General features: G+C 40.7%; 7 protein-coding genes across 9 annotated transcripts in view; 1 reads left to right on the plus strand and 6 right to left on the minus strand.

Annotated features, from left to right (window-relative positions):
• Positions 1–10059: 10059 nt before the first annotated feature.
• ambp (alpha-1-microglobulin/bikunin precursor) lies at positions 10060–15919 on the minus strand. The gene is made up of 10 exons (XM_034096398.1): positions 15667–15919; positions 14835–14977; positions 13640–13716; positions 13420–13536; positions 13150–13251; positions 12689–12744; positions 11896–11983; positions 11581–11748; positions 10613–10786; positions 10060–10529 (listed from the first exon to the last, which is right to left on the minus strand). The coding sequence occupies exons 1-10, from the start codon at positions 15886–15888 to the stop codon at positions 10504–10506; spliced, it is 1173 nt and encodes a 390-aa protein (XP_033952289.1). The 5' UTR covers positions 15889–15919; the 3' UTR covers positions 10060–10503.
• Positions 15920–19773: 3854 nt separating this feature from the next.
• Positions 19774–26655, minus strand: ptgdsa (prostaglandin D2 synthase a). 2 transcript variants are annotated; one of them, XM_034096343.2, is made up of 8 exons: positions 26521–26655; positions 26283–26437; positions 21671–21810; positions 21504–21580; positions 20445–20555; positions 20257–20358; positions 20129–20157; positions 19774–20016 (listed from the first exon to the last, which is right to left on the minus strand). In XM_034096343.2, exons 2-7 carry the CDS (start codon positions 26376–26378, stop codon positions 20129–20131), a joined length of 555 nt encoding a protein of 184 aa, XP_033952234.1. In that variant the 5' UTR covers positions 26379–26437; positions 26521–26655; the 3' UTR covers positions 19774–20016. The 2 variants fall into 2 exon arrangements, with proteins under 2 accessions (XP_033952234.1, XP_033952233.1); XM_034096342.2 differs by having other exon boundaries at positions 26283–26655.
• Positions 26656–30405: 3750 nt separating this feature from the next.
• Positions 30406–46009, minus strand: slc27a4 (solute carrier family 27 member 4). 2 transcript variants are annotated; one of them, XM_034096340.2, is made up of 14 exons: positions 45151–45258; positions 44026–44187; positions 41687–41897; positions 40858–41041; positions 39203–39361; positions 36447–36516; positions 36192–36283; positions 35888–35997; positions 35412–35621; positions 35023–35149; positions 34653–34790; positions 34396–34560; positions 32937–33083; positions 30406–32461 (listed from the first exon to the last, which is right to left on the minus strand). In XM_034096340.2, exons 2-14 carry the CDS (start codon positions 44184–44186, stop codon positions 32304–32306), a joined length of 1932 nt encoding a protein of 643 aa, XP_033952231.1. In that variant the 5' UTR covers position 44187; positions 45151–45258; the 3' UTR covers positions 30406–32303. The 2 variants fall into 2 exon arrangements, with proteins under 2 accessions (XP_033952231.1, XP_033952232.1); XM_034096341.2 differs by lacking the exon at positions 45151–45258 and adding an exon at positions 45599–46009 and having other exon boundaries at positions 31635–32461.
• A 1869-nt stretch (positions 46010–47878) lies between these two features.
• Positions 47879–57207, minus strand: swi5 (SWI5 homologous recombination repair protein). The gene is made up of 5 exons (XM_034096130.2): positions 56964–57207; positions 53692–53740; positions 53431–53534; positions 52718–52812; positions 47879–48556 (listed from the first exon to the last, which is right to left on the minus strand). Exons 1-5 carry the CDS (start codon positions 57059–57061, stop codon positions 48492–48494), a joined length of 411 nt encoding a protein of 136 aa, XP_033952021.1. The 5' UTR covers positions 57062–57207; the 3' UTR covers positions 47879–48491.
• A 3934-nt stretch (positions 57208–61141) lies between these two features.
• Positions 61142–95602, minus strand: fam163ba (family with sequence similarity 163 member B, genome duplicate a). Its single transcript, XM_034095362.2, has 3 exons — positions 94632–95602; positions 69512–69627; positions 61142–64674 (listed from the first exon to the last, which is right to left on the minus strand). The coding sequence occupies exons 2-3, from the start codon at positions 69602–69604 to the stop codon at positions 64234–64236; spliced, it is 534 nt and encodes a 177-aa protein (XP_033951253.1). The 5' UTR covers positions 69605–69627; positions 94632–95602; the 3' UTR covers positions 61142–64233.
• A 6726-nt stretch (positions 95603–102328) lies between these two features.
• On the plus strand, positions 102329–119039 carry dbh (dopamine beta-hydroxylase (dopamine beta-monooxygenase)). The gene is made up of 12 exons (XM_034095354.2): positions 102329–103044; positions 105967–106113; positions 106943–107200; positions 107377–107553; positions 111516–111618; positions 111777–111943; positions 112102–112245; positions 113470–113508; positions 116324–116383; positions 116606–116733; positions 117073–117229; positions 118630–119039. The coding sequence occupies exons 1-12, from the start codon at positions 102676–102678 to the stop codon at positions 118741–118743; spliced, it is 1863 nt and encodes a 620-aa protein (XP_033951245.1). The 5' UTR covers positions 102329–102675; the 3' UTR covers positions 118744–119039.
• Positions 119040–119141: 102 nt separating this feature from the next.
• Positions 119142–144179, minus strand: part of sardh (sarcosine dehydrogenase) — a 55255-nt gene continuing 30217 nt past the window's right edge. The window contains exons 16-22 of the mRNA XM_034096272.2: positions 142634–142747; positions 141346–141493; positions 133896–133989; positions 131210–131372; positions 130952–131120; positions 129685–129820; positions 119142–122188 (exon numbers count right to left, since the gene is read on the minus strand). Coding sequence (XP_033952163.1) covers positions 122060–122188; positions 129685–129820; positions 130952–131120; positions 131210–131372; positions 133896–133989; positions 141346–141493; positions 142634–142747 — 953 coding nt within the window. The 3' untranslated portion in view covers positions 119142–122059. The remainder of the gene's footprint in view (positions 122189–129684; positions 129821–130951; positions 131121–131209; positions 131373–133895; positions 133990–141345; positions 141494–142633; positions 142748–144179) is intronic.

The following is a 144179-nucleotide window of genomic DNA, read 5'->3' on the forward strand; positions in this document are numbered from 1 at the left end:
TATAAACGTGCTTTAAAATGTATTGTTTAATTTTACATAGTTGTCATCTAATAATCAAAATATATGTTTACAAATGTTACATAGTCTTTGTCAGCATATTATTATATACGCTATGCGTACAAAATAAAAGTGTGACATTCCTGAAACTTGCTCCATTTATTGGTGCCAGTCCTAGAACCATACCCTGAAAAATGCTTGAGGGTGGGATTCATAGAAACCTCTTTTGGGGGGGGGGCATTTTATGACAGGCCAACAAACAAAGAAAAGGTGGCAAGCTTGAGGCAAACTTCCTTGGCCCTTTCCAAACAGCACTAGAGGGGAAAAGTGCTGATCTGCTATCGGAGGATGGTAACGTTTTAAAAAAAAATCAATGTGGATCACTTGAAAATATGCAAAGCACAGCTGCCCCGAATCCCTCACCAAATTAAAAAAAACAGTAACAACAGCAGCACCCTCCACATCACCAGCCTACATGGAAGCTCCATCAGCGCCAGCCCCACCTGCTGCTCCATCAGCCCCACCTGCTGCTCCATCGGCCTCACCTGCTGCTCCATCGGCCCCACCTGCTGCCCCATCGGCCCCACCTGCTGCTCCATCAGCCCCACCTGCTGCTCCATCAGCCTCACCTGCTGCTCCAATAAATACTGTCACTCTAACTGACACATGTAGGTCTTTTGATATTGAGTGTTACATTTGAATAGTAATTATGTAAACATGAACTAATTCTTTAACTATATCATGGTTGGTGCATTAATGTATTTTTTTCAGATGTGCAGGAGGCATGGGCTGGGAAGGATGTACACGTCCTGCTTTAAAAAATAGCGCCTTACAAACTTTTTTTTTGGGACATCACAAACACTGGTCCAAACAAGGAGCTGGAGAGTAAGGTATTGCTTTGTCACATTATAATTTATATTTTTATATTTTATATAATTCCGTTCCCTAATGGGCAATATTTGTTTTAATGAAAGTCACAAAACATTGCATTACAGTTTTATTGACTTAAATCATAAAAGGAAATTCAGTGACGTTACAACAATGTAGTTGATAGTATTACAGTAAACATGCCTCTTTTTAATACATTGTGATCATTTTTCTCAAAGGTGATCAATGCCTACCTTACACTCATTGTAAGAAAATTCAACCAGTGCAATGACGGTCAAGCAGCTGTTATTGACAGCTACGCTATGACCGCCATCTGGAAACACACATTTGGAAGAATCCGGGTATGTAGATGATTGGAATGACTTTGCATTTGTAAATGTTGCAAATGTGCATTTTTCAACAGGAATGTAATACTTTTGCAACTACTCTCAGGTTGATCCAATGGCACACACAGTCATCGTGGGAATTGTGAACGAGAACCATCACTGGATGTTGGTGGTGAGAATAGGAGCATATTTTAAGCTCCAGTCTGTATCTATAGTGTTGTATACACCATATATAATTAGTGATTTGCAAGATAACCGGGCCACACATACATGCTGTCACTTATTATTGATAACATCTAAACAATACCCTACATCGTACCTGTGTAATGTATGGTTCCTGCCTAATGCATGTTGTGTTTCCATGTGATTAATAAAAGGTAAGGCAAAATGAGGGTGTGCCTACAGTCTACAAGGTACATTTGATACAGTGTAGTTCCGGGGTTGTATGAGTTTTTTGACAATGATGTGCTGCATCTTGACACATGTACTATCTACATACCGTAGAGCCTTTATGAGGATGAAAGGCTGCAAGGTGTCAAGGTGGACATGCAGCACCCTCCCCCATAATCGCCAACAAGACAGCACATCCTGTGGTGTCCTGGCCTTAAAAGTGAGTGTGAAATGCATTTAGCCAAACATTACTATCAAACTCAAATTCAGTAGCAATTAGACTGAATATCTTGACTTGCTTTTATACATCTTGATCAAAGACTCCACAGTGGCAAAGCCCCGGGGGTGGATGAGATCCGCCCGGAAATGCTGAAGGCTCTGGGTGTTGAGGGACTGTCATGGTTGACACGTCTCATCAACGTTGCGTGGAAGTCGGAAACGGTACCGAAGGAGTGGCAGACCGGGGTGGTGGTCCCCCTTTTCAAAAAGGGGGATCAGAGGGTGTGTGCCAATTACAGAGGCATCACACTACTCAGCCTCCCCGGGAAAGTTTACTCCAAGGTACTCGAAAGGAGGGTCAGGCCGATTGTCGAACCTCAGATTGAGGAGGAACAATGCGGATTCCGTCCTGGTCGTGGAACGACGGATCAGCTTTTTACTCTCGCAAGGATCCTGGAGGGGGCCTGGGAGTACGCTTATCCGGTCTACATGTGTTTTGTAGACTTGGAGAAGGCGTATGACCGGGTTCCCAGGGAGTTACTGTGGGAGGTGCTGCGGGAGTATGGGGTGAGGGGGTCTCTACTCAGGGCCATCCAATCTCTGTACTCCCAAAGCGAGAGCTGTGTCCGGGTCCTCGGCAGTAAGTCGGACCCATTTCCGGTGAGGGTTGGCCTCCGCCAGGGCTGCGCTTTGTCACCAATCCTGTTTGTAATATACATGGATCGGATTTCGAGGCGTAGTCGTGGGGGGGGGGGTCTGCAGTTCGGTGGACTAAGGATTGCACCACTGCTTTTTGCAGATGATGTGGTTCTGATGGCTTCATCGGTCTGCGACCTTCAGCACTCACTGGATCGGTTCGCAACCGAGTGTGAAGCGGCTGGGATGAGGATCAGCACCTCCAAATCTGAGGCCATGGTTCTCAGCAGGAAACCGATGGACTGTCCACTCCAAGTAGGGAATGAGTCCTTACCCCAAGTGAAGGAGTTCAAGTATCTCGGGGTCTTGTTCTCGAGTGAGGGATCAATGGAGCGTGAGATGGGCCGGAGAATCGGAGCAGCGGGAGCGGTATTGCAGTCGCTTTACCGCACCGTTGTGACGAAAAGGGAGCTGAGCCGGAAGGCAAAGCTCTCTGTCTACCGGGCCATTTTCGTTCCTACCCTCACCTATGGTCATGAAGGATGGGTCATGACCGAAAGAACGAGATCGCGGATACAAGCGGCCGAGATGGGTTTCCTCCGCCGGGTGGCTGGTGTCTCCCTTAGAGATAAGGTGAGAAGTTCGGTCATCAGGGAGGGACTCGGAGTTGAGCCGCTCCTCCTTCGCGTCGAAAGAAGCCAGTTGAGGTGGTTCGGGCACCTAGTTAGGATGCCACCTGGGCGCCTCCCTAGGGAGGTGTTCCAGGCACGTCCAGCTGGGAAGAGACCAAGGGGTAGACCTAGGACCAGGTGGAGGGATTATATCTCTTCGCTGGCCTGGGAGCGCCTTGGGATCCCCCAGTCAGAGCTGGTTGATGTCGCCAGGGAAAAGAAAGTTTGGGGCTCTCTGCTGGAACTGCTGCCCCCGCGACCCGACCACGGATAAGCGGGAGAAGATGGATGGGATGGATGGATCAAAGATGTATTGAATTGTGTCAAACTACACATATACAACATGTCATTCTTTAAATTTGTTGGGTCATTTTTCTGTATTCCATTTGAGGGTGAAATCATAGACCATGCAGTCCATATACTAATCAGAGTTCTCTTCAGTTTGCAGAGAAGATTCTACTGGGGGAGGCAATTGACTTTGAAACTTCCCAAAAGGCAGTGCACGAGCTGAGGCTGGACATTGCTACTTCTCTCCTCAGAGAATCTGGTTTGTTACCTTTTCTCAACATTGTCAATGACTTCATGTAGTTACTTTTATTAATTGTATATCATAAGTATGCATCAATAACCTAGTATATTAATAATGTGCCATGCAAATTGTTGTATTGTATCATTGCTTGGACCATTGGTACTGTTGGGTTAATATTGACCAGGGACATTATCAGGGTTTTAAAAGCAACACAGTGGCTTAAGTATATATTAGGGTAAATAGTCACTACATACAGTATATTGTGTATCTCAACTCCAAATAGATAACATATGAAGCATCGCAGGCAGGCATCTTCAACTGCAATTTCATATAGGCTACACACGTCACACTCTAACACACCCTTTCAATTCTGCGGTTTATTTAAGATGTGAGATTTCCCCATCTTCCTCCTTTCAATGTGCTCATTGGTGTGTATTACTTTTAACTGATATCCTCAGTTAATTTTTACCTTGAACTTATTATAATCAAAGCTGTAAAGCTAATACATGTGATGAACAACAAAAGAACCATGAGAACCAAGCTTAAATTGATGCGTACAGTGCGAAATAAGTTTTGGATGTTTTGTAATGACAATGTGCAGGTTCCCATTCTACAGAGGGAAAGGAGAGTGAAAGAAAGATCAGATGGCTCCTCTGTGCTCACATTTAATCATTTAGAAAATCTATGTGTTTGTGTGTGTTTTGCCTTTTCTTCACACAAAATAATAAAAGACCACAACAAATGTGTCCTTATATAATTGACCTTTTAGTCAAAAATTGGAATGGGTCACCTTGACCCCAAATCTGCAATGTGGTTTATCTGAAGATATTGATTACTTTTTGTCTCAACATATGATCTAAGCAGGCTTTGCTTTTACGATGGAGGAGCAGGATGAAGCACATTGGGTAATTTCCTATTGCACATTACAAATAAAGAAAATTAGCAGAAATATGTTTCCAGACTTTATCAACATAACATTTGCGTTGGTACTTGCTACTATATTTGGCATCTTCAGCATTAACTGATAAAGGATTAATGTTTTGCTTGTTTTTCCATATATTTTTGTTGAAAATGTATTTCTTTCTCATAACACAACATTTATGTTTTTGAAAGATTTCGATAATTGAAGGAATGGTTAGGGAAAAAATCCCATAATGCATACCTTACATAACAAGTATTTATTGTTTTCTCAGATTTGCTGTGACATTTGTCAGCGGTGGTACCACCACCAATGTGTACAAAGGCCTCCAGTGGATCAATCGTACTCGTGCCCTGGATGCACACAATGCCCTGAAGGGACCATCATTAACCCACTGTCATTTCAACCAATACAACTATTGTTTGGCCTGTCATAAAATGCCCCCACCCCAAAAGATGTTTCTATGAATCCCACCGTCAAGCATTTTTCAGGGTATGGTTCTAGGACTGGCACCAATAAATGGAGCAAGTTTCAGGAATGTCACACTTTTATTTTGTAAGATAGCAAGGGGGGCATATCGTGATGGCCAGGCCTGTCATAAGATGCCCCCCCCCCCCAAAAGAGGTTTCTATGAATCCCACCCTCAAGCATTTTTCAGGGTATGGTTCTAGGCAACACACTCTCACTCCCTAAGCGTCCAATAGCGACGTTTGGTCAGTGTCCGTGGCGTCACGCTCCTAGTCTCCTTCAGCGTCATAAAGGGACGCAAATAGCTTTCAACTGATTGCAATGTATTCCCATCTGCGTCGGGATTTGACGCTCATGGAAGCACGGCATTCGTTTATGCCGGCTGCCCTTAAAGGCAATGTGAGCATCCATTCCCATTGGATAACGGAGAATTGTACACCCGGAAGTAAGTACTCCTCTTACTGTCGATTGATTTTACAGTGATATCTGCACTACTCATCGACTAAAAAACACCGGATTATCCTTGTTAATTACACAACATTGATTGGTTTAAATTGTGTGCAATGCTTTTGTATTTTTCCCCTTCGATTCGGAGAAACAAATATGTTTTCTGAGTAAAGGATGGCAGAAGACACTACACTACCCAGAATCCCCAGCTATCGTTTGGCCTACACCATGTGCTCTGTTTGACAAACCCCGTTTTTTTCACCATTCATTCCGATGGCTGGCGTCTATGTCACGTGATCTTCAAATTTCTCCCTGCAGAAAAAGAAAACATGGCCGAAATTCGTTTTATTCTGGGTGTAAAATGCCTATTTTAAAGTTAGTTTGGCCATTAAAATGCGTTTTGATGTCATTTGATGCGAGCAATATGAGTTGTTATTTCAGATTATGTGTGCAGTGGATGTACATGATCTTTAGTTTGCTAGTTATTACGAAGATTACTTCAGGAAATCGCGACGTTTTCATTGTTACCAAGGTGGTTGCTAGGGACGCTGCTATCGATATTATTTCTGTTATGTTGTGTAACTGTTTAATGGTGTTATCTTTATTGCTACCCCCTTCCCCGTCAATGTATAGTGTTGGTCCACAGCCTAAACATATTAGTTTAACAAAATCTGCATCTAAAGATAGCCTACGTTATTTCCCCCCTGTGCAATTCCAGTCTCACATCTCAGAGCACATCGTCATTAACAAATACCGGAAACAGACCAAAATAATAATAATACCTTATTCCGAGTGTGCTTGCTTTTCTCTTTGAAAGTCATCACATAACGGCATTGTAATACACGGTTCGGCTGCATTACATATTACATATCTGCCGTAGTTCTGTATTTATAGAGCCCTGATGAGAAGACAAACATGAGGAACTGAAAACGTGACGTGGATCATAAATATATCAGCCATTAAACAACATCTTACATTTCTTTTCACACAATACGTCTCCTTGCAGTATCAACACTAATTCGGCTCACTTTTATATTTGATCCAATTGGTAGATAGGCTGTATTTACACCATAAAGGTGCACAGCTGATATCAAGGGACACCTGGTGGTTAAAGCATGTTATTGAATTTCAATATTTGTATTATTAGATATTAATACGATCCCTATAAAGTATATTCATTACTCGTTATTCTCTACTAATAGTTAATTAAAGACTGTATGTAATGACTATTTTGCACATCCCGTTCAAGATTTCATGATTTTCTAAGGTTTATTGACATATCATATAGGACTACACAACTGTGGTGTAGTTCTGCACTGAATGAAAAACTTGGGTTGCAGGTTCCTCAATAGTGCATTACAAGACATCTATCAATATTTGTGCATACCTCCAGCAATGTTAACTATGTTGAAGCACTTATTTTAACTGATATTATACATAATGTATTACTCTTATAAGATGTATGTAGATATTTCATCTCCGGCCTTGTCAGGTATTGAACAATCAATAAATAAAGAACACAGAATTGTTGAATATAAAACACAGAATTTATGTGATTATACTAAATGATTTTCAAATAAACACAACTGCATATTTAACTGTTACACATGCTGATGTAACGCAAATGTTCCAACTTGGGATCAATAAAGTATATCTTATCTTAAGCTGATCGATGGCTACTGCCATATTTGCAAAATGTGCCTCTGAACCTTGACAAGTGCATGTTTCAGGCTTATCAATTAATGTAATGTAATGTTATCACAGGGGTCACACACATAAGACCAGCTGTTAAATAAAGCTCTTCTGACCTTAGCTGGCATGTGGGTATATATATTAATACTGCCCATATTGGGCACAAGCAATTTTCACCCATTTATTAATTATATGTTTTAAATGTGAGTGTTTCCTGTCCCCTAAACCTCCAGGGATGTACACAGTTTAATACTGGCAACTTCTTATTATGGGAAATACGAAAACGTCTTTTAAAACTACAACTCCCAGTAGAGACGTGCCATAGAGAACATGTTGCGAAACAGAATAGCCAGCATGTGTAGTTCTGGGGACGGGGTGGGGGAGGGGGGACGCGGTGGACCCGTTCAAATCCAGTTTTGGACAGTCTGCCGTGGTTCCATCCCATTTCAAGTGCTGTTCGAGAATCGGCTTAACCCTCGGAGCACACTCTCCAATCACAGAGCTTGAGGACTATCACGGGGTTTGTCAAGAGCACATGGTGTAGTCCAAACGATAGCTGGGGATTCTGGGTAGTGTAGTGTCTTCTGCCATCCTTTACTCCTGGGAATGGACGCTCACATTACCTTTAAGGGCAGCCGACATAAACGAATGCCGTGCTTCCATGAGCGTCAAATCCCGACGCAGATGGGAATACATTGCAATCAGTTGAAAGCTATTTGCGTCTCTTTATGACGCTGAAGGAGCCTAGGAGCGTCACAATTGGACCCCACGGACACTGACCAAACGTCGCTATTGGACGCTTAGGGAGTGAGAGTGTGTTGTTCTAGGACTGGCACCAATAAATGGAGCAAGTTTCAGGAATGTCACACTTTTATTTTGTACGCATAGCGTATAATATGCTGACAAAGACTTTGTTTGATTATTAGATGACAACTATGTAAAATTAAACAATACATTTTAAAGCACGTTTATACAGACAGGACGTAACAATAAACTGAAAAGGAAGTGACGAATGAATTTCGACATCTCAAATACGGAGCGAAAGTTAAACCATAAGAATCAGACTATGAGCTACCACTAAACAACTCACAGTCTGAATATTACCATTAATAAAAACTCTGAACGTTTACTTTTCGTTTTAAACATCTTTTTAAGGTGTAAACCTATGGTGTAAACGTGTCATTTAGAGGCGTAAACGTATCATTTAGAAATGCGAGTTCCCGTGACAAGGGGGGCATTTCATGACGGGGAGGCATAATGTGACACAACACCGGCCGCGGGGCCTCGGAGCCAAGTAGGCCGTCTGGTTCTGATAGCGATGGAGTAGCGGGAGAGGAAAAACAGACAGGAGGGACATTATCTGTTGGAGGAGATGGAGAGGACGACGAGGACTTGCTACGTGGAGGGGAGCCAACGGCAACCGGACAAATACAAGAGGGAGGCCCGACACGTCACTCACCTGGAGGAGAGGACCAGGCGCGCGTAGAGCAGAGTGGAGAAGTGCGATCACAGAGCCTGCCGAGGCTATAAATGACTTTCATTTGTTGTTTAAATAGGGGGCCTACAAAACCCCAGGGCCTGATGGCAGGTTAAGGTGGGCCTGTATGTGTATGTGAGAAGGCCTGCTCCCGGAAAGCTGGCTACTGGCACAGGCGGGCTCTCGAATTTGGTGATTCGCGGTAAAGAAATAAACAAGAGAGAAAGTGCATCTCTGTCAGCAGAGCTTCTGTCAGTCAGAGGGTTAGGTAAAAGTTGAGATGTCATGTGAGTAGAATTAATAAAAATACACTTTATTTATTTACATTTATTTTTAAAGAACTGTCATGAATCTGTGTGTGAGATACAGACAGGGAGAAAAAAGTCGCAAAGATCGCAAATGTGCCCTTTCATGCATTTGAACCCCTTCCACATCCTCTGCACGTTTCAAGAAGCAACATGCATAGTAAGATAACTACTTTTTTCAAATGTTTTGAACTGAGAGTTTGTGTGTGAGACACAATATTAATGGTTGACTATAACTGGCCTCTGGTCTTAATACTGGTAGGAGAGGTTTAAGTCAATTGCTGTCAATATCATGGACTGTGACATTTATAGGAAATCTGGCTGAGCGGAGGTATGTGTTTCTGTATGTGAGTGAGTGAGTGAGTGAGTGAGTGAGTGAGTGAGTGAGTGAGTGAGTGAGTGTGTGTGTGTGTGTGTGTGTGTGTGTGTGTGTCAATTATTGTTCATTTTTAGATTTTCATTTTGTATGTGTGAGAGATAGAGAGGGGCACATAGAGGAAGAGAGTGAGGGAGCACACAGAAAGGCTGAGAGCAAAAGAGAGAAGGAGAGAGAGAGGTCCGGGGACATACCCATCGTGTGTGCCAGTGTGTAGTCTGTGTACTGTATGATGTGGCTCTTTGCAGTAACACAGGAACATTATTGGCTCTTTACCTCTGATTGGTTGGCCAAGGGAATCAAACATGAAAAGGTGAGTAATGGTAAACTTTCTTCAATCGTGTGTGTGATGAGTGGAAGCAGGAAGCAAGGTGTCCCTAATTGTAGCTGCAATAAAACATAACACTTTACAACTGTATACAGCTGTTGCTACAGACAGTAAATATTGTAACCATAAAATATAATGTGAAATGCTCAAATATCAGTATAAACACAATATACAGTATGAGAACATGTTATCTACAGCTTGATCTGATTACACCACACATCAGGAGTAACGAGTCTTTCAAAAAGTCCTTTCCGTGACATAAGGCTATATGAAATAACTTGACTTGACCGTACCATACACTCTGTCTATTTTTTATTTGATTTGTTCAAGAAGCAAATAAGCACTACTTCAGCAGATAACAGTAACAAACAAGAAACAACAGACAAACAAACATAGTCATCCAGTGTTTTTATTGGTGGTCTGCTGTAATATAACTTCCAGTGTTGGGGAGAAACTGATAATATTACCATATGAAAGTGTTTGTGATCAATACAGTTAGTTAAATGTAATCAAATGACAGTTATGTAACACATTTAAGTAACAAATGGGTAACAACCAAATGTAATGTTTGTCTGTAAAAACTATTAAAAAAAGATATTGACAGATATCAGTGTTGAATACTGTTCTTACATTTTTAGAGAAATCTAAAATAAATCAAATATAATGAGTTGCATAACTTAGTACGTTTCTAAAAGGGTAACTAGTCACCTGATATTACATTTATAAATTGACCTTTCTAACATTTCAGATATACCATGAGAGATGAGACAAAAGCATGACTCTTTATTGGGATGCTGATTCAAGTTGCATCTCTGTATTATGATGAGCAGTTTGCTCAGTTTGCTTTCAGGAGCTCTCCCTCTGTAAAAGACCAAAAACACATAATTATTTCCTCATATCTGGGTGGATATGTACATGTTTGTGTGTGTTTGATAACCCCTCACCGTCATTGACCACCCCGCAGTACTCGTCACACTCGGCCTTGCTGTAGAACTTGTTGGCGTTGCCCTGGCAGAAGCCCTGTTTGTACTGCACGCAGAGGCCCACGGTGGAGTCGAAGGCCCAGACGGGCGGCTGGCCGGTGCACGGCATGGCCGCCATTGGCAGGCGGCACACAGCTGGAGACACAACAGAGGAGAGTTCATATTGTCATGCATATCCAGGGCAGGGCTAGGCCATCCATATTACACCACTACTGAATATTTGAAGAAAAAAAATATCCTCTTTAACTTTTTTTATTGTGTTATTTAATAAAAAACAAAAACACAAAGGATTTTGCCAATACCTATACATTATGACACCCATATTCTAGGGTTTTCCTTTTTTTAAATGTATTATTCACTGCTCAAATCCTAGCATTGGGCAGCGTTTATTATATTTATATGTACATAAGTAATATAACCACACTGTATACATCGGTTTATATCCTTATACTGTCTATACCATACTATCACTATACTGTCAATACAGTTTATACTGTACATACTTCATCTGTTTATAGCCTAATTATTCATTCATTCATTTTGAATCTGAATCTGTTAGTCATTTTAAATTTGGCCTAATAATGGGAATCCCAACAAAGGGTTTTGTGGGTAAGTGTGGGTGGGTTTGGTAGTCATCCTCTCTGAGTAATGGCCATTCCAAATTTGAAAAAAAGGAAAATAAATATATATATAATAAATGTTGCACAGACTAAACAGGCACTGGGCAAAACATATTGATACTGCATGATTTGTAAAATACATTCAATAAGTAGAGGTTGTGTTTAGTATTTAAAATCAAACTCATTCATAATAACATTAGTTTACCAAAGTGCTGCACAATCGAATATAACAAAACAACAATAAGAACAATAGTAAACATTGATAGTGAATTAAAAGTCGACCAAATATGTGTTTCATTCACTCCTGACCTTCAGTGCGACATCTCTGCAGACACTCTCTCTCGTTTTCAAAGTTGTTCTGGTTGCCCATACAGCCTCCGTAATTGAAGAGTGCACAGCTCATGGAGGAGGAGTTGTAGTAGTAACGCTGGTGCAGCCCGAAACATGGGCCTGTTTCTGGTGCTGCTTTACAGGACTCTACGTGGAGAAGTAAAGGGAGGATATTCCTATAGTTTCAACACCAGAATCAGCATCTCTTATCTTGCATTCAACACACATTCATTTTCACGAATTTCCTTTGTTTTGGAATAACATCTTAGCGTTTTGGGGTTAAGCTGATCTTACCGCTTCCATTGAAAAGAGGTGTATCATCACCAGAACCCTCGACATCTGCTGGAACCAGAGAAGGCACCACGTCTCTCCTCCTCCTCCTCTGCATCACAGCCCAGACACAAATGTCATCACTTATCATGTTTATAGCAAACACATATGTCAACAGCATACAGCTTTGTATTGTACTGTGAGGTATCTTAATGTATATAACATGTATACAATATATTACTTATTCCTTCATTTTACTTGCAACATTATGTCCCCTCCACTATTTTATTGCACTTTTTTATTTATTTCTTTGTAGGTTGCATTGTTGGAAGAGCCTGGGACTTGAAATTGACAATAACTGTTCTGTAGCTGTTGTAAATACAGTATGACAATAAAGTTGTTGAATCTATACACAATTAAAGCTATGAAGACAACTCTTTGAAACTCATTTGGACGGCAACACAATTTAAAACTACATTGCAGCATTTTGTTTTAATAGTCAGTTATAGATGCCATGTAAAGCCACAACATAAAATGCAGTGTCCACCTAAACTCCAATGAGAGCGACAATGAGTGCTTTTATTTATTATATATAGAAGGTACATTTTGGTGCTCATATCTGTAGTTTTACTCCAAATACTGCTCAAAGGAATATAGAAACTATTTTATTAAATTAAAGCACAGTAGACTTGAATCACTCTTTAAAAAACAATAAAACAAGAACTATATTAAAAGAATTAATTGAATTGCCTTCAAGTTAAATATATAATCTCAATAAGACCCTTCAGGTTAGATCGATTGAATGTATTTTGAGTACCTGAGCCTCAGGCTGAGCTGTCGGCTCCGCCACCACCTCTCCAGGAACACAGTCACCTGCAAACATTTTAAATTAAGACATTTAATACAAGACAGCCATGCACTTTATAGCCAAACAAAGTCTGACTGTATTTTAAATTGTGCTTGTGTTTGTGCAAAACAAGTATTGCACATAATTACAATAAAAAAAGAGTGGAAAATAAACAATTATACAATATATACATCTAAAAAAAGAAAATGAAGCTGAACTAAATGAGTGAAAACATAAAAGGTGATGCGAGAAAAAAATATGTAAACTGTCTGAGAAATAAGACACTATTGACGGGCTAAATTACAGCCAACACAATATAAAAGTGGGATATTATTTACATTAAGTGTGCAAAAATAACATATTAAATTAAATATAAATGTACAGTGAGAAGTTATAAGTCCAGTAATGATGTGTGAAAATCTATATTTTACCTTTGTTCTGCTTAATTGTGATAGTGTCATCACTCATTCCCTGATCTCTGACCAGTGTTTTGAAGTCCTCCAGCACCGTGTCTCTCACCGTCATGGATCGACCTAGACATTAATAATAAAGGGAAATGACTAAACTGAAACTTTAAATGAGAGGGAAATCCTAATTTAAATAATTGTATTGAATAGTTGGGATGTAAAATAAATATAAACAGGGTACCAAAGTTAATAAATAAACAAGATGCAGTGCGTATTTTGAGAAATGTCACTCACTGAAAAGCTTAAGTGAGGTGCTCGTATCCCCTCCTGACTTCTGTTTGCTCATTATTATAATCGCATACTCAATGTAGTTTGTGTGAACCACATAGCCATCCACGTCTGCCCCCCACTCTGTTGAAAAGACAGGAAGTAATATTAAAACCTGCAACAACTTCAAGGACCAAATGTGATCTTAAAGCTGTATCACTGCAGGATTCAATAGAGGGAGACCTACTTGCAACATGGTAGGAGAATCGTCCTGGTGTGGTGGTCAACCCAAAATCCACAGTCATCTCCTTGCACGTTCCTTGTCTGCAAATACACAAACAACAAGACTTTTAGATATAAATTGTCCACAACAGCTTCATCTGCGCAGAAGATATATAGTTGTATAGTACACAGAAGGCTTTGTCACTGCAATGCCACAGTGTAGCAATTCTCTTTTGCAAGAAACAGAATTATCCTCATAATACAAGTATAGTATACAGTAGTATACAAATACCTACAGTTTAAACATTTAGTATGCAGAAAGACACATTTTAGAATAATGTAATTCCATTATTTGTTCTTGTTTGTGTATTAAAAACCTTTTCATCATGATTTAGTACAGTGATTCTCAAATGGGGGTACGCGGACCCCTAGGGGTACTGCAGGGGGTACGTGAGATAAGAAAAAAAAAAAGTTAATTAAAAAAATACCATGCATGATTACAAAAATAATCTTAGTACAAAAAGTTAAATAGAAAACACAATTTTATATCAAATATTCCTAGAACCACCAAGGGGGTCCTCATATAAACATGTTCAATTTGTGTATTGTATTTTATAGTTTTGCATAATATATCATTTTGTTCATTGGTTTGTTAAACAGATATTACTTCAGTTGAAAAACTGAACTATTTTTTTTCATGCATAAAATGAAAATATCCTTAGTTTGTTGTAATGCATGCATGAAGGAGTTAATAAATCACACACTGAGGGAACATCACTATATTGGAATTATTTGTATAGGCTTTTTCGATCAAAAATGTTCGGGGTCGATCAGGGGGTACTTGGCTGAGAAAATGTTTCAAAGGGGGTACATTACTGAAAAAAGTTTGAGAAGCACTGATTTAGTAGATCATATTTTTTATTATTAATGTTATCTATCCGAGTAAAAAGTAAATATTCCCCCATGAAGATTATTCGAAAACAGGTAGAAAGTGAAATAAAATGAAAATACTCAGGTGAAATGGGTACTTTTGTGATATTCTAATAGGATAAACTACGATGTCTGATATGTGTTTTAAATTATAATGTACAATCTATTTGTTAATTAAATGGTCTTGATATCTGATTATCTAGGATTAACCTTGTTGTTATAATATTTAAGGATAACATTTTTCAGTGTATTAGTATGTTTGTGTGTGTACATGTGAACTCCTTACAAACCTGAGTACCCTCCGAGTGGCCTTGACTTTGCCCTGAGTGGTGCCGCCCTGCAGAACCAGTGTACCAATGGCTGACTCCTCCCTCTGATGTTGCATGTGGGGGCATGAACTGGCAATGGCAACATCATGCCATGTTCCCATGAACTGTCAGCAAACGGTAACATATTGTTTTTACATATTTCATAATGTATAGAAACCTCACATTGAAATCGGTAATGGTGTTTCAGTATACCAGACCAAGAAACTAAAAACAAAAGCCCAACCCCACCAAAATCAACTTCACGTTTACTATACTATATAAATAAAGATGAAGTATTAAAAAAGAAATTGTTTTTCACTGCTTGCTTTAACTGTCACTTCACCGAATACTCGATAGGGGCAGCAAAACATTGATAATATAGACAAACAAAAAAAAGGTGACAAGAAAATCTATTTTTATGCAGACGATGGTATACTTACTTATGTACTTAATATTAAATTGTTATATTACTTATGTGTACTTAGTATTAATTTATTTAAACTCCACTTTCCTGTGTTGGAGAAAATGTAGTCTCTAGCCCAAACTGCTTAAAAATACTCAACAATTCAAAATTCAATGTAGGTTTTATGTTATTTTCATTATTTATAGGTCCTTCATATAGGGAGGTTCCAACTGCCTGTAAGATTAAACATTTCATCCCTGAAATATGAAGTATATGTTATTAATTGTATAACAGACATAAAAGGGTGAATAAATGATCACATTAAGAATTGCATTTCTGACCAAACAAAATAATACACTCTAAACTACAGAAGACTATACATAAAAGAGTTAAAATAACATAAGAGTTCACCTGGGCCAGATCAAAGTTCTCCTGCGAGGGGTAGAGAGGGTCTGGGAGGACCGGGACCCCCTGGAGGGTCCACGTCCAGGCCAGCAGCAGCAGGGAAACCTGAATCACAGCGTTATGCATCCTATCAGGGCGTCCGTCAACTCGTCTCTGAAAGGAATGATCCAAGACCCTGAATCCCTCACTCCTTTTTACCCCTTCACTCTTCGAACGGGGAGGGGGCATTGACCTGTGATTTGTGTGCTCTGCATGCACTCACTCCCACCCAGAGCAAAGTAAAAAACAAACAAGTAAAGAGGCAAAGTTCGGATCCCTGTCTGTCAACAAACAAGAAATCAATATCGCACTATTTGAGAAACTAATGAGTCATTTTTCCATTTGGAACAGCAGGTTATATAAGAAGTTATTGAATTAAAATACAGTATGTACAGAAAACCAATAAGCATTTTAGTGACATTATTAAATTAATTATATTTTTCCCATACATTTTATTTTCAGGCTTTGATTTCTTTGATCTTATGTATATTGCTCTCAAGAATTGATTTAATTATAAACAGGAGAAGACATTTAAATTGCTACTGGTCCTTAAAAATAAATGAAGCACCAACAGAAAAAAGGTTATTTTAAGGTTGGCTGTTAGTGATATAGTAACATTCATACAGTGCGTGCTGAAAGTCAGTAATAACTAAAAATGTGTTTATTCTTTTAGGAATTGTATTCGGGTAGAAGTAAAAAGTAGCACAAAATGGAAAGTACAAATACCTCAACATTGTACTTAAGTACAGTACTTGAGAAAAATGTACTTAGTTACTTTACACATCTGCCTATATTAGAAACAACATATCATATAAACCATTTTTTATTTATTAAATATGAGTAGGCATACATTGCTTATTCTGGCATGTGTGAGGATGTGAAAAAAAAAGTGTTGGGGTGGAAAAGGCCTCATGTTGTTGTGAACGGGATGTATTTATCAAACATGAATAAAGAATGAACCATTCAATTGTCTTTGTTGTATTTAATTATTGCAAGAAGTACTGTTTGCAGAGTAAAAGATGCAGAATAGAGTTTGTGTTGGATATTCAAACAGAGGGAATAAGGGCGGTTTAAGCTTAGCGACAATGTAGGGAAAGGAGCATTCTCGAAGTTAGGGAGGCAGCATCAGGATGTTCATAGTTCATCTGAAGTTGAAGGTCCTATTGTCCATGTTCATAGATCGTAACTAAGAACATCGCAACAAAGGTTCTTAATAAGAACTTTTCCCAAGCTGAGCAAAGAAGTGAGAATGTCAGTAAATAGAGATAAACATTGGGCTGAGTTGAGACGGGATTTGTCTCCTGCTCACCTGAACACTGACCTGGGAATATAGTGAGATATACTTTCATTTATTTCTGTGTGTCAAGAAACGTCAGGGTTTTAAGAATGACCATGTATGATCATTAGTCCAGGCATGACATATTCTGATTCATGATGATAACGTCATCACTCAGTCCATGATCTCTGACCAGCGTCTTGAAGTCTTCCAGCACAGCAGCACTCACACTCTTACTCCGACCTGATGGGGACATCATTACCATTACACAAACTGATACATTTTTCTATGAAAAAACACTAATTCACAAAAAAAGACAATACATTAACATATTCATATATTTACTTGTCACTCACTATAAAGCTTGATTTTGGAGGTTTTAGTTCCTGAAGGTTGCTCGGTGCTCAGCAGGAGCATCATTGCATACTCATTATAGTTGGAGTGAACCACGAATGAATCAACTTCTGCTCCGAACCCTGGGGACAGAAAAGTGTTCAAATTATGAGTTTAGTTTAGCATTAACAATAGCCTGTTAAGTGCAAGATATGTAATTTCATGCCACAAAGGGTGTTTAAATTAAATCAATAACAAAAGTGAGATTGGGGACGTCACAAAGTAGCTAAGGATCATGGGTCGGCTTCTCCTGGTTAGAATGTATTATTGTTTATCGTTCAGGACATTTTGGAGCTGGCGGAGGTCTCCCCCTCCACAGATAAAATGAACCTGATCTTTTAAAATGTGTATCAATGTGTGTGATAACTAAAGACCCAAATGTGTGATTACATGTAAATACATTCTCTACCCTGTTAACATAATAGTAAACCATCCCAGATCTAAAGAGTATATGGTGAAAACTTGACTTAAAACTGGATGAAAAGTACATTTATGATCTTGCACAGATGAAAACCAAAAATGAAACCAGGTTGAAATGGATTGTTGTCATGATTCAAAAGGACAGATTTGCTCTATAAATTCAAAAAAGTTACTACAACTTAGTAATTAACTTAATAATGTGGGTCCGGGGACATGAACACAATACATTTAGCAAAGGATGAGGATAGGAAGGAAGCTAGAGATACATACTTGCAACATGGTTGAAGAATCGCCCTGGAGTGTCAGTCAAATAATAGTTTGTGGATCTGTGCTTACACGTGCCATTCCTACTACATTCAGGCACACACACAACAAAAGCAGAGATTAAACTAAATAGCACACTTCAAAATACCAAAAATGCTTGCAAGACCGACCTGAATCTAGCAGACGTCATGGTGAAGTTCCCATCAGGAGCCACTTGTTGCAGATCAAGTGCAACAATGACAGGGTTCTCCCTCTTGTCGTCCATGTAGTAAGGACAGGAGGAAACCACCGCTACCTCATTCCATTTCCCCATGAACTGCAGGAGACAAATGTAATGTAGAGCAAAGCATTTCACATGGCAAAAAAGATGAAGGAGGAAGGAATAACCTAATTTTTTGTCATTTACGAATGAATAAAATCTGTATTTTAGTCCACTTACCTGGCCAAGGTCAAAGTTCTCCTGTATGGGAATGAGATCATCTTGGAGTACAGGGCCAGCCTGCAGCATCCAGGCCAACCCCAGGACCAGCAGAGACCCCAGACTCACCTGCATCCTGTCAGACCCTCAAACTGACTCTCACTGGGTTTTTTGTAGATTCCCTCACTCAACACTACCAAAAAAACCCACACAACTAAAAGAGCAAAGTTCTGTCTCTTTATCTTAGCGTGTGTGTGTGTTCAATCGATATGATCAGCAGAGGATCACTGGACTTCAGAATTTGAGGCTAAAACAAACAAATCAATACCTGTCAGAATTTAAAGGCTTAGCTGCATTCAAGGGTTGTATGAGGTACAGATAAACTGTAAGAACAGTTAAATATAGTGTACACTTGATATTGATCGGTATAGTGTCTAAAATAAGTGTTATTGCTGCCCCACTTCATGGCAGTACATTGCTTTGCTTCAAAGCCAGAACTCCTGTCTGTAAACTCGGGGCATATCGATCACCATCTTCTGATCAGTGATTATAGATAAGTGCCTCAAACAACCTCACTTTAAAAAATCTCCACTTTTCCTTTAATATCTGATAATTACTAGTGAAAAACGCAGCAGTGATGTCACTAGATTGCACATTAGAGAGCTATTATTCACAGAAGGGACAGTGTTGTGGAGCCCTGTCTCTGCCCTCTAGTGTTCACATGACTCACACACACACACACACACACACACACACACACACACACACACACACACACACACACACACACGACACTTATACTAACCTTAACCAACACATGCCTAACCCTAATCCTAACCAAGTCTTCACCCTAAAATTAATGATTCCCCTTATGGGGACCTCCAATTTGTCCCCATAAGGGAGACAAGTCCCCACACGTGACTATGTAAACAGATTTAGGTCCCCACAAGTATAGTAATGCTCACACACACACACACACACACACACACACACACACACACACACACACACACACACACACACACACACACACACACACACACACACACACACACACACACACACACACACACACACACACACACACACACACACACACACACACACACACACACACACACACACACACACACACACACACACACACACACACACACACACACACACACACACACACACACACACACACACACACACACACACACACACACACACAGTTAACAGAATGTAATTCAATAAAACTCTCCAATCACAGTACAAACTATACATTTGGTGATTAAGAAAAACAGACAAAACATACATCTTTTCCTTTTTAAATAGCCTTGAGGTTTATATCCTTTGTTTAATGTCAGCGCAGTAGTATGAAAATAATGTGAAACACTACATAAAGAGCATGATGTATACATTACATTGGAAATATATGTTAATTATCATCCTTTCAGCCATAATAAGGATGTTTTCTGAGATAGAGCTTTTTGCAACACTTCATGGTAGATGCTGCTGAGAGTAGCGAACAAAGAGGTGGAGCAGCATCATCTCAGGAAACCTGCAGGGAGAAACAGAAACTAATTTTGACTGAATAGTTGATGTGCAGGAACAATTCAAAAACCTGTTGTAGGACATGGTTTAGGTCATTTAAAGAAAAGAAAACAACTCACCTAACCAGATCTTGATGACGGGCAATTTTCTGTTGGCCAGAAAACATTTATGGTCATTTAATTATCCTTTCATATTTGTGTGGATGTGAATAAACTGTATTAATATGTGTATGTTCCCTATACCTTACCTGCTGGAGGTGGAGTCAGAATAGACTCTTTGGGGAAATGCTGGGACAAGGCGAAGGCTTTAAACTTCTGAAGGACATCAACTCTGGCCGTTTGAGCGCGACCTGCAAACAGAGACACAGAAAGATGGGGTTTGCTCTGCAGCTCACATGTGATGGAAATAATGTGGATCTGTGTTTGTGTGTCTCACCGTAAAGCGCCACCTGTGTGTACTCCCTGTTAAAAACCTTGTGTTTGAGAACCACAGCGTATTCACTGTAGTTTGTGTCAACCACTGTGATGTCCTTCACCATGTTATGGCCTGAAAGTACACACAGCACAGATGAGGGACTAATAATAAAACGTTTATTTATTAAAGCACCTTTCACAGAAATATAATTCACAAAGTGCTTCACAGTAATGCTGTCACCTGTCATGTAGTAAAAATAACCTTAACCTACAGTAAGAAGTATGAGGATGAATAGAAATCCATGAGGGTGACATTATAATGCTACATCAAGAATAATTAGTAAAATCTGTCAAATAAAATAACCTACAATATTGGATGACTTGACTTTTGTGATTAAGTATTGGACATTGTATAAGTGACATCCAACAAAGAGTGTCTATGTATGTTATATATGTACTGTACCAAACCATATTACAACAATACTGCAAATACATCTTTAAAAAGTTATACATTTTATTTTTGCATTATACAGTTTATGCCCTAAAATAAAAACATTTAAAAAATATGTGAACACAAACAAACAATTACATTCATAAAAGGTGCATGAGTGCATCATATACACAAAACAAAATGTATTAAAAACAATACAATCGTATATACTTCCTGCACCCTATATTACATCTGTTTAAGAGCACCCAAATGGAGCCTAACGGTAGTCCTGCTCATTCTATAATCACATGTTCCAATCATGTTCATCCTTGAGCTTCCTCTCTTACAAAAAGCTATCAAAAATAAACCTAATGTTAGATTTGTCTGCACCCACAGCTTCACTGCTGCCTACTTTCATGTATTGCTTGTATCGTTAAATTAAAATGCACATTGACTGAAATAATAGTCACATCCCTTGCGTTGGCAATGCAGCTTTTATCCACGCGATTGTTTGAGTTTGTTTGCCCGCATGGTTCAAAATCAAACTTTGTTCTAATGCGACCAAATATAGACATTGTAACTAAAAGCTAGATCAAAGATCATGCTTAACATCCTTGTTGTACAGGATGTGAAGATGAGTCAGAGACTTACGTGTGCTGAAGTAGGAGAACTGTCCGGCTACATTGGTCCTCTCATAGTTATACACCTGAATCACACAACCTAAAGGTCTGAGGCACACAGAGGAAACACAATGTGTCTACTTTTTATTTTAAATCCTCTCTTCTTTGACACGCATTTACATTTGAATACAGACTCACGTGAGTTCCCACATGGTGAGGTTAACGTTGCCGTTTGGCATCGCTGTGACAACGCCCATGGAGGCCCTCAGTTTGCTCCTGAAGGGGACAAAACTCGGAGAATCGTAGGCCAGGCCTAACCGATACCATCTCCCTGCAAACTGAACACAAACAGGCACACAAGACTAGGTGTTAGTTTTAAAGATTTTGATGGGTGCCAAATCAGGCAGCCATAACACCAACTCTGCCAGATTCACCTGATGGGCTCAGGTGACGAGTCTGGACGAGAGTGGACATCAGGCACCCAAGCTCTCTAGACATCAGAGCAAACGACTGTAATGAGGCGTCACTGAGGCTGCGACGAGCTAGCTGTTCGCCCTCCCAAGGGAGGGGACCGCGGTGTTCACCGCTCGGACCCTAGGAGCTCCGGACCGGTAAAGAGCGGACGCTCCTGCACGTCAGCCGGTGAGATCGCTTCCATTTATTGCTGATTGTGCTATATATTCTCAAACTAATGAGATAATTGTGTACAAATTTGCCGAGGGCTCTCGCTAATTTGTTACTGCGCTAGTGAAGAGAGCGTCTCTGCCCTCCTCTCACTACATACATTTGGTTCCTTACCTGTTATATCGTCCAGTTAGTTGAGTGCTCCCGTTCAAGCTAACTGTTACGGCGCTAGTGAAAAGAGTGTTTCCGCTCCCCTCTCAATGCACACAGTTGGTTTTCTGTTCCATCCATTTCGGCTCCATGGGTACCGTCATCCGCATGGCAAGTGCGTTCTTCAGGCGCACTTTGGCACCCGCCACCCTTGCAGTTCCTCCCTCTTGTGAGTATTTGAGGGAGTTGCATGCATGCTGGAGGGACACTAAGACTCTTTCCAGTCTTACGTCCGATGGCCGAGCCCTAGCAGCCATGCAGGATGCGGCAAAGGTCGGCCTTGACCACATGCCGGCTGTTGAGCCTACCATTGCTTCCCCCATAGTTTCCCCTGACGAAGCTCTGAGGTCGGAGGCCAGGTGCCCTCGACCCCAATGTCGGGTCACTGATGACCTGCTCACTAAGGCTTACGATGCAGCGGCACGCATGGGCCGTATAGGCAATTCCCTCTCTCACCTCATGCTCGCCCTCTCAGCTTCCCTGCAGCAGGAGGCTCTTCCGCTACCAGCCTCAGTGACGCCTCATTACAGTTGTTTGCTCTGATGTCTAGAGAGCTTGGGCGCCTGATGTCCACTCTCGTCCAGACTCGTCGCCAGGTTTGGCTGGCACAGTCACCCTTATCAGAGGCATGTAGGAGGACTCTCCGTGCTGTCCCAGTGGAGCCGGGGGAACTGTTCGGTTCAGCTGCCGTACAGGTGCTCGAACGGACTGTCCAAGCTAGTCAGACCAGGCAACAGTTCTCAGCTCTTTGCAGAGACATGGCCCCCCCCCCCATGGGGTGTGTGCCGCCCGAACACAAACTGGAAGCTGATTCCACAAATGTGGAGCTTGATAAGAAAAGGCTCTGGCTCCCATTGTACTTTTAGAGACTCTAGGAACAACCAACAACCCTGTATTCTTGGAACGCAATGCCCTAGTAGGACAGTAGGGTATAATGAGTTCTTTAAGGTAAGATGGCGCCTGCCCATTAAGGGCTTTGTAAGCGAGAAGAAGAATTTTAAATTATATCCTGTGTTCTATAGGGAGCCAGTGTAAGGCAGCCAGAACAGGAATAATGTGGTCCCTTTTCCTAACTCTGGTTAGTACACGAGCTGCAGCATTTTGAATCAGCTGAAGCGACTTGACTGACTTCTTGGTACACCCTGATAATAAGGAGTTACAATAATCATATAAACCACCAAGGGGGCACCAAATCTGCACGCTTGCTAGAGGTGTCCCAGACTCTCCTGACTTGGGCAGCTCCTTGCTTGGCCAGCCTACGGTCAATGTATCTGCCCAGAGAGCAGAACCAAGTTGCAGACTCCCTCTCCCATCACAAGCCTCTACCAGGGGAGTGGCGGCTTCATCCAGAGGTGGTGGCCAACTTCTGGGGTCTCTTCGGCAGGGCAGAGGTAGATCTCTTTGCCTCGAAGATGTCGACCCACTGCCTCCTGTGGTTCTCCTTGATGGACAAAACCAGCCCTTTGGGTCAGGACGCCCTGGCTAATTCATGGCCAGGGTGTCTTCTCTATGCCTATCCACCCCTCCCTCTGATCCTACCAACACTCCTCAGAGTGCTTCATCAAGGCCACAGGCTTCTTCTGGTGGCCCCCTTCTGGCCAGCCAGGACTTGGTTCTCCATGCTGCACAGACTCTGTTGCGGGACACCTTGGCATCTTCCCAACAGGAAGGACCTCTTGTCTCAGCTGGAGGGTCGGATATGGCACCCCGACCCCTGCCGCCTCCAGCTGTGGGTCTGGCCACTGGAGGGCTCGACCCACTGCTGAGCGACTGCATAGAGCCTGTCAGGAGGACTATTCTCAATGCTAGGGCACCATCTACTCGTAAACAGTACGAAAACAGGTGGAAACTGTTCTCCGACTGGTGCCAAGGGCGAAATGAGGACCCAGTATATTGCTCGGTGCCTACTACCCTTGAGTTCCTGCAGTCCCTCCTGGATGACGGCCGGTGTCCCGTCAGGGTACGTGGTTGCTATATCAGCTCAACATGCAAGGGTTGACAACAGCACAGTGGGGAGCCATAGGCTGGTATCCCTCTTTTTAAGGGGAGCACTGAGACTTCGCCCCCCGAACATCCCAAGGGCCCCTACATGGGATCTGCCCTCGGTGCTGGATGCCCTATGCTCGCCTCCCTTTGAACCCTTGTTACAGGCAGAACCGAGGTGGCTCTCAGCCAAGACTGCTTTCCTTCTTGCCATAACCTCAGCAAAGCGTGTAAGCGAGCTTCAGGCCTTGTCCGTGAACAGCTCGTGACTGAGGTGGAACTCAGATGGCTCAGGTGTCACCTTATGGCCGAACACAGCGTTCCTCCCTAAGGTGCCACCCAGAGTAAAGTGCCACTCTACCAGGAGTGTCTCCACGTCATGGGCGACCTTGAGAGGTGTGCCCCTGGAGGACATATGTGCTGCGGCCACATGGGCATCGCCGAGCACATTCGCCAGATACTACAGCGTGAATGTTGCCGCCCCTCACCCGCTGGGTGTGGTCCTCCTGCAGAGTCCGCCTAGGCCATCCTTATAGGGTGAGTATTCAGACTTCCTCGTGACTCTGTTAGTATAGGTCATCCAGTGCTAAAGCACCGCCTCTGGCGGTCTGTAAGGATGAAATAGAGTTCTTGGTCACTCGGAATTTCGTGTTTCTGCGAGAAGATTCCATAGGACTGAACTCGTTGACGGCACTGGAACTTATGCCTTCCGGGGTCATACGAGGTCACACGTGACTTTGTTGATATAAATATTCGACCTGCGCATGCGCGAGACAGAAGATATCCAGTGCTAAAGCACCGCCTCTGGTGGTCATCCAGTATTCATAGAACCGTAGTTACATAGGTAACTATCGTTTTCAATTTTAAACATCCCACCCAGCCTCCACCTCAGGTAAAAAACTAAATTAAGCACACAAAAATAAATAAAAATAATTCTAAATAAAAAGATAATGATAATAATAATAATGGAAAACTGTAAGCAAAAATATTCTTACAATAAGAATAATATGAACCAAAAGGACTCAGTCATCTGATCTGTTAGGCATAATATGAAAGATAAAAAACGGGCTCCATATTGTATTAAAGTTCTTTATAGAACCTCCAAGAGAGAACCTCAGTTTTTCCAATTGATGTTCTTTAATAATAAAAGTTTTGTTGTAAGTAAGACAAACCCCAAATATATCTAGACTTATCCATTCGCATTTCTTTGTGCATTGCAACTTTTTTTCTTCTAGTCAGCAACACACACCGTCACCAAATATGGGCATTGGGAAAACTAAATTCTATATATCACATGCACCATTTTCCAGCTGTTATTAATTGATCATTTCTTTTTGTATGTATTTGGTTTATTTTAGCATGAAAGCCCCCAGTAGGAAAACAAGTGAGATTTATTGGTAAATGTTGACAACATTTCCTCTAACCACAGCATTTCCTTATGTCCGCATTAGAGCCTTTAAAACAATGACTGGATGGAGGTGTGACTGTTGAATCTTACATGTACCACTACCCACACATTGGCAATGAACCCTTTAACGTACATATATTATCCATAATAGGGTTCTTTTAAATGCTGCTGGGATGAATACCAACAGGAAATAAATGAAGAAGACATTTCTCATGATGTGTTTACCCTGGGGAAAGTCATACTGACCTCTCTCAACCTGAGGAAACCAGAAGGCCAAGGATTCACAAATGAATTAATCATGACACTTTGTTCTTTGGACTGAGGCTTTGTACTTGGTTTGTTTTTGGCCGCCAACTGGTTAGCTGTTCTCAAACATTGACTACACACACATGTGGACATGTTCTCACTCTCTCAAAAAACTCACTCTTTCTTATGCAAACACACACAGAACACAGCGTTCCCTCGTCAATGGAGAAACTTGATAAATACTAACTAATGAGAGCAGATACTTTTTATCATAAATCTGACTGGTTCAAACACAATACTACTGAAAAACAAAACATGAGAAGAAGTGTGATCTCTTACCCTCTGCAGGTTGAAATCTTTCTGTGGCTTCACGTCTGCGTCCACCATCATCACGCACAACGTCACCATGACAACAGCGAGCATAGTGGTCCTCATGGCTGCGTCGAGAAAAGGAGAGGTGTCTGAAAGGTTGAGAGAGGGTATCTGACCCGAGCCTAAATGGAACTGCAGTCAGTCAGAGACAGGTACAGAGTGGCAGAGCCTGTGGCAATGTTTGTTTTTCTGCTGATCCACCCACCTGCCTGTCAGCCAATCATCGCCGCAGGGGAACAGGGGCCAAGTGTTGAAGATGTGTGGCTCCAAAACAAGCCAGACTTAGACTTCCCTTCCCTGAAGGTGCAGCAGTATATCATGCTTGTGGTCTGTGAACATCATGACGATCATGTGCTTCCCACACAAGCACAGACACACTGCTGACACAAGACATTGTCCCACAACAAGAAGAAGGTCAGAGTATAGTCCTCCATTAAAGGCATAACACTGGTGGAAGATGTCTTCAAATAATTAACCTTAGTAAAAGAAGCAATATCACAATATAAACATACTCAGTTCTAAGTAAAGGTTCTTAACTGGGCGTTCGTTAACTTAAAAATATCAAAGAATTAGTAACAAAGTGTCATTTTAGTATTAAAAGTAATGGCTCTGGTTAATTAATAAATATTAAATCTAACTCTTAGTGCCTAGTAGATGTTTAATAAATGTAGTAAAGAAAAAGGTACAACGTTTTCCTCTGGAATGCAGTACTGTAGAAGTACAAACTGGCAGAAAAAGAAAGGCGTTTATACTTCATAATTCAAAGGAATGAAGGAATACTTCATCCCCCAATTTAATATTTGTATATCAAAATACTCTTCACAAACTACAAGTAGTGCACCTTCACAAGCATAGGTACAGTATGTTTATGTAGAAGTGTTTGAAATCGTGAGGTTAATCAAAAATGCATGTTTGGAAAGTAGTGATCGTTCAACTTTATAAATAAGACTTGCATTATCCGTTTGTGAGACTTTATTAATAATGTTTTTCTGTTGTTGTGTAAGTATTCCTTTAAGTTCAGTACTTTTCCCACACCTGTCAAGAACAATACTGTCTCATCTGTTGGCTTGAATTGAAGTGTAATAATTGCATATAAAAGAGGACAAGTTTGCACAAAGTATGAAGTGTTAATACTCACTCATGTCACGACAAGATAAACTGGTAATACGTTTCTGTAATAAAAGTCCCCAGGTTCATTTTGAAACTCCTTTTTGAGTTCCAGTTTCAGGCTGACTCATTTATTATTCATTATTTCTGTTTCAATAGTTGGCTGTGTTGTCCCAAAATGATGAGTAAGCCTTATAACACTAAAGATCCTTTACTAAAATAAGTAGGCTCAACACTATAACATAAAATATCTAATCTAATTTGTATTTCTGATAGCTTAAGATGATTAATAAATGTTTTACCACAGTGTGCAGGAATCTCCTTTAAAGGAAGATATTGAGCTCCTCTCTGATGCAAATATTGTTAAATCTTTTTTCCTTGTTTGATACAGTAAACATGTGTATAGTGTTATTTACAGTGAATCGTTTAGTGGCCATTTATACTTTTTGACTAATGCCTGGAAGTTACTTAACAGGAAACTGGCCAGGGATGACCCAAAGCCAACTGCATAACCTGACGTTTGGTATAGTGAACACAACGTTTGAGGGTTAACGGCCATGCTGTTAGTGTTGAAACGGTTGTGGTTGTAAATTGTCTGCATTATCTATAGACGCATCTGAACGATTTAAAAAAATAGTTACAACAATCGGAGCCTAAGTGAACAATTTAAATAGTTTTTTATTAATAATGATTTTCCATTTGCTTTTATCTAGTTTTCTTGAAACTCATGATGTATACAGCTAGCCTTCAGTGGACAAGAGGACATCAGTGTGTGTGTGTGTGTGTGTCACACACACACAGTACACCTCACAGACCACTACACACTCTGCACAAGCCGCCGTCTGTGCAACGAGAAAACAAAATCGAATAATAATTTTAAAAACCTTTCACACACATAGGCAGACGTGTTCAAACTCGTTTCCTTCTCTAGCAACGCTTGATGTTCCTGAGGACCATGACAGGGAAAACCAGAGAAACAGGAAGTGCAAGCGTGAGAAAATATTTATCAGAGGCATGAGGGGCAGAGAAATGTTTTACTCTGCCAGGGTTTTCTGCAAGATCACCTTTTTTGTCTGGTGTGTTATGATATCTGCATTGCTAACTTAACATTGGCCTTCAAGGTCATTTATGAGTCAAAGTGTATTAGGGGGCTGGCAGTCAATTGGTTTAATCTGTCAAGAAAATGTGTATCTGATGAGGAGCTGTCATGTCTCTAATGAAAATCTGTTCAAGGTCAATTGAGGAAAACATCCCACATTCTAAAAGTATCTCATGTAAGGTTTCATTTTGACCTTTACATTTCCATCTACAGTAGTTTTGGTTGCAGTTTTACGTCCTGTTATTATTCGTCCAAAGGCTGCATAACAAAAATGATGACAAGGAAACTTGTGTGCGCGTTCACTCTCCTTTTCTCTGAGAAAAAGCACAGCACCTCCCTGTGGTATCAAGTCCTCAATACACCACAGAATATTGCTTCCTTCAGGTCTTAAACGGATTTATCTACTTTTCAAATCAATATGCATTAGCCGAGAAGAGAAAGATTGATCTATTTCCACACCAGTTGAATCCAGAATTATGTTTCCCCTGGCTGGTTCCTTTTGCCTTTTATAAAAAAGATAGAAACTCCTGCCATTCGATTGTCTTACACTCATGCTCCCGCTTTTCTTTTTTATCCAATCACAAAAGCTTTGTTTTTATGCAAAGAAAAACAAAAGCAAACACATAGGCAGTGAAACAATCAAAGTATAATGAACAGTTCCTTAATAATAAAAATAATAATTTAAAACTCAAAAAAATAAATAAAGAAGAAGTGGGAAATGGAAACATCTTATTCCGAGTGCTCTGCCGTGGGTCAGCCACAAGCATCATAACAGTCAAACTGTGTTCCCTTGGATACGTAAATCACACTTTACTTTACAACAACATCATCGTCGTCATTGGTCTCTCATTCGCCTTTCAGATATTCATGAAAGGACATTTCACACTCATCGTTAAAGAATAAATACAAGTGAGAGAGGGACTCTTTGCACAACAGAGGAAGCAGAACTGAGTCTCAATCGGTCAAACGGCTAAATTGGACTTTTCCCCCCAATCAGCGAAATTATAGGTCAGAGCGACTTTGTCGACTAGCCGTCAAGATCAACGCAAGGTATGAACGAAGAACAGCCGTTTGAACGTTTCGAGAATCAACCTGCAGGAGCAAAATAAGCCAACGTTTTGCAGTTACACTACGGCAGCCTGGCTGTACTGTAGGTGCAAAAGTAAGACAAGAAGTCACAGGGTAATGGCAGACTACGCATAACACACAAAATATATTTTAGAAAAGTTTGGAGTGTGTAGTTGGAGCATTTACATTACCAGACCTTGCCAAAAACTCACCAAAAAATCCTCCATCAAACTCCACTTTTAAACATCTGAAATAGCGACAGATTAAACCAAAGTCTGACAGGATCGCAGCAAGATGGAGCATACATGGTGGATAATGGAGGACTGGTGTCTGACAGGGGGTGCAGCTTGAAGAGAAGGGGTGAAAGGTCACGGAAAAAGAGCGGGAACAGGTTAGAGATATATGAGTTAAAGAGGATTGGGGCGGTTGGCAGACACATGATAGAGGCTTAGAATAAAAGGTGCTAAGCAAAAAGAAAAGTTGGATGAGCAATAGACAAAAAGAAGATGGCAGGATGAAGGCGTCAGTTGTTGGACTGCCCTGGATTTTCAAAATAAAAGCATGTGGTTCCTTGATTTAGGCCTACTTTTCTGGGAACTTCCAGAGGGACAAATGAGAATACGGTAGCTAGAAGCTGAATAAAACAAGCAGGGATGCATGATATGTCGTGCCGATAAATGATTGGCAGATAATGGAAAACGTATATTATGTATTGTTCCTATACCTAAATTAGTTAATGCTAAAAAGCCCAATTGCTTATGTTTAAATACGTTGACTTGTTCTATTAAAGCCAAGTTTAGAAAGACCTCAACCTCATGAACTTAAATATTTATTTATTTAGATATCTTATGCTTGTTATTCATTTGTATTTTTTTTAATGACACAAATAATGAACATTCATTGTTTTCTTATGTTAAAAATAGTGATTTCGATTTGGTTAGGTGAGATTTAATATCAAGTCATTGTTGCTCTCTACACCTATCAAGACTTATCCTTTTAAAATACAAACATTTGAAATTATAGATTATTTCATCGTTATCGGCCATAAACAGCAGGGAAGGAATCCATATCGTGCATCCCCAGGAAATAGTCCAATTTAAGGAGAAGTTTGAGAATCTGTGGGCCAGGGCCTGTGAATCTGGGAGGAGAACTCACAGTAAGGCACAGTGCTCTGCTCGTGTGGTAGATGATGCTCATTCACGCTGCTACCTCTGATGAAAGCTACTGCAGACAACAGACAAAACATTGATGACGAAGCACATTTTCCCCTCTTCTACTGTTCCATTTGAAATGCATCCTCCACCGTGAATGAGTCCCCCACTCCCGCTTTTATATCTTTGGATCTTTCGGCTCTTTTGAAATGTGGCAGAACATCCCTCTTAGCAACAGAACAAAGTTGAAAACACAAGTCCTCGCTGATCAGGCGATTTGATGCTTTACTATCTTCAGTCCTCTTCATGTTTTCCGAAGAACACACACACAACGTACGATAGTCTACCTTTAAAAAGGACCAAACCTGCACAATACAGCCGCACAAACACCCTGCATGTAGGCTCAGTAGCTCCGTGGTTTTAGCCCAGGATTTAAATCAGATCACTTTGTTTTCCAGCAACTGAAAATGAATTCTGCAGCTTCATTTTTGAGGACTCTCAACAGTTACGATTTGGATTAACGTAAAGCAAAATAATACCTGATACATCTGCACTATATCAAAAAGAGAAAGCTCTTGCAACAACATAAATTACTAAAGATCAAATTCTCTTAAATATGTAAACAAACACTACAACTTAAATATATTTGGTGTGATGCAGACATATTTAAATACAAAGCTTGGTTTTATATCAGCTCTCCTGTGGTGCGGCTGATTATTGCACTGCAAACGCTGGAGTCCTATTGCACTTCAGTGGATCTTTCATTGGTCTGATTTAACTTCTGTAACTGTCAAAGGCTTTTCCAATCAAATTGTTCCCTTAAACTCAAGCTCTACAGTACGATTGGGAGAATTGGAGACAATAGCCCAGAGAAAAACCTTCATAAAGCGAATCTAGGATAGAGAAAATATGTTTTTAATCACACAGGTTTGTCACTTCTGGCTGATTGTGCAGGTGAAGTCAACGGTAGTGTCTCCAGTCTTTCACAACACATCAAACAGAGAGACAGTGTAAGTCCTCATAGGTCCCTCTGCTTTCCCACACACACACTTTCTATCCAGGCTTCTTCTCAGCATTCTCAAAGTCTGTTGATATCTGTGGTTTAAAAGTTTTAGCATTCTGAATGCCAGGTGCTCCGTTTGTCCCCCAGCATCACATGGTGGTTTGACGGACAGGGATGAAGAGGCGTGTCTGTTAGAAAAGGGTGTTGACAGGGGGTGGTGTGGCGTTTTACCAAAGAGACCGGGTTCCTGGGTTTGTGCCTCTCTCTATTTTTTGCTGAGGTAGCGAGAGGAGTTGCCGGGGACGGATGGCGTAATGCTGCGTGTGTGGCGTGCATGAGTTTGCTTTTAGAGATTTTTGAAAGAGTATTTTGAGGGAATACAATGTGTGTGTAAATGTGTTGGCAATTGAGTACGGGTGCAAGGAGTGTGTATGGCTGTTAATTGAAAATGGTTTTCTATTATGGGGACAAGGTCCTGCATTCTGCTATCCTGGTCACTTCTTTTCTGTATCTGTGTGTGTGTCTGTGTGTTTGTGTAGATGTAGTGGTCAGCCTGCTCATCACAATTTCTTTTCCCCTGACAGTATGGAGCGGTAGAGCTCCTCGTCCAGCTGCACATAGCAACCTCTCCTGGAATCCAGGAAGTACAGTCTGTCTGACACCACGGTGGGGTCGAAGTTGTCCCGACGCAAGTCTGTCTTCTGAAACTTAAACGTTCCTGAGAAAGAGATGAAGAGATTATGAAGATATTACATTATGCCACAGAACTGCTTTCCCTTACTGTTTCACTGCTTTAAGAAAGTTATAAAAATGCACCATTTGCTCTCAAAAAGCAACTTACATGCTCTACGTATTTGAAATGTATTCCTATACAAATCAGTTTAGTTATACTCATATTATATATGTAGTTATACCCTATATTCTGTGCCTCTGGAAATGTTTTTGGAGAGAGGGACATGTGGACTACCTTGCCTAGCCCCAAAGAAGCACAGAAAATGAAAGGTGGGATGGACCACATTGTTTTCTGACTCCTTGTTGGGGCAGTTTAAAATAAAACTGGAAAGTGTCGGCTATTGTAAAATAAAACTAGCTAAAAAGGTTTGAGGTTTATTTTAGAAAACCCTTTAATACCAGCCTGTTTTCAAAATTGCACAGAAATAAAACTGTTCGCTTCGGAAAATGTCATTTTTTACCTGTCTTGTCGACCTCTGGCAGGAAGCGAAGGAACACAGGTCTGGCGTACGGAGGGATAGCTTTGTCCATGTCCTTCACAAACTTCTCCAGGTCAGTGGAGTGAGATGGATCGGCGATGGCGGCCATTCCAGCCTTTCCCTCTGCTCCTGTGCACACAGGCAGCGGGGGGGATTAGATCTGTGGACTGCTGAGGTTCAAGGTCACATATGCTTTTGTTTGGGCCGTAAAGCCTGGGCATAACCCTCCTCATGACTTCAAACCGGATCTTATTTCCCTTCATGTACTGCTAGTTCTTAAAGACATTGTGAACCAATGAGAGTTTTTGCAAGGCACAATTGTCTAGCTTGGTTCTCTGTAAAAACTGATTTATATTCTCTATTTATTACTCTTATTTATCAAAACAATTAATATTTTACACAGACTTCTAAAAACGGAAGGATCATGTACAGAGCTAAGCATAATTGAAATATACTCTCTAGACATATCACACAAGGAAACGGCTCAATTTGATTGAACTTTTTCAGTAAAAATGCATCTTTTCATATGTGTGTACTTTAGAAACATGTTATGAACATAAAACTAAATGTAATGATGACAAAACCCCATATCTTTACCGTAGGCATGTCTACAGTATCGAAATGTACAGTTTGATTTGGATAAAAGTGTCACCCAAATACAATGTAATGAAATGTAAAAGGTTTTGAGGCTGAGACCTGAGTTTGTGGACTGAAATAGTGAGCGAAACTGAAAACTTTTATGCATTTGGATTTGAGGATGAAATGGACCATACCCTTAATCGCAATGAGTTCGAAAAACTCGAGAGAGAAACAGATCATTGACTATTGAATTACCAGGAGTGGTCTTGTCATTTTATGGTTATGGGATGTTAGTCATCACATTGCATTCCCACTATGTAGAGTCTGTGTTGTGGACACCAGGGAGAACAGCTGCTGCGATGCTGTAGCTAATATGGATCCCAATAACCTAAAACACTAATGCCCTTGTTGAACATCTGTTTGTGTGTTAGTGTTATTGCTCTTGCTAATCGACACGATGCGTACTAGGATCTGCCCTTGTGGTTTAATAACGTTTATCTCTTATATAATATCTAATCTAATCACAGTGGCTGAAAAGTGGCATCTGTATGTTGCTCTTGCACAGCCTCAACCACAGCTCAGCTTTATATGTAATGACCTTACAAAATTGTATAATTCATGTCCCAATAAATCAAGAGTAAGCCAAGACCCTGCAGCTGTGATAGTATTAAACACAGCATGGTGCTTGTGAAATATCTGCTCAGTATTCCATCCATCTTCCTTTACACACTGCAGTGACCTATTTATTGGGCCCACTCATGCACAGCTCTAAAACCAAAATAACAACTTTCTTCAGAAACATATTGAGGAAAATCTCAAAAAAAGAATACATAACAAAGCATGCATGAATACGGATTTATACCTGGTACTTCCACGCCATAGACAACTACATCCTTCATGTCTAGCAGCCTGCTGAGAGTCCCCTCCACCTCTGTTGTTGACACGTTCTCTCCCTTCCAGCGGAAAGTGTCTCCTGTGCGATCTTTGAAGAACATGGAGCCGTAGTCGTCCATGATCAACACATCACCTGTTAATAAGAGGGCAGAAGATTGTATTCATTTAGTCAGTCAGCATAGGATTAAGTTAAAAGTTTGCTTTGCGTGTGTGTGTGACTCTAACCAGAGAGATAGGCACTGTCCCCCTTCTTGAAAACACTTTGAGCAATCTTCTTGCTGGTTGCTGACTGGTTGACGTAACCATCAAACCTCCGGAGAGGGTCATTCTGGATGATCCGGCCCACAAGCTGCCCAGGTTCACCTACAGAGAGAGGAAGAGGAGGACAGAATAATTTATGAGTGGCAATTATTATGGCTTATCAAATGACCATCATCACACATGAAGCAGTCAGGAGGTAAGAAAACAAGGTGATATTTTGGCAGTATTAGATATGAAATGTTATTATATAATCTGATAGATATCAGTATATGGAATTTTTTACATTTAAGCTTTCCAAGTGTAAAACTGATAAGTGTGTATAGAGTAAACCTACCGGGTTTACAGGGAATACAGACGCCATCAGGTCCCCTAATGAGCTCCATTGTCTCCTCGTCCACCCTCACCAGTCTGATGGGGTAGATGAAGGGCAGAATGCGACTGTTGAAGCCACACGCTCCAACCTAGAGCACAGACAAAAAGGTATCAACAAAGCAAAACTAGTTTAAACCGGCCACAAAGCTGCAGTGCAATGTTAACAAATGGATATCAATAACGACATGTTTAAGAGTATTTCAGAGCAGAACAGATAAGAACAGCCTCAGAACATAATGTGAACAGGTGGGAGGAAATTGGAAATATTTCCAAAGAGGGTATTTAGCTCCAGTTAAAAACACAAAGAAAATATTTATCTGGTCAGAGCTGAATTTGTTTCTTCCTTCCCACCTTGTTGTCAAAGTTCCCCAGGCTGCAGTTGCACTCTGTTGCTCCGTAGAACTCTGCGATCAGCGGGATATTGAAGCGGTTCATGAACTCCTCCCATATGGACTGGCGCAGGCCGTTGCCGAGTGCCATGCGCACCTGATGCTGTTTCTCCATGTCCCGGACCGGCTGGTTCAGCAGGTAGCGGCAGATTTCACCAATGTACTGCACAATCTGGAGGAGAGTGGATCAAAATGGGATGGAGAAAAAACAAGTTTAGCGACGAGACGGAATACAGAGAAGAACTACTGATTTAATACCAAGATTACAATAAATAAAAGTGGATTCAAAAGGAATTAACTGGAGAATAACATTAAATATTGACACTATTTTTAAGGAAATTGACAGGGAATACGTTTTATTAGCACCACTGTGAGATTGTGGGGCGCTGCTTTGCCATTAAATCTGAGGTAGTGAATCGTAATCCACAACATACTTACGGTGCACTTGTATTTGGCACAATCGTCCCAGAAACGTGAAGCGGAGAACTTCTTTCTGATGACTACAGTCATGCCATGGATTATACACTGGCCCACTCCCACAATGTTACCTGTGGAGAAAAGGAATATTTACATTTTCTAGCTTTAACACGGAAACATCAGAAGAAGTCAAGAACATTGATGGGAAAATTCACAAAACGCTTAAACTGCACAAATAAGACAAAAAGCAACCGTTTAATTCTTAAAAGGTGACACATTTGCAGTTTGTATTATGAACTTTAATCATAAGCAGTTATATTTATACCTGCAGAGTGGTAGAGTGGAAGGCAATCATAGAGCACATCGTCTGAAGTCATCCTAAAGCCATAATATACCAAAGCTGCCATGCGGTAGTACCTGAAAAGCAGGTGAGGAAGGGCAAGGGAAGAAAGGGAAACAAGTTGAAACAAAACCAACAAGTCTCTTCATTTCTCTTTGAACAGTTGTAATGCTATGAAAGTACATGACAGTGACATGGATCAACAAAGAGAGCAGCTGCAGTCCCTGTGTGTCCTCCTACCTGCTGTGCACAACAATAGCAGCTTTAGGCATCCCAGTGGTTCCCGACGTGTAGATGTAGAACAGGCGATCTGAAACAAAGAGCAGGGGGACAGTGAGCTAAAAAGACAACAACCAAATGTCCCTCAACTCTGGTTGAGGGACTCTGGTTAGCAATTTATAGATGCAGATTCAAGAAGAATCCCATTTTGAAGGTTGTTATTACTATTACGTCCGGGGATTCAGTGCAATACAAATTGGCAATATATCCAGTTAGGAGTGCACTAGAAAGGTGCACTTAGTAGAGTGCAGAGCTCCACCAAGTGTGTCTCCCTCTCCCAAACAAATAGGAGTTGAATTTCAATCAATGGTCCCTCCCAGCCCCTTACAGTCAAATGGCAATACAAATGAAGATAACGAAAATAATGAATCTTGTATTGTGCCTAACTTTAGTGGGTTGGAACATATTGGGTATGGGTTCAATCTGCAGAGGCTCAGGTTCAATATGAGAACACACTTTCTATGGATGTCAGGTTTTTTTAAAGGCCAAAATGTGGTATAAAACAGAAAAGCAAGTCTTTCTTTAGACTTTGAAGAAATTGCCGATCATAAGAACCAGGGGAGATTGTTTGGCATACAATCATAAATGAACACAACTAGGCTAATGGGTCGGTAGTGTGTGAGATTATCTGTGCACAGACAGGCAGATATACAGGATAAAACGCATGATCACCCCACAGGCCACCTGGCTAAGATAATAAACTCAGAAGAATGCAATGTCAACTGGATCATGTTGGCTAGGAGCTATCTTAATTCACATACAATATTGAAACCCTCACTGAGTGGGTTGCTTGGCATAAGTAAATCAGCTGTGTGGGTGAACATAAGGTGAGAGCATGAACAAACGTTACAGGTTATATATAGGTTTTATAGCTGCCTGTGGCTGTCAGTGATAACATAGTTTAGTGTTTAGGGGCTAAAGTGAGGGTGCAGGTGGGACTAGATTCATGGAGTAAGAGTTCACCAATCTGCTTTGTGGATAGAAAAATGTAAGATGCTAAACAATGGGGACAAACATGATAAAATAATATATCTTGCCACATTAGGTTATCGAAAATCTAAATCCAGGTTTTTCCTGTCAGGTTATTTGTATGCTGTACAAATTGTGGAGCCCTTTAAAGCCAATGTGAGATATAAATGAAATGAACAACTATTACTAATATCGTCAATTCCATTTGTTCTCCTATCAATAAATGTTGCCTTAGAAACCAACATAATCTCAGGTGATGAGACACTAATAACTGTAACTAAGTAACGAGTGGAGAATTCTGGTTAACAACAACTGTTCTTACTAGTTTATCAGATTCAGCAACATAACCAGTGGCGACTGGTCATTAGGGGCAGGTGGGGCACAGCCCCACCTAGTGTCAGCAGAAAGTATTAAAAATAATGATTACAAAAAAATGCAAAAGATAAATTACAAAATATATTAAATATATTTTAAGATCATGTTTAATCATCTGATTCGTCTGTACATTGCTGTTTTAGTCTGTGTTCTTCTAATTAGTGTCTACAGTGTGTGCCTATTGAGCTGTTTAGAGCCATGTGGGACAAAACCCGATCCTGCCCCTCCCTCTCCCTGTTTAAGTCAATGGTGACTGTAAAAACTACACTGCGCATGCTCAGAGTATTTTCCTATTTAATGTGTGTGGCAACAAAATAATGACCATAGGGACATAGTGCTGCCATCCCCACCATACGTCATCTCACATAATTCAGAGCTGATTGGCTGTAAGTACGTGTGCCGCGAAAAGTGTGGTGTGTGTAGAGGAGGAGAGAGAGCTGCAGTGACGCGTCCTAAAACCCGGAAGTAAGCTGCGCATGGCTTCCCTCGACAAAAAAGCAATGAGATTTCTCCAGAGGATTTTAGAAAATAGCTCCAAATAAGATCTGTGGGAAACGTAGCTGTTAGATAAATGCACGTTTTGTTCAGCCGGATAATATCCACATGTCTACCCTACTTTTATAATTTTCGAATCATAAATCTATTGATTAGATTATATTTATGATAGACTTTTGAAACTACAAGAACATAAGGAGGACTTTTACAAAAAAGTAATAGAGATTTTTGTCCAGAAGGATAGGCAAATGGACTTCATCTTCAAGTCAAGGTAAGACTACAATTTTATTGAAAATGGGATCTAACTAACAATTCAATATTTAAATGATAAAATTAAATTTTTTGGGTATCCTTCTGTTGAACTGTCTGTTTAAAATTAATTGAAGCATCAGACAAAAAAAGCTTTTGAAAATAATATTATATTTTGATTTAGGTCAAAATATAATATTTGTAAACCTGAAGAGTCAGTGCGAGTGCCTCACCAGCCATGAACCTCACTGCAGAAGCTTATAGACATCTAAGTTTTTTGTGCCCCACCACTTTTGTACATATAAAAACGCCACTGAACATAACACTGACACTATTATTAATACACCATCTTAATGAAAAAGTTAAAGTGTGTAAGAGTTTCATTTCCAGTATGAGGGATTGAGTCATTGCTTTGCCAGAAAAGTGTTAATCATCACGTATCAACTGGTCTGTGCTGCCATACTTTCAGTAAATGCAAAAAAAGGTTTTGGACACTTCTGTGTTGTGTAGGTTAGAGTAGGGAGAGTTTTCATTACTGATGACCAGGACATCTAAACTAATATTATTTAAAATGACTCCCAGAAGCATCGGAAAAATGTTAAATCACTTTTAAATGTTGGGAGACTCACCTGTGAAGCAGCGTTGCGGCCGGCTGGGCAGGTGAGTTGGCGCTGCGTCCAGCAGCGGCTCCAGGCACTCGGTTCCCTGAGGGACACGCTTGGGGTCCCAGTCTCCGGAGCAAAACATCTGCACCTTCTTCCCCATTGAACTGTGGACCCCAGAGACCGCTGTAAGAACAAGAGGAACACATAAGAGTTAGTTGTGTCATTTCACTAGACTAATTGAACAGGACTTTATGTGGTACGAATTTTAAGCACCACAAACCTGGAGTACTTTGCTTTGAAAGAGAGGAAAGATAGAAGACAAGGAATAGGGGTATAGATTAGGTTAAAATAACTTGGGTTGTCCGTTGCAAGGTGGGGGTGAGAGAAAGAAAAGAGAAATCTTATGAATATGACTGAGCAAAGCAGAACACATTTGAAACAGCGACAATATTTCCCCCTGAAAGAAAGACAGTTTGTCTTGATTTAAAAGGCTTATTTCATGCTGGCTCAGTACTAATGCTGCTGGCCAGCTCTGTAGCAAAGAGCCTGTATTTTCAATTACTTAATGGCATAAAAGCCCATGAAAAGTCCAGGATCCAAATACTGATCCATCAATCCCAGGGTGGTCAGCTCAAAACTCATTCACCCTTATAGCTGTTGAGATCAGGGCTTTTCGGATTGGGCAGGGACCCAAAAGGAGAGTCGTGGGGAGATTGAAATAGATCCGTAATTTATGTTTGACCATTCAACTGAGCTGCTGCAATGCTACTTTAGCAGTGGAATACGAGCCATGTTTAATAATACACTGCGGGGAAGTAGATCGGTATGGATGAATATTAGGGCCAGGCATAATGGAAAAGGAGAGGAGGGGATACATTGAAAATGGGAATACATTGAAAATGTAAATTAAACTACTAGCAAGAGCGTATATACAGTATATTGAATGTTTGACTTTATTCTCCAAAAGCTTGATACAAATAAATCTTCTAAAATGTTTATGCCTGACCCTTCTGCTCTTTTGTAGGTTTAGACACTAGTACAGGCAATTATTTCATGTTTGATTAAAAAAAAAAAAAACACGTGATTATGCAATTGTTGATTTAAATGTTACATCTAATGTGTTTTTCTATTACTAAACACATCACTTATTAAAGGTCAAGACCATAACTGGGTAGGAGGCAAACAGAGATATTTAATTATTTTATGGGCTGTAATTATTATTCCGTTCAAACAAGGGATTTGTTAACAGAATCGCTAATGTAACTCACCGGGGCTGGGTTTACATCAGCTTTGTTGTTTTCTCCCCCATATACACCTAGTTTTAGCGTATATCATTTATCTCTTCTCTGACCACCTTGTAGATAATGGAGACATTTCTTCTCCACTTCCCTCTCCTTCTTCTTTCCATCCATCAGCCATTTAAGCCCCATTGACTAATATTGAAGAGACACCTCCTCTGAAACCCATCTATCTTTTATGACCTCTGCTTTCTCCCTGCACCACTCACCTCTCTCATCACAGCGGAAACACAAGAGCACTCAGCAGCAGAAGTCAGTGCTGTGCACATTGTAAGCCCTCTGAGACAAATTCAGATTTTGGCAATACATTTGGAAATGTTACGACTAAAACAAATACATTCTGCCCACACTCTTATCTCTACACAACCCCTCTGATCTTACCATCATTCAGCTCTGAGCCATACACCACAGCTTTGGCATTGGAGATGGTGAAACAGTGGACCAATGCCTCCATTCTCAGATTGAAGTTGATGAGAGCGGCCTCCACTCCGATCTTAGCCATGCCCAGCCAGAGGCCCACGTACTGGGACCTGTTCTCCATGAAAAGGGCCACCACGTCACCATCCTGAACAGAGAAACAACAAAAGTAGGGGCTTGTCAAGCTCATTGCCAACAACAGATTGACAAAAGTGTATTTTTATTCAACATGAGTCTCTTTAACAGTCATGTCATGCTTTCTCCTAGAGGGAAAATCTGAGAGTTTAGACATTTTGAGGAATTATGAATTGTTTTTTTACCTTTTTTTGTTTCTCAGTAACTATAAGAGTTCAATAATGGAGACATTTTTGAAATTACTCCAGTATTGGATGCGAGCACTCAGCCACTAAACGTCAAACACTGTTCTTATTGAGGGACATTCTAACTGTCAATGTATGACCACTAAAAGTGCTTGTTTTTTGCCACTGACAGGCTCAGATTGTTATTTAAGTGTCTCACCATTTTTGCAATTACATTGAAGCCCAATTTGAGGCTGTAGCACTCACTTAAAACTAGATCAATTTAAAAAAGGGTTGTCCCATTAGACAAAAACAAAAGTCATGCGAAAATAGGGGTTGATATCCAGGTTGAAAAACACCAAAATAAACCTTAATAAAAGGAGACTATCTCTGACTCTTTCTGTAAGTGTCCAACTCAGAAAAATAAAGGTAGTGGTAAAAGATCTTTATCTTTTTCCCAGTTTCTCTGGTGTATATTGATTTGCAGGACTTACCCTGAAGCCCCGTTCCAGCAGCAGGTTGGCCACTCTGTTGGAGTATTCGTCCAACTGTTTGAAGGTCCACTTCTCCCCGGTCCCCTCGAAGATCAGAGCTGTTTTGTCCCCGTGGCGTTGCACAGTTTCAGCAAAGATCTTGGGAATGGTGTTTTTCTCTTTGAGGTGACGTCTGACATTCATCTTCACCTTCAATAGCACAACGGCCGCACTGAAGGAGCAAGAGGAAATATTATTAGTTTTTTTTGCAGCTGGGTAAAAAACTCTTCCTGGTGTAATGAAAGCCAATTTCTTATTTGATGGAAAACTCAATCAAGTTGACCTGAAACTGCATTGGTTTAGTATATTTTACTACATAATATACAAACTGCATATACTTTAATTAATGGAAGCCATCTTCCAAGGAACACAAGTTTTTAGATAGATTTCCTAGTTGTTCAGTCTATAATGCAAACATTAAACATTAAACATATACTGTCTTTCACAAAAATGATAAAGCTAGCTTAATGTTCATTGCTACAGTCGCATCACTTATCTCAATAAGTGTCTGATTTGTATGCTGTTTTACTAACTAATAAGGGTAAGCCTTGATATTAATTTATATTTTAAATTCATAGTGCACCATTAAAAGTCAATTTGCAGCAGAACTACAATTGTCATTCATAATATACTTTGATATTAAAAGCTAAACACTTTAAAGCTCGGCTACATTTACAGTAAAATGACTAAGGTAATCTTTTACCTATATTGCGCCAGATTTATGACATGAAGCATAAAACATCACGACAGATTAATGTCTGGGTGGCTCCACAGGGCAGTCTGCTCAGATAGAAGATATCACTTGATACTTGACATTTATGGTGTAAAGGTAGAGATATTGGGCATTGTGCTGAGCAGAGTGTAATTTCAGGAATATCATAAAAGTCTAATGAGCTAGGTAGGCCATGGCAGTGATGATATTATTTCTACTTGGCATCCTGTTGATCCAGATAAACATCTATTTATGCTGTTGCAGTCATTTGGTAAGCACACCTGGCTGCAATAAAAGCTTTCAACCAAGGAGCTGCATGAACTTTACTCTATGTTAATAATTTCCTTCTCTAGACACCCTTCAAAGCGTTTATTTGTCTGAACATCTACAGATTAGAATCTTTCACGGTCAACTTGAACATATGTTTGCTTTTTAGTACCGTTATATTTTCTATTTTGAGATCTCATATTTATTTATTTTTCTAAAACTTCTCCACAATGCTGTTCAAAATGTATTCTAGCACAAATGCTTTACAACTAAACCACCAAGTGAAAATAACTGCTCCTTGAAAAATGTGAATACTAAAGTTAAGTTTCCATAGGGTTACAAAGTAGAGAAGTCTAAATGTATCTAAAAAAGTCTATATGTAATAATTTTCCAAACGCAAAAGACATTTTGTTCTGCTTTAATCCATATTTGTTGGTGTTTAGCTTTTCAAAAACAACTTAATAAAGCTTTTTGCTTTTACACCTGCCTCAACAGAAGAGAAGCTCAAGCCTATCTCGCAGTCTAACATCATTACATTCAAATAAAAAATAACTATATATTTTATACGAGCAGGTGCACATAACTAGCTGAAGCATCGGTAGTGAGAAGTAGAAGAATTAGTAAAGTCATGCTCTAAAAATAAACCCTGAGACTTTTATCTCTCTAAGAGATAAAGGAGGGAATATTTACACAAAACCACAGAAGAGTGCTAATTATGTTTAGTCACTTTAGCTTATAGGTCAAGAAGAGGTCATAAAAGTTTTACAATTTCCTGTTTTAGCATTACTGCACCTATAAAAGGTAAAATAAGGAAGTTAATCACAAACCAATTACTATAGTTACCCCAAACTGTAAATATTGGCTGTAGGTAAGGCAAATATTATATTTAGCTTCTCCTTCTTTCACTCTATTGTCCTACATGTATGTTGAAAATATTTCAACCCATGTCGGGCTTCGAAACGTGTACAACAGGCCTGAGGAGAAAGAGACCTCATCGTCTCATTGTGTTGAGTCTTTAAAAGTTGCCTTTATAAGATTTCGGGCTACATTTTTGCAAGGCTTAACATGTGAGAAGACTTTACTTGCACATGCCCCACCTGTGGACACAATGGCAGTAACAAGCAAAAATGTGTCCAAAAATCCAACTATTGCCATACCGCAATGAACTGCACAATGCAAATTAAACTGAATGTTCCATTTAAATGGCTTTTACCAACCCGAGGCAACAACTCAGGAGAAGAACATTTTGAATTTCAGTTGTGGGCACACATTGTTAAGCATTAGAAGCATTCCAACACATACACAACACCCCCATGCTTACTGTAAGTCTCTGCCAATTGTTTTGGCAAAAACATGCAGGAAGCTCCATCCTCCGCTTCCCAGGTAGAAGATCAGGATGGCAGGGAGAACCTGGTACCAAGGCAAGCCCACCAGCAGTCTCAACACGAACAGCAGGGCTGTGGAACACGCTAGACGCATCATCCTGGAAGAAGGCACACACACACACAGAGACACACAGACACTTACAATTAAATACATACAGATAATAGCTTTAGACCACAGAAACTGATCACAAATATTTTTAAACCAAACATCAGTTTAGTAGGAGTAAGGTTACATGCGGTTAAAGTAAGCAAAGACAACGGATGTTGAACATCTTCAAGCCAACCACTTAAGAATGTAATCTACTATAACTCTGTTTACACACCCCGCGCCCATCCAATCGACTGACTCAGCTCTGGCACAGTGCGGGGCTTGCAGTAAAGGAGGAAGAGAATACCTATATTTAAGTGTATGTTGTCATGGAATCTGTAAGTGGTAATACACATCAGACATGTTTGAAGAATAAAAAATATGAGTATTCTTTCCCTGTGCAGTTGAATAAAACCCAAGGCTACGAAGACCTTGGGACAGCCCTAACTCAAAGCAAATGTGCTGTAGTGTCAGCTGAGAGCAGCAGAGAATAGCGTGTTGACATTGGTGTCCAGTGCCACCCGATAGCTAGGAAAATGATCCTAAAGCAGTAAATGATAGGTTGACATGACTTCTTATTATTTATTTATCGGTCTATGTAGAAATAAAGCTGCAGGGATGTCATTTCACAACAACTGGGCCTTTATTTATAGGACATCTGTTTTCTGGCAGCCAAGATGCGGAGTGTATATTTATTGATAGTTCTCCCTGCATGTGGCTGTAATGTGATGATGGCAATCCAATAGGTCAGCTAGCTGCTAAAACATAACGGTATGTGACAAATACAAATACTCGGAATGTACGACATGATGGGATTTGTCATACGTCAAGGGGAAATAATGCATTTAGAGAGCAGGAGACAAAAAAAGAGCTTCATCATCCGCTGCTGCTGCTGCTACACCCGGAAATGTAAAAAGCGCGTAGCATCATATTGCGGTAGTGGACAGGGAAATGATAGCGAGGCTCAACCCACCGTTAGTTAGACTACGCCTCGGCTAACCGTGCCATGTGCGCTCTCAGAAAGGCCTTCAATCGGTACCATGTTGGACGATGTTGGAGGTGCTAGCCTGATTAGGTTATCATGGTAACAGGCGCACCTGGGAAGCTGGATGCGCAGCACATAGTGCGCCTCGGCTAGCGGATGGACAGTGTGACGGCAGTCTCTTTTAGCAAGGAGACGCATGCTGAATATGCAGTCCTCGTTCACATAAATTACCTTTCATGGACCGAGAGCTGCCTGATATTAAAGCCGCCTCTCGTGTCCCGCCAGTGGGTCGATCTCCCACAAGGTTGACAGAGGACAAGAAACAGGCTCTTTCCCTTTCTCTAGCAGATAATAATCATCCGAGGAGTCGAACCTCGCGGGGGGAGCAGCTTGGGACGTAGCCCCTGAGATGATCGAATGCATTTTGCGTACATACCTTGCACTCCTCGTTCACAGCATGAAATCCCGAACGTGAAACTCGTTATGTGCGATTCCTCTCCTGATCGGCTTACAGGCCAGCCTGGTCGCCCTGTCCGCTGCTCACCGCCGCTCGCTTGGCTTGACAGAGGCTCACAGAGACGCACGCAGACACACGCACAGGGATCCCCTCCTGCTGTAATACCACAACGAGCTCTCCTCTCCTCCGGTGGGCCGGGAGTCAAATACTCCTGACTGTGAGCGTTGACTTTGACCCCGCGATCATCATCCGTTCATTGTCACAATCATTGATATCATTTCTGGGTTCATTGTTGCAGATAAACTCGCTAGCAAGCCTAATTCAAATGACCTTATAATTGTCTTAGCTGCGCCCGCCCACCACCGTCAGCGTCCCATCAGTGCATCAGGAATAAGCGGTGACGGACAGGAGCCTGGGCCAATGGGGGATCGCGATTCTTCACACATCCCATCCGGCGGGGGCGGGGTTTGCGGCACTGGTGGAGAGGAAATGCGGCGCGGCCCTGCCTGCTTGTTTCCACCCGGTAGTGACAACGAGACCCTGATGCGGAACAGTGTAAAATGAGCCTCACAAGCTCCATTCATCTCTACGACCCAGCTACAAGATCTGTCACTGAAGGGATCCCTGCAGAATCGGGACAGGATGTCAAACCAAATCATGAAATACCAGTTATTTTTATGATAACCATCACTTTGGACCAAGATTTACAATAAAAGCTAAAGCTCGTTAGCCAGCGAGCTGCAACCGAACGCCCCATCAGGCGATTGCTTGAATTTAAACGTTAACTGTGCAAGTTAAAACCTGCAAAAAGAAACAGTAGCTTTCACATATTCAAAAATGCCGAATGCCAGGCAGAAAAGATGGAGCCTTAGCTTGTAGCTATTTTTAGTCTCTTAAAACTATGTTTTTCTGACTGACAACAAAACCCACATATATTTATTCTGAATATGTGTTAGTTGCATCATTAATTATAATCAGGCCAAGTAATCAATTCAGTAGCTGTAAAAAAATTAATTATGATTATGGAAACTTTGAAAAGGCACTTTGTAGGATTTATTTAGAAATAAATGCAAATCTAGGCTCAAACCAATACAATCCCTCTCGATCATCGCTTATCACCCAATAAAAGTGTGTGGCCCTCTCAAGCACTATGTGTGTATTTTCTGATTGAGCTGTTTTTGTGACATTTCTGGGTGTCAAGTGAACAGGTGCCAGATCTTAAGCAAGCATCCTAGAGGGAGAAAATGCAGAAAGAAAAACATCCAAAGCTAGGGCGAAACACAAGTAGACAAAGCTTGTTCCAAAACAATTGTAAGGTCGACTTTCATTCGCTCGCAAGCACTGTAACCTTCGTTGAGCCGGGGAGGTGCCAACTTTGAATGTTGTGTTTATATCCGTCAAGTCCTCCGACAAATCATACGCATTGTGTATTTAAGCAAATAAGTCTTGTAGAAGCCCACAAGGACACGATAGAAAAAACTCCAACCTGCTTTTGAATCACAGAAGGGGGCTGACATATCACACAGTGGTCACAACAGCCATGTCATGAAACACATTGCTTTTTCAGGGAAGATTTCCAAAGAGACTAATACTACAAGAGAGTGCTGTAGGTTACTGCTGCAGGTTAACAGAGGTCATTTCCCAGGTGGTGTAAACTAAAGAGCTTAAATTAATAGTGACACATTTCTAAACTCCTCCAATATGTTGTCTGCATTTGCAACAACGCCAAAGACTGACCCCAGTATACGAGATGGTAAAAGAATGATAGGATGAGCTTTGACTTGCAAATGATTGATAAACATGCATACATACGTTTTCATCATTCACTCTCATAATTTTACACACAACATCATCAGGGTTGTGAAGCTCATCTGCCGCTATCAGTTCGAGAAGACCCACTATCAGAGGTTCTCAGACATATAAGGGCACGCCCAGTACATTATGCAGCTAGTCAGCGTTTTGTTTGTACAGTTCATATACTGGACATTTCTGTCAAGAAGAAGACATTTGGGGATTTTTTTATAAATACAGGAAGCAAGTACACAACCCTTTCTTTTTAGTTGAACATGTGGGGACATACGGGAAACTGTAGATTACCTAATACCCTCTTTCCCTTACTAGAATTTTTTTAAGAATCTGGGTCAGATGTTAGCAAATGTGTGTGTCATATTTTGGGTTTAATTCAGCAGACAGGCCTGTTATAAAAGTCTATTAAAATAAACACACACTTAAATGCATTTACTTAAATAGTTGGACGGATAAATATCAAATATTGTCAGTGTATTGTGACGCCTTCTGACAAAGTTCATAGCTGTTTGTTCAAAAAACAAAAGGGTGGTATAACAATGATGCATCTGTACCTCCTGAACTTTAATAGTGCATATGGGAACACGCTGTCTGCCTTTTTTATTACAAGTTATTGTACAAAGCATTTTATACTAGGAGTTAGTGATTATTTTTTACACTCTAAGTAACTACTCTAGCATTCCTTTCCTTCCTTTAAAAACAAACCAAAGTCAGAAAAGTAATTAACATTCAGGCAGCCAACATGCATACCTTAATACTAACTATAATACAGTATTTACATAAACACATGTCAAAACAAATGAAAGCCTTAAGTTATTGCTGTGAGTAAATGGCCTTTTATAAATATCATGTCTGCCTGCAGACCCAGCGTCATTATCCTCCTATCATGTCCATTCCTACTGAGATCTCTCTCTGTACAAATGTCTGCCTGAAGGAGCCGCTTGAGTTCAACACAGACACATCTTTAGTCCAATCCATCATCTTATTTACAATTGGCCTTTTTGTCTTGAGTTCCTCTCTTATTCCTAGGAATCATTCTCACCACCTTCATTTGAACTTTTTGTCTTCAGTCGTCCAGTTCAAGATCAAATTGGCTGTAGAGTTCTCGCGTGGTGGTCCCCCTCACAGCAGCTGCAAAACATAGCAAAGCCAGGGTGAGACCCTTCAGCAGGTTACAGGGTCAACTCCCTCTAGTCTACTTTTCAAACAATCCTCCAAACACTGAGCAGACCACGATCGCAGCACCAAACAAATGACTCACTTTAAACACAGGGCTTGTACTTGGTAAAAAGATTGTATACAAAGCTCTAAAGCGCTACTGAAAAATAAAAACAGACCACTTATATTTATGTGCATTCTCATTACATTAAAAATGAGTTTGAACCCTTCTAAAGCCTAATTTACAACATATGATCTCAAATATGATGCAAATTAGCCCGCCAGCTAGATGTTTACATCATGCAGCAAGCTGTGCTGACAATGCTGGCAAATGTGTCATTGGGAAAACTCCTAGATTTAACAGTTTGAAAATGTGTCTGTAAATCTTTAAGACTATAGGCAAAAATAGACATTTCGTGGGGGGTGTGACAATGACCTAAAGACAGACGGACAGACAAAGGGACAGTTGTCTTTAGAGGGTACTGCAGGGCATCTCCTCTTGTCTCCTCTTTCCCTCCACAGCCCCTCTCTCTCAGAATAACAGCATAGAAGAGCAACTCACTGTTTAAGTGTAGACTCTTTGTGAAAGTGTGAGTGTGTGTTTGACAGAGTGAGAGAGAGAGAGCAGGAAGGGGGGATGAGAGTGATAGCATGTAAAAGTGTATGCATGTGCCTGCATGACAGACAGGGATTGTATTTGTGTGTGTGTGTGGGTGTGTGTGCGTGCGTGCGTGATGAGAAAGACTGCCATTGTGTCAGAGGGGAAACACCATCTCCATTCACTAAGAGGTCATTATCATCCTGACTCTCCACTGTACTGTACGGAGAGATCATGTAAAGAGATAGCAAGCTTTTAGCTCACAGTATAGATTTAAAACCTGCATGAGGAGACCAGAGGCCTGTACTACGAAGCTGGTTCAACCTAACCTGGATATGTTTGAGTTAGCCGGTTGGCCTAATCCAAAACATACGCGCTCTCGCTAAACTGTACTACGACGCGGGTTATCAAGTGGATTGCTCAAGCCAGCCGTGTCCTATCTAGTTAGGTGCGCCTTCACATGAAAGGGGTGGTATTTGGAGCATTCGACCAATCACAAACATGGACAAGCGTACTGACAGTGCAGCGCGTCATACTTCCTGAATGAAAAGTCAACTATAATATTAGACATATGAAGAAGTTAAACTTTAAACATCCATGACTTAAACACTTGATCCAGGATAAAAGCCACATAGCTGCACCTGCAAGGTGAATACAGCTGGTAACAGAACAAGTGTTTGAATGCGTACATTAACAGGTTTATAACAGGTTTTATAGGCGGTGGTGGCGAAGTCGACTTGGCTTGGCAACTGGAAGGTCACCAGTTCAAGTCCCGGCAAGACCAAGTGCTACCGAGTTGTCCCTGAGCAAGGCACCGTTCCCCACACTGCTCCCCGGGCGCCGTTCAAAATGGCAGCACACTGCTCCTAACACTAGGATGGGTCAAATGCAGAGAAACAATTTCCCCACGAGGGATTAATAAAAGTCCATCTTATCTTATATAACTGCCCCGTCTAAGACACGAGTGCATCGGACTTTAAATTACATTTGACTCGAGTGTTTCGTCAACTTAATGTGTTGCTTAAAATAATACTTCTGCATACAGTATGTGACACTGTGAGTGTTGCACGGCCAGATACGGCTCAGCTGACTCAGATAAGGAGATATATTATACATTATGAAGTGATATGCCGCGGACTGTACTTAATGTTACTCTGATCCGGTTACTTATGTTGTGGCAGATATTTAAGTAAGCTTTCTTAACGCTAATGTTATAACAGTCAGATTGCTCTGAAGATGGAGGTGATATTCTATTAATGTTCACGTTCACACAGTCGGTGATTTTTGCCGGCCGTCTTTCCTGCAACAGTTTTTCTGTATTTCCTTTCTCCTGTAATATGACTTGATCGCTTTAAACTCCGCACACTGAGCTCTGATTGGTCAGCAGGCAGTGCTTTCACTGAGTTGAGCTCTTAGCCTGCAACCTAACCTGCTCCGGGGCAGGTTAGCCACTCAGCATAAGTTACCATGGAGATCTAGCCTGCTAAAAAGAGAACCAGCTTCGTAGGACCGGAAACCCAGAGTTTTCCCTGAAGTTAGCCGGCTAAGCGAAAATCCTGCTTCGTAGTACAGGCCTCTGGTGTGTCTCTTCTTGAAAACAACTTTAAAAAAACCTCACTTTTTTAAAGAATTATTTGTGATTAAAACAGTTTGTTTGTGATTTAATGCATTTAGTTTCCGGCTTCTAGTTAATTGCATTCCCTTTGTGTTAATAATATTGTTATATTTAAATAAAAGACAGCCCAGTTCGTCAGCTGAAGTGACAACATAAGTGACACTACTTATTAACCAGAACTCTGTGTTGTGCTTGTGTCGCAAAGAATTAAACAGTGCATCAGGTCCATAATAATAATTTGTAAAGTAGGTAAAAAGTCATGTTTGTTATGACACACACATACCGTAATGTGACTTGGCTGTGATTCACCAAAGCCTTCCTCACAGTGTGCAAGGTGTGAACTTCCACACACTTCCACAACTTCATGCAGTTGCACCATAAGCACACAAATATAGTTTTAACATACACACTACACTCATTGTAGTGTAGTTCCTTGTACTAGTGTGTGCCCTGATAGTCAGATTGACACAGTGTGATGCGGTGTAACAGGAGGTATGACACAAGTCCTAGGGAAAAGCTGAAGTGTCAACACAACTTTCTGATCCCTCTGGGCCTGCAAATGTTGTACTAGCTGCCATCTGATCAGCGATTTGAGATTATGGGGACTATTTAACAAAGCACCCCAGATGAAATGGCAATGCAAGTATAAACTTTACCCAATGACATTTTTGGAAATAATCAGATTGATTTGAAGGTTTAAGAGGCATGCCAATTACATTGTGTGTACATTATGGGATAGTTATGTTTACATTTACAATATAAATGTAAGACTTTTGATTTAGACACAGAGGAAACAGAGACACTGCTATGTTGCCCTCTGGTGGCTGGATGTACAACAACCTACATCTTTACCAATCTCAATGTACTGCAATCAGACTACTATGAGCTATAGTTGAAATACCTATTTAGATAATAGTGTATTCACATATCTTTTTTATCGTGTATGCTTAAGTAACTTAAATGTAACTATTTGGCATATAAAGATTTAAAAATAATCTTACTACCTTCACTAAGGAGGTAATTAGTTTTGGTTTGTTTTTCTGTCTGGCAGCAGGATTCGATTCATGAGACAGATGCACATTATTTATGTCTCACTTTTGTTTACATTTTACAAGATAGTGATGCGATTGTGGTGCTGGAATAATTGTAAAAGTGCATGTGAACGCACCCTCTTGGGAACTCTACAACAGCTATATAAAGTGTTGTTTGGACCTTCTTAGCAATAAAAACAAGCAAATCTTCTCTGTAGCTTCCGTGTTGTTTTCACATAATGGCTTCAAGCTCATAATCACAACACAGTCAGAAGTCCTACTTCCCGATTCAGGAGATTGGATCTTCCAAGGAGCACATATATGTACGAAGTCTGCGAGTGCCATTCTAATGTAATTTTTGTAAAGGTTTTTAACACCGATTTGTGCAGTTTGTGTTCCTTGGGTCCAAATCCCACCAAAAAGAGACATATTGTATGTTGAATCTGGTCTGTACAGAGTTTACACTGATGTTTCCAAAATGAATCATGGGGAGTAAAACATGAGTGGCATCAACAGACAATAAAAAAGATTACTCACTAGTCATAACTGAAAAATGTATTTTATCTGTCGTGGAGGGAAGAGAGGATGCGTCCTATAAAATGGCTGCTTTAGAAGACAAGTCGGGCATTATATTATCCTATAACTAAATATTGGAGGTTGTTCATGTTGTTATCAAAGTGTCACACCTCACTTAGCTTGGAAGCCTATGACTGTCCCCCAGAATATGAAAAGCATTGTGCTTAATGGATCAAAATCATTGAGCTAAAAGTAGAGCTGAAAATAATGATCACACTATTGAATAATATAACTTGTTCCCGAATTAGTTTTACTAATTGTAAAATGCTAGTTAAAAGTAGTGTATTGAAATGTCTAACTAGCCATTCTCTTACCTATTCGGCCAAGGAGAGACTGTCCAATGTCTTTGATGTCATTGTATTCATGCAGCATATCAATATGATGCTCCAGCTCTTCTACTCTGCATCCCCTAAAACACACACATACATTTCACACAAAAAATGATATTTAAAAACGCTCATACACAATAACAGCTAACACAAAATTAAAACATCTTAAATTAGATTAATAAAACTATATGAAGGCAAAAAAGGCACAAAAAAAGCACACATTGACCTATGGGGCTTTGGCGAGATAGTGAAAATCAAATATCACAATCTTTTTGGGAACAAATACCTCAATATCATTATTGGGACACTATTGTAGGATAATAATTTTGATAAATTATGAGTAATGTGCATATAACAAGTAAGTAGAAGTAGAATAAGTGAGTGGAGGGAAATAACAAACGAGCTACAGTGGTCTCGGAAGTTCAGAAAATGACCGATTTTACTGTAATGATGCCTTTAAAACCAGGACAGACAACACTTAGACATGCTACAATACCCAAAAGCTAAGACAATACCTAGTCTCATATCACAATATCGCCTAGCCTTAGGACACACACATGCATAATAGGTATTTTACGCTATAAATAGTGGAGATCAACCCTGTTGATTCCCTCCCTCACACAGCATGCCTACTCTCAACCTAAGATGGACCTCGAAGACAGAGATTGAGGAAGGAAAACACACACAGCTGTACTCACTCAGCCTCCAGCTGTGCTATCTCTGTGTCCAGCTGCTCTCTCCTCCTCTCCAGCTCTGCCACCTCCTCTGCAGGGCTAACTTTAGCACTCTCAGGGACTTGAAGCTGTCAGGTGCAAAACCAACAACCATGATCCTGGGATAAACTTGTGGTGCTACTGTGTGTGTGTGTGTGTGTGTGTGTGTGTGTGTGTGTGTGTGTGTGTGTGTGTGTGTGTGTGTGTGTGTGTGTGTGTGTTATGGCAGAGAGGGGGTTTACTTACAGGTGATTTGAAGTTGGAGTTTACTCTCTTAAACTTTGAGAATGGAGTTCTAAGGAAAGACAAGAGGAAATATATTGTTAGAGACACAATGTGTTTGACTTGATAAGAAATATATAAAAAGTTAATATTGAATATTATTTATTGGATTATAGCCCCAGTCAAAATAAACTTTAGATTTGAAGCCAAGCACTTATGTTTCTTTTCTATGGCTTAATAATGATGATTATCAAACCCAGCATTACTCACATGAGCAGCATACTATAATAAAATATCAAATGTATTGCTATTTTTTGTAAAACCAACTACTTATTTAAAATGTTCCAAAAAAATACAGCTGATTTTTCATAAAGATTATTTATATAAAATACAAAAAACACCTATTTAACAAAATTATTATTTTCCTACTTGTCCAGTGTAGCAATACAATTGTGCAATGATTCACTGGATCACATTACATTGAAGCTATTGAAATTATCATTACTATTAAATAAAATAAAATACTACAAAGAAGTGTGTGTCACTGGATCACAAAACATGGACATATTTTTAAAGAACTGTGCCACATTAGACACATTTATCCGAGTTGATTAGCATCATCTTCACTAACATGAGCAAGCTAGCAATTCATTATTGACAAGAACATAGGTTTTGGGTTATTCAAACGCTAATACATTGATGGTCCTTAAGTGAAATGTTGTCAAAAGCGAGGGCCACTGAGAACACGACGCTGAAGTTGGCTTCCGATTCAGAGCATCCGATTCGGCAGTTAAGGGGAAAGTTAAGGGACATTTAATTTACAGCGCTGAGCGAACAATCCTCCGTGTTTGAACGTCTTAAATCGCTGCATAGCCGATTTATTTGGACTGGATTATCCCAGAGGGTCTAAAGATTCTTTATAACACAGTTTGAGATTTGTGAAACCTTAATTCTATTTGTGAAAATACAAACAAGGGAGATTTCAGTGCTTTTTTTTAATCTAGACCACATTAGACCAGGTCCTGATCTGAAACCACTAGACCTAGACTCATCAAATCTGGACTGGATTATCCCACGGAGGCTAAAGATTCTTTATAACCCAGTTTCAGATTTGTGAAACCTAAATTCTATTTGTGAAAATACAAACAAGGGAGATTTCAGTGCTTTTTCACATGTAGACCACATTAGACCAGGTCCGGATCTAAAACCACTAGACCTAGACTCATCAAATCTGGACTGGATTATCCCAGAGGGTCTAAAGATTCTTTATAACATAGTTTCAGATTTGTGAAACCTTAATTCTATTTGTGAAAATACAAACAAGGGAGATTTTGCTGCTTTTTTAAAATCTAAACCACATTAGACCAGGTCCTGATCTGAAACCACTAGACCTAGACTCATCAAATCTGGACTGGATTATCCCAGAGAGGCTAAAGATTCTTTATAACCCAGTTTCAGATTTGTGAAACCTTTATTCTATTTGTGAAAATACAAAAAGTGAGATTTCAGTGCTTTTTTCACATGTAGACCAGATTAGACCAGGTCCTGATCTGAAACCACTAGACCTACACTCATCAAATCTGGACTGGATTATCCCAGAGGTTCTAAATATTCTTTATAACACAGTTTGTGATTTGTGAAATCTTTATTTTATTTGTGAAAATAGAAACACAGGTGGAAGACCAGGATCAGGATTCAGAAAGTGAACCTCCCAGCTGGGCAAGCAGGGCACAAACAGGACAACACTCCCAGTACCTGCCAGAGGACAGCAAGGCAGGGAGCACAGACAGGCAGAAGGGGTCGTCACAACATGTTCTTTTGTTTTGTTTTATTGTTCTGTCTTTGTATTTAAGTATTCCAGTAATGTATGTTGCATGTTTTAATTTGATTGTATTTACTTGTTTAAATTAAATTTGTTTTAGGTTCACTTATAAAATCTGTCCAGGGACAACAGATGATAGCCTCTTGGCTAACTCTGGCACATTTACAGGAATGTTAATTAATGTGCACTGTCCCTGTTAAACAAATGAATACATAAATAAAAATAAGTGTATGCTCCTCATTTAGGTGATAATTCTTTATCTACAAAGTTTTCGTATCTTAAATACTGTTTCATAGCAAAAAAAAAAATGAAAGAGATGTTAAAGGAATTCAGGTTCATGAGATAAAATAGAATAAAGGTTTCACAAATCTGAAACTGTGTTATAAAGAATCTTTAGACCCTCTGGGATAATCCAGTCCAGATTTGATGAGTCTAGGTCTAGTGGTTTCAGATCAGGACCTGGTCTAATGTGGTCTACATGTGAAAAAAGCAATGAAATCTCACTTTTTGTATTTTCACAAATAGAATAAAGGTTTCACAAATCTGAAACTGTGTTATAAAGAATATTTAGCCTCCGTGGGATAATCCAGTCCAGATTTGATGAGTCTAGGTCTAGTGGTTTTAGATCAGGACCTGGTCTAATCTGGTCTACATGTGAAAAAAGCACTGAAATCTCACTTTTTGTATTTTCACAAATATAATAAAGGTTTCACAAATCTCAAACTGTGTTATAAAGAATCTTTAGACCCTCTGGGATAATCTAGTCCAGATTTGATGAGTGTAGGTCTAGTGGTTTTAGATCAGGACCTGGTCTAATGTGGCCAGGATGCGAAAAAAGCACTGAAATCTCCCTTGTTTGTATTTTCACAAATAGAATAAAGGTTTCACAAATCTGAAACTGTGTTATAAAGAATATTTAGCCTCCGTGGGATAATCCAGTCCAGATTTGATGAGTCTAGGTCTAGTGGTTTTAGATCAGGACCTGGTCTAATCTGGTCTACATGTGAAAAAAGCACTGAAATCTCACTTTTTGTATTTTCACAAATATAATAAAGGTTTCACAAATCTCAAACTGTGTTATAAAGAATCTTTAAACTCTCTGGGATAATCCAGTCCAAATAAATCGGCTATGCAGCGATTTAAGAGGTTAAAACACGGAGGATTGTTCGCTCAGCGCTGTAAATTAAATGTCCCTTAACTGCCGAATCGGAAGCCAACTTCAGCGTCGTACTGAGAACAGACAAACCGGAGTGAATATCTGACGAATATCCAATGTAAACCTAACTTCACCTCGGTTAATGCTACAGTGACAGAACATGACATCTCATTAGGATTTTAAAGAAACGTCAACGACACACATGATGTCTTAAATTGCCAACAAACGATTCAGCAATCCCTGATAATAAAGCTATCTTCGATGCTGGCAGACGATAGGTCGGCTAGCTAGCGTTGATGCTAACTGCTAACAAGTTACCTTTTCAGTGCTCCGCTCTTCAAGTCATTCCCTTCCGGTGTTGAAACTGAACACCTATTTGGACTGCAGTTGGATTCAACAGACTGCTCAGTGTTCATACTGCCTTAAATGTTATGGAAATAGCGTAGTAATAAGTGTGTAATGGTCTTTTTAATGCAGTAAAGAATACCTTATGATATGGACAGAAAATAGGACGTTCGCATTTCGCGGCTGACGGTAAACAGACTCGTTCTGAAGACGGGATTGGTTCTTGAAACCGAGAGGCGGAACTTAAGACGATTTGGTTACCCTGGTAACAACCGTGAGTGACAGATAGCCCACGCTTGTGTGTTCTCAAAATATCAAACACGTTCAACATAACCACAATAGTGGATTTGTTTGTTATGTATGGTAATCAGCATTTAGGCTAAAATGTAAACGGACACTTAGCGTTTCGTCTCCAAACCCCTTTGCTTTGGGTGTTCTAGCTTTCTTCTTTTGAGCACAAAGGATCAATCAAAACTGTCAACATAAATGTATTGGCTATAGTTGATAGACAACTAAACCCTATTTCAGCTGGCATGTGTCAGAGAAGGCACTATTCATTTTTGGACCACCAGGTGGCGAAATAGCACAATCTAATGTGACTTTCTTTTCCTGCCTTCATCACATTTCTCTGTTGATTCCCTCTGCATATTCTACCTCTTTCTGTCTGTCTGAAACAACCCACTCACTTGTTGATTGGGGAAATCATAGCATAATCTGACTGTGATTTTGTGGCATTTATTCATGTGGTAATATAAACTGCTCACAAACCTATGTCTCACAGACTGATTCAAAGCCACCAGTCAGAGCTCTAAATCTAAATCGGATTTCAAAAAAAGGAAAAGGTCATGTCCAGTCCACAAACACAGAAACACACACACAGACACATTCACATTTCAACCCCACATAGGGCCAGTACAGTTCACTGGGCACAAATCAAAGGAAATGAAGCACAGCGAAAGATTAAGCTCTTAAAACAGATAGGGATAGAGGAGGGAAGACAGAATGTGTATCCAGAGGGGGTTGGTGTGTGTTTGTGGTGTGGAGGACATAAAAATCGAGTCCATTTTGCGTTATGTCCTCAGGATTCATTTATTATTTATTAGTTGTTATACAGAGACAGAGAAGGTCTGGAATGAAAAATTTAGACAGGATGCATGGCCTTTCTCCTTTTAGAAATCACAAGATTACACACACTGGGCGGTAATGGCTCCTGCACGCAGTTGTGAGTGTGTGTGTGTGTGTGTGTGTGTGTGTGTGTGTGTGTGTGTGTGTGTGTGCGTGCGCGTGTGTGTGTTTGTGTGTGTGTGTGTGTGTGTGTGTGTGTGTGTGTGTGTGTGTGTGTGTGTGTGTGTGTGTTTGAGACAGATAGGAAGAGATTTGTGGAGGATGGCTGTTCCTCCACAACTCTGACACAGCAGTAAGCATCCATGTGTGTCTTCGTGTGTGTGTGTGTGTGTGTGTGTGTGTGTGTGTGTGTGTGTGTGTGTGTGCACATTGTCTGAATGTTTACACACATCACTGCGGGTTGTTAATTAAGGACACAAAGTCATATGTGTCCTTAGTGAGTGCAGCAACGACAGGGACTCTCAACTATAACATCTGCTGTCATTGTTAATGTGAGCAAGTGTGTGTTCGTGATCTTGGTTGTACTTGAGACTATAGTCTGTATAAAGTGCTCCTTCCTCTCTAATGTGCATCAAAGCTTGGGCTGCCTGTGTTTATTTTTGGCAGTGTGTGGTGAGGGGTCTCAAGAATGCCAAGATAAAGGACTTAAGTATTGGCAAGGATTTGACTTTTTTTTCTTTGTTGCAACTATGAAGAATTACCTTTCTGTGCACCATTTATATTTTCTTTTGACTTTTACAATAATATTTGATGTCATTTTTCTTAAGTGATCTTTGTGGGTTCTTTACGAAGTCCACACAGAAAGTAAAAAAATCAGCTACACATTTCCTTTTCTAATGTTGATAGACAAAAACAGATATTTCCATCTTCCAGAAACAAAATACCTATTATCTTTCACTGTTGATAAATGAATAGATAAGAGAAATTGAAAGTGCACACAAGAGGGAGATGGTGAATTTGGTTAGAATTGTAAGCAGAAGGAGCAGGAAGAGCACAAGGAATGGTAATATGAATATGACAAGAGGGTGAAACAGCAGGACAATAAGCGGAGAGGAGGCTTCTGTTAATGTTAGTTGGAAAGCCTCATATCTATCATGTCCATAATTCATGGAAGACCAGCCGTTCCTCTGTATTGCATCTAAATTTCACTGCTGGGGAATTATGACCAGGGAGCATAAAAAAGACATACACACATGCACACTCACACAAACTTACTATACTAAGGAGGGGGGAAGATAGCAGAGGAACAAGAAGAAGATACATTTGAGAAAGAGTGCAAAGGAGCTGCAGCAGACAGCAGGGTGTGAGAGTGAGCACCCTCCTGCAGGATGAAGGGGTAGATGAAGGGGATGATTCAAAGCATGTCATAAAACATCGATACACCTCGAAATGCCGCGCTACGAGCTCTGCTTACACTGGAGGAGATTATGACTTTAAATAATTCACAAAGCTTGCTCAAGCACTTATGCACACAAATACAGTACAATCTTCTCTGTAAACAAAAACACAGACATGGATACAAAAACCTACGCACACAAATGTATACTTACACAAATCAGTGTTTTCACTGAAGTACTCACACATTATGGAGGCTTGGCTTGAGTTAGACTTAGAGGGAAAGATTGGTTGTTATATTTAGCTTTTCAGACCAGCACCCAGAGCCAGGGTGAAGGACTCTTTCAAAAGAAGGAGCCGATAAATTGTTGGTTGTGAGGCAGACTCCTGCTGAGCTGGACAAAGTGATGGAAGGATACAGCCACAAATCTGCAACCTCACTTTCACAACAACATCTCAATCACAAAACAGTATCGATCAGCTGTTTGTATGTTACATGCCTTTACTTCTGACAGAGATACTCATCTCTAAGCTAGGTACTGTAAACATATTCTAGAAATGCTATGTATTCCAAATATCATTACATGTAAATTAAGTGACTGCCAAGAGAATAAATACATTTCCATCCATTTTTCGCCAGTGTGACAGTAATTCCTGGTCACAGTGCAATTCCTGTAGAATTAAATGAGAGTTCACATGAAAGAGAATTCATCATATTGTGAAAGGTTTTTCATGGCTGATGCAGTGCTGTTGTATAAATGCCATCACACAATTGCTATTCATATCTCTGCCAGGAAGGTTTGATATGAGCTCCTCTATGTGCCTCCATCTGTCTGTGTATTCTGTGGTATGTGCTATTTCTCATTCATTAGCTCTGACTCATCTTTCTAATAACTACCTCTATTTCCTCCATGAAATAGTTTCCCGTTGTTGTTCTATTGTATGATTAGCCTGCTTGCTTCTCTGACTCATTCAGTTTATTGTCAGAATAAAGCTTCCCCATTTTCGTTTTTTAGCCTTCCTGTGCGGATGACTTTTTTTATTGTGGCTATCATCTCCTCGCCTCTGACTGTCAGGTTGGTTTATCATCGCACTTAAGCGTCCCACTTTGGTCTCTCAGGCTCCCAATTCAAACATGTTTGCTGTCATGACTTTAACCGTAGCCTCGGGCGGACTGGATCCGTGTGCAAACAGACTTTATCAGTGTTACTGTGGTTAGAGGTTTGGCAGGCTTCACTGCTTTATCTGTTAGAGTATGTCAGAAACATAGTACTGTAGGTTCACTGATTTCTCTCTGAGGCACCTGAGCGATGATAGTCATTTTCCTGTTAACACTTTCTATGAAGGTCATGCCTATAATGTATTATGACCATAATACATCATAATATGCTTATAGCACTGTATCATTATACTTATGAGCCCTCATGCATATTCATAATGCTTTATAACAATAATCATTTAAGGAATAGTTCAACATTGTCTGTGGTTCAACACAAGCAATCTTATGTGCCTTTTGTCTGATGTTTTACCTTCATATAGCACAGTTAAAGAGTGTCAGAGTGTTCCTATGAAAACATAGAGTATTGAGAGTACCGTTTTCCAATGATTTTTCTTGTTAAGTTTATAGCTGGTAAATAAACGACACACACACACCTTGTGAACTCAAAGATAGAAGTTCTTCATTTCTGTTTTCTCACAACTTCTACAGCTCATTATAAAGCATCTTATAGTTCATGTTGTGATGCATCATTAGTACATTTATAATGCATTTTAGAGTTCATTTTCTTCTAGGAGTTGAGATGATGAACAGATGTTGGCTTATTAACTTCATCAACCAACATATGCACAGGAAAGAACCCCAGAGATTGCTGTTTTCAATCTAGTTTAGATCATTTTGCTGTGAAGAAGTATTACAACAAAACTTCATTGATCAGAAAAAACCTATGGTCTAAATACTACTTCCGATTTATTTTCTTGCAGGACTAAATAGCTCTGCTGTTTGCGTTGCATTGACCAAGTCATATGTTCTAGCTTGGTGATATTTACCCAGCATTTAGCAGTTGATTAAATAAGATAATCCAGGATGATGCACCATGCTTGAATCCACTGTTCAACATTTGGCAACCGGCAGAAATATGTAAAAAAAAAGATTCTGAAGAGCCCATTCAATACACATTATAGTAAACAAACGGCACATCAAGATACAAACAATCCAAATCATTAAAGGGGCCCTATTACACTGAACAAACTGAAAGGTTGGCTTTAATTAAATGTATTATGTCAACAATTTTCATATAATATTATTAAGTTGAACCTCATTTTTTTATTTAAACTTAATATTATTGCTTTCAACTAACTTAATAAAGTTATGTGAAATCTGTTGACATAATACATTTAATAAAAAGTAAATGGTTCAGTTTTGTCAGTGTATGCACATTTTCAGAGTTCATATTTGTATTTTGTACCGTGACATGTTTACTTGATTTCATGTTCAAAAAGAGGTGCTTTGTGATTTTAGCCTTTGCAGACCATTTACATGCACAAACCTATAATATAACAAAAAAGGGAAAACCCCAAAAAGCACAATTGGGCCCCTTTAACACAATTAAATATAGCAAATGAATTCCAATGCCATTCATCCACAAACATTAGAACATGAATTTGAACCATTTGACTCAACAGTTAATTTAAGGAAATTACAACAATACAGTTCAGAAAGATTTTCACACCATTTTATTAGCAACAATGTGTCTGTTAGTTATATATTAGAAACAAGGATAGAAACGTTTCTGCTTCACTGTACTGAGTCTGAAAAACCAGCTGGATCATAAAATAAAGCAAGTAATTCATATACTGTAGGGAAAAAGCAACACTGCATTTGAATATACACTTGTAGTAATAATAATCATAATAATAATACATTTCTCTTTAATAAATCTTTATGGCACAAAGTTTCCTGTGCAACTGTCACATCTGTTTAAAAGGAAAGAAAACATAGCATTGAGAACTGTGTGTGTGTTCGTGTTGTAGTGTATTTGCAGGAAAGCACATGTCACAAGAGGAAAACTTATAACAAAATCACTCGCTGTTTCACCCTTTGGGAATATTAATGAGCATGATCGCTGATAAAATCAACAGAGAGAGAAAGAGAGAGGGAGTGTGGGTACAACAGCATCTACCATCCATTTTAAAGGGGGGGCGAGGGACAATCCAGTCAGCTTTAGGCCCCTCACAAAGCCACAAGCATTTCTTCATGAAATCAAGCGGTAAATCATTTCATTTGTGAAACGTGTGTTCTGTGTCCATAAAACTGCTCCTCCAGCTATAGGCCGGTCAGCCAAGTGCAGAAAATAAAAACAATCCCTGGAAGGAACTCTCTGAGTACCTCAGAGAAGAGCAAATGTTTCTCAGTCCATCGAGTTGAGAGAAGAGAGAGACTAAAGTGTGTACTATGGCCTGTTAAATACTTAAAGATGTGCCTTCAAATGGGAATTAATCTTTAGCCTATGAATCCATTTATCAAACCAGAGACAACACAATAAATTCAGTGAAGAGTCTAGAAGAACTAAAATAACTATAAAGCCTTGCCTTAAAAATGTCCTCTGACTGCCACAATTACAACTTCAGTCTATGTTTTAGCCTTAATCTGTAAAATAAACATTTACAAAATAGGTTTTGTCACCTGGTTGGAGCACTCTTCACATTAGCATACATTTAAAGGGAAAACTGATACAATGCATTCACCCATTGCAAGAAATGTCTAAAATGTTATTGCAACCCACCACAGGGTTTGGTTTACATAGGGGGGGTGAAAGATTGTTTTGAAGTGAATGGAATAATAATCTCGTTATAACAACTGATCAAGTTATACACACACGCACACACACACACACACACACACACACACACACACACACACACACACACACACACACACACACACACACACACACACACATGCAAGAACAGTCACACAAATGCAAGAACCTAAAGTATCCCCCCTTTGGCACCTACAGTCACTCCGCCTGCATGAACACAGAGGTCAGTCTCTGCTGAAGTGTGTTACTCTTTGTGTCAGCAGACACTCAGAGAAACCAGTCTATGTCAAAATGGAGACCTCTATGACATTCTGTGGAAAACAAGCAGGGATTTCCATCTTCTGTGAGCCCTTTATGTCTTAAAATATTATGGCCTAAATTATCTGAAATGTCATTGGATGGCAGCTAAAACATGACATCCCCCCTTCCTCCACTGGTGGTGAGTGATATTTTATAATCTTTATAATCTGTGGATGGAGGAACAGGCAGATCATCCCATCACGGGAGAGGGAAACACTGGACTTCTCCTAATCATATTTTGTTAGTATAGCAGCTATGACAGAGAGAGAATCCCTGCCGATTATGGTTTAAGGGAATCTGTGTGTCTTTCAGGCCACGAGTAAAAGACACAAACTTTATCAAATGGTTAAACAAATTCCTTTTTCATATTAAAAAAGAGCTATTTAAAACAAAACAAAAACAAGACATGTGTAATATTGGTAAATGCACAATACTTTAAACTATCGTGGCTCAAATGTAAGGTACTGGACCTGAGCATAGTACCTTGGAAAATCCTGTCCTGAGAGCCATCGGAGTCCTTCAGTCTGCGAAAGGTGACCAGTAGAAGGAGACAAGATTGGACCAAACTATGGACTAAACTGGTCTAGACGACAAAAACAGAGTCTTGTTTAGGCTATCCCTATTCATCTGAGCACACACTGACAACGAGTTCAAACCTCACCCAGCTAAACATCAGTGCTGATGCTGCAGCTGCGTGTGAACATGTCCCTCATCGTGACCGACCGGGCCAGGTTTGGTTTCCGGTAGTTTGAAATGTTCACAGGCACTGGCAGGTCCAGATCTTGCTGATGCACGCTGCGGTAGCTGATCCGGTCGCCTCCGTTCCTCAAGCCATCAGGTTGATGGTGGATCTGCGGCTGAGGGGGCGGCTGCAGGTAGAAAGGCAGGTCATAGTGCGTACAGGATGGACAGAAGGTCTGTGAGCGTGTCAGTTTCCTGGCCAGGGGAGGGGTGGAGAAAAGGGCGGGGCCATTGGAGATGGAGGAGGCGGCGGCCGTAGCCGCCACAATGTTGTGATTGGAGTGGACCGGAGGGAGGCGGGACGTAACCGCGAAGTCTGGCTCCTCCTCCTCCGACTCAGACTCTTCCTTCTTGCAGCAATAATACTGGATGGAGGAGGAGATGGCGAGAAAGGTGATGGGGAGCAGAGATGACAGAAGAAGAAGGGATAGAGAGACAGGGAGAATATTAGGGACCAAATTATGTCAAATGGAGAGATGAGCAAAAGAAGAGTTTCAAAAGTGGCATAACAGAAAGATAATGATCAATAAAGAGAAAGCGAAAGGCATTTATTCCACTGAAAAGTCTGCATGGCCATGGTGTTAGCAGAAGCACAGCAGAATACATTCTTTGGCAAGTTCATTGAAATGCACTTAAAGCCATTAAGGTATAGGTCAGCATCTATATTCTACTAATAATGTTTTTCCAGTACTGTCTGACAATGCTTGCCGCCACAAATCCTGAGATTTTGTGCATATTGAGGAGCTGCCATACGAGGCTCTGGCCAAACATTTGGGAGCAATTTAGAGTTCAGTGATGTGCTCAAGGATACTTCGACACATGGGAGTAGCTGGATATGCACCAACCCTGCCATTAATTCTCTACCTGCTGACTCTCAAAAAGATACATTTGTGCCCATTACCTTTAAGATAACGGCAATAACAGCATTGTGTCCCACCACAGGTATTTATACTAAGAAGCAAGATCATTAGTTAGCTTTACAGTTACTGGTAGCTGGATTTTGTCACTTTCTGACAGAGCCAAGCTAGCTGTTTCAACCTGTTGACTGTCTTAAATTCAAAGGACAGATATTAATCTTTTATTAAACTAATCTCAGTCTTAAATTAAGCATACTCCCAGAAATATTGAACTATATCCTTTGAGAAACTATTTAAAAACTTGTGAAGTTCTTTGTTAACTGAATTTGATCTTTCTGTCTTTAATGTACAAGCTTACATGCTCTGACAGCCAAAGACCAGGACCATGACTGACACACATGCCCCTTTCACACCAACGCGTTTTCAGCTCAGGCTCGGAGCTGGAGCCTGAAAAGTACCGAGAGTGTTTACCTCATTACCATAAATGTACATTTTAGCTACGCTAGCAGAATGGCCAACCCAGTCTCACAAAAAAACGTGTAATAACTACGTTGGTCCACAACGTAGGATGTAGTATTTCTACAAAAACGCCTCTGAAATTGTAAGATCCCTACGTTTTTTTTCACCATTCATTCCAATGGCTGGCTTCTATGTCACGTGATCTTCACATTTCTCCCTGCAGAAAAAAAAAACATGGCCGAACTTCGTTTTATTCTCGGTGTATAATGCCTATTTAAAGTTACTTTGGCCATTAAAATGCGTTTTGATGTCATTTGATGCGAGAAATATGAGTTGTTATTTCAGATTATGTGTGCAGTGGATGTACATGATCTTTAGTTTGCTAGTTATTACGAAGATTACTTCAGGAAATTGTGTCTATACAACGTTTTCATTGTTACCAAGGTGGTTGCTAGGGACGCTGCTATCGATATTATTTCTGTTATGTTGTGTAACTGTTTAATGGTGTTATCTTTATTGCTACCCCCTTCCCCGTCAAAGTATAGTGTTGGTCCACAGCGAAAACGTATTAGTTTAACAAAATCCGCATCTAAAATGGTGCAGAAATGTTATTTCCCCCCTGTGCAATTCCAGTCTCACATCTCACAGCACATCGTCATTAACAAATACCGGAAACAGACCGAAAACACTTTATTCTGAGTGTGCTTGCTTTTCTCTTTGAAAGTCATCACATAACGGCATTGTAATACACCGTTCGGCTGCATTACATATTACATATCTGCTGTAGTTCTCTATTTATAGAGCCCTGATGAGAAGACTTCTAGACAAACATGAGGAACTGCCGCCAACACTGGAAACGTGACGTGGATCATAAATATATCAACAATTAAACAACATCTTACATTTCTTTTCACACAATACGTCTCCTTGCAGTATCAACACTAATTCGGTTGACTTTTATATTTGATCCAATTGGTAGATAGGCTGTATTTACACCATAAAGGTGCACAGCTGATATAAAGGGACACCTAGTGGTTAAAGCATGTTATTGAATTTCATTATTTTTATTATTAGATATTAATAGAATCCCTATAAAGTATGTTCATTACTCGTTATTCTCTACTAATAGTTAATTAAAGACTGTATATAATGACTATTTTGCACATCCCTTTCAAGATTTCAAGATTTTCTAAGGTTTATTGACATATCATATAGGCCTACACAACTACGGTGTAGTTATGCAATGAATGAAAAACTTGGGTCGCAGGTTCCTCAACAGTGCATTACAAGACATCTATCAATATTTGTGCATACCTCCAGCAATGTTAACTATGTTGAAGCACTTATTTTAACTGATATTATACATATGTATTATACTCTTATAAGATGTAGATAGTATAAGAAATGTGCAGAATATGACAATTTAATGGTGGAGGTACACATATTGAAAGATGTCTTGTGATGCACTGTTGAGGAACCTGTGACCAAAGTTTTTCATCTCCGACCTTGTCAGGTATTGAACAATCAATAAATAAAGAACACAGAATTATTAAATATAAAACACAGAATTTGTGTGATTATACTAAATGATTTACAAATAAACACCACTGCATATTTACAACTATACACATGCTGATGTAACGCAAATGTTTCCAACTTGGGATCAATAAAGTATATCTTATCTTAAGCTGATCGATGGCTACTGCCATATTTGCACAATGTGCCTCTGAACCTTGACAAGTGCATGTTTCAGGCTCATCAATGAACAACAGGAGGGGTCACAGACATAAGACCAGCTGTTAAATAAAGCTCTTCTGACCTTAGCTGGCATGTGGGTATATATTATGCTGCCCATTATGGGCACAAGCAATTTTCAACCATTTATTAATTATATGTTTTAAATTTGAGTGTTTCCTATCCCCTAAACCTCCAGGGATGTACACAGTTTAATACTGGCAACTTCTTATTATGGGAAATATGAAAAAGTCTTTTAAAACTACAACTCCCAGTAGAGACGTGCCATAGATAGAGAACATGTTGCGAAACACACAATAGCCAGCATGTGTAGTTCTGGGGACGCGGTGGACCCGTTCAAATCCAGTTTTGGACAGTCTGCCGTGGTTCCATCCCATTTCAAGTGCTGTTCGACGCTCTGCACACTCTCCAATCACAGAGCTTGAGGACTATCACGGGGTTTGTTCATGGTTTGTCAAGCGAAGCGGAGAGAATACTTACTTCCGGGTGTAATATTCTGTAAAGCAAATGAGCTGCTCCGCCCCTCGGTCCTGACGGACTCCAACTTGTGTTTATTAATCAAACAAATAAATAAACACAAGGATAATTATGTGTTATTGTTGAGTAAATGGAGAATTGCACAGGGGAAAATAACGTATCTATTGTGGTGATTGACATTATTCACCCACGGATCTATGGGTTTGTTCTGCACGGACATTTTAGTGAGCCGGACTTCCTGTCTCCGCCGGTCTTCGCTTCCCGGGCATGAAGCTGTTTACATGAATAAATAAAAGTCTAGCTTGTACCTTTGATACCCCGCCTCCGACTCCCATCTCTCGGCACCACACTATGCCACAATTTTAGATGCGGATTTGGTTAAACTAATACGTTTGCACTGTGGACCAACACTATACATTGACGGGGAAGGGGGTAGCAATAAAGATAACACCATTTTACACAACATAACAGAAATAATATCGATAGCAACGTCCCTAGCAATCACCTTGGTAACAATGAAAACGTTGTATAGACACAATTTCTTGAAGTAATCTTCGTAATAACTAGCAAACTAAAGATCATGTACATCCACTGCACACATAATCTGAAATAACAACTCATATTTCTCGCATCAAATGACATCAAAAGGCATTTTAATCGCCAAACTAACCTTAAAATAGGCATTTTCCACCGAGAATAAAACGAATGTCGGCCATGTTTTTTTTTTTCTGCAGGGAGAAATGTGAAGATCACGTGACATAGACGCCAGCCATTGGAATGAATGGTGAAAAAAAACGTAGGCATCTTACAATTTCAGAGGCGTTTTTGTAGAAATACTACGTCCTACGTTGTGGACCAACGTAGTTATTACACGTTTTTTTATGAGACTGGGTTGGAATGGCCCAAGGAATGGCAATGTCTCATCAGACAGTCCGTCCACCACTTTGGTCTCTGGGATGGATAACCCTGACATTTGGATGGGTTAGGATGAATCGTGTTAACTTTGGTAAAACCCTGACTTTCTTTCACGTCCCATCATCATGTTCATTTGTCCAACTGTGGTTTAGGATCATAACAACTGTAGTGCCAATGAGCAAATCTTAGCATGCTGAAATGCTAAACTAAAATGGTCAACACTATCAAGATAAAACCTACTGAACACCAGAACGTTAGAGATGTCCTTGTTAGCATGTCAGACAGTAGCATCTAGCTGAGCATTGAATAGCTGCTAGCATGGCTGTAAATAGTCTATTTTTTAGGGCACCTATCCTTACAAAGATTAAATTGTCTTTAAGAGTACAACAAATCAGGGCCACTATTCCCTGATGAACATGCCTGTCTAAGTGTCTATCGCTGTATTTTTATGCAATTCTAAACACAGCTCGAGAAACATTTTCTACTGCAGTAAAACCCAAGCTTGAGAAGCCTTGGCAGACACAGACAAATATTGCTGCTACGCTCATCAATTACGTTTTTTGGGTTAAAGGAACACGCCTATTATCCTTGCTATTTGAGGTTGCAAACACAATGTCCCTGATTAAAGCAGCTATGCTTATGAATAGGTTCTGAAGGACACCTTTAACTCGCAGCTCATGCCAACTTTCTGAGAAAATACAGGGAATATAACACTGTTTGAAAGCAGCTGTGGCCTCACCTGTAGCCTACAGTAGCACAGTACTGCGATGATAAGGAGTAATATAACCGTAGCTAGAATTCCACCAGTGATGACCACTGTCCCGGCTGTCATTCGAATGGCTCTCCATCAACACCCTGCAGAGAGCAAGAAGAGAGAAGGATGACAGAAGAGGGGCAGAGAGAAAGAGTGGAAAAGAGAAGAGGAGGGAGAGACGAAATGGCAGAAGAGAAAGCACACAATTAATCATCACAGTGGCTTCATTAAGTAGATTATAACTGTGTGTCATCTCAGTGGTGCTTATTGAATTATCCAGCAGTTAGGAAACATGTAATAGAATCATCCTACAAATGCTGCTCATATTATAGATGGGATCTCAGGCTGAAACACATAAGGAAAAGAAGTGTGTGAGAGAGAAGGAAATCAGCATTCAACAGCAGAGCAGCAACAGAAACAAGCTGCAGGAGAGCAAAGAGATACATGGATTGTGGTAGTGAGGAGAGTTGAAGTGAGTGAGCAGGTGATAGAAAACAAAGACAGAGCGAGTGGCTAATTGACATGGAGTGAGAGGGAAAAAAAGGTCAAGATGAGTTGAGTAATAGGGATAGGAAGGGATTTGATGAATGATTGTGAAATGGAGATACAAGGTGATGGAGTGGATGAAGAAGGTGCTGTGAAAGACAGACGGGGAAAGGTGATACCTAAACAGATGGAAATGAAGAATGGATGGGAGAAACAGGGGATGAAGGGATGAAGACAAAGGTAAACAGGGTTTTTGGATGACTAATAAGATGGAAAGTGTGCATAAGAAGAAGGGAGATGAACAGAGAAGGGATTTTGCTGAGATTTTGAGATGTGAAATATTCAAGCCGAGCACACGGTTGAATGAATACAGATATATAATCTCTTATGCATGCACCGAGCCAGGACCCCAAATGCATTATAACCCAGAGACTTTTGTTCATGCCCACTGCTTTAAAAGTAATAAAATACATATCCGTAAGTCTATGGTCGAATCTAAAAATAGAAATATGAAACGCAGGTAGGCCTATACTATAACACCAACTTTGGGAAGGTTGTTCTGGTGACAATAATAGTCACAAAAGTAAAAACAAATCTAAATGCTGTCTTTGCGTTAATACTAGCCTATACACAGAACACCACAATAATACTATAAAAGCAATACTAAACAATTTGCACTTGTGATACAACCTTTTCCACCAACATTAAAAAAAAAATTGATTTTTAACAGTTTGAAGCATTGTGACCAAAAATAAATTGGTGCTCAATCCGAAAGTTTGTTAACGGCAGAAACCAAACATTAGCACGTAACCTGAAGTGTGAACTATGAGATCTTCAGTGGGCTTGTCATGTTCTACAGGTTGGAAATAGAAGATTGAAAAGGCACAAAGAGAGAAGTCTAGTGAGAAATTGCCTGATTAAAAAAAGAATGTTCAATGATTTTAGTAAGTGTAGGTCCATACTTGTTTTTCGGTTTAAGTCAATGCCATCCGCCATCTTTCTTCTTTTATTTACTACACTCTACATTGTTCACCCTAAGTGAATGACACATCATTGATACACGGCTGAGCTTAAAACTGGCATAAAGATTCGAAGAACCCTGACCAGAAGTGGTTCAGGAAGAACCTTAGCTTATTTTTTGGAAAAAGGGTTAAGTGAGGGTTTTCACAATGAATGAGCATTCTGAGAGCATTGTTTCCCTAATGAGAGACATCTCTTAATGAAGAATCAATCAGCAGGAAACAGATGTGTGTGATCTGTTCCCTTAAGTCAGAGGTTAAGACAAAAACAAATGGAGATGTTGATCTATGGTTAGCTGATTGAGCTCTGCAGATTTGTCAAGTGGATCTACTGTTATCTCTCTTGCTTTTTTGCCATTGCATTGTATCGTTTATTGACTTGCTTATATGCAAAAATTGCTTTCAATATTTCATTGTATCATGTAATTCATTTAAGCAGCGTATCTTTGTGTGTGCTTCACAATACCAAAATGATGATCTTCCTAGTCCTTTAGACAGCCAGTCTTAATTCATTTGTAGATTCAGGTAGTCTATATTACAGTTTCCATGCGGGTAGAAATGACTGGACTGAATGATCCAGAATGTCATAAGAACATTTGCAGCAGTATGATTGACTTGAAGCTGAACTGACCTCATTCTCAGCTTATTAGATCAATGCTTCCCTTTAATTACCTCTTTTCAGTCTCCACAGCAGCTGGATTACAGGAAGAAGCCATGGGCATGGAGGCTTTCAATGTTCATTTTACTCTTGAAAGTAACTCGCATTAATCACAAACATTGTAATGTCATTCAGGTTGTCAAAAGTAATTGCTTTTCTCTGCCTTCCTCACATTGTAAAGAATTTGAGGCTGTCACATAACTAAAGAGTTGGAGCCCCGCAGCAGCCATCAACAATATCTGAACCCTTACCTGCTCACTGAGGCAGTTATCTGTTAACAACAGCAGCCTAAATCAAACAAAACTAATCGCTGAACTGAACTTTTTCACACAGAAGTACATTTACATGTAGAATTGAGGCACTATGCAAGATGTATATGGAGCTTAACGGCTCAATGGCAACAGGCTTTCAGTTGTTACTATTAATGCAAAACATATTTGCCTTTGCTAGCTCAGAAATGTCACATTAAAGATGCATTTTTATAATCAGTGGAGATTTTCTGGAATAATCTTGCAAATACCATAGGAAACAGGTTCTCCAATCCTCAAATTGCATTTCATTTCATGCATTTAATGACATTTCTATCACCTTCTAACAGTGATATATAGGAATAGAGTTAGAATCATCATCTGTAAATCATGTTGCTGGTGATGCGTTTGGCTTTATCTCTATGATCCAGTTTGAGCAAGTACAGATCAGCTCTGCATTTCTAAATATATATATTATTTTACCTTTTCTTAAAGCGTGCTACTGTCAGTGTGGAACAAGTTGTGACTCAGTTTCCAGGTTTAGCAGCATTCTTGTATATTTGGGGAAAACCCTGCAGACACTTGACATATATGGGAACAGACCTTTTCCCCTTCATTACATGCACAATCTGGAAGTGTCATTGGACCACACAATCACACTGCATTGTGGATAATTGCCTGAAACCAAAAATAGGACAGCAGGCTTGTTGCTAAGCTATGACTCAATGATGCGAGCCATTATCAGCAGCAAGCACACAGCAGTATAGCCCGACGTTGTCAAGATATAACTCAACGGTGACATGAACACACCCTGAAATGATGAAAACATAAGAATAGTGAGGTAAATGCAAACAGTCATGCTCTTTACTGCTATCCCAGTATGCAATTTACATTGAATTTGTGCCTGTCTGTACACCCTGGACTACACAAGTCTATGTGTGTACTATTGACTGACAGCTCTGACCTTCTCACCCTGAAACACCTTTAAACCATGTTGAATTCTTCTGTGGATATCTTCTCTAAACCCCATCAGCTTTCATTGTGATATTTCTCTCCATGGAGGCTCTATAAAGTTAGAATAGATCAGTCTGTCTCTGCAGTATATGTGCTCTGTCTACAGACAACACAGCTACTCCCCTCAGGCAGGAATACAGCGGGACTCTAATCCAATCTCCAGGCCACACAGTCCACCAACCAAATCAATATGATGGAACATCAGGAACAGAGCGTTATAGTCTTAGAGTTAAATCGAAGAGCTACATGTGGTGATTTGGGGACTTTTCAGGAACAGAGAACGGACAAATGGAGGAGTTTGAATGTCTGTCTGACATTTGGGTTAAAGGTAGGGCAGTTAAGAATGGAGAAACCAGCTCGAGTGCGCTAGAATTTGAAACTACGCAGCCGAAAAATATGCCCCTTCCTTCAGACTTCCTTACAGAGCCCCTCCTCCAACACACACGAACGCGCACATGACCAATGAGGGAACGAGATAAGTTTGTGCACAGATGGAAGGCTTACAGGCAGGTAGGCCATCCAGTTATTTTAGCCGGTCGTGCTTTTTACAGCGCCACGGCTTCCACAGATGAATTTTTTTAATGTATTTATTGTCAAAGCATTTAATATATTCATTGCTATTGGGATGTTAAGAGCATTCCATGGAATATAACAACAAGTTTATGAAGTGAATTACCTACCCTACCTTTAAGCTGAGATATAGTGATGTAATGTACTGCAGGCCTTTTATCAAATCTTCACTAACAGTACTGCTTAAATTAGCGTTTGTTAAATATCAAAAATCTATTTGATCATAACGATGGGCTTAAATTGTTACTAATCAATATCTTAATATGTGTTTGAATCAATAACAAAGGATAAAAAACCCTCAGAGAATTATCCCCCAACTCTGCAATTCCGCTGATCTTAATTGAGTGTTTTGGCATCTTCCGGCTCATTGTTTAGTTTCTTACGTCCTGCTAATCTATTGTTTTGGTTCACTCTTTACTTATCACTGTTGTTTCTGATTGCTGCAGGCAGTTTCTTCCACCTGCTCAGCAGCAAACAGCAGAGAGATATTACCAATAGCTGGTGATTAAAGAGAAGCTTTAACCAGCTAAGAAGCCAGATATTTCCCTCCAAATATTATTCTCAATGACTCAATGTCTAAATGACTATTCCTCTTTGTCCACCGAATGTATATCAAATGATAATATGTCAATATTGTATTTACAGCTTGTTATACAGCCCCATGCAGCCATAAAATCTATTCGGCTTTAAAAAATATGGTATGTTTATGGTATACTAAGTACCATGACCCACTTGTGCATTCAGGCAATGTGTTCATTTAATAGAAAACAACATATCATTTCTAGATAATAATAGATAATAACAATAGCGCCAAACACACACACATATTTTGTATTAATTTATAGTGTTGCTCTTTTATCAGGTTTGCTAAATACTGTAAATTGCCCATTTATTAATACATACATTTGATCAAATCAAGTAATACTTTTTATTTTAAAGCAGTATACAAATAAACTACAGAAACTACAGTCGCAACTATTTTCGAATACATTCTCAAACTACCCAAGCACTTTATCATCGTTTGCCAAGAGATGACGATACCAACAGAACCTGACCCAGTAATAGTTTGTAGGAATTCAATTAAAACCAACTTTATTTGGAGTATTCACTATATGGCTGTTATAGTGAAAGGTCTTAAACTTGAAACATTGTGCCACCTTGCCACAACATCTGTCTACGTTAAAGCCAATGTAGAATTTGCTGAGCAGCAACCCTTGTGGCCACAGGCGGTAACCACAGAACAATCTAAATACAAGTAGTAGAGTCATAAAGTTATCACATAACACAGATATATAAAAGTAAAGTTTAATAACATAAGCTAATGTAAGTCCCCATAAGCTAAACATCAAGAAGGTTCAAACCTGAGTGTATAGAACTGAGCAGAGATATAAATGTGACTTTTCTACACAATATAATGTGTCACGTCATGTTTAAAGATCCATATTGTTTTTTCACTTTCACTGGTGCCAATAACTTACAAGTTTGCAAACCACCAAAACCAATTGACATCCGTGTAGTTAACCCAAGACGTCTGCGGCCCATAAGGGTCTGGGGCCCCAAGGCGGTTGCCCACTTTGCCTGTTTGGTAAACAAGAGTTGACTAAAAGATTGTCCTTGATTGCAGTGGTTAAAGCAATGATCTATTGTACACCCCGCTTCATTGATATAATAAAGAAAGCTTTATTTAAATTCTGCAATTGACTCTTATAGGTCGAGATGCCTCTTAGCCACTCTGATACAGTACACATCTTGTATGGACGCACACATGCACGCACGCACGCACGCACGCACGCACGCACACACACACACACACACACACACACACACACACACACACACACACACACACACACACACACACACACACACACACACACACACACACACACACACACACACACACACACACACACACACACACACACACACACACACACACACACACACACACACACACACACACACACACACACACACACACACACACACACACACACACACACACACACACACAATGCAGAGATTTTGCCAGGATTTCACAAAACCAGTCATGATGCAGAATACTATTAAATATGTATAGGATGTGTATGTTTTACAATAAAAAACTACTATAGAGGATGCACGAATGCATGCACGCACATGCAACACGCACACATTCGTTTTTTGTGCAGGTAGTGTGTATCTCCTGGGGCACCCTTAATCAGAGCAGTGTGTGAGGGATGTGTTGCAGTGAGGCGATGAACACTGTTAATTATTTAACCCTACACACACACACACACACACACACACACACACACACACACACACACACACACACACACACACACACACACACACACACACACACACACACACACACACACACACACACACACACACACACACACACACACACACACACACACACACACACACCACACACACACACACACACACACACACACACACACACACACACACACACACACACACACACACACACACACACACACACACACACACACACACACACACACACACACACACACACACATCCACACATTGTGAAATAGTACTGGTGAAAGGCATACTTGCCTGCTCAGCTTCTTTTTTTGGTATTCGTCCCCACGAGTGACAAGAGGTTAGGGGCAAAGAGGAGAATAGCAGCAGGCACACCCACACACAAACACTCAAAATCACATGTAATAATTGTAGCACTAGCTAACATGCTCAGACAGTGGGCTTTGGAAAAAATTGCCATGCTTTGATAAAACATGGCAGGGATCACAGCAGAGGTCTTGCTAGGAATAATGGCTGTTGACAGGCTTTCAGTGGAATGGGGGAGAAGTACACAGTAGGTGGTGTATTCGAGTCATACACAAGAGACAATAACACGCCCGAGAACAATGGGATGAGCCCTATTACAGCTGTAGCTGTCAAAGAGTGATTTCCGTCATGTATTTTCAGCCATGTCCAAAGAACACAGTGCATGGTTCTCTGACACATGTTTGAAAATGTTTAATTACTGACATACATCTGAGCGCTAAAGTTCCTATGCCAGGCGTTTTCATGTCACAAAAAGGTCTTAGATAACAGAGCTCTGATTTGATAATGAAAAGAAAGACACAATGAACCTTTCTTTGTGACATAATCTGTCTGATTATAGCTCTCTGTCGTCGATGAGTCGGCGTCTACCCTCTTATAAACTTAGCAATCAGCAAGCATTCAACTAGTAGTTACAGCTTTCACCTTCAGTATGAATCATCTTATCGGAAGAAAATGAATGCAATTATTAATGCAACATTCATCACATCTACGTTCACATACATTACATTGATGTGTGATGCACCATCATTAAGATAATGAAGCGCCACTGAGATCCACTTTGTACACTTCATTACTTTTCCTTTGGAGCACAACCTGTCCTGCTGTATAGCTGGATTGCTTCAACTTTTTCTTTTTTTTTACTTTCTCGCTATGAGTTAGCTGAGACTAGATTTTAGTGTTTGTGAGTTACATGTGGAACCACAGCCAAGAGACAGTTAGCTTAGCATTAAGGCTGGAAACAGGAAGAAATGGCTAGCCCAGCTTTCTCTAAAGTTCACATTTTTGCATAGCACCAGTATTTATGCTAAGCTAACTACTGTAGGCGTTGTAGCCTATCAATCGTCTTATTTATCACTCTGAAAGAAAACACATATGTGTACTTGTAAAAATGTTAAACTATCCCTTCAAGAGTTTTTCAAATTGAATGCAATGCCTTTTTGTTAGAATAAATAAACAGTCACTTTCAAAAACGGGTAATTTTGCAGTTGCGAAGACAAATATAGAAAGATTGTATAGTATGTCAATTAATTGAATTTGAGTCAATTGTAACACCTGAACAATAGAAATGTTCATATATTTTAGTATAGTGTGTGTCTAGAGAAAGGGGTTTTCACAAGCAAAAACATATTCTGTAGAGGTACATCTTTAATCCTCTATAAAGGGAAATTGCAATTAATGTTTGAATTCAAATTGAATTGGTTTGTTTAAAAAGCCCTTTTGAGGCTGCATTGAAAATGCATGAAATGTCACTGTGTCAATACAAGTTAGAATTCAAATGATACTGAAGCCTACATGTTCAAATGTTCCCCCATGAGGAAGACGATAAGTTCACTAAACATTAACATTATGAATAATTTAGCTGAATGAAAGTGAGTTTAAGCGATGATGAAAAGGTGCAAAATTGATTTGACTGGATGTTTATTAATTTATTTTTTTATCTCCATTAAGCCATAATACAAGTAGTAATATATCCCCAACTTCCTCTTTAAGCCTTGTCACAATATTTCCCCGTCTGGCTGCACTGACCCTGACTGCTGCATTACTTGATTCTCCCTCTCAGGATCCTGGCTCACCCTGTTCCAGCGTAACATTTCACCAGGCAGTACAAAAATGTGTCTTTGTGTCCCTGAACTCGAACCTCATCCCTCCGCTGAAAGACACTGACAAGCCTGGCCGAACTCTGACCTTGAATCAGGTACCAGGGAAATCCAGAAGGCAGTGGGGAGATAGAGGGAGATTTGGGGGTTGTGGGAGAATTAAAAAAGGAACTATTCCTTATATGCAACGATAATTGGAAACCAGAAATAGTTTGTATTCCTCTCATGAGTCCCACTGCATTGCCCAGAAAACTATTTCTTTTATAAGTGCCCCTCTGTGGATGATATATCATAGAGATTGCTCTCGGCTTGTAGGAATAGAGCACCATGAGGGCGTTTGAGAGACCTAATGGTGACCTGGGGGTCTCTTCATTTAATTACATAGCTTGCTAAATGTCTCTCATCCATCTGAATGACCTTGCTTAGTAGCTGTTCCAGTTCAGATTGCATGCTGATGTAATGTAACATTACACGCGGTGTGCATGCACTGGAAATGACGAAGCATGCCCTTCCTTGTGCAACACATACTGTATTTTTAGACAATGGTTTTCAAGGATTTCCTCTGGAGTCCCAATACATTTTTAGGATTATCTGAGAATGTTGTGGCGCTATAATGTGGCCAAATTGTAGATAACGAAGCACCTGTAATGTTGCTCAACATGAAGACAGGGTTTTGTCGCAGTTTTTAAATTAAACCTTGAAGCAAGAAATGACCACAAAGGCAAAACTAATTATGTTCCCATTTCCATGTTTCAGGGAAAAAATATGGTTCTCTCAAAGCAATTCTCCTTTAGATCAACCTCTCCTCTCCTTATTGCTACAAATATCTTTTGACCAGTGAACTTTACCATGCTTAATCCAAAAGGGATCTAATAAAGCTGTCACCTGTATTTACTCGAGCCTGTGGCGGGAAGCAGTCAGCTTTGATAATGTGTACAGAAACATAATGGAACATGTATTGTGTCACAGTCGAGTACTGTAATTGGCTCATTTGGAGGACACTTTCTTTGATTCTGTGCTCAGATAAAGGCTCTAAGTTAATTTAAAGCCTTTTATTGTCATTATACACAGAGTACAACGAGATTCAGAGTGCAACATGTCAGTGTCAAAAAAGCGTTCATAAGTTCAAATTGTGTATGGTGTGTGTCATGTTGCAGCAGACAAACTTATTTTACTGCAGTTTCAAACAATGCCTTTCACTTTGAACTATATACAAATCCAACAAAGAAATATTTTTAAAGAATGTCATCTATCTATCTGTCATTATGTGAGCATCTTCTTCCAAATTTGTCTTTTGCCATGAATGGTTGAAGGAATGGGCTTTCACTTTTTTATAATAATTGCATATAATCACTGCCACTGCACTTCCTCCTCCTCCCCTCCGCCATGCAATGCTCTACCCTCTGCTGTGAAAATAATACCACTAGCCTGGGTGTGACAGGCTATAATCTTGGAACCAGCAGGAGCTAAAGTTAGCTCAGAGATATTACAGTGCTTTGAACTTCACAGCTGATGGATTGAAGGGCCCTGAAACTGAGTTTTGCGAGCAGTAAAAATGTGTCCTTAGAGCACTTCAGCTCTTGTCATGATAACAGGTGGACTTAAAAAGTGATTAAGGTTTTTTTAATTCAGTGACAGTTACTGTAGACCTTAATCTTTACTTTTGGCCTGACATAATAAGCTAATTGTATCACTTAAATCCTTTTTTTGAGAGCATTCAGACTGGTTCTAGATCATAGACAGTATATAAAAAGTGGTTAAGTCATTTGTGAAATAGATCAGCGGGGACATAACTACAAACATTTTAGAATTCACTTTCATGAACTGAAAAAAAAGTTCTATGACAAACAAAACTAAGTAGAAAACTTGTGAAACTAGTGATTTACAGAACGGAGACTCATGGGAGAAGAGCCAGAGGAGTGACAGCTGGAGGCAGCGGCAGCATGAGGGAAAGAAAAACAGCCAAGAACATCCGGAACACAGCAAAATGAAATGAGAAAAAAAGCAAGGCAGAGGGACATGACCAAAAATGTATAATAGGTCAAAAGTGATAAATAAATGAGTCTGTACATTGTTTGTGAGCTTCTGAATATATCCAGTAATGAAGAAAAACCAGTAATCCTGACAAAAGCCTGCAACAGGTGTTAGAACCAAACATATTATATTCCAGTTAGGTCTGTTTACAGAATGGCACTGATGAGTCATGACATGTGCCAGCAGTTCTGGACACATAACAAAAACCACATGCTACAGTGGTCTGCTACGGAGGCTCAATAATGGCCCAGCGCCACCAGATGGATGAATGTCAGCTTGGTGCATCAAGGCCATTAGATACACACAGTAATCGAGCATAATTAAAACTAACACATGAGTAAAACTGGCCGCTGTCTGATTTACAGCATAGTGGAGGAAAGTGTACATACTGTGTGTGTTTCTTGGTGTGAATACATACAATTGTTAAGTGGGAAAGCAAATATTAATGCCTTATAGAGCACACTATTCCAACATCTCTTCCCCACTCTAAAACACACACTTACTTCCAGCAACTTCCCTCTAAAAGCATGAGTAGAAGTTACTGTTTCTGCTTAGCGCTGCATAAATATAACAGACAAGAGCGGCGATACAACTCGACAGCATCTCCAGTCTCACGGCCCCTCAGAAATAAACTGCTGTTACCACAGAATATTAGTCAGTCGAGAGAGATTTATGCAAACTCTGTGCGCTCTTTCATATTGAATAATAACAATAACAATAATGAAATTCTCAGCACCTTCCGCTCACTCGTCACAAATAACCTCCCCATGTTTGTTTGTGTGTAGTGTGCACACAACTTTAAACAGGATCATAACAGTAGCTGCTGGCTCACTCCCGATTTATAAGTTCAGTGTCAATCAAGAAAAGTTGCAGTGAAAGAGGAGACAGTCTGTTGTGACACTCAAAGCTACGTTTGGACCTCATGGTGCGAAAAAGCAGACAGTTCTATCCCGAGTCGGTCCCTAAGTTAATACATTATTGCAAAACGTGAAAGTGTAATATTACGAACACCACACACACACACACACACACACACACACACACACACACACACACACACACACACACACACACACACACACACACACACACACACACACACACACACACACACACACACACACACACACACACACACACACACACACACACACACACACACACACACACCCTCTGGCTACAGGCTCTGTTCAGGGTAATACACTGCCCTCAAATGAATTTAATTCCTTTTCCCTTCCCTGAATTAGATAAGACACCATTTAATTACATTTGCTCCTTGACACTTGACAATGATATCATTCTAATTATAGACTTTTTCCTCACTTTGCCTTCTCTCCCCAAGCAACAGCATGGCACATGTCATTGTATCCCTCAGAAGGGCATAGCTTAGTTAGTTTTAGTTTGACTGACATGTACATATTGTGAGACAATGGGCCCTTAGGTAACAATATGTCAGATTCCTCCCACCGTGTCTCCATAAAACAAGACAGTACTTTCTAAAAAGTATAATTTCAGTCATTTTGTGTCCTTCTGTAGAGGTGTTGCATCTCCTTGCAGTGGTTTTTCGGTTGTTCTGCAGTCATTGTCCATTTCTATGATTGTCCAGCATTTATTTTGAGTCCTTTTACATTTCTGTGTGGTTCATTTCATTTCAAACCTTTATTTATACAGATAAATCCCATTGAGATCATTGATCTCTTTTTCAAGGGAGACCTGCTCAAGTAGTTCCACATGAAACATAAAAACATAAATAGAACAACAAAAGGACATCATACAGCATCATTTACATAATTATCCACATAAACAGGTACCAATAGCTTCCGATTGACTAACATCCAACCGAGCTTTAAAAACATTTAGTGGCACCAGATTGTTCAGTTTACATTTAATTTGCAGACTATTCCAAGACAGAGGAGCTGCGCATCTAGAAGCTGTCTTCCCTAAGACAGTCCTAGCAGTTGGCACATTTAATAAAACCACAGCATTCGATCTCAGGCAGTAGCCACTTACAATTTTCCGTGAGATCAGGGAGCAGATATAAGATGGAAGTTTCCCTAACATGGCTTTGTATATAAAAATGTACCAGTGACTGAGCCTCCGTGCAGTTAGTGAAGGCAAACCAGCCCTTGCATACAGGGTACAGTGATGGGTTCATGCTTTACAGTTTGTCACAAATCTCAGTGCGCTGTGATACGCAGCATCTAACTTGACCAGGCAATTGGCAGGTGCATTCATATAGACCAGATCCCCATAGTCCAGCACAGGTAAAAAGGTCACAGTGACTAGCCTTTTCCTGGCCTCAAGCGAGAAACAGGACTTGTTCCTGTAAAAGAAACCTAGCCTAACCCTCAGTTTTCTAAGCAGGTTATTGACATGAAGTTTAAAAGTGAGACAATCATCAAGCCAGATACCTAGGTATTTGTAACAGGTAACCACTTCAAGTTTTATTCCTTGCGTAGTTACAATATCTAAAACAGGCTCTGGTGTCTTTTTAGCTTTAGAAAAGAGCATTACCTTGGTTTTCTCAACATTTAAAAGAAGCTTTAGTTCAGAGAGCTGAGTCTGAATAATGTTAAAAACAGCCTGTAATTTAACACCATTCTCCTTAATGGAGGGACCTGCACAGTACATCACGGTATCATCTGCATACAAATGTAAAGTAGCTTCATCCACATTTTTACCTAAACTGTTGATAAATGATGAATAAAAGTGGACCTAAAACAGAACCTTGGGGAACACCATTTGCAATGTTCAACCACTCAGAAGACAGCCCATCAAAGTAAACACATTGGGACCTTTCAGAGATGTAGTTTGTGTCTTATTTTGGGTTGTTATGTATATGCTTTTGGTGTCTTTGTGATGTTTATAGGTGTCAAGCATCTCTTTGCTGTTATTTTAGGGTGCATGGGATATTTTGTTATTCAGGCCCCTTGACCCCTAGGAACCAGTTTGATTAATCCATCCAGGTTGACTGGTTATATTGTGTTTTAAAACATCTCCATATGTCTCCAATATGCAGCCAAATATTAAAACTGTGAATGAAATAATGTGAGATGCTTAAAGGCATTTTAACATGTATGACTTTGTTTGAAGATGTGTCTAGCTTATTAATCTGTCCAGCAAAGATGCCTATATAAACTCTGATGACATCTGGACCAATTTGGCTTCAGAACAAAGGATCAAGTTGGGATCAAATCATTTCCATAAAAAAATCTACCGCAATGTCATTGTTTTTTATGAGTATGTTTTTGCATATTCCAGAGGACACATGTTGCCTCACTATATGAAAGTGACAGGGCAGTTTCACTTTGTGACAGCAGTTGTCTTTCTATACGGAACGTGCACAAAGGCACATCTCTGTATTCCTTTAGAGTTATTTAACAGTAGTAGTCTACATTCAAAACTGTAGTAAACACTCCGAATTTAGAACCTGTCAACCCAGCAAAGATAACACCCTTGGCACCCTGCCAGACACGTCATTCACTTTTTGTCGTCTTTACCTTGCGTTTGCATTCACTGCCTCTCTTTATCTCCACTTTCTGTCTTGTTGTCTCTTTTCCTTGATCCCTTTCTCTGTCTGTTTAGCCTCTCCTCCCATTTGCTCTGCTGTCTCTGTCGGCCTCTCTGTTCTCCACCACTTGTTCTCTCTGTCTGTCCAGCTGATGTACACTTCCTCAGGGAGCACGGGCAGCACTCGGTTTTGAAAATCACTTTGAGCAGCAGTGCCACTCACAAGCAAAGACAGCGCCTCTGATTCAAGAGATTGATAGATCCTGCTGTGCGTCACTTTGTGTTTTAAGCGCAGCGTGTCAAGCAAACATGGTATTCACAAGAAGTCACTCAACTGACAAAAGTCTCAGAACAGTCAGACGTTACTACGCGTCTGCTGCACTGATGAAATAATCACACAACTGTGGCATATGACAAAATGCACTGAAAAACAAAACAATACCCACAAAAACTGGCACAAAAATATCATCCTTTCTGTAACTAACGCTAGAACGTCCAAACCTGAGGAAACAACATTTGATTTGTGTTCAAAAGTTCAATAGCAAGGTTTAAAATACTGTACTGTCCATGTTATTTGACTTGACACAATTGCAGTGTGAAATCAGTTTACAGAAATGTGCAATATATATGAAACCCTACAGAGCTCCTGTCTGCTTTTATTTCTGTTTTACATTTGAATCCCCTAAGAAGAGAAACATATACATCATGTATAATGATATGCAGTAACATAAAGAAAAAGTCAGAGTAAGAAACAAGACACTTAAATATTGAAAGCATTACATCTCCAGTATTGTAAAGATACACATGTGTAGCTACTGTGTGTCTTCAGAGGTCTAAAGGAGGCAGGAGCAATGCATGGTGACACGAAGGAGGTAGGGAAGATGGTACAGATTGAAGGAGACAGCATGAGTGGGAGTGATAAGTGGAGTAAACAGAGGAAAAAAGGTAGAGGGCGAGAGAAGAATTAAATGAGTGATAATGCGGAGAACAAATAAAGAAGAAAAGGCATCAGAGGACACTTTGTGACAGGATAGACGCCCTCGAATATATGTAAAGGTGGTCGAAGGAAATTAAAAGGAAGATTGCTAGTGTTAGTGCTAATGGTCAGTGCTGTTTAAAATCAGGTCTCCAGTTACTATGGCGACAGGGCTATTACAGACTGACATTTAACCACCGTCTTTTCTGTTTTTTGAGTGGGTGGTTTACTCTTAAAAGTTCTATCCTTTTTGTACTTCAACCAACTTTTCCCCAGCGCTCACTCACTGTATGCTAATCTCTAAGCTGGTACAAAAATAAAGCACATTTCAGTCAGGCAGAAGTGCAGTAATGCATAATAAGATACAACATATTGAAAAGACAGGAATTTATGAATGAGAATCTCTCGTCTCATGTGCATTTCTGTTGTGATCAACTCTTATGGCGGAGTCAGTCACGACCTTGCTGAGCTTGCTTGTTCCTAAATGTATTTTCGCTTCATCACTTTCTAAAAGGACCGTGTCGTCGACGTGTGCAACTTTTTTAGTCTCAGATTTAACATTATGCAGCTAAACTTGGCTATTCTCATAATGAGTGAGTAGGCTTTGGATCATAAAGTTCGTAATGAGAAGGCCCCTAGGCTTCTTTGAAAAGTACCCAATATCGTAGGTTATACTCATAAAGACAAAATGCAAATTAAACTTGGTCTGAGTAGTGTGCCATCTGCCTTTATATATAGCAAGCCAGATTAAAGGGAAAATTACACTTTTCATTAGGCAAGGCAAGGCAAGGCAAGGCAAGTTTATTTATATAGCACCTTTCAGCACCAGGCAATTCAAGGTGCTTTACAAAAATGAAAGACATTCAGACAAAGGCATTTAAAAACAGTAAAAGATAAGAAAAGAAACATTAAAACAAAAACAAAAAATGAAAGACATTAAGAAAATGGCATTTAAAATCAGTCATTAAAAAGAAAAGCTAATAAAATTAACATTAAAAGACAAAAGTTACAGTGCAGTCTAAGATATGAATAGTTCAATTATTTCGGTTCTTGATTTTTAATTTATTCACAGAACCTCCCTTTGGAAATCCGAACATTTCCGTCCCGATTGTTAATTTAGACTGATTGTTTTCACCATGTTATGCTCGCATGACATCCACAATCGGACCCTCAGGAGGGTGTACTAGCCCCCTACTCTGCTTTGCGTTCCATAACAAAGTCTTTAAGTGTTACCTGAACACCCCGTGTTACCAAAACACTATTTTTCACCCGTCGGTGCTGTGATACTTGTTCCTCAGTACAACTCACCTAAAAACTGATCGTAAACCCTGGCTACGATGGATATCCCAAATATCCTACTTTCGAGCAGTCCCTCTCATAAATGTCATGGAGAAATTAATTACGTTTAAATTTAAAACATTAAAAGAAAAAGTACAAGGATAAAAGTTACAGTGCAGTCTAAGATATGAATAGTTCAATTAAAAGCAGCGACAAAAAGAAAAGTCTTCAGCCTGGATTTAAAAGTAGTCAGAGTTGCAGCGGACCTGCAGGTTTCTGGGAGTTTGTTCCAGATATTTGGAGCATAATAACTGAACGCTGCTTCTCCATGTTTAGTTCTGACTCTGGGGACAGAAAGCTGACCAGTCCCTGAAGACCTGAGAGATCTGGATGGTTCATAATTTAGCAGGAGGTCAGAAATGTAATTTGGGCCTACACCATTCAGTGCTTTATAAACCAGCAGCAGTATTTTGAAATCTATTCTTTGACACACAGGAAGCCAGTGTAAAGACTTCAGAACAGGAGTGATGTGATCCACTTTCTTAGTGTTAGTGAGGACTCGAGCAGCGGCGTTCTGAATCAGCTGCAGCTTCCTAATAGATTTTTTAGTGAGACCTGTGAAGACACCATTGCAGTAGTCGAGTCTACTGAAGATAAAAGCATGGACAAGTTTTTCCAAATCCTGCTGTGACATTAGAATTTTAATCCTAGATATATTCTTTAGGTGATAGTAGGCTGATTTAGTAACTGTTTTAGTGTGACTGTTGAAACTCAGGTCAGAGTCCATGACTACACCTAGATTTATGGCTTTATCTGTTGTTTTGAACATTGCAGACTGAAGCTCAGCGCTCACTTTTATACGTTCTGACTTTGCTCCAAAAAACATTACCTCAGTTTTATCTTTGTTTAATTGGAGAAAGTTCTGACACATCCAGTCATTGATTTGTTCAATGCACTTACTCAGTGTTTGAATTGGAGCATAGTCTCCTGGTGAAATTGTTACGTAGATTTGTGTGTCATCTGCATAGCTATGGTAACTTATTTTGTTGTTTTTCATTATCTGAGCCAGTGGTAGCATGTAGATGTTAAAGAGAAGAGGCCCCAAGATGGAGCCTTGAGGAACCCCACATGTCATATTTGTCAACTCAGATGTGTATGTACCTATAGAAACAAAGTTGTTTCTGTCCTTTAGGTAGGATTCAAACCAATTTAGAACTGTTTCTGAAAGTCCCACCCAGTTTTCCAGTCGGTCTAGTAATATGCTGTCGTCAACAGTGTCAAACGCAGCACTGAGATCTAATAATACTAACACTGAAGTTCTACTACTGTCTGTGTTTAAGTGGATGTCATTAAAGACCTTTACAAGAGCAGTCTCAGTGCTGTGGTTTGGACGAAAGCCTGACTGGAACACATCGAAACAGTTATTTAAATGCAAGAAATTACTCAACTGTTGAAAAACAACTTTTTCAATGATCTTACCTAGAAATGGGAGGTTTGATATGGGCCTGTAATTGTTCATTGCTGAAGCATCTAGATTATTCTTTTTTAAGAGCGGTTTAATGACTGCAGTTTTCAGGGCCTGTGGAAAAATACCTGAGTGAAGAGATTTGTTTACTATATGAAGTAGATCTGAGGCTATGCAAGGCAAAACATCTTTGAAAAATCCTGTTGGAATAATATCAAGGCAGCAAGAGGAGGATTTCAGAAGTTGTATAATGTCCTCTAGGTCTTTATCATTAATCTGATGGAATTGTGTCATGGTGCTTGAATTGTTATTAGGTGGACACAGAGACACATTTGCTGTTCATGATGCAGAGACACTGACTGCTTGTCTGATTTTCTGAATTTTGTCAGTGAAAAAGGAGGCAAAATCATTGCATGCCCTGGTGGATAGAAATTCAGAGGCTACTGACACTGGGGGGTTAATTAGTCTGTCGACGGTAGCAAACAAGGCACGTGCGTGGTTTTTGTTTTTGGTAATGATGTCAGAGAAGAACGATTGTCGTGCGTTTTTCAATTCCAAATTATAAAGGCCAAGTCTCTCTTTATAGATTTCAAAGTGAACCTGGAGATTTGTTTTTCGCCACCTGCGTTCAGCTTTTCGACATTCTCTTTTTTCTGTTTTCACGGTCATGGCCTTTCTCCATGGAGATATTTTCTTGCCAGACACTTCCTTTACCTTAGTTGGAGCAATGGCATCTATAACATTTTTAATTTTTAATTAAAATGATCTACTAGCTCATTTACTGAGATGTTAGCAGGGGCAAGTGTGGAAGAAAAATTCTGAGTAAACATTTCCCTAGTATTTTCAGTTAAATATCGCTTTGTGGTTATCTCTTTTTGAACATTTTTGTGAACAGAAATAGAGCTCTCAAATAAAACACAGGAATGGTCAGAGAGTGCAACATCAGTCACCACAACCTTAGAGATATTCAGACCCTTTGAGATAATTAAGTCTAGAGTGTGCCCCTTATTGTGCGTGGGCTCCGTCACATGCTGAGTCAGTCCATAGCTATCAAGAACACAAAACAGTTATTTTGCCCCTCTGTCCTGGGGGTTGTCAACATGGATGTTAAAATCACCAACAATGACTAGACGGTCAAAGTCAATACACACTATAGACATCAGTTCAGTAAAGTCATCAAAAAAGCTTGCACAGTATTTGGGTGGTCTATAGATATTTAGGAACAGAGCTCGAGAGGAGCATTTCAGCTGAAGGGCCACATATTCAAAAGAATCAAAGTTCCCATAAGATGTCTTCCTGCATTGAAGGGAATCACTGAACAGAATAGCAACTCCACCCCCTTTCTTATGCATTCTTTCCTGACTCATAAAACTAAAGTTGGGAGGGGTTGATTCGATAAGAACAGCTGCACTGTTATTTTGTTCAATCCAAGTTTCTGTTAAAAACATAAAATCGAGATTGTGCTCAGTGATAAAATCATTGATTAAAAATGTTTTTCCTGCCAAAGACCTGACATTTAATAAAGCTAGTTTAAGTTTGTTAAACACACTATCAGTCATGTTTTTTGTAACAAGCTGTGGCTGACATGGAATCAATGCTAAATTAGATAAACTCACACAAACGTTTGAGCACTTCCTGTTTCTAAAATGATTCACCACTCTTAATCTATTACCTATCAACACAGATATCGGCAAAGCTATAGGCAGGCAGGGCCCCGGCATGTCCTGGAAAGAGTTGAGAGTGCCATACGCCCTTGATTAAGTTTGTTAGTTCTATTTTGGAACCTTAGTGATAATTCCACAGTTATTTGAACATTGTATTAACTTCTATCAAATACTGAGATCTGCGTGTACCCTAAATCACCAGTTTCAACATTTGCCTTACATTTTTAGAAATCAAATCTTAAAATAATTACACTGTTACACCTTTGGAACATTACTTCATTAGTCTTTGCAGAGTTACTTCCATGATCAACCTCTACCATGTTTCGGAGCATACCGTTTTTCTGTAAACTGCCTGATGTTCTGACTGCTCACTTTGCTTGACCTTATGGTGGAGTAATGTCTTTGTGTCTCCTGACCTCAGCAAGTGTAATTTGCTGTGTAAGCTGTTCTTGGAAAAAAAAGCCCCACTGTTTGTCATATTCACTAACACAAGTATTGATACTATTCATGACAAATTAGCATGGCAACACACATACAACCTTGCTAATGAAGCTGCCATGTACAGTATGAGGGACATGAAGGGAAGAACAATCATTTGTTTTATTCTGCTGCTGTTTCTCCTCACCCTCTTCCTGTTCGTCTTCCCGCCTCTCCCACCTCCCTTCTACTCTTTTGCAATGAGCTTCAGTTTTACAATCACTCTTGGGGATGAGGGCAGCTGACCAAAGCGCGTGCTTGCACCTGGAATGCGTGCCGGTTTCGGTGTGGGAACTCATCTGTGCGTGAGCGTGATGTGTGAGCATGTCACGGTGAAGCCGCTGAGGGGGAGAGCGGAGTGTGGGGCCGAGGGGGAGGGGAGGAGGGATGGGTGGAGGAAGGAAGGAACGGGTGGTGACTGTTTAACATGATCATTGAGCAGCCATGTTCCCTTCCCCCAGTCTCAATCCATCCCCTCCACTTCTCCCTTCTCCCCTTTATCTCCACCACAGCAGATCTATCATGACTCGCCTCCCTGTTGAGCATTTTAAAGGTAATCAAGCTGATATGTGAGTACACTTTAAATGCCCAGGAAATAAAAGGCAGTGGACATGCTGCCATTGTAATTGCATTCACTCTTAGGTGGTTCTGCCAGTTGTTAAACCCTCCCTCCTCCTTGTCTTCTACTTCCCCTGCTGCCTATTTTACAAGCCCTCTTCTTCGTCTTCTTTCATCACCCATCTGTCTTTGAAATGTGGTTTCTTCCATCCTACTCATCTGCTTGTCCTTCAACTCCCTCTCTCTCTCCCTCTCACTCTCTCTCCTCCTCCTCCTCCTCCTCGTCTCCCTCCTGCTGTAATGGCTGAGAGGCTGATAGACCAGCAGCAGCAGCAGCAGCAACCAGACCAGAAACACACAGTCACTCATGGCCACGCTCAGAGGGGGGCTTCAGAGTGTGTGTTTGTGAGTGTGTGTGTTTGTGTGTGTGAGCATGCAGGAGTATGACTGATCTCCCAGGGGGCCGAGGTTGTTACGAGGGTCACTGAGGAAGTCGCCATGGGAACATAAGCCCTGCCTTGTCTTTCATTGTTATCGCCCTCAAAGAGCACAGTATGTGTTTGTGTCTCAATTTATTTTTCTTCGCAGTACACAACATGAGTTTAGTCCCAGTTGTCATTCCTATACTAGCATTCAGTTATTCCTCATATAAATATATTATATTTCAGAACATAGAAAACATTATATGATTTCATTAAATGCACAGAATACATATGTAATCTTACATGAACATGGATCTAAATCATCCACCACATCCCACCTAAATACACACTGAAAGAGGACCTTACTAGGTAGTATTCAACATTTTAATTAACTAAACAAATATATAGAATATAAATGAATACAATATAAAATTAAGAGAGGCAATCTAAACAATCCAGTTCAGAAAAATAATGCGGATAACATTTTGTTTTTCAAAAAATCTGATATAGGCGTTGGCAGGGTGTGCATATAGGTCAAATAGGGTTGCCAAATCTTTCTGAAAGTACATGTGATGTTACAGCGTGGAATTCAGCATATATCTAGCTATGGGGTGATGGAAAACCAGATTTCCAAACCACCGCTATCCAGTGCTTTAAACAGTGTCTATAAACCTTTATGTTTAGTTTTTCAAGTTTAATAGATGGCTGTAAGATTCCCTTACAATCAAAATTGGCTTCAACACATATTTAACCTCCTGTATGTGTATAGTGTACTATTTTAATACCTGCGTTTGATAAACATTTTACCATTAGCTCAGGTATTTACAATATAATATGATATTGAGTGCTTAAAACCAGTCACTGTGGTGCTAATACAAAGGCAGCATTGACGTGATTTGGAAAAATATCAGCACCAACATCATAACATAATTCATGGTAGCTCAGTGAGTCATACAGCAGAGGAGTCACAGGTATCAATCTGAGTAAGTGTGCAACCTTCAACTCTCTTTGCCCCCGGGAAATTAAAGGAAAAACCTACAGTAACCATCTTAGTTACATGTGGGAACACCACCTCAGAGCCTCTCAGAGCCTCTCTGTTACTTGAGGAATAGCACCAACACCAGTGTTTCCCCTATATACAAATAGTGGCGGCGCAGCGCCGCTGCTGAACTATGCGCGCCACTGCTGAACTATGCGCGCCGCTGCTAGGGGGCACCAGCCAGGTACCCAAAAAAAAATGTAATGGGATAATAATGGGATAAAATAATAAAATAATAATACGTTTTTCATTTTTGATTGTTGGCTATGTGGATTTGTAGTATTTGTGTTACTGTATGTTCAATAAAGGTGTATTTTTGCTAAATCTTGAGGCATTGCCACTGTATATACTGGGCAGGGCCGACATACAGTAGGCGGTCGCCTAGGGCGCCAGATCTGGGGGGGCACTGCGCTGGCAGCTCTGGGAGGGAAAAAAAATAATGTTTTGACCGTTGGCGCTCATCCTAATTTTTGGCCTTGATGTAACAACATTCATAATTAAGTCAATGTAACACCCTTTTCACCCGGTTACACTTTTCATTTGCCCTGTACGATGGGCGCTGTATGTGATGAAAGTGGGGGGTGTTGGCTTATAAGGCGCCCACAGCTCACAGCCAAAGTGCGAGCGTGAGAGCGAGCGAGGGAGAGAGAGAGAGGGCGCACCGGTACCGGCGCTGTTGTTATTAGAATCTGGTGCTAGCTGCGCTAACGGATATAAGAAGTAGATGTTTCTACAACTACGGTGGAGGAGAGCTCTCCTGTCAGACTGAGAGGCTCAGTGGGGTAAAGGACTCTCTGAGTGTTTAGATAGTTAATTTTAGTCTAAGTTATCTCAGTGGGTCTCAAACATTTTGACCACAAATTAATGTAAACACATATTTCCAAGGCACTCCTTTATAATTATTAGGATAAATAAAAACAGGTTTGAAATCATTCCAATGTATACTATAGGACAGTAAACCAAAAATATCGTTTAACGTTGGAGAGATACAAATATATGCATGAATAAATAAATGTTAACTAGGTAAAATAAGATATGAATGAACAACAAAAATAAAAAAAGTTACATTTATTTGTTATTGTCTATGGTAGGTTATTGGTTATGTTCATATACTTATTTGATTATTAAAATTTAAACTGATCTTTTTCATACAGGTATGGGTGTTTTAGAGTTGTACCCCCTAGATCAGGTCTCTAGTAATTGTGTGCTCAAAGTGCACCAGATTGAAGCATTTTACTATACCCCCGGACCCCCCTAGAGGATGTGACGTCCACCCCCAAATTCAAACATGATACTGAATACATTTGAAGCCATTTGGGCATATATAGTATATTACCTATGTCAATACGTTTCTGTTTTTTGTAGTGTATTTGTCTTTTGTAGAGATTTTTCATTTATATATAAAATCTCGCATAGGGCAGCAAATTGGCTAGAACCGGCCCTGGTACTAGGCCTCAAGAGCCTTTCTTGTACTGGCAGACACATAGAAACAAATTGGTAGGGCGCACTTCACACGTGCACACACTAAACAATTCCACGCGCTCCGCGCTCACATTATGATGGGCCCACGTGCCTTAGCACCGCTGCTATGACTCCATCCTAGGGGAAACACTGAACACATTTTCCTTCATTTGGTGTTTTGATGATAAAGCTGGAGAGCACTGAGATATGGTGAATGGGAAAGCAAAAGCATATTGGTTTCTATCCTAATCATATGCTCAGTGACCCTTCGTGCCCTGTGTGGAGGCATATTGTTTCCTGGAGTTATTTATTCAGGTTTATTCTTGAAATCTACTGCACTCTTCTTAAACGTTTCAATGAATGAGAAGGAGGAAAGTATTTAGGGAGATTAGCTAAGGTAAACAGAAATGTGGGAATCAATAACTCCAAATCACATCTGCCAATACACAAGCAGAGAAGAAAATAATGAAGAGTATTCATCCTCCGGTAATCAGAATATTGCCTGAACTTTGGACTGAAACAGTACATAAGCATTTTGATACTCCAACAGCTAATGAGGCTGTATTATAAGTTATTTTCAAAGAAGTTCTCTTTCAGACTTGGGTTAAGACCCTCTTTTTATTTGACTTAACATAGAATTATGTCTTTTCGCAATAAAATGCCCTCGTTCTCATGTAACCTGTTTGAATGTGTGCGAAGGAGATGCGTTTGGCTGGAAACGATGACATAGATGTGCTATGGGAATTTCACAATAAAGGCGTTTGTTAAAGATTATGAAATGTATTGATATTTTGCATTGATGCTATTGGATGATTGATCATTAAATCAGTGCATTGATCCATATCAATGTATAGTTACACCCCTAAAATACTTAGCAAGTTATCCCCAAGAATATAATGGTTCATTCCTTCACTATAACAGAATAAGAGTTTATGTTAAAAATAACCCCAATTGCCTTTAAGACAAGCATCTGGGGCCCAACTTTCTTCTCCCCTTGTGTTCCACCAAATATATTCTTACAAAATATCTAAACACTCCATAAGCTTAGATTTAATTATCCCAGCTACACAGTTAAGCTGGTTAGCTTCATCCAGCACAGTGTTTTCCGAAACACAGCGTAGGCGGTTGGTTGCATTTGCATCCATTTGCCTGAAATATTTTCAGCATTTTAACTGAATTCAGTGGACTGCTTTCGTGTTGCACTGCTTTAATGCTGCTTGAGATGCATTTCCACCCTGCCTAAAAATATCTGAAGCGAACAGTTTGGATGTGACCATGGCTAACAGTTGGTGACAGTAGCAGTGGCTCACGAGCCATGCTGTTTTGTCAGCATGTGGTGAGCCGGCCAGCCAGCAAGTCGGTCATACAAAATAATCACTGAACCTCTCCCTTTGCCTTTACCCTCTCTCATCTATCCCTCTGTTTATATATATCTGTAATATATATCCACAGCTGTACCATGGTTCAGCTTAAGCTGCTGAAAACACACTCTGCTATTTGTTGTACTTAGAGGGGGGTATATGGACCATACTGAATTAGAAATATTGTGGTTTGAATAAGAAAAGCTACCCATCCTGCTAGAAGACAAGTGTGGATCTGTCCATGGTGCTGAAATTAGAAAGTGATGTAGCACTCTGCTTCCCCATCTCCATCCATCTATCCATCTATCTCATCTCCTTTCCAAACTAACTACTAAATGGTATGCATGACTCAACAAGAAGATGTATCCGGTTTGCTATGAAACCAATGTTAAATCCAAAATAGGAAAGAGTGTATGGAGAATAAAAGAACATCTTATTTACTTATAGGATGAGGACTCTTACCTGCAGAGATAAGAGGAATTCACCGGGTCACATCTAGGGTAGAGGTGGCTCCCTGGAGCTCAGGTCGCGTCCTCTGCTGGTTGTAGATTGTGTCGACTTCAGTCACTGAATAGTGAAACCAATAGCAAAAAAAGCCCAAATGTCAGCAAAGTAATCAGCAAAAACGCTGAAGTGCCAGTAAGTCAATCGACTTTAGTCCAACAACAAACCGGTTGGCTGATCCTGTGTAGTTGCTAGTTAAAAAAAAACAACGTAAAATAGTATATGTGTCCTTATTCTTTGCTGTCGGACTACTTTTCCACACCAGTCCTTTCATTCGCATGCAAAACGTTTTCTGTCCAATTCCAAACTCGCAGAAAGACACCCGAAAAGCATTCCAAAGATGAGGAAAAAAACGCTCCAATAGTAATTACAATGCCTCCGGAAAGACGCGTCAGCCACACACCACTGCTTGTCTGGAGTTGTTTGAACAGGAGAGACCGCTTCACCAACGCTGCTCTCAGATAAAGCACTCCTACGCAAACATCATCATCAGCCACAGCAGCATGTGTGTTGGAGGGGGAGACGAGGTGATAGAAAATCTCGACATCTCCATTTCAACCACCAGTTTCCCACCGTTCGAGGAGGTCGAGGTCAGATTTTTGCTGAAGCGCTTCCACACAAATCGACGCGGAGCTTTCCCCCCCTTATTAATCAATTTATCTATCTCCTCCCCTTCTCCTGTGTGTTTGTCTCTTTGGGCCGCATGTTTGGCGAAAAACTAGCCAGCTGCTCGCCTCTCGGACTACTAAGTGTCCCCGAGAATACCGGCTGCTGTATATTTACATGCACGGTTCCTGGATTTCCGCATATATTTGCTGATTCCTGCAGAGAGAGGTCCGGCGTTGCGCGGAGACGAGTCAAATGAATTCAGAGGTGGCTCTTTACTGCCTGCAGACCCAGTGAGTGAATGCAGCCTGAAGTGTGCAGCCTGAGAGATGGCGCTTTAGTCACAGATTGGCGGTGGGTGCTATAGAGAGAAGAGACACGAGAGAGGGAGGGGAGGGGAGGGGAGGGGGACAAGATGCTTGATGAAGTCCCTTCTGACTTCCAAGCAGAAGTCTGTCAGCTGTGTGCCTTTTTGTGGGACTTCATGGGTTGCAAGGTTGCTGAAATTGTAGACATTTTAAAGGCTACACATGGTCTTACCTCCAAAGTCACCATGACAAGTGTGGAGAAATAAAAGGAAAGTGCATGTCCTCAGACACGTTGGTGGAGCCTGCAACCTAAGATTGTTTAACTATACTGTAGCTATATGTACATATAACAAATAAAAGCCTTGAACCTTGAACCTCGAACCTTGAATAAACTCTCCAAATGTAGCACACAGCCAACTGTATAAATCAGAGTTCTTCACACTGGAAACCAGAATGCAGAGAAGATTCATTAAGCTTCCCAGTTGCAGTTAATCACCCAAGCCACATGAGACAACCAACACATATAACGATAATTAAACTATTACACCTGTCCTCTGCCAAAGGTTCAACCAAGGTGGAAAAACAAATTGTCCCTCTGTCTGGAACCAAACGTCCATTAAAGTCCATTAGGACCACAGAGACATTCGTCCCTTTGAAAGATCATTGTGTCCCTCTGTCTTTTGTCATTTCACTCTGTTGATTTGTTTGAGGACATGTCAGGAAGTCCATCCGTAGATGAGATTGTTTTCTACTTTTAAGTCCCTTTCATGTGATCCATGAGACACTCTCTGTGCCACAGTATTCCCATCTTGTCAACTTCTAAACGCCACTGTTGTACCACTTCTTTTTCTTTCGTTATTCATCTGTCTTCTTTCTCCTCTTTTACTCTTCACTCATCGTCTCCTCTAATTACTCATCCAGCCCTACAACGTCTAGCCTCTCACATTCAGATCAGACGAGGGGCAGTTTGAGGCAACGTTAAGAGTAGCAGTGTGAGTTTGTATTGCATTCATTATTCAAACAGGCAGAAGTGGAGATTAGTGCACTTTCAGAGTGTGCTGCGTTGAAATATTTATATTGGGAGAGATTGAGATGTTTGCATTTGTCATGTTGAGGGGAGTTCAGCTTGTATCCATTCCACTCTCTCTCCTTTTGTGTGTGTGCGTGTGTGTGTGTGTGTGTGTGTGTGTGTGTGTGTGTGTGTGTGTGTGCGTGCATGTGTGTGTGTGTGTGTGTGTGTGTGTGTGTGTGTGTGTGTGTGCATTTGTATGTGCATTTGTGTGTGCATTTGTGCATGCATGCATACAAGATGAGGTGTATCAGAGTGGCTAAGAGGCATCTCGACCTATAAGAGTCAATTGCAGAATTTAAATAAAGCTTTCTTTATTATATCAATGAAGCGGGGTGTACAATAGATCATTGCTTTAACCACTGCAATCAAGGACAATCTTTTAGTCAACTCTTGTTTACCAAACAGGCAAAGTGGGCAACCGCCTTGGGGCCCCAGACCCTTATGGGCCACAGACGTCTTGGGTTAACTACATGGATGTCAATTGGTTTTGGTGGTTTGCAAACTTGTAAGTTATTGGCACCAGTGAAAGTGAAAAAACAATATGGATCTTTAAACATGACGTGACACATTATATTGTGTAGAAAAGTCACATTTATATCTCTGCTCAGTTCTATACACTCAGGTTTGAACCTTCTTGATCTTTAGCTTATGGGGACTTACATTAGCTTATGTTATTAAACTTTACTTTTATATATCTGTGTTATGTGATAACTTTATGACTCTACTACTTGTATTTAGATTTTTCTGTGGTTACCGCCTGTGGCCACAAGGGTTGCTGCTCAGCAAATTCTACATTGGCTTTAACGTAGACAGATGTTGTGGCAAGGTGGCACAATGTTTCAAGTTTAAGACCTTTCACTATAACAGCCATATAGTGAATACTCCAAATAAAGTTGGTTTTAATTGAATTCCTACAAACTATTACTGGGTCAGGTTCTGTTGGTATCGTCATCTCTTGGCAAACGATGATAAAGTGCTTGGGTAGTTTGAGAATGTATTCGAAAATAGTTGTGACTGTAGTTTCTGTAGTGTATTTGTATACTGCTTTAAAATAAAAAGTGTTACATGATTTTATCAAATGTATGTATTAATAAATGGGCAATTTACAGTATTTAGCAAACCTGATAAAAGAGCAACACTATAAATGAATACAAAATATCCAAGGGCTTCATTAATAATCTCTCTGATGCCGTCTCTGTTGTAGGACTATTCGATAGTATTGCTTTATGTAATACATTTCATATTATTCAATCAGAGAATACATGCAATACTAACTATGCATAATACAAAAAATATGTTCATAAGTTATGGATCATTTGTCAGTGAGATTCCTAATTCTTTTTGGCATCTGTGTGTCCATGCATAAGCCTCTCCTAAACTGACAGCAAAGCATCATGGGAAAGTTGTAGGGGCAATGTCTGGATTGTTCTAGGCAGGGAAATGTCAGATAGCCCCCCAGGCATCCACACACAAACACACACAACATGATTACCCAAAGGGACCATCATTCTCTCCCTAAATCTGTTCTTCCCCACCCATCCCCCACTCTGTCCCTCTCTTTTTCTGTCGTTCCATCCAGATCACGGCCGACTTTACGGCGTTTAGGTTTGCTGACACCTCAGTAATGGCAGCAGTAAGATAAGTGTGCATGTAAGAGAAATGAGACGGCAGGAAGAGAGTGAGAGGGTGATCACCAGTAATGGAGAGCAGTGTGACAGAGGAGAGGTAAGTGAGGTGGTGTAAAAGATGAAAAGAAAGAGAAAGACACATGGAGAAAGGGAATATTATTTAGCCTCATGTGAAGCCACAGACACACACATCTCTTTTTGGCCTGTGGGTCTGATGGGCTTTATTATGTTAACCAACACAATCCCAGTCTGTGCCTTTATCTTTTGTCCTCTCCATTTAGTTTTGCTCAGAAGTAAACCTTTCCCTTTTTGAGCCTCTTCTGGAAAATAAATGCAATGGTTTGACGTCATGAGCCAATGTAATGTGCATTTGCATTTACCCTACAGCACTTTTGATGACGAGCTTGCCCTGAAATTCAAAGGAATTTTAAATGTAGTGAATCATCCCTACATGAAAGCAGTGGACAGAGATGTGTAGCAGCCATCTTCTGTAAACTGTCCATCCATCCTGTACTTATCCCTATTGCTAATAAGAGTGATAACACCAGGCTGAAAAGCAGAGCTTCACTGCCCTCTGTGGCTGTGAGCCTGTTTCACTTTGGCGTGGTCAGATGGGGGGTTTGTTACACCTTTACATTACTGCGGCAAGGTGAGAAGAACCACTAGAGGTAGGTAAGCTAAAGCAAGATTTGCAGGAGTAGCAACACAAGGTTTGGTATTTTTTCCAGACAGGCAACCCTTTAGTTTAGGAGTGGACAACTGTAACGTTAATCATTCATTTTTATTTTTACATTACTTGTAAATTATCAAAAACATGTGAGTAGACAACTTGTTCCAGCCTTGCCCCGGGATGTAAAGAGAATTTCAACAAGTCTAACAAAAATGTTTTAAAACATTACCCATTTTGCTTTGAACAAACAAAAAACGCACATCGCTCCCTAATACCAACCGAGGACAGGATCCTATTGGCTGTTTCCATAACTTAAACCACTATCTTTCTTATAATCTTTCATTAAACACAACATTTGATTTATATTGATTGAGAGTAGACCAACTGATAGCCCGGCCGTACAAGGAGAGGTAAAGAACGTATCAGTGACATAATTCTAGGCGTTTTACAACACAGATATTTTGACTTGTAATAATAATAATAATACATTTAATTTATATAGCGCTTCTCATCTGCCAAGACAAATCTCGAAGTGCTTCACAGCAAAGGACACTGATACAATTTGAAAGATTACAACAAAAAAATAATAATAATATTGTAACAGTAGAGGAAAACCAAAGGTGTTACAAAAAATATGAACGCCTCTTTCTTTCTCAGTAGACTCTGACAGTGGGTAAGGGTCTTCATAATAAAGACCCACAGAAAACCTAAATAATCCTAGGAAATTTTGGAAAGCCATAAAATCGATATCCACCGGTGAGATCCGTAATGAGCTACCTCCGTGCCTTACCACAGCATCTGGCACTATATCGGACAGGGCCACTATGCTCAATTGCTTTAATGAGCATTTTGTGTCCTGCGGTTCTATGTTTGATTCTGTGACTAACTCTGCTGCTGTGAACACTACAGTCTGTGACTCTGAACAACGTGGTCTGGAAAGCCCTTTCAGTTTTACTCCTTTTACTGTCAATGTTGTTCATGAAGCCTTATCTAAGCTAGATCCTAAGAAACCGGCTGGCCCGGATAACTTATAACCTTTCTTTTTAAAGATAGCTGCAGATTTGTATTGCTCTTCCTCTTACTTCTCTTTTTAACCTCTCCCTCAGCACAAACACAATTCCAAAAGTATGGAAGTCTGCTTATGTCTTGCCTTTGCTAAAAGGAGGGGAGGCAACTATTTTAAATAATTATAGGCCCATCTCTAAATTATCAGTTCTGGCTAAGGTTATTGAACGCTTAGTGAGTGAACAAGTAAAGGTGTTTTTATGTACAAATGACATCCTGTCTAAACATCAATCAGGCTTCAGAAAGCAACATAGTACCATCACTGCCACAATGAAAGTGGTGAATGATATTACGAGTATCTTAGATAATAAGCAGAGTTGTGCAGCTCTGTTTATTGACCTTTCCAAAGCGTTTGACACCGTTGATCATCGCATTTTGAAGCAGAGGCTACTCAGTATTGGCATATCCAGCCATGCAGTGGGGTGGTTTGTGAACTACCTCTCTGAAAGGTCCCAATGTGTTCATTTTGATGGGCTGTCTTCTGAGTGGTTAAACATCACTAATGGTGTTCCCCAAGGTTCTGTTTTAGGTCCACTTTTATTCTCTATATATATCAACAGTTTAGGTGAAAATGTGGATGAAGCTACTTTACATTTGTATGCGGATGATACCGTGATGTACTGTGCAGGTCCCTCCATTAAGGAGGCTGGTGTTAAATTACAGGCTGTTTTTAACATTATTCAGGCTCAGCTCTCTGAGCTTAAGCTTCTTTTAAATGTGGATAAAACCAAGGTAATGCTCTTTTCTAAAGCTAAAAAGACTACAGATACTGCTTTGGATATTGTTACTATGCAAGGACAAGTACTCAAAGTGGTTACCTGTTATAAATACCTAGGTATCTGGCTTGATGATTGTTTTACTTTTAAACTTCAGGTCATTAATCTGCTTAAAAAGCTGAGGGTTAGACTAGGTTTCTTTTTCAGAAACAAGGAAAAGGCTAGTCACTGTGACCTTTTGACCTGTGCTGGACTATGGTGATTTGATCTATATGAATGCACCTGCCCATTGCCTGGAAAAAGTTAGATGCCGCCTATCACTGCGCTCTGAGATTTGTTACTAACTGTAAAGCACTTACTCATCACTGTACCCTGTATGCCAAGGCAGGTCTGCCTTCACTAACTGTACGGAGGCTCAGTCATTGGTACATGTTCATTTATAAAGCCATGTTGGGTAAACTACCTTTTTATATCTGCTCTCTGATCTCTCGACGAATTGAAAGTACTTATTGCCTGAGATCTCATGATGTTGTTTTATTAAATGTGCCAAGTGCTAGGACTCTCTTAGGGAAGAAAGCTTTTAGTTGTGCAGCTCCACTAACTTGGAACAGTCTGCAAACATGTTTAAAACTGAGCACTTTGGTTCCCCTGCATCATTTTAAAACTCGGCTGGGTGACATGCTGTTTGATACTCATGGTACCTGTCACTGTAAATAGAGTTTGTAAACTGTACCCTGTACATTATGTTGTATGTCATCCTTATTGTTGTTCTGTTGTTTTTATGTTACAGTCCTGCAGGTCACCCTTGAAAAAGAGATCTTTTGATCTCAAGGGGCTTTCACCTGGTTAAATAAAGGCTACAAACAAACAAACAAACAAACAAAGAATTATATCCGTAGACCCTATTATAACCCTTAATTATTTCATTCCCACTGTCAAAAATATGTTTCCTGTAACTACTAATTCACTGTTCTGTCAAGCTCCCTGTTTGTAGCCTTTTGCAGTTTGATTACTAAATGTGTATAAAAGTTAGGGACAGGCTAAAGAGCACACACACTTCACTAACCTTTCAAACCAACCCTGAATGTGTCCCTCTTTTGTTTGAAACCCATAATTGACAGTTTGATTAGGTCTTCTGCTGCCTGAGGCGGTGGCTTAAAGGAAAGGGCCTAATGCATTAATGCCTTGTTTACGCCTCCACATGTGCTTGCTGCACCCTAAATCCACTTTGAATCAAATACCCAACAAGCCAGGTGAGAGCTATAGTGTCTTAAATACTTTTTGTCAGGAAATATATGAGAAAATGTTTGATCATGCTCACTAAAGTAACACAAAAAGACAGAGATAGAGTGAGCAATACAGTTTAGTTTTTCTGAGCAGATTGTCGTTGATAATGTCCATGGTTGAATTTGGATCAATTAGGGTCTGGCAGATGTGCAGAATCATGGTTTACCCCAGGGCTTAAAGGATACAATCCAATTTCCCCCAACAAATGTAATACTATTAGCGTGGATAAAAACATACAAGTCACAAGGGAGGAGTCTCTTAAAAACCAGGGAGGGGGAAATGAGAAAGAGAGAGACAGAACAGTGGCTCAGAGGGAAGAAACAGTTCCCGCAAAGGACTTGGAATCAGAGAAATCTAAAGACTGGAAAGTTTAGGAAAACTCAACATTAAGTTTGAGTGACTGAGATGATAGAAAATATGGGAAGAAGAGGATAAACAACCTCACCTGACTACTGCGAAGGACACAGTCTATAGTCCAGAAAGAAGGGCTTACAGGGACAGAAAGAGGTGTCGAGGTACAATAGAGCTCTCACAGAAATCCACCATTGAGAGAACTTTCTTGATTGAACTCCACTTCGGGAAGACTGAGGAAGACAAAACAAGAGGTGAAAAAAGACGACAACTTGCTGCCACAATAGAACCTTTCGGCTATGAGGATCTGCAAAAAGAACATTCGGCTTCAAGACTTCACCATCATGTACTTCACCGCCATCGCTGCTCTCATGGTCATCTTGGTGGCTTCATACCAGGGCCCCACCAATGCTGTTGAAGTTTCAGACCTTAAAATAAACCCCTCCGGCCCTCTACCACCGCTCCCCATGCCCTTCCGTATGAGCCTTGACCCCCGCGGGGATGTCCAGCTCTCCTGGAACATCAGCTACGCCAACCAGGAGGTTTACATTCAGCTGACGGTCGCAGACATCAAACACGGCATGGTCTTTGGGATGTCGGACCGCGGGGAGCTGACCAACGCTGACCTGGTGGTGTTGTGGGACTCTGGAACTAACAGCTACTTTGGGGTAAACAGGAATGTGTATTATCTATATAATCTGTCCAACAAATTTCAAATAATTTAGGGAATTATAATAATAATAATAAAGCTTTATTTATATAGCACTTTCCATACAACACATGCAGCTCAAAGTGCTTTACAACATGACACATCACAAGTTAAAAACAAACAACAAGAAATCCCCCTGATTATTTGTTAAGAAGTTTAAAAGGTACATGCAGCAAAATATTACATGTTATCAGGTTAATAGACACAAGGAGGTGAAATGTATGATAATACAAATAAAATAAATAATGGTTTCTCTCTGACAGATAAGACACAAGACAAATGAATCGATGCAACAATATAAAATATAGAATCCCATAAAGTGAACATATAGGTACAACAGAAATACAAATAAAAAGATTAAGAGCTACACAATAAATAAAACAATATAAAGGTAGGTAAATAATAAAGACTAAAAGTGGGGGGTTGCTAAAATGATGTGTCTTTAGCTGTCGTTATAGCTACAAAACATTAGAATGACACAAGGCTCGTCTCCTAAAAGGTGTGGAAATCCTGCAGGTTTCTAATAGGAGGTGTTGCATCGGATATTTTTACAGTCTTTCTCAGTCTCCCTTTCTATTTTCCTCTCTGTGTCAAATTCATAAATGCACATGGATTACATGAAGTCCTTGAGGAAAGGAGGTTTCCCTCATCTGTCTGCGGTCCCCGGGGCGTGAGATTGGTGTTTTTTGCACGAGGAGCCGGCGGACTGCTTGCTTCATGATCACAGAGTCACAAAGGATGCTATCGGCCCCAGTTAATTGAAAATCACTCAAACGTCACTAATAGCTGAAGCTCACTGGGGAATCATTAGCAGGTATTAGCATATCAAAATGTAATCCTGTGCTGATTAAGATGTGTACAATGCCTCATTTTTATATTTGCCGAACACAAGCCACCTTAACAAATGAAATGCCCTGATAAATTAATCAATTTAGTATTTATGTTGCTGTAAAATTCCAATGTATCTTTTTTTAAATTACATTTAGTCCACAAGGGTTATGTGGAAATATGAATAAAAGTTAGCAGGGTGAATACAAATTGTAGATACATTTTTGAGCAGCAGTTCTGATTGTTCCTTGGAAAAAACTTTTCCGACTAATTTATAATTTGTATTATATTATTAACATACTTATGGTATTAGGACTAACATCTGGTCGGTTAATGTATGTGCATTCAACCTTTGAGGATCCTGTGTGTACAAAACTACCTGTTTGTTATAGCATTTACCAAATGGGGATCGGTCAGCAAACAAAGACTTCAGCTGTTTGCTATGTAGGGTTTGTGGTTTCACCATGAATAGCAGGTTAGTTATCAGGTCATACATGAGATAAAGTGCAGGGACAGCTTCTGAAGTACACTTGTTCCCTCTTAAATGAAGGCTAAAGTATAAAATGTCTCTTACAGTACATCTCATTCTCTTTTTGTCCATATGTCTTGCTGAGCAATCCCTCACAACTAAAAGCAATGTGTGCAGAGTTAAATAGTTCCTTTTGTCAATGCCGAGAAATAAGGACATTTTAAACTTTTATAAAAAATTGTTCCTCGATCGAAGTAATCAGCAGAAAGGGACTTTAATCTAGAACTAATCTTATTTTATATAAATGTAATATGAACTGAGGAATGTTAATTTAAAGTTTTGATGGTTTTAAAAATGAAAAATAAGTAAAATGTCACATATTTCTTCTTCTACTTTCTTAGACCAACACCACTCTTTTGGATAATAAACCATAACACCCAAAACTAACATTACCACTATCTATGCTGTTTTAGTTTTTTTTTTTTACAGAAAATGGGCAGTTGACTCCTTTTTATTGATTTTTTGGTGCAGACATACACCATATTGTGATTCTCTGCTGAGATTAGATCTGAGGCCAGCAGGACTCCATAAACTGCTCTCAGTGCAACCTCAGAAGGGATGGCTGAGACTTTTGTCTCACAAATCCATAAGCAGTCTTTTATGGCAACACGTTCCACATTGCTAATACTAGAATATAGATCAACTGTAATTATACCATTACCATAATAAACTAACTTTGATATTGGCAAAACAATTTAATCACAATGTAAGGATTTTAAAGGCCAAAGTGACCAAAAATGGTTACTTGTTAATTGTGTTACTATGGATATGTAAGCAGTGCCATAAGACAGACTTGTAAAAATGTGGAACTATTGTTTAACACACCATACCATGTTTTTTAGGAATTCCAACTTACGCAAACATAAAGGTTGAACAGAGATGCCAAATACACGAAGTGGAACCAACTGCCATTAACTTAAACATAACAAAATATAACCTTTATACACAAACTTAACAATTTCAAGTCTTAGAAATTCTCTACACAGACATGCAACTCACATACTGTATACTGCCCACTTCTTTCTTTAAAAAAAAATATGTTGCCGTTTGTTTAGAGCGGTTATATAAGATATTCAGAGAGGCAGACAGAAATACCGAGATCTTAGGTGTTATTCTGGACAGATATGAATGTGAGAAACATAGCAGGAGCAGATAGACGGAGCTGTTGAAAAACCTCCTGCAGAGAACAGGAATATTGAACACCAGGTGGGGACTGATTTCTTTGAGAAAATTGTGTAGGTTTGTGTCAATCTGAAAATGAACAAAGAACAGCCACTTTATTATTTCTCTGCTTGATTTGACAACATGTCTTAAGGTAATGGGTGAATAATGAGTTTCTCATTGCGAAAACCTGATCCCCTCCTTTTTTAAATGAGCTGTTCAACTGTTCAAACTCTCAGGTAAAGAAGGGTTGTCAAAAGCCTAATATAATTGAAATCTGGACTAAATGTGATTGGCTCATATATGTGCTTTTAAATACTTTGTGCAGGTTAGATTTTTTTAAAGTTAACATGTGTCCCTCAGGATGCGTGGAGTGACAGTGAGGGCCACGTTTCATTGGATAGCCAACAAGACTACGAGTTGTTGGATGCCAAACACAAACCTGACGGATTCCACCTGCTCTTCAAAAGACCGTTCAGCACCTGTGATCCCAGAGACTACCTCATAGAGGTGTGTGAAGACTTTCTTTCAACTGTGTGTGTGTGTATGGGTGTGTGTGTGTGTGTGTGTGTGTGTTTATACATTGTATAAATCCTCTTTTATAAGAAAAAGCCCTGCATTTCAAAATGTACTTGAGTAAAAGTACACAAGCATCAAAATATACTAAAAGTACTCTTTCTGCACAAGGTTCCTTTTTCAGAAAAATGTAAATTATATTATTGAAATATAATTATTGATGCGTTAATATGTTGGAAGCTTGTGATGGAAGAGCTTTTTCAGGTAAATAACTTTTGAATAAGGGTTAGGTTAAAACCTGTATGAAACCTTGAGCTGGATAAATATTTGACTGATTTACAAGATGATCCTCTCCTCTACATTTATGTCACTAGTCGATTCTCCAAGAGGTCATGTAAAGAGCGAGCACACTTGTTGATTTAGTCAGTCAGTCCTGAACTGAGGGAACCTGACAGTTAGCAGGTGGCGAGGAAGAGAGAGTACTGAAGGCGGTAAAGAGGGCACACACGTGTGGAACATAACAGTACAGAACATTTACCCTGTATGTGAACATTTATCAATATTTGTGCGTGTGTTTCATTGGCGTTTCACTTCAAATTTAATATACCGATTATGGTTTCCATGGTGCCGCATCAAACCTCCAAGTTGCAGGCACAAAACTAATAGTTATTACCATGACAACAAAATGAAAAATAAGTTCTCTTTTTGCCTTCATAGGAAAATTCAACCAAATAATAACCACACAAGATTATTCATTTACTGATGTTGGTTTTCTGCTTACTATCAACTAAACATAATCTGTTTTATGGGTGGGATTTGTCAGGAGGGAACCGTGCACGTCATCTATGGATTTTTGGAAGAACCACTTGCCTCTCTGGAGCAGCTGAACCTGTCCCGGATCCACACGGGGATGCAGACCGTGCTGATGCTGCGTCCCGACACGCTGCCACCCATCCTGCCTCCAGATGTGCGGACGCTGGATGTCTTGTCGCCAAACGTCATCATCCCACATCAGGAGACCACCTACTGGTGCTACATACAGAAGCTGCCTGAAAACATGCCCAAAAATCACATTGTTATGGTATGAATGCCTTTGAATTACAAGATATGGAAGCTTTCACACATTATGTTGCATACAATTATTTCAGAGTTTTCATTTCTGATGTACCTGTCCAAGGTAAAAGCTTTTAGAAGTAGAAACACATAAAACAATATGACTTGTTTTCTTTGTTCCACTTCTCTCTCTGTTGCTGTCAGTATGAGTCAGTGATAACTCCAGGTAACGAGGCCATCGTGCACCACATGGAAGTGTTCGAATGTTCTGCAGATAAAGGCGACGTTCCAGAGTACAGCGGCTCCTGCGATGACAAGATGAAGCCGAACAAGCTCGATTTCTGCCGCCATGTGCTCGCTGCATGGGCTATGGGTGCTGAGGTATGATGGGAACCAGACACCCACACACATCTTCTTACATCAGTCCTCATTGGCACCTTCCACTGACTACATTTACTCCTTATACTCTTAAAACAACAGTGCTACAAACATATTCGCAACACTTACAAGTCAAAGTCAAATACATTTTTAGACAAAGCAGAAACACATATACATTGACACATTTTACACATAATAGTGTGTCTAATTGAAAAAAGTGGGAATAAATCTTAATTTTGGTCATGTTCTCATTCCTATTATGAGAGATAAACAAATACTCCTACGCAAGTAATATCCAAGCCTACCACTTTGAGCAAAAAACCTTGTAAAGAGGATCCCACACACAGCACAAGTCTATTAAGAGCTGGGAGACAGTCTGTATGTGGGAAGCACACTCACATGATGCAAATAATCACAAACTTGTCGACACTTGACACAAAGTCAAAGAATGAAAACCACATGAATATTTAGAGTTGTAGCCTAAAAACAAGTGCTTGTCATGGGCTGATATTCTTGAATAACTGAATACTACTGAGGAAACTAAGATTGTGTGCAAGATAGTTTTTCTGGGAATGACAGGGACAATTGCATTCTATAATTGTAAAACCAATGCTAACCTTAGTCTAAAGTTTCTGTGAGTGCTTTTTAGGTCAGTGTGAAGCGACAGCTTATTTTGCTGTCCCCAAGGGGCCAAAATGACGAGTATATCCAACATCATGGCTTCAGCCCCGACAGTCATCTAGCCTATGAGTCAGCCTGCTAAAATGTAGTAAAAAATCACAGTTGTTTTTTTCCTTGAATTGTTATTCTATAAGAAACACACGCATTGCAGTTCTTTTTTTTAGGGAAAACTGTCGATTGAAATAGTAGGGAGAGAAAATGGCACCTGTGTCTTCAGGCGGCTAGTCGGTCCTCTATCAGACATTAATTCAGTCCACTTGTGTACCACAGCTACCAACCAGCCGGCTGACCAAGCAAGCAGGCAGCCGGCTGGTCACATAAAGCAAAGAGGACAGGGAACGGCGAGCCTGTCACCATATTTCTTTGCTCCGCTCCCCACTGTATCACAGCCAGCCTGGCCCCTCTCTGATTGGATTATCTGCCAGCCAAACAAAAACAAGCTGGATGCCTTCTGTGGGCTTTGAGCTGTGAAGACAAGATTAGGTGAGAAATATTCAGGCCTCTTTCATCACCTCCTAATAGTGTTGTCTCATTCTCCCCGGCACTGCATCGGAAGGAAAACGTGGCCCTGCGAAAACAATGCAAGAGAGAAAGCAGGAAAATAGAGGGAGGGAAGTTTGAAAAGGGAGAGAAACAGTAATGAACTACACTGCCAGAATGTGAAGTGAAAAGAAATTGCAGAGAAAAAGTGGTGTGTTTGTAGTGGAGAAAGCAAGTCTCCAAGGATTTTACTGTTACAACTTTAACAAGATTAAATAAAACAATTCTCTCTTCCGTTACAAACTGTGTGTATCAGCAGAGTCTTCAAGTGGTCTGAAAAATTAAAAGACCGATGATGAATGAAGATTAAATCAAGTTTCCTCGATAAAAGCGAGGAGGTTTGACGCCCATGGGGCCAGAAGTGAGTGAAAATTAGTTGTTCGCCATGCTAAGCAGAATAGCTCAGAATCCAACTAGCATAAAAGAAAGAAAGAAATACATCACACGTTCAACCAGAGCCTCAAAGTGTGCATCCATATGAGAAGACAACCTTTCGATGTGTAGAAATAATCAATAAGCATTGTTTTAGCCAGCTCATACTTTTCCAAAAGGCCTTGAAGACATTTGAAAGTCCTTGTCAAGGAATACATTTGATGCAAAGAAAATATTTGATTATGTAAGTTTGTGCCAAGGCATGTTTTAGTGGCCACTTTCCAACATTGGAATGAACCATTACATTATCACTTACAGTTGCAAGAAAAAGTATGTGAACCCTTTGGAATTACCTGGATTTCTGCATAAGTTGGTCATAAAATGTGTTCTGATCTTCATCTAAGTCACAAGTTCAACAATAGATAAACACAGTCTGCTTAAACTAATACCACACAAACAATTATATGTTTTCATGTTTTTATTGAACACACCACGTAAACATTCAAAGTGCAGGGTGGAAACCCCTAGGCTAAAGACTTCTTCAAGAGCTAATTGGAGTCAGGAGTCAGCCAACCTGGAGTCCAATCAATGAGACGAGATTGGAGGTGTTGGTTAAAGCTGCCCTGCCCTATAAAAAATACACACCAATTTTGAATTTGCTATTCTTAAGAAGCATTGCCAGATGTGAACCATGCCTCGCACAAAAGAGCTCTCAGAAGACCTACGATTAAGAATTGTTGACTTGCATAAAGCTGGAAAGGGTTACAAAAGTATCTCTGAAAGCCTTGATGTCCATCAGTCCACGGTAAGACAAGTTGTCTATAAATGGAGACAGTTCAGCACTGTTGCTACTCTCCCTAGGAGTGGCCGTCCTGTAAAGATGACTGCAAGAGCACAGCGCAGAATGCTCAATGAGGTGAAGAAGAATCCTAGAGTGTCAGCTAGAGACTTAAAGAAATCTCTGGCACATGCTAACATCTCTGTTGACGAATCTACGATACGTAAAACACTGAACAAGAATGGAGTTCATGGGAGGACACCACGGAGGAAGCCACTGCTGTCCAGAAAAAACATTTCTGCGCCGTTTGAAGTTTGCAAAAGAGCACCTGGATGTTCCACAGCACTACTGGGACGGGTGGCGCAGTGGTCTGTGCATCTGATCATCAGATCAAGGGGGGTGCTGGGGAACTCTGGTTCGAAACCCGCCACTGCGTCAGGCCGTTGTGTCCTTGGGCAAGACACTTCACCCGGATTTGCTCCTGTGGGTATTGTCCACAGTGCATGTATAATATCAATGTGTACTTGTAACAGCGCCTCGATGACTTCGAGGCGTGAAGATGGACGGTGTGGCGCAGTGCGCTGTGCAATGATCATCAGATCAAGGGGTGAAACCCGCCGCTGCTGCGTCTGTAAAGCCGTTGTGTCCTTGGGCAAGACACTTCACCTGAACTTGCTCCTGTGGGTATTGTCAACAGTGACCATTGCATGTATATAAAAAAAAATATGTGTAATGTGTATCTGTAAAGCGCTTTGAGCACTGGAAAAGCGCTATAATAAATGCAAGGACTTATTATTACTGGCAAAATATTCTGTTGACAGATGAAACCAAAGTTGAGTTGTTTGGAAGGAACACACAACGCTATGTGTGGAGAATCCAAAGGGTTCACATACTTTTTCTTGCAACTGTACAACGTGACTTACAATAAGTGCAAAAAACATTTATATACAAACTCAAACGGCAAGAAATATGAAAGAACATTTGCTAGGACAAGTGTTGGTGCATTGGTCTCAATTGTCCAAGACCAGGGACACAATTAGTTGAGTGTCATCTGCGTAACTGTGGAGTGAATGATGATGACCTGAAAGATAAGGGGGCCCAGGTGTGACCCCTGAGGGACCCCAGAAGAAAAGGAAGACTATCAGTACCACATTAGTAGAGCTAGAGAGACAATCTATTATCTCTGCAAAGTGGGCAAGAAAAATCAATAAGACTAATATAGTAGTGATTACCAAGATGGAATCACATTTTGAAGGACAACATTGGGCGAGTAATTAATATGCAAATAATTGAGGTGGATGGGTAATCCTGTAATTACATTTTCAGAATGGAAGTAAGTCTGGAAGTTTGAGATACAACCGTCAAATAACCAGTTTTGTGTTTCAACCTTTTCTTGGCACATGGTTGAAAAGTAGTTTTTTCATTTTGTCATCCTCTGACATTGTCAGTCTTAAACAGAATGAGCAAGGATGGCAACATTAATGAATTGTAGCTCCTTCCTCAGAAAATACAACATTTAAATCTGTTTTTCAGTTGGGGAAATGAGCAGATTATAGTTTTTCACAGTCAAAAATTGTGTGTGTGCGTTTTGCAGGCTTTTTACTATCCTCCTGATGCAGGGCTGCCTCTGGGTGGACCAAGTTCCTCAAGGTTCCTTCGTCTGGAGGTCCATTACCACAACCCTCTCATTATATCTGGTATATAAAGTACACACATTTTACCACATTCTGCAACACTGCACTTACTCTTATTCTTCTATGCACACTTCCTTTTAATTGTTCCGAACATACCCTTAACCAACCAGTAAACTGACTTTGCTACATATTTAAATATTGCATGATTTTGTTTCTCGCAGGCCGTCGTGACTCTTCAGGGATACGCTTGTATTACACCCCGAGTCTGAGGCGGTACGATGCAGGGATCATGGAGCTGGGTCTTGTTTATACTCCCATCATGGCTGTCCCACCTAAACAAAACAGCTTCTACCTCAGTGGATATTGCACCTCCGAGTGTACCCAGACTGTATGTATACATTTCCCCCATATTCACTGCATTATTTAAGGTTCAAATAAGAAATATGGATACATATTTCATCTAGCAAGTTTTGGTCCCTTAAGCACAGACATCTCAGTTGGAGCTTGACCTTGAAAGCTTCTCCGTCTGTCTGTTTGTATATCTAGGCTTTGCCTTCAGGAGGAATCTATATATTTGCATCCCAGCTGCACACTCACCTGGCAGGGCGGGGGGTAAGGACTGTTTTGGTGAGGGCAGGCAAAGAGCTGGAGGTGGTCCAGGAGGACAAGCACTTCAGTACACACTACCAGGTGAGACACAGCGGGGCTCAGTTTATCCAGAGGAAATCTGTGCACAGAACTTTCTTTGTGCGGTGTATCTTATACTTCATTAGATTTGAAAGAAGGTAGTCTTACTTCATATCTCACTGAGCTGCATGCCACAGATTATCCTCTGCTTCTACTGCACCTTTTAAAAATAATAAGCTGCCACCTCATTACAATAAAGGCTCAAAAAGGGTCTTTGATTTTGCATGTTTTATATCTAGCTGAAAATGATAAGCTAATGCTTGATGGTCTTTTGTGTACTTGCTGCAAACGAGCAAATGTCTTTAAAATACTGCTAATTATGGGAATTACTTACCATAGAAAGTGTTTTAGTATTTAATCAAGGTGTTAATATACATAGATAACTGATTACTTTTTAATGAAAGCAGTATTTCTACAGAAAGTTATAACCTATTTCTTATCAGTCACAATTGTTCTGACCTGGATTTAGCCTCATTAGGTATAGCAGTAAATAATTCCATTCAAAGCAGAATAAAATAACTTCCTGATTGTCAAAACAACATCAAAACTGACAAACAACAACATTAACATTGTTGGGAGAGAGCAGACGACATCTGTTGTGTTTTTTTTTTTTTAAATGTGCAATATCCCGGGGCAGGTACGCACACACACACACACACACACACACACACACACACACACACACACACACACACACACACACACACACACACACACACACACACACACACACACACACACACACACACACACACACACACACACACACACACACACACACACACACACACACACACACACACACACACACACACACACACACACACACACACACACACACACACACACACACACACTGAGGGCAGAGAAGGACATCTGCTAGACTGCCAGATAAAATCTCCAGCTGCTGTTGATGTCTGACTAATCTGTGTACCTGTGTGGCGGTGTGGTTTCAAACCCTACATCCTCATTATAGCAATATGAACAAACCACTTTCTGAAAACCTTAAAGAAACACATACAACACAGCTAATAACTATGAAAGCTGCCTCCAAGGAAATCCTCAAAATCAATACATTATCTTTCCATATTTTAAATAAATTACGATTATGTCCAAACTCAAGATGATAGAAAGGGAAATGTGGTGTAAAAAGACATGTACACAATTAAATGTTTGGTGGATTTTCCCTTTAATTACTTAATTTTCTTTTGTTCTTCTCGCCTTTAGACGATCCGAGTTCTGAGGAAAATGACAAATGTTTTACCTGTAAGTAAATGTTGATCACTACGCTTGCAATTTAATAAAGCATTGCCTATTTTAGTTTTTCTCTGTGCAGAATTTGTATTCAGAGAAGATTAGATGTTTTAATGTTTCACAGTAAATGGTGAATGAAGGCTAAACGGTCAAGCCCCGGTATATTTTTTCTGAAGTTCTGAATTAGAGTACCACGCTTGAGCCCCGAGCCTATTTTTCAGGCCTCAGGCTCGAAAATGACATTCCCAGAACAATTGACTATAACTTCCCTTCTAAAAGGGGTAAATTAATAATCTTCTTTCTCAAAGCAATGATAAACCTGTGAGTTGGATGTAGAAAAGTCAGAATCAATATAGATTTTTTTTTTTATTTTAAAGTATATTCAGATTAAACATAGTAACAAAAATGTAAATTATAGTGTCCGTCCAAAAAAAGAACATTACTTATAGTGAAAACCACCCATGAATGATGGGATAGTAGACTAAAAGCTATAGGAATCCAAACTGTAACATATAATAAGTACCCTGTATCAAGATTGATGCAAAACAAGTGACACTTGACCTTTTAAGAGAGATTTAGAAAAAAACCCACTTCTGGGGTCATTTGGGTGCATTTTCCATATCTATGGTCGATTTTGATGATTGACACCTCTTTTGAACCGTTAGAGCCAATGGAATCGAGGGGAAGTTCCTAGAATCCATCTAAACATAACCCATTAGTGAATGAGTGATGCGTAGCCAGAATGCCCAAAACCGGAAGCTGTCATACACTCCGAAATCTCCGTTATTGACATAAATATGAAGATGGATTATCAGTAATCATTTCAAAGTGACACAGACACATTGGATTAACCTATGGATTAACCTTCAGCAGCGTTTTTATCGTTTTATTGCCATTGAACACAACTTTTGATCCGAACAATAGCATAGGTAAGAATTTCTCCCGTGTTTGCTCCGTAATGCTACGTGGTGTGATGTCTGTTTGTGTTTGCCCTGTCGCAAGTTCAGATCGCTCAGTGATGATACTTATATGTCTGGAATCTGTGGAATCTCAGCTTGCTAATCGATATCTTGTTTGTGCAGATTTGATAAGTAATACGTTTTTTTTTTACCTTGAGTTCTGTGCTAATTGCGTTAGAATTTTTTCACTCAGGGCTAATTCAGAGCCTTTGTTATTACCCTTTTGTTTCGTTTAGCTAAACATGGTTAATATTGTCTGATAGCTGAGTTTCTTCCCGTTAAGCGAGTATGACACATTCATAGTTTATTAAATGCTAAGAAGCCCTCAGACGCTGTTTCTTGCAAGATGTTGCGTTTTGCCCCCGCCCGCCGGGCCATGGGGTTTAACTGGTTAAATGGAGTGAAAATACTGTAGGGACAGGCTGTAATAATGTGTGATGTGATAGGAAGTTCTCTGGAGACAAAAACACAGCAGCTGAGCTCCACACAGCACAACAAAAAACAAATAGTGGCCACTGGATCTAACATTTTTGTCAATAACCTTAAAGGGAAATGGAAACACTTTTCAAACTGCTTTCCATGCGACAATATTCCCATTAGGAAATGTATTTATCTAGTCTATTTCCAATGTAAACGATCGAGATACGCACATTTATTTTTTTAAATATGCGCCTAATGACCTTGGGCGCTTCCATCGATCCGGGACTTTCCCAGTGACGTCACTGTGGATACGGCTTCCTGGGCCAAAGCTCAATACAGCTGCAAACAACATGGCGTGCAATGCACCAGTGGTTTCCAACAAAAGAAAACGGTTGTCGTCAGGAGCGTATTGTATTGCCCCAGGCTGCACAAATGGTTTTTATACAAAGAAGGAAGAAGTACATTTCCATAGGCTGCCACTAAAGGATGAGAAGCTGCTCAAAGCATGGGTTATTTCCATGAAACGGTCCGATCCGCCGCTGAATCAGTACGCACGTGTGTGCAGCGAACACTTTACAAATGACGATTATGTCCACAAAATGAGGAGTCGGGATGCCTGGTTCAATACAAAACATCGGATTTGAAGCCAGGATCTGTTCCCACAATATTCGATTTCTCATCGTATGCAGTCGGGAACACCGACCGTCCCAGCACGTCAGCCGCGCAAGACAATGACACCAGTGTCAACAAACGTGAAGTTCGAGCCACCAAACGAGTTGCTTCAGCTGCCGAGAGAGAGGTAAATATTGCAGCACTACCAGATTACTAGCTCACACATGTATTTACTGACACAGTGTGACCTTATTAATTTATGTATATATATATATATATATATTATGTAATAATGTACTGGAACTGGTGGTATCCCACTCGGCGAGTTCAGAACCGTCGGTACTTTCGGCGGATTCCGGATCGTATGCCACTCTAGTATTAGACCGAATCGGTTCATAAGCATAGGCCATGGGATGCCTGGTAACTGTAGATGCTTCCACATCAATGTCATCTCCCGACGAATAGTCAAATTCATCGTTCAAAACGTCGATCTCATTGCAAAATTCCTCCATCGCTGCCATATCTGCCACGTTGTGTTGACTTCCGGTATGGAAACCCGGAGCGAGGAACCACACAGTGTCGTCACCATTTAGACTCCCCTAATGGCAGCGGCCTGGTCCCGGAATTCCCCACCCGGCCGGCAGATAATTAATTTTCTTTTGGCGAGTAATATCATATACAATAAATATTACGATCAATATCCATTGTAAAATGAATAAACTACCGGAATATTATAGCTGTAATGGTGTTTCCTTTCCCCTTTAAACTATCCAATTGCGCTTTGTTAAAAATGAAATATGGTGAACATGGCATTGTGTTTCTGCTTAATCCTGCAGGGTGACGTCCTCATAACTAAGTGTACTTATAACACAGAAGATAGGAGCAAGCCTACATTGGTGAGTGGCACACTATTTTTATATTGCTTAAATTCACCTTGGGCGACAGCATAAGGAATATTCTTGAGTATTGCCTTCCTTAATCTCTCTTTTCCCCTCTATCTTTCTCCAACACATTTCCTTTATTCTCTTAATCCTTTCATCTCTCCTCCCTTAATACCTACATCTGCTCTTTATACTGCACATTCCTCCATCTTCATCTAAATCTCTTTGTATCCTCAGGGAGGATTTGGCATCATGGATGAAATGTGTGTTAACTACGTTCACTACTACCCTCGAACTAAGCTGGAGCTCTGCAAAAGCCACGTTGACTCAGGATACCTGCAGAAATACTTTAACTTCATTAACAGGTAACACGAGCACAAACTCATCTATCTCTCTCAGAAATCACTTGCGTGCGCCCCTCGTCCTTCATTAATTTACATCTTCCCCTTCATCTCCTGTATGACTAAGCAATTCTTGGCATCAACAGTCACTCTTGTCTTTCGCTCCCGGGAACCAGAGTTGTGATTACTCCTTTTAATCGCAAAAAAACCAGATGTTTTGTCCTTGAAATTGAGACTGTGTTTTCTCTCATGCCAATTCTATATGCTTTTTTCAATCTCTTCCTCCTTTCTCAATCTCCCTGCCTTCCTCTTTATTGACTTTCCTTCAACCCCTCTCTTCCCTCCATCCTTCCCTCCCTCTAGGTTCCACGGAGATGACCATTGCGTGTGTGATGTGGACGTGACGGAGCAGTATTCTAAACTACAGTGGGACGCATTCAGTGGAGAAGTGCTGGACTCCCTTTATAACACAGCCCCCATCTCCATGCACTGCAACCAGTCGAGTGCACGCCTCTTTCCTGTAAGTCCCAGACAACACACTAACACACTAACACACACACTGCAATCGACTGCCAAGCCGTCAATTTTCCCGATCAGAAGGCAGGCATCAGTCGGACAGAATAGTCAGATCGGCTGAACGGACCGCTTGTTAACCTATAACAAAAACACAGACACATACACACACAGAGGATGTTTGGATCAGAGTGAATAAATAAATCCGAGATCAAACATGGTTAGAGGCCTTGATCAAAGTTTTATGTAAGAACAAAAAACGTCCTCCTTGATTTATAACATCAGGTCCAGTGTCTGGGAGAAAAAATATCAAAAACCTCATTTGAAACATTAGGCTCATGTTCTTGAAAGATAGCATATGGCTTGATGTTTTTACAAAGCTGCAAGAGTATTTATTATGGTATATTTAATACAAAACTGGCATGTGTTTCATTATCAATGCCACCACTGGAAGGCAATTGAGAGACTGTTAACAATATATTTTTGGTAAGGCCATCATGCTTGAAATATTCCTAAAAGTAATTTAGCAGCCAAGGTTACGTCATTGTGGTGTCGATTCTTAATATAACGCAGGGGAAAGCTTAGAAATGAATGATGAACACCAACTGTTTGGAGTTTGTCCAAAAGAAGAGTTTCATTAAACTTGTGAAGTTCAACAGAGACAACTGAAAGCTGAAATCCACGGCCTGAAACTGTCCTGTTCTACACAAGTGACTGGCATTTCAGAATGCTCTAAATCACCGTAAGTCAGAAAAGAAGTCTCAATAACACCTAAAGATCAGAGCATCTAGGTGACAATATCTGCTAAAATTAGGATAAGTTGGTAAAAGATCAAAAGTGCTGGGTGTACCCACCTCTCTCAAGCCCTAATACAAGGGGCGTTGTGTGGTAAATGCAACAAGCTTCTCTAAATTATTCATTTAATGAGCCAACCCCTGCGCAACAGGTGATCTAAATAACAATCAAATCAACCTGGAGTACAGCTATTAATCACATCAATTAAATTAAAAACGAGCACTAAAGAATGACATCAATCATTGTCTAACAAAGCAATAATTTAGATGTCTTAATAAATGCTGAAAACTAAATAGCTGTAGGCAAAGATAAGCACTGCAAAAGGAAGGAATTGACAAAACACAGAACTGAAATAAAAAAGTACAAACACTGTTTATGGGGGGAACTGGACTTGACTCTGTAATAAGAGTTGGAAGCAGCTATTTTACAGTTGAACAACTATGTGTCGTAAAAGAAAGTTCACTAGAATCCACAAATACTTTTTTTGGGCAGGTTTGATGATCTGTACAGTAAAAACTGTCACATAATAAAATATATCAAGGACAAAACACTCCCCCCCCCAAACAACGATCAAATGTGACCAACTACATTATATTATATCTGTTTCTCTAGGGGGAGTGGGACAAGAAGCCTGTACCAGTGGTCACCTCCATCCTGGATAAGCCTCGCTACCCCTGTGAGGGAGGGGCGCCCCCCACCAGCAAACCCCCCACACCCCAAGTCTGAGCGAGGGGGTCACCACGGCCTGCTTCAGCCCACAAGAGGGCTGCAAACCTGGAGAAAGTTAAAGAAGCTCCTTTGAGCAGAATTGATAGTTTTATCTCTGTGTTTGGGGATGGATGATGTTCTCTACTCGCTGTTATTGTATAATATCTATGTTATGAGTATTCCCAAATGAATGAAAATTCATATGTAATGTTTTAGCACTTGACATGGAAATGGTCATGTAGCACAAAAATGTGGCACACTAATTAGTGCTTGGGACAAAAGTGTAACATTATTCAAAAGTAAATAACTTATTTGTTTAACCACTTCTTCAGTTCAGCATTGTATTATTCCCACTCTTTAGCGTCCTGTGTGTATTTGCTTTGTTTTTGTGTGTTGAATAATAAATGTCACAAAAATGTTGGCAGGTAAAAAGGGATTTATTAATACACAAATTGCTTTGGACAGATTAAATAAGTCTGGTTTAACAATCATTTAACACGTTTACTGGTCATTAATGTTAATTTAACTGGTTAACAATTCACTTAAGACATGTTGCATACAGTATAAGAATCACCTGCTTTCTATCATCAGTACTTTTGTAGTATTCACATCATGGAGAGAGACATTCTATGAACTGAGTTAGGAAAAAATACCTGTTGACATATTGTGTGGAGCAGTGGTTCCCAACCTGGGGGGGCGCCAGGCCTCAGATGATTTGAGGCCAAATCTCATATTTAGACTTTATTTATTTTTACTTATTGTAACGCAAAACATGATCGTCACTAAAAGCCTTGTCTCTACATTACAATAAAATATAAAAAATAATTGATTAATTAGAATACAAATTTAAGTTAGTACCTATTAAAAGCATAAAAAGACAGAAATGTATAACTCTTTCTTTAATAGAAATGTTTCTTCTGCGCATAAAGTGTCCAAACCGGGCTTGTCTGGATAAGCGCATTTTTAAAACATAGTCATTGTCCATGCCGGTTTCAGTTGGATTTTTTGTCACAGTTGCTCCGATCAGATCGGTCTCCTCCATTTTGTATTACTTTTGAATCCACATAAACACATCGGCAAAATCCGGCTTACTTTGAGCATGTGTTTTAAACAGTTTAATCCCTTTGTGAATTGTTTCCACTTGCGCCGTCCTTTCATTTCTTCATTCAGCGGGAATCCAAATTAATTAATCCTGAGTCCAACAACCATCAAAGTCACTCCAATAGTGCTCCTTAATTTACGCTTTCATCCTCATTTAACAAAATACTTCACATTCATCCAGTTTGTGACTGTAGTTGTAGCATTTTTGAGACTTTTAAACTTTAATTACCGCTGTACCCCCTTGTGTGTGTGTGGGGGGGGGGAAACTTCCAACAGGAGTCATTTGGGGGGGCTCTTGGGAAAAAAGGTTGGGAACCCCTGGTGTAGAGGACCAGTAGTGATAGTTTCTGTCAGTCTGTTTAACATTTCTCAAATAAATCTTGTTATTAACCTAAGCCGCTGCACAGAACAACCATTTCAATGATTAATGGCCTTCTGGGCGAAATCAATGAATCATTCCACATTAGTAAACATTTTGTGCTGAACATGCAGCAACACACATTGGAGAGGCGAGTAGTAGCCATACTGTACACACAGAGGACTTCCTGCTTTCACACAATTATTAATGTGCTGTTCACACTTTATGTGTTTCTTGTTTGGCCTGAACTGTTAGTGAAAGGGGATACAAGCACAGGTGTTGAATGTAACATATTTTTGGGGTTAGACTTAAGACATAACTAGCAGAATTAGTATCTTGAATTACTGCACATACTTGCATTTAAGACATTTAAGTTTGACTGGTGATTCCTCTTTTTCTGTCAGTTTTACTTTGAAGACTTTTCCTTACAACAACCATGAGTTGGTGACAAATAAAATAATAGCTGGTTAGTTAGCAGTGTATACATGTGGCATACACTACATGACTGAGTGAGATGACAGATGAAGCTAGTTGTATTAGCAAAATGTACATTTTAATTACAAGAAATCTACAAAACAGTCCTGTCAAACTCACTAGTCCATTGTACCAAGATCACATTTTGAAATGTTAAAAGGCCAAGGCGATGATAAATGTGCTGTCGCCTCCTACAGATGTACAGATGGTTGAGTTTGATTTAGCAGCAGGACAACAGCAAATAAGCGCCTGGATTGGAAGATAACTCTTGTTAAATGACAATGGCATTTGGTAAGAAACGAACTTTAGAGCATTGAGTTTGCAAACAGCAGCGACGGCAGTATAGAGCAGAAGAGGACAGCAATGACTGAGAGGGGGGGGGTCAGAAAACAAAGGCTCTATCTGTAACTGCTGCTTTCTTTCTTGTCTTTATCCAGTATTTTTTTCTACAGCAGTGTTTCCTCCCTGGCTGGATAAACTATGCCTCAGGGTGTTTGTTTTTTTATAAACACCCTGTCTGCCTAAGATTTAGATACCATACTACAGAGTGAAAATCAGTTTTAGTCACTGTTGTCAACAACAGTATCAGTCACTGTAATCAGACTCAAACTGCCAGAAGGGCTTGTGAATGGTTTGGAAACACTTTGATTCCCCAATATGGTACAATATGGCCTCATAGGATAAATGAAAGACTTTATTGTAATATCTAAAATACAGCACTTTAAAAAGGGAAACACTTGACTGTTATACATGCCTAAATATTTAAAGTTATTTACTTTTTAGCACCAATACACAAAACTTGTGCTGCCAATAGAGAATTCACAGTATTAACTAGATGTAAAGAAGATTCCCTGAGTTATCTAGTGTTAAGGCTTCAAAATGTACTTGTGATTGTTTGAAAAGAACAAATATTGTTCAGTTTAGTTTCTATTTTTAAAAACGACCTAATCATGTGAGGTTATTTTAGTAATTAAAAGCGATCCAGAAAAAAAAAGCTCAGGCTTATTCAAAGATGGCAGGATCACGCGAGGGACTTATCCAGGTGTACTGGGAAAACATCTTTGATTACTAGAGCAAAGATACTGTAGTTCACCTCTATAGTTTGTCTTCATAGTAATATTTCTCACATGAGAGCATTCACAAGTGTTACTCTTAAACCCAGAGCAGGCTTAAAATGTAAAGCTTAACAATCAACATTTGTACAAGAAGAACTAAATTAGCACCTCTTTTGTATTTTGATTTACATTTTAGACCTAAAAAAGTTTATTTGATCCCCACCAGTTATTTCGTGTTACATTTAATCTATCTAAGCTATAATGCATACTATTTGTAAGCTGCACCTCTCTCAGCCTCACTCTCCAACCAGTGTGTTTTCTTTAGTTTTCAGATGTGTGGTCCTTCTCAATCATAGATGCCCTTGACGCGTTTGTTCTGAGGGTCAAATGGAGATTTAAGATGGGCCTTGGCCTTGTACGTCACTCCCATCTTCTCCAGGGTAAACTCGCCGCTCTTTATGAAATCAGCACTCACCTAATAAAGAAAGGAAAAGAGGGATCAGAGCATGGAAATATGAGGTGGGGAGGGAATTTACATTTGATATAGATGAGGAAGATGACGGAGATTAAAACAGAGAGGAAATTAGACGACCAATTAATCCACGCTCTTTGTAAAAAAAAAAAAATGGACTTCTCCCAGCTGACGGAGCACTCCAGAGCAGACAATTTTACAGCAGTCGTATCTGACAGAAGAGAACGGCGCTGGAGTTATAAAATGCTGAAAGCATTCACTCATCATGAGTCAATGTCAGCTCCTCGTAACCCAGGGAGCTCATTTTCACAGACTGACTCCCTTCTCCCTCCCTGCCCCTGCACACACACATAAAAGAGCTCTCTCTCTCTCATCACCATTTAATTTCAACTACTTCCATGTTCCAGGAATGGCGTTGATGCCCTTGTCTCACTTGGAATGGTGAAGTGTTACACACACTTGCCAGATCCATTATTTACCTGAGTTTGGCTGCATTTAGTCAATGATTCCTAAAAGCAACCATGCAGCACTTTCAGTGATGAATGCCCCCAGGTTTCTAAAGTGACTCCACAGTATATTTAAATCCAAAGCTCTAGCCAGGTGCTCCTATTACCACACAATGAAATAACAGTGTGCGGGTCCAAATTATTCAAAGCACCTGTTGCAGACATGTATATGAAACCTTGCAGGTCAGAGTCTTCTACTGTAATTTGCAAAGCCCAGTCCAAGTTGTTAAGAATAATGCAATTCCCACTGGCATTTTCAGAACAGTATCAAAAGGATTTACAAATATTATTTCATCCACCTTTGAGCGCTCAAATAAAAAACAGGTACAATTAAAGAGGCCCTATTGTGCTAATCTTTAGGTTCATATTTGTATTTTGTGTCTCTACTGTGACATGTTTTCACACTTTAATGTGTGCTGCAGCAGCTCTTTTCACCCTCAGCTCTGATTGGTTAGCTGGCCGGCTCTGTTGGGATTTGTCAACCGCTTAGAGATGTCCCACAACTTAATCACGTACAGATTGTTGGAGCGCTAGCCAATTGAAGCGCACATGTTACATAGTGATGTCATTGTGTTACGGAATTGAACAAAGGAGTCCAATCGAGGCGTTTCAGGCAGGGGGGGGGGGGGGGGCACTTTGGGATTTTAGCCTTTGCAGACCATTGACATGCACCAAAACCTATACAACACGCTACAGGAAAGGGAAACCTCCCAATAGCATAATAGGGCCTCTTTAAAGTTAAACTGCTGTTGGGCTGTAACTTAAATGAATCAACTTCATACTCCATCTTGCTCGGCATTATTTGATGCCGTTCTGCTCACAGGCATAGAAGTATAACTATGGGTTACTTACGTAACCCCAGTACTCAGAGTAACATGAAGTGAGATGTCTCACTATGGGATGCGCCTCAACGCGTATGCAAACAGAAGCATCAATCTCATTACGCCAATCCTGATTGGCTGGTGATCTTGACGTCTACGCCAGGGAATCCACCCTCCCTTTAAGTAGCTTGCGCTACGTCGCAGCGTCATTCAAAATAATCACCTCTTCAAGAAGGGCCGTCTGGTGAGACATCTCACTTCATGTTACTCTGAGCCCTGGGGTTACGTAAGTAACCTATAGTTCTCATTCATAACACTCCGTTTGATGTCTCACTATGGGATATTGAAACTCCCCTATTGCTAGAAATGCTTATCTCGAAAATCACCAAAAACAACCAGAACTTAACAGGTAGAACCCTGTCTCAACACGGGGCCCAGCACTGCGCGGGCCACACTCGGAGCAGAGACATCTAGCCTGTAAAAGCGGACGAAAGTGAGCGGTCAGGACCAGCTCGCTGCTGCACAAATATCTTGGATGGAAACACCCTTGAACAAAGCCCAGGATGTAGCACGTCCACGAGTAGAATGAGCACGCAGGCCCGTTGGTGCCTGCAAACCCTAACTCGTATAAGCCAGAGCAATCACTTCCACAATCCAGTGGGAGAGCCGTTGCCTGGTAACGGGCTTGCCCTTATGAGGGTTAGCCCAGGATACAAAGAGTTGGTCATTGCATCGAAACTCTTTTGACCTGTCCATATAGGTGCGTAAAGCACGGACTGGGCACAGCAAATTCGGTCGCTGTTCCTCAGAGGAACACAGCGGCGGAGGAAATGTCACAATGTCAATTGGGGTACATGAGCCAACCACCTTAGGTACAAAGGCAGGGTTGGGCTTCAGCAAAACTCGCGTTTGCCCCGGGGAAAACTGAGTGCATGAAGGATGTACAGAGTGCGCATGAATGTCACTGACTCGCTTGGCAGATGCCAGAGCCAGTAACAGCACTGTCTTCAGTGACAGGTGTTTCATGTCAGCTTCTTCCAGGGGTTCAAATGGAGGTCGAGTGAGCCCATCTAAAACCACTGCCAAGTCCCATAAGGGCACCAGTGACCTGGAAACAGGGAGGAGCCTGCGAGCCCCTTTCATAAAACGGCAGACCAAGGGATGTTGGCTTGCCGTCTTTCCCTCAAAGCCCACATGGCATGCAGCAATAGCAGCCAGGTACACTTTGATCGTGGAGAAAGCTCTGTGTTTATTAATCAGGTCCTGTAGAAATGATAGAATCACCCCGACAGGACATTGAAAAGACATGTGTCCTTTGTGAAGGCACCACTCCTCAAACACCCTCCACTTACAGTCATAGAGGGACCTGGTGGCGGAAGCTCTCGCACTCTGAATAGTGTTTATCACCTTCTGAGGGAGTCCCACTGTATTCAGGTTATACCACTCACGGGCCAAGCCCATAGTGCCAAGCGCTCTGGGTGTGGGTGAAAAATCCCCCCCCCCCCGCCTGAGACAGTATGTCCCTGCGTAGCGGGAGCTGCCACCGCTGCCCGCACAGCAGCTGATATATCTCCGCCAGCCAGTACATTGCAGGCCAGTGTGGAGCTATTAGGATCAGTGTGTGGCGTTGTTCTCTCACTCTGGCCTAGAGTTGGGGGTATCAGAGCCAGGGGTGGGAACGCGTACAGAAGGACCGGAGGCCAATCGTGCACGAGCGCGTCCACGCCTATCGGTGCGTTTAAATCGCGCATTGAAAAGAACAGCTGACATTGAGCGTTTTCTTTTGATGCGAACAGATCCACCGCGGCCCGGCCGTAACGCACCCACAGCTGACTCACAATTATTGGATGTAGAGTCCAGTCTGCATATAGTGGTGCACCTCTGGACAGCAGATCTGCTCCGAGGTTCATCACTCCTGGTACGTGCGTCGCTCTCAGAGAGAGGAGACGTCCGCAGCTCCATAAGATCAGTTTGCGTGCCAGCATGTGTAACTGGAGAGAACGCAAACCCCCTTGGCGGTTTATATACGATATTGTGGTCGTGTTGTCTGTCCTCACGAGGACATGATGTCCTCAGAGAAAAGGCAGAAAGCGTTTCAGGGTGAGGAACACCGCTAAAAGCTCCAGATAATTTATGTGTGACCGTTGGAGGTCTCTGCTCCAGAGACCCCTCACAGCTCGACCTTGCGTCTGTGGTGACCACCTTCCGCGAAAGGACAGCACCTATAGGCACGCCCCGTACTAGAAAAGTCGGGTGCAGCCAGTGGCGCAGTGCCATTACGCATTTCATAGTGACCATCACTCTCCATGCGCCATGGCGCACGGGGTCCAGTCTGAGGGCAGCTACCCAGCGCTGAAACTCCCTCATGTGTAAGCGTCCCAGTCGTACCACCAGGATGGCTGACGCCATGAGCCCCAGTAACCGCAGACATGATCTGAAGAGAACATATTTGCGTGGCTGGAAATGAGCGAGGCAAGCCCTGAAAGCTTTCACTCTCTCTGCTGACAGGCGGGCTGTAAAGGGCACCGAATTCAGGCGTAGGCCCAGGAAGAGTACAGTCTGGGCTGGGGACAACATGCTCTTTTCTGTGTTTATTACGAAACCCAGGTCGAGCAGGTGTTTTACGAGGACATTCGTCTGCGTAATAGCCTCTTGCTCCGACTGTGCGAGAAGGAGCCAATCGTCCAGATAAGTTGCCAGGCGAATACCCTGTTGTCTCAACGGGGCTATCGCGGCTTCCGTACACCGTACAAACACTCGTGGGCTGAGAGACAGACCGAAGGGAAGTACTCGTAACAGACACCCTGAAAGGCGAACCTCAGATATTTCCTGTGTGGATAATATACTGGGATGTGGAAATACGCGTCTTTCAGGTCGACTGATGTGAGCCAATCGTTTTGGTGCACGAGACGCAACAGAGATGTGAGTGAGCATTCTGAATTTGTATCTTTTGAGATATTTGTTCAGAGCCCTCAAATCTAGTATAGGCCGAATCCCGTTCCCTCCCTGTTTGGGAACGAGGAAATACTTGGAATAAAAGCCGCTCTGACTCTGTTCGGAGGGTATTATAGATATAGCCTTCTTGTCTAGTAGCGAGAGGATCTCTTGCTCTAGAATATGGGCCGACACTCCCCGGACTTGCAAATGCAGAATGCCCGAAAAGTGAGGGGGGGTGACAGCGAATTGGAGTCTGTGACCCTGTGTTATTGTCTTGAAAACCCAAGCAGAATCTGTGAGCATCCTCCACTTTTCGCTTCCCAAAGCGAGTGGAGATGTCACATCTCTGCCGTCTGCCCTCTGTGTCTTTATTCTGTGTCTTTATTTCGGACAAAGCTGCGGCTTTATAGGCTCGTTCAGTCATTGCTGACTGGAAGCGGTCTGCCTTTGCCGGTAGCGTGGGGTTCCTGCTCGGTGCCGAAGCCAGCCGCAGTTGGAGGTGGGCTGCCACCAGCGGTTCCATGGGCGGCATGCGGAGCAGGCCGAGCTTCTCCATGTCGACACAGTCCAAAGAGGAGGCACACTGGATTGGGGCCTTGTTGCTGAAAGGGCGGTCTCTCCACGAGACCGACACCTCGTCCAACATCTCTGGAAAGACTGGGAGAAGCTGCTTCCTCATCCTCGCTGCTTGGGGCAAGTTCTTCCCCTCATAGCGAGATCTGGAGGTCTCCTTGGCCACTTCAGGCCAGGGGATGTCCAGCCTGGACGCAGCGCGTTGGCACACGGTCTGCAAGTCCATACTGAGGCAGGGCGAAGCTGGTGTGCTTTCGCCTGGGGGAGCGGACATCGCCTCCGGCTTGGCAGCCTGGGCAGATGAAACGAAGATGTCATCTTCGTGCTCATCCGAGTCGGATAAGAGGAGCTCAGAGGCATCCTCTTCATCCTCCTCCATATAATCCAGCTGTAGGACATCCTCCGCGGGTGGAACCACGGTGAGGTCCAGTTGGGAGCCCCAGCTTGACACAGCGCGGGGCTCCGCTGTCGCGGCTCTTGCCGCCACCGGGCCCCAGCCTGACACAGCGCGGGGCTCAATCTCCGCGGCGGTCGCCACCATGTCCCGATTGCCGGCCGGCGAATCAACGGACATGAAGGGGTCCCGTCCCGACAGGCTAGCTTGGCGCGCTAGCCGTCGGCGGAGACTCTTGATGGTGAAGCGGGCACAATGCCTGCACGAACCGGGGTTATCGATAGCTTCCTGGGCGTGTTCCAGCCCAAGGTAGGACGAGCAGACCTGGTGTGAGTCCATGCCCGAGATCCTAAACCCGCAGCCGCTAAGCCGAGCCTCCGACTCCTCTGGTGTGAGGGAGAGAAGGGTCCATCCTCGCTTGCCGGGGTGTCGGCGCGGAGGGACAAGCTAGTAACTGGTATGTTACCGAAAAAAATCCAACCTTATCGTTATTCCGAAAGGAAAAAACGACGGGGTAGATTTTTCTTTAAAAAATATTAACTGGTGTGTTAATATCTTCCTTATCTCCGTCTCCTCTGGTGTGAGGGAGAGAAGAGTTCGTCCCCGCTCGCCGTGGTGTCGGCGCGGAGGGATAAACTAGCAACAGGTATGTTACTGTTTGAAGAAAATCAAACCTTACCGTTATTTCGAAAGAAAAAACGGCAGGGCAGATTACAATATTAACTGGTGTGTTAATATTTTTCAATTCTTCTGCAAAGCAAAAAAGTAACCGGCAAGCGCCCGTTGACCGAATGTTAGCTTGGGTTCAGTCTGTGGACCGTTAAGCTAGCCCGGTTACTGATAAAACGAGATGTGCTCTGAAGCGAGAAGAGGTGTTTGAATGACGCTGCGACGTAGCGCAAGCTACTTAAAGGGTGGGTGGATTCCCTGACGTAGACGTCAAGATCACCAGCCAATCAGGATTGGCGTAATGAGATTGATGCTTCTGTTTGCATACGCGTTGAGGCGCATCCCATAGTGAGACATCGAACGTAGTGTTATGAATGAGAACTGCTTAGTTTTCAAGGAGTACATTCACTTGTCAAACCACTGATGCATGTACAGAACTCAGTCTGACAGCCAGTGAAATAGTTTGATACATTTTAATGGTGTACCCACTGCCTTAATACCACAAAGCAGTGAAACAGTGAATTAAAAAAGGAAGAATAAGGTAGGAAGCAAGGAAAGAGAGAAGAGAGCGATCAAGCGTACCGTGGAGAGCAGACATTTATATTCTCTATACATGGGTCTGTTTAATGAAAGAAGACTCTTACAAAGTTACTTCTGTTGTAGTCAGTGATGTGATTGAAGGGGATGTGCTCTGTAATCCTGAGTGACAGGACACTAGATCGCTCAGACCTGTCTGTCTGACTGTGTGTGTGTTTGTGTGTGTGTGTGTGTGTGTGTGTGTGTGTGTGTGTGTGTGTGCGTGCGTGCGTGCGTGCGTGCGTGTGTGTGTGTGTGTGTGTGCGCACATGTCTGCATTCGAGTGAGTGCATCTCCAAAATGTAGTGCTCGTCAAAGCCAGGAGTCATTCCGCTTTGTTTTGTACTCCTGGTCACGACTCAAGGATGGATATTAACCAAATGAGCACACACAAGGGCACACATTCGATCACACAGATGTGCTTGCAACGCAGTGTGTGTCTAACGTTGTGTGTCCATGAGCACAGAATCGTAGATACGGATCTATATAAAGCTAAAAAAACAAAGGATTGTTCGGTTTAATTAACTAAAATAGGCTCTTTGCCTTGGAGCACACCACTTCCACCAATAACTTTGTGTTTCTCTCTTGCTGCTTCAATCCTTCTGTTTGATGTTCCATTTGTTATTTTGTATGCGTCTGTATTATTCACGAGAGAGAAACACCCAAAAAAAACCTGTATGCTGGCCGATAACACTTATGATTCAGTCTGAGGCTATTATTGATAAAAGAATCAGTCCTCAATCTTAAAAAAAGGATTTCTAGAATTTGTTTCTTAATGCTTGAACATAAATCAGTTCTGTTGTCAGGATTTCTATGCACACTTCTACGCAAAACCTAGAACTGTGTTCAAATGGGATTATCTCACGATACTGACATAATGTTTTTTGAAGAAAATTAAGCAAAACGACATTAAATAAGCCCAAAAAACAACGGCATAAAACACAAAAAAGGAAGTAATGATAGGTAAACAGTGTGTACGATGTGTATGTATATGTTCATGTGTTGTAAGTTTAAGGTCTTTACCACTCCTCCATCAGGGTTGCGGATATATCCATATCCGATAGTTTTGTCGATAAAGAAGCCATAGTCTGAACGACGTAGGTGACCAACAGGAGTGCCGTTACGGTGAACTGCTTCCAAACCAAACATGGGTACTTTCCTGAGGGAGAGACAGAGGAGGAGAGTGTTTAACAGTCAAACAAACAACACACATTCATTTTGCACACTCAGCTAATTTATTGTCATGTTGGAATGTTTCTTTAAACACAATTAATTTGATCTGATTCCAACACTGACTCGCTCATGCACACACATACACAAAATCCCTCTTATACATCCATCCATCCATCCATCTTCTCCCGCTTATCCGTGGTCGGGTCGCGGGGGTAGCAGTTCCAGCAGAGAGCCCCAAACTTTCTTTTCCCTGGCGACATCAACCAGCTCTGACTGGGGGATCCCAAGGTGCTCCCAGGCCAGCGAAGAGATATAATCCCTGCACCTGGTCCTAGGTCTACCCCTTGGTCTCTTCCCAGCTGGACGTGCCTGGAACACCTCCCTAGAGAGGCGCCCAGGTGGCATCCTAACTAGGTGCCCGAACCACCTCAACTGGCTTCTTTCGACGCGAAGGAGGAGCGGCTCAACTCCGAGTCCCTCCCTGATGACCGAACTTCTCCAATATGCCCACTTTGATAAAATGTCTTTCTCGTAAAGAAAGCAATGTTTTCATCTCAGAAAGTCTCCTCAAGATCAGAGGGAAAACATTTGTTTTTGTTTGACCATCATGCGTTTGTAAGATTTGTCTTCCCACAACTCATTCGAGAGTGTAAACCTCCAGCTGAAGATTAAAAATGAATATCAACCGAACCGTGATTTGGTGTAATTGCATTCTAGCGTCTGAACCAAGTGGAACATTTTGAATGGTTAATGTGTTTTTCGGACAAAGATCTAATCTAAAAAGAATTTGCAGAGTGTTAAATGTCTAAAAACAGAAACCACAGAAGGGAAAATCAATAAATATTAAACTAAACTACATCTCCATCCTGACACACAATATATCCGTACATTACATTAACTCACTGCACATTTGGTAAATGTATTAGTATTAGTAAGTAAAGTAAGACAATTCTTGAAATTATTTTAGGCTTATGCTAAGAAATCTATTTATGGAGGAAGTCTAAGTGGCTGCAGGAAGCTTTATTTTAATATTCTTTGTTTACGTCAGTGCTCAAATGTGCGATTGTTGTAAAGATAATTTTATTCCTAGTAGCATATAATCTCAGTCTTTACTTACTCATCAATGGTGAAGCAGACAATGCGCCTCCTCAGCCCCTCCTCCTTCTGTTTCTCCAGCCTATCACGGCCCTGGAATGGGATGGAGCTCTTCATTTTGCAGGTGAAGCCTAACCCTGACTCGAGGGGTGTGTCATCAGGGCGAAGGTCTGCGTGCCAATGCCTGTAGCCTGATTATTAGGGGAAAAGGTAGACATTAGGGATGAGAGGCACCAAGGGACTGTTATTTTAGGAGTTAGTGATTTATTTAAATAGTTACCTTTCTCTATGCTGAGTGAGTCTATGGCCCTGTAGCCTGAGTTGATGATGCCGTGCTTTGCCCCAGCAGCCATGACAGCATGGTAGACCGGAAGGCAAGAGTCTTTGGGTATGTGCAGCTCCCAGCCGAGCTCTCCGACAAACGACAGACGCATCGCCCGCACCTGGACCAAAGAGAGGAGGCTTAGAGAGATGGAGAGAGGCTGGTAGAGGCTGTCATGCCTTTGCTTGTGTTCAGACACACACACACACGTTACTTTTAAATGAGCAGATCTACCGGTAATGAATCTTAATATAAACAGCAGCCACCATGTGCAGCAACTGGAGAGAGAAAGTCAATAAATCAGGATAGAATACATGGAATAGAATAGAAAAAGATGCAAGGATAAAATAAGGTTCACGCACATTGAAAGTGTAATCTCCCTTTAGAATTGAATGTCCAATTAGGTTGAATCCTAAAAAAGGTGGAAATGACTGCAGTGAGTAAGGGGGATGGAGGTGACAGGGAAAACAGAATCAAAACAGAAAGAGCAGGGAAGTTGGCAGGGCCTGAGAGGCGGGAAAACGTGTACCAGATAATGAACAATAAAACTGAGAAGGAAGAAAAGTAAATGCTACAGTTCAAAAAAGAAAAAGGATGAATGTTATCATCAAAAACTACTCCATTGTGAATATTTGGCATGGAAACATTTGAACACTTCCATTGTAGAGTTTTGATGAATGCAGCACAAACAGTGTTAAATATGGCAAAGCAATGCAAAATGGTGTGTTTAAAACTACAAGTAAACTAGAAAAAGTCTGGAAATAGCTGAAGATACTGCAATGAACTTATGGAAGCAATCAATTAGGAGTGAGTATCTTGTCTTTTTGTTTTTGCACTTCTGAAACACAAACGACTTCCTTGTGTTTCTCCTACATCTCTAGGATTCACTAACGTTGAATCAAAGGCAGGCTGAAACTTCACTTTAGTGAATAGAAAATCATCCACTATGTTATGCAGTTTGCAACAACAGCTGTGTGGATTTCCATGGGAGTGCTTAATCTTTTAAACTTAAAGACAAGAGTTTAAGATGACTTCTGTGTCAGGCATATATAATCACAATACAAACACTATGAGAATAACACCTAGGTTGAAGGATACCAGAATGATTAGGATGCAACATTATTTATTTAAAACAAGTAGGAATGCTTAAGAAAAAAAAGGAAAGGAAGCGAGCGAGAAAATGTGGGAGGGAGTGAGAAAAAGAGAGAAAACTCTCCAACAGTTTCCCCAGTGGGTGCTGTGACAGCCAGGCCATCTGGCCAGCCAGGGATCACCCTGGGCCCCATATGTACGCCATGAAACTCTGGGGAGGACAGTACATGTAGGCCCACGCAACACAAAAAACTCTCCGCCAGATACACAGGTGATAAACTCACGCAATCCCTATGCACATACTATCTACCAGGCAAACATCAAATATAGACACAGAGCACAGAAACAAGTAAAACCGAACACGCATGCCAGCACACTGCATCAACTGGGAGGAGAGAGAGTCTAAGGAGATATGAGGGGGGCACGGGGCAGAGGGAGAGAGAGAGAGAGAGAGAGAGAGAGAGAGAGAAAGAGCGCTCTACTCTCGCAGCAGTGCAGCCATTAAAATGTCACCCGGACGAAGCCAGCAACCAGCTGGAACACAGCACAAGCAGCGCACACACACGCACACACACGCACACACACACACGCACACACACGCACACTAACACTTCTGCAGAGCTGTGAGAAGATGCTGACTGCAATCATGGGAGCGTTGAATAATTTATTCAAAAGCAACTAAGACAGAGCGAGTGTGTGTGGACATATGCGTCGCTACATGGGCCGGTACTACATGCTCCGTTTTGATCCAAGGCCAGGAACAATGTGGAGGTCAAACTGAGCGGCCGAGGCTTCAGTACCTTACAGCACGTGATGGTGTATGCATGTTAGTGAGTGACCACCGCATGCTGGAGCCAAACTGTTTGCTTTTGGCTCGACTGTTTCCAACATGGTGGCTGGCAAAGAAATTCTCAGTTTACGGCCAAACAGTACACAAACAAATATTTGTTGTATGCCTTCGTTCATTTTTGTAGAAGGGATATCCATGCTGAATGCAGTAACTGTGCAGGAATATATATTTTTTTACATTATTATAGTTTTCTTCAAATAGTTTTCTATCTGTGTTTTACATTTTTGTTTTGTTTTTACGTCTGCACCACAACACCAAGTCAAATGACTCGTATGTGTTAATATACCTGTTTCTGATTCTTGTGATTCTGAGTAAGAAGTGGGGTCAACCACATATTGCCTTTGGTTGTAGTTAAGACTTCTCCATTAGAATTTGATTCGCAGCCAGAAGCAAATGCTTTACTCGCCCCTCCGTACATATAGAGCGTAACAGGAGGTTGTTGCCAGTATTAATTTGGCACATTTGACCGTTCCCCCAACTGTTTGGAAAACAGAATAATATAAATATATGGTTTTCCAAGTGCTTGTAAACAGCTGCGCAGTTACTCTATTTATGAGTTTGGAGTTGTTATACCTGAGGGGAGGAAGTAGAAAGAGATAGAAGGCCGTGAGGGTTAGAAAAGAAAGGTCAGGAAAGACATCTATCACACAAATGCATGCACATAGTCTCAGATTTCTGCTCACTTAATGTGTGTGTGTTCACCTGATGCCCTGCTGCGCTGACAACTTTGTGGGTGGAGAAGGGGAAAGCTTCGTTGCTCAGGTCGGCGTCCAACACCTCCTGCAGCACCTCTCGACTGCACATACAGAGAAACACAGAAACAGAGATGCTCAGTCAAACATATTTACACCTGCACAACTGCTGTGGAGAAAGATACTAGATTTGCTTACTCGAATATCAGATGTTCAAGAAAGCAAAACAAAACGAACACTTATTATATTTGCTATAGAACCATTTTCCCCTCTCCCACAAACACACCAATAATTAATATTACATAAAGATGAGTCAACAGAAAGAAACACTAAGTTTAGCTTCCTATGCTGCGTGTGTGTTTGTGAGTGGGCAAGTATACAGGCAATATTTTTGAAACAGTGTGGCATGAAGCCAAGGCTGAAGATATTTGGGGAGAGAGTCCAGGTTATGTTTGCGTGTGATGTACATGCTTGTGTATCTGTGTGGGGGCGTCCTACTTTTTTTCCTACAGCAATTGATGTGTTCATAGTTGGATGTAGAAACGGGGATGTTCGTATGTGAATAAAACATTTCTTGCATATATGCATGAGTGAGCCAGTACTGTATAATGCACAGGCTAATATTCTCTTCGGGCTGTCCTCCAGTTTCTGTCTTCCCTTGAGTAACTCACTGAACTCCCAAGACCAAGGCCAATTAGCTATATGTAAATCAGTGACCGGCTGTGTGTGTGTGTGTGTGTGTGTGTGTGTGTGTGTGTGTGTGTGTGTGTGTGTGTGTGTGTGTGTGTGTGTGTGTGTGTGTGTGTGTTTAGCCGGAGTCTAGCAAACCACCAATTTGTTTCTCTGACTTGCCACTTAACTGTGTCTCTCAGCTGTGAATCAGATTATGAATACATACAGACACACATATGTCTTCTCTCACATGATTTAATATATTATCAATATGGTTCATAATTACAAGGCAACAGACGAGCACCCTGTTGCAAGCTGTGCGAGCAAAAAGCTGCAAATCCAGATACTCCTTCTTCCGGAGAATTGGAATTCTCTGGGGGAGAGATGAATTTTTTTTTAACGCTGCAATTTTCCATCTCCTCAAACTTTAAAGAGATCAATTGGCTATCTTAGAAAACAAACCCCAAACATTGGAGGGTCGATTTTAGCAATTCCTCATTTGTGGCAGAAACAATAACATGGTAGCTGGGATTCATTACGTTACTGTTCAACGAGAGATGCAATACAGACGCTAATCTTGTTTATATTACTGATACGCACACATGTGATTTTAATACAAACACTCACAAGCTAAATGCACTTTGGATGTTCAGAAAAACTCAATGAGCTACGTAATCAACCTTTTATGAGCATGTGGGAATTCACACACACACACACACACACACACACACACACACACACACACACACACACACACACACACACACACACACACACACACACACACACACACACACACACACACACACACACACACACACACACACACACACACACACACACACACACACACACACACACACACACACACACACACACACACACACACACACACACACACACACACACACACACACACACACACACACACAGAGTATATATTGGCTTTCTGCTGCTAGTGACGCACTGATTTCTGGTTTGACGTAAGCAATAAGAGTAAGAGCAACAGAACAATCTGACAAAGGGAAAGAGGACACAGAGAATAGGCGATTGAGGCGATTTAAAAAAAGAGCTGGATAAGATCTACAGAGACATGAGTCTGACAGTGAAGAAACAGAGGAGAACAGAAGATGAGAGAAAAGCCTCAAGGAGAAGAAGAAATCGACATAGCCCACACAGAAAACAGTGTGGCCTAACCCTGCTGCTGGGGAGAGGGAAGAACAAAGACGCAGGGTGCATGGAGGGGGGGGGGGGGGGCAGAGGAGGTGAGAGGGGAGGAAAAGATAGACGAGGAGTTCAGAGACAGAGATCGGGAGAGGTAAAAGGTGGCCCTGCTTGCTATCTGGGTACAACAAAAGGAAAACTGCAAGAAGAGAGTGACAAGCTTGGACTACAGCCCATGTCCAAATGTGAGGTACTGTTTTCCCACGTACAGAACAAGATTTCTCATCCTGACAAATAAATCAATAGATGATGGTTCTGACGGATGAGGGTAAAAGGGAAACTGTGAGTCTCATGTTCGGTTATGTTTCATTTAAAAAAACATAAATGGAGAAAAGACATCACAGTCCCTGGTTGTCCTCCATCTGTCAAATCTGCAGGCTGTAAAATGTCATAGGTGTAGTATAAATGCAGTAAACAGAGTTGTTGACATTTATACTTTGAAGGTCATCACTGTAGTATTAACACAGGGGAGTCCTTATGGCAGGGATGTGGGATAAGAGATATGATTCTATAGGATTACCTTTCATTACTAATATCATGTAGAGAACAGTAGAGTGTTCGGATTAGAGGCCTAAGATAACATCACCAGTGTCTACTATAATGGTTATCCTATAATATTCCTGGATTCATTCTTTGGTCATTTGGAAAAAGTGAAGTTAATACAAAATACCTAAAGCTGAGCCATTTTAAAGGTCATAACCCAGAGAAACACAGAGTATTAGACAAATGAAGGGGAAGTTAAGCAATCACCAAATGTATTACAATTCATAAAATCATGGATGGTTGATAAGATATTCCACTCAGGGTTATAATCATAATGTGCTGCAGGTTTCCCTTGAAAAAGAGATTGTTGATCTCAAATGGGATTTTACCTGGTTAAATAAAGGCTACAAACAAACAAACAAACAAACAAACAAACAAACAAACAAACAAACAAACATAAACCTAAGCTACAACTGAAAGAATTAGCAGTGACAAATATTGTCATAATATGGAACTTAATAGCCTTTTAGAAAAAATAAACTGAACGATGTTTTTTCTGGTTTAAAAACAAAAATAAATTATAAATAATTGGTTCCAGTTGTTTTCCTATAAAAGCAGACAGTATGAATTTCTTTCAATTCTTCCTAGAGTAAACAACAGAAAATGAAAACATGATTTCTTTACAGCAGATGAAATGATGCCGCAATTGAAAAAACAAATTAATACAAATTATTTGAAAAATCAAAGCTAGTATTACCTTCCCTTTAGGTGACTTACTAATAGACACTTACACTTACAAACACTTACTAATAGACAAACACAGTGGCGAACAGTGTCTATCACAACTGGACCTTCTGTAGACACACACACACCCCCCCCCCCCCCCTCCTCCGCGGCATTATAATGTCCGTCTTTTCACTGAATTCTCGTCTTGAAAAGGGTACTCACAACAATTCTGCAACAACTTCATCTTCACCTGTTGCACTTGTCATTTCAACGTTAAAAACAATTAAACGGCATGAATTGCTTCGTCGCATTCATCTAGATCAGGGGTCTCCAACCTTTCTCCACCTGAGAGCTACTTTGAAAAAATTAAAGTGGCCAAGAGCTACTTGCATCGCATCGCTTACATTTATTCACATAGCACTCATCAGTTGAATTAAGCTACTTTTGTGTGAAATTGCAATACCTAAAGCTTATCTAAAATCTTAACTTCACATCAAGGTCCAAGAAAACGACAATTTCTCACATATTAATATGGACAACAACATAGTAAGTACATCACTGAAGATTCACATAAATGTCCAAGAGCAAATTACAATGTTTTCACTTCTTATTATGGCCCACATAGTAAATACATCGCCTTAATCACCACCTTGCAAGCATCTTATGGCACGTGTAAAATAAGTGCATTCACTCTTTTTTACAGTTAGTGAGATGACTGGCGCTGCATGGAGTCCACCATACAGGTGTCTGCTGGACCCACTTAATAGAGTCATTTACTCTAATAGAGTCATTTACATGTTGATCAGTCGGTCTTGTTCTGTATTTAGATTTCATTCATGTCAGAAAAATCTGCTTCACAAAGGCAATTAGAGCCACATAAAGCAGACAGGTTCAGTGCTGCTTGGTGAATGTTCTTATAGTTTTCTGGGTCTACAAGGCTCCAGAAATGTTGTGAGTTTGGCTGAGACTTAAGCTGAACATGATTTTGGAGATGTATAACCTCCATCTCCATCTCCACAGGATTGACACTGAACAGTGCAGCCATCTTTTCTTCTTCTTCATGTTGACATGAAATTATAAACCATAATTAATCAATAGGTCTAGCCTCCCTATATCTGTGTGTGACATTTTTCCATCCTCAAAAACAAAAAACTAATACTTCTGCAGTCGAGCTGCAGCTTCTAGCAACGGTCTTCTGAAAGGACACTGAATGTCTTGAATGAGGCATCACACACATGAAGTCTGAACACAGCAGACAACAGGAGTATTTACAACAGCATTATAAAAAAAAAAAGTGCATGTGGGTGCACACTTACATTCTCTGTCTTACTGTTACATGAATCCCATGAATGTATGAGATTAAGTTAGCTTCATCATCTCAATCAGTGATTAAGTGAATAATAAAGTTTCTATCAGGTCACTGTCAGCCTGTCACTCTTATTAGTAGTTATTTTTCAGGAGGGGGCGGGGCTTGGAGGAACGGAGAGGAGACGGTGATCGCGGAAGCTTTCCTCCTGCCTTCACAAACTTTACACGCGTATTTATCAACTGAAAATAGCAAGAGAACATTCATACTCTGCAACCCAAGACTTGATTAAATCCACCAAAAACGATAGGTTACTTACGTAACCCCAGTACTCAGAGTAACATGAAATGAGATGTCTCACTATGAGATGCGCCTCATCGTGGAGCAAACAGAAGCATCAATCTCATTACGCCAATCCTGATTGGCTGGTGATCTTGACGTCAGCGTCAGGGGAAATCACCCCCTATAAGTAGCTTGCGCCACAACGCATGCGTCATTCAAAATAAGCACCTCTTCTCGCTTCACCATAGCAAGGAGGGCCGTCTGGTGAGACATCTCACTTCACTGTTCTCATTCATAACACTCCGTTCGATGTCTCACTATGGGATATTGTAGCTCCCGTATTGCCAGACGAGCTTATCTCGAAAATCGCCAACCGATCTGACTCAGCACTGCTTGAGTCAACCTGGGAGTAGAACGCCCAGACTGTTAAAAGGCGGACACAAGTGAGCAGCGAGTACCAGCTCGCCGCTTGCACCAATGTCTTGAAAGGGAGACATCCTGGACAGAGCCCAGGATGCCGCCAGACCCTGAGTCAAGAGAAAACTCGCGAACCCGAGGGTGCCTGCGAGCTCTGACTTGTATGGGCCCCACAGCAATTGCTTCCACACAACAGTGGGAGAGCCGTTGCTTAGTAATAGGCTTGCCCTTGTAAGGGATAGCCCAGGACACAGGGGGCTTGGTCATTATGACAAAGCCCCCCCGATCATGGTACCGCTCACGGGCCAGGCCCATAGAGCCAAGCGCTCTGGGTGTGGGTGAAAGATCGCCCCCCCCGCTTGGGACAGTATGTCCCTGCGTAGTGGGAGCTGCCAAGGCTGCCCGCACAGCAGCTGATATATCTCCGCTAGCCAGTACATAGCTGGCCAGTGTGGAGCTATCAGAATAAGTGTGTGGCGTTGCTCTCTCACTCTGGCCAGAGTTGGAGGTATCAGAGCCAGGGGTGGAAACGTGTACAGAAGGACCGGGGGCCAATCGTGCGCGAGTGCATCCACGCCTAACGGTGCATTTAGATCATGCATCGAAAAGAACAGCCGACACTGAGCGTTGTCTTTTGATGCGAACAGATCCACCGCGGCTCTGTCGTAACGCACCCACAGCTGGCTCACAATCCTTGGATGTAGAGTCCAGTCTGCATAAAGTGGTGCACCTCTGGACAGTAGATCTGCCCCGAGGTTCATCACTCCCGGTACGTGTGTCGCTCTCAGAGAGAGGAGACGTCTACCGCTCCATAGGATAAGTTTGCGTGCCAGTGTGTGTAACTGGAGAGAACGCAAACCCCCTTGGCGGTTAATATACAATATTGTGGTCGTGTTGTCTGTCCTCACGAGGACGTGATGTCCCCTGAGGAAAGGCAGAAAGCGTATTAGGGTGAGAAACACAGCTAAAAGCTCCAGGTAATTTATGTGCGCCCGCTGGAGGTCTCTGCTCCAGAGACCCCTCACCGGGCGACCTTCATAAATACCTCCCCAACCTGTCAGACATGCGTCCGTGGTGACCAGTTTCCGTGAAAGGACAGCACCCATGGGCACACCTCGTACTAGAAAAGTCGGGTGCAGCCAGTGGCGCAGTGCCCTTACGCATCTCACAGTAACCGTCACTCTTCGCGCGCCGTGGCGCGGGGTTTAGTTTTTTAGAGTTGATTTTTCGAAAAATCAAGAAGCAACGTTACTACGCTATATCGATAATCGAGCGGCGAGCTACTGAAAAGCTGCCCGCGAGCTACCGGTAGCTCGCGATCGACGTGTTGGAGACCCCTGATCTAGATCCTCTGTCTCGAGCCAGTTAACTAGCAGGCCTTTAGAGTACCCTGGAACCGAGGGAAACTCTGGAAGAACACGCCCGTTGGCTACAAATCAATATATGATTGGTTGATCAAACTGTCAGTCCAAACGTACGCTCTCATTCAGTGCAACGGCCAGAGCATTCTATCAAGGATGTAGAATACCTTGGTTGAAGGATATTCTACCCAGAGACCCAGAACAAGATCTGATTGGTTGCTTTCTTTTCTAACACAAAACCACTGAAATGCGTAGTGCATGGTCCGAGAAGGACAAACAAATCAACGTAACACTGTAATATTACAGACCAACAACACAGATACGATTCTCATTTATTCATTTTATATACCTTTTATTTATATAATTAAATCGATTTTTTGTTTGTTTTATCTGAGTGTTCCAGGGTATTCTCTGAATACCTTGAAGGCCCTGACGGTTCATCACTGGACAAACATTGCCATCTAGTTGCTCATGCCATTTCGCGTTTGCATGATTCAGGTGACATATTGACGAGTCAGGCCCATGAACCTCTAACCCAAGATGCAAACTGTTGTTGACACATAGAGCACCATTGATTTGTATCATTACCACTCACCCAGATGAGAAATAGATTTAAATTAGCTTTGAACGGTTTACAGCATCAGGAAACAGCCAAGGGCTCCATTAAACGGCAGAAGTACTCTTTAACCCCCATGGTTCTGTCTCCTGTTTTCAATCACCCTCCGTCCCTGCACACTGCCTCTCACCTCTTACGCCTATGGCCTCGAGAATGGGCACTTAACCCGCTTTCCTCTTATCGATCGTACAGCTCTTCCTTTCTGATTCACAATTGCTTGTGTCTAGGATGTGAATCATAACCCTTCTATTCTTTTTTTTTTACTCTCTTCTCCAACCCTCTTCTTTTGTCCTTTTCTTCACCTGGATCCATGAATCATAAAAATGTCTCCATTCATTCGTAGCCGCCTTCCATCACTCTTTTGTTTCCTCACCTCTTGGGTCCCTGGATGCTGATCATCCCCATGTCCTCAGAGTGGTCCGTTAGCTGGCAGTTGAAGCCTTCATCCTGAAGAACGGTTCTGATGTGGTTCCAGTTGTGTTCTGCCACGCCTCCTCCAATGGCCAGGTAGTATACATCACCTGGAGCAAAGACAGGAAAGAAATTAAAATTGGTTAAGTGGAGTAAAGACAGCTGACAGAAGAAACACACAACAACAACAAAAATACTATACTATGGCATATTCTGCTGTTACACATTTTGTTGAACATAGCTTCCAAAAAAAGGAAACAGAAAAAAAGAAACATCTATTTTTGTACTCTTTATTTCGCCTCTCCCTCCCAAACACTACTTGTCAGTACTGTAGGATGATAGCATCAAAATGGCAGCACAGAGCTCTGCAACCGGCTCCCGGAAGTTTTGGTGTCTGTTTCTCCATAAGAGGAAACTCCAGAGAGATTCAGTCATACGTGTCTGGAGAAGATTCCGTTTTGCGACATCTGCGACAAGCAACAGTATCAGAGTGGAAAGTAATAACCATTTTTTACCTGCTTGTGTTGTAAGTTAGCTTGTTAGCTTGTTGCTTGCAGTAGCTGACTGAGTTATTGGTTTGAAACATATCCAATCATCTCTAGTGGGATGTTTTGGTAGTTGTTGGAAGGAAACTTCATGGTCTGGTTTACATGGAAAATCCGGCCACACTACCACATTTGCTGTCAAAACTTTGATTGATGTAAACTCTGTACTGCTCTGCGCTGAAGGTTTCCCGTTTCTTTGCCGGTGTTGTGTCAACAGCTACACAACAACGATTGCCTTTCAATGTTATGAGTTATGACATACCAAATCTAGCTGTGTTTGAAACACAGATTTTAGGAGAGTGCACAGGCATCGCCCTTTTTCAGCACAGAAATGTGAAATTCTCTGCACATGTATTATTCAGTTTAGACAGGTTCATAGATTTTAGGGGATTTAAAAATAAGAAAACACATTATAAAATGGAGAGGGAATTTAAGTACAATGACAAATAAGATGGCATTAAACACAACAAAAGAGATACAGGTAGGAGCAAAATGATGGATAAAGACACAACAATACGTTAAACAGAGCTAAAGAACCATAAATCCAAAATGAGATACAATGCAATGACAGATACATCCAGCAACAGATACATAAATTGTTCAAATTAAAATAAACAACACCGATGTGATGATAAAGAGAAAACTGTAACAATGGAGAGAGCAACAGATATAGCAGTATCACAGACAAAACACACTGTGGCTCACCATTGGACTGTGGGGCCAGGGGCATGTTGGCGGCACCAGGCTCCAGTCTGCTCACCGTCAGGTCAGCCTCCGTCCCTCCTCCCTTATTCAGCATGCAGGTATACACAGTGGAGCCTAAAACACACAAATAAACAATGAATTCCTCTGGCAGAAATTGTGGACCAATTTAAAGTGTGCAGTCTCACAGAACGTAATCTCAGAACAAAAAATAAACCCGAACTTTAGGTCAATCTTCAGTAACCCATTCTTTGTGAGTTAACCAGCTTCTGACCTTTTGTCTGCATTTCCCCCGCCCCCACCTTTGAGTAGGAATATAATGTTTTTTAATAAACTCAAGTGTTCTTTTACTTCTTTCACAACTTGCTTTAAAGGGGCAATCATTGTAAACCTCTGCCTCTAGAAATACACAACACTTAAACCTTTTATCTTTGTAAAATAGTAACCAAGGAAACATGATTACATAGCTTAATGAACATATTCATAAAGAGAACATGACTGAAATATTTCACTTATGGTAGAAGACAAATAATAACATTCCCGTCATCCACGAGATCTTCAGTGATGTGATAATGTGTGTCTGTCCCTCTGTCATCTCTCATTGAAATAAATGATTGATGTTACAAGTAAACTGTCACTGCTACTAAAGGAAAGGCTGTCTGAATGTGTTAGCGTAGCATAAGTCGGCCCGCTGAGACATTAAATATTCTCGGAGCAAGGGTGACCACTGTGATTGCTGTAAGTGGGAAAGCAAGGTCAAATGATGTGTCATTTAAGATGTTGAGAAAGCATTTCAAAAACCACCTTCGTAGGTGGGGTGAGATCTAGATGGCATAATGAGTGGAAGATAATAAAGTGGTATTAGATGTGAGCACAAAAGAAAATATGAAAACAGTTTACAGAAAATAAACGGCAGCAGTGCAAGCTGAAATGGTTATTCGAACAATTTAATGCACTTTTTTCTTAATGTAATTTAAGATGGAAAAGCGGTGGCTTATGAAAAACATTTCCATGGATGAGATACTCTAAATTGGGAATATGCGGTTATTATCTTTGAGAGTGAATAATGCTGTATTCAATAACTGTATGTCTACCTTTTATATGTTATGCTATTAAATGAGTTATTACTGTATTTTCAAAACTGTACAGTGCTGAGTTTAATATATGTTAAAATTGAAAAATGGCAAAAACTTCACATCCATAAATTGAAGCCGATTGTATTGTGTATGTATGCGCCTAGACGGTTATGATGTTATTGATCAATTTGCTAAAAACTGGAATCACCTCTTACCTATGTTTTTCTTGGTCCTTTTAATAATTGCTATTATAACAAAGATAAGATTACGACATAATTCAGTCATCAAATGTATTTATTTACATTTGAAATGCTCAAAAAGAAGAAGACTTAAATGATTAAAGATTCCATTTAAACCATGTCGCTGCATGACAGGGGACAATACTGTTGGAACAATTTTTTCCCGTTTTGATATTACACAACTGCTTTTACAAGTTAAGTGCTCCCCATGACAAGTAGGGTGGCATGTGCAGG

The sequence above is a fragment of the Pseudochaenichthys georgianus genome, chromosome 12 (assembly GCF_902827115.2).
Source record: "Pseudochaenichthys georgianus chromosome 12, fPseGeo1.2, whole genome shotgun sequence".
In the NCBI taxonomy this organism is placed as follows: domain Eukaryota; kingdom Metazoa; phylum Chordata; class Actinopteri; order Perciformes; family Channichthyidae; genus Pseudochaenichthys; species Pseudochaenichthys georgianus.

Excerpts from the sequence above, each read along its gene's own strand:
- ambp (XM_034096398.1), bottom strand. The coding sequence starts at position 15,888 with ATGCCCCCTCCCCGTTCGAAGAGTGAAGGGGTAAAAAGGAGTGAGGGA. Across the intron at positions 12,745-13,149 it reads CACAATTAAGCAGAACAAAG|GTGACTGTGTTCCTGGAGAG; the intron begins GTAAAATATAGA and ends AAATGTTTGCAG. Across the intron at positions 10,787-11,580 it reads GCAGAGATGTCGCACTGAAG|CTGTGTGCCGCCTGCCAATG; the intron begins GTCAGGAGTGAA and ends TTGTGTCTCCAG.
- ptgdsa (XM_034096343.2), bottom strand. The coding sequence starts at position 26,378 with ATGAGGACCACTATGCTCGCTGTTGTCATGGTGACGTTGTGCGTGATG. Across the intron at positions 20,556-21,503 it reads GTTCTCCTACTTCAGCACAC|GCCATAACATGGTGAAGGAC; the intron begins GTAAGTCTCTGA and ends GTGTACTTTCAG. Across the intron at positions 20,158-20,256 it reads TCTGACTCCACCTCCAGCAG|AAAATTGCCCGTCATCAAGA; the intron begins GTAAGGTATAGG and ends TCTGGCCAACAG.
- slc27a4 (XM_034096340.2), bottom strand. The coding sequence starts at position 44,186 with ATGATGCGTCTAGCGTGTTCCACAGCCCTGCTGTTCGTGTTGAGACTG. Across the intron at positions 36,284-36,446 it reads GCTATTGTTGTGCACAGCAG|GTACTACCGCATGGCAGCTT; the intron begins GTAGGAGGACAC and ends CCTGCTTTTCAG. Across the intron at positions 35,150-35,411 it reads TGGGGAACTTTGACAACAAG|GTTGGAGCGTGTGGCTTCAA; the intron begins GTGGGAAGGAAG and ends TCTGTGCTCTAG.
- swi5 (XM_034096130.2), bottom strand. The coding sequence starts at position 57,061 with ATGAACACTGAGCAGTCTGTTGAATCCAACTGCAGTCCAAATAGGTGT. Across the intron at positions 53,741-56,963 it reads AAGAGCGGAGCACTGAAAAG|AACTCCATTCTCAAAGTTTA; the intron begins GTAACTTGTTAG and ends GTCTTTCCTTAG. Across the intron at positions 48,557-52,717 it reads GTCTCTCCTTGGCCGAATAG|CTGCTGTGAGGGGGACCACC; the intron begins GTAAGAGAATGG and ends TATGTTTTGCAG.
- fam163ba (XM_034095362.2), bottom strand. The coding sequence starts at position 69,604 with ATGACAGCCGGGACAGTGGTCATCACTGGTGGAATTCTAGCTACGGTT. Across the intron at positions 64,675-69,511 it reads TGTGCTACTGTAGGCTACAG|TATTATTGCTGCAAGAAGGA; the intron begins GTGAGGCCACAG and ends TCCTCCATCCAG.
- dbh (XM_034095354.2), top strand. The coding sequence starts at position 102,676 with ATGAGGATCTGCAAAAAGAACATTCGGCTTCAAGACTTCACCATCATG. Across the intron at positions 103,045-105,966 it reads GAACTAACAGCTACTTTGGG|GATGCGTGGAGTGACAGTGA; the intron begins GTAAACAGGAAT and ends TGTGTCCCTCAG. Across the intron at positions 107,201-107,376 it reads CCAAAAATCACATTGTTATG|TATGAGTCAGTGATAACTCC; the intron begins GTATGAATGCCT and ends TGTTGCTGTCAG.